Source organism: Cuculus canorus, chromosome 1, assembly GCF_017976375.1.
Source record: "Cuculus canorus isolate bCucCan1 chromosome 1, bCucCan1.pri, whole genome shotgun sequence".
Classification (NCBI taxonomy): domain Eukaryota; kingdom Metazoa; phylum Chordata; class Aves; order Cuculiformes; family Cuculidae; genus Cuculus; species Cuculus canorus.
In genome coordinates this window covers 125,294,025-125,430,509 of record NC_071401.1, presented here as the reverse complement: position 1 = coordinate 125,430,509, position 136,485 = coordinate 125,294,025, and the positions used below count along the sequence as shown (strand labels likewise).

Genomic DNA, 136,485 nt, shown 5'->3' with positions numbered 1-136,485 from the left:
TTCCAGGCTCTGAGTCCAGAGCTCCTTCTCCAAGACTGTGCTGCCTGCCTTAGCTTGATTGCTTGTTTCTAACCGGTGCCAAAAGACCATCCGTGAAAAAAAAACGTGACAGGCAGAAAAAAAACCCGCACAGACACTTTTCAGGCTGCATCCTCCGCCACCTTGTGCTCCCCTGCACTCGCTTTCCCTGCCAACAGATCTGCCACACGGTGACTCCCTGTAAAACATGGAGTTTGCTAAGGGGGTGCTCGTGCATCCGGAAAGCCACCAGACAAAGGGACCGCAGCTAGCCAGCAGTGCCAGTGACGGTGACTGGCACCAGGGCTGCTGGTGGGCACGAAGCTGTAGGTGTGCTCCTGCCAGATCCCTTCTCTGGTTTCACCGGGAGGAGGCCGGGGAGGGGGGGAGAGCCCTCCCCCTGAAGCAGAGCGGGTGGGTTTCTCGCTTGGAAAACAGAATCCATCGCGCCTTTCCTCAGGGCAGTGTCCAAACCCACCGATGCTGCTGCACTAAAACCTCATCCCTGTGCGCGTTCTGCAGGGATCTGGCCAAATGGATGTAGACATCTTCACTGCGTCCCACCCTAATTAGTGCCTAGGAGACACCTCCCTATGGATTACTGTTTCCCAGCCCACTAAGATTCTTTTAGTCCCAGTCTGGCATTTTGGAGCTTCCATTCAGGCAGAGGAAACGATAGATTTTTAGTTCTTTTCTGCATGCAAACCTTTTACGTGTTGTTATTTCAGCTTTCAGGGTTTAACACTTTCCATCCTTCCTTTTGATATCGGGACACTTCTGGCTTCAATAAGAAGACGTTGCAGGTCCTATGCCTCTCCTGTAAGGATGGGCAGGGAACATGGCCAGTAAAACCACTGAGAAGCTCAGAAATGCAACCATGAGCCCGTAACGAACATTAAATACAGCTGGGGAACAAAAGCAGCGATGGAGCTGGCAGGGAAATTCAAAGACAATGGTAAAAAAACATGTTCCGAAGTAAAACAGGTTCATGCAAGCGGAGGGCAAGGTGAGAAGGTGTCTTCCACAGCGACACACAGTCATAGAATCCTAGAATAGTTTGGGTTGGAAGGGACCTTAGAGATCATCCAGTTCCAACCCCCCTGCCATGGGCAGGGACACCTCCCAGTGGATCAGGCTGCTCAAAGCCTCATCCAACCTGGCCTTGAACACCTCCAGGGATGGGGCAGCCATGACTTCTCTGGGCAACCTGTGCCAGTGCCTCACCACCCTCACAAGAAAACATTTCTTCCTAATATCTCATCTAAATCTCCCCTCTTTCAGCTTAAAACCATTCCCCCTCGTCCTATCCCTGCACTCCCTGACACAGAGCCCCTCCCAGCTTTCCCAGAGCTTCTTTCAGTGCTGGAAGGCTGCTGGAAGTCTGCTATGAGTTCTCCCTGGGAGCCTTCACTTATTGAGGCTAAACAACCCCAACTCTGTCAGCCTGTCCTCATACGGGACATACTCCAGCCGCCAATCATCTTCACGTCCCTCCTCTGGACTCCTCTAACAGATCCATGTTCCTCCTGTGCTGAGGACTCCAGAACTGATAACACAGATGTGACTGGATAAGCAAAGCTTTCTGCAAGCCCACTGAAACGCAGCACACGGTGGCCACAGGCAAGAGGCAGGAGACCTTCCAGGCAGCAGCACGACGCTCAGCAAACTAGGTGAAGGCTCAGCCTTTAGCACAGTCCCAGCACCTGAGCAGCAGGGGTTCCGTCTGGACCAGGTGCAGCCTGGCGCCCACCTGACACAGCCGTTGCTCCAGCTTCATGCTTCTCTGCAGAGTCCAGGGTGGCCAAGGGACTCAGTGCTTGGACCCAGCCTTGTCCTAGTCTCAGCCCAGGGTGGTGGGGACACAGCACCTGCGTCCAGCCTTGTCCTAGCCTGAGCCCAGGGTGGTGGGACGCAGTGCCTGCACCCAGCCTTGTCCTTGTCTCAGCCCAGGTGGGGACACAGCGCCAGGACCCAGCTTTGTCTGAGCCCAGGGTGGTGAGAACACAGTGCCTGGACCCAGCCTTGTCCTAGTCTGAGCCCAGGGTAGTGGGAATGCAGTGCCTGGACCCAGCCTTGTCCTAGTCTGAGCTCAGGGTAGTGGGAATGCAGTGCCTGGACCCAGCCTTGTCCTAGTCTTGAGCCCAGGGCAGTGGGAATGCAGTGCCTGCACCCAGCCTTGTCCTAGTCTCAGACCAGGTGGGTACGCAGCACCTGGACCCAGCCACGTCCCTGGCTCAGCCCAGGGCGGTGGGTACGCAGCGCCAGGACTCAGCCATGTCCCTGTCTCAGCCCAGGGTGGGGGGACGCAGTGCCCGGGCCACGGACCGGCTGGGCTGGCAGGGAGGGAGGGAGGGCAGCGGCGCTGCGGGAGGCGCGGGGCCGCAGCGGGCAGAGCGCTGGAGCGCCCGGAGGAGGCGGCGGAGGGCGGGGGGCGCGGGGGCTGCGGGGACCCCCGTCCAGACCGCGGGGTCAGAGCCTCCGCTCGGCTATTATGGGATGGCAAGGGCCCGAGGGGGGCGGGGGAGGGCAAGCGCCGGGGATATTATGGGATGGCAAGAGCCGGGGGGGGAGGGCAACCGTTGGGTATTATGGGATGGCGTGGCCCTCTGCGGCGGGGGAGGGCGAGGCGCCACTATTATGGGATGGCGAGGCCACCCGCGGGGGGGGAGGGTGCAGGTGGGTGGCAGGGGAGTATTATGGGATGGCAGGCAGGCCGGCCCTCGCGCCGCTGGGGGGGGGGCGGGATGGGCTGCCCGGGGGGGGGGGGGGGGGCGCGCGGGAGCCTGTGGTTATTATGGGATGGCAGGGGAGAGAGTAGTATTATGGGATGGCGGGGGGAGAAAGAGGAAAGAGAAAAGGGAAGGAGAGAAAGGGAACGGGAAAGGGAAAAGGGAAGAGGGGAAATGGGAAAAAAAAGGAAAATGGGAAAAAGAGAAAAGGGAAGGGGAAATGGAAAAGGGAAAGAAAAGCAGGAAAGGGAAAAGGGGAAAAGAAGAGGGAAAGAAAAGGGAAGGGGAAATGGAAAAGGGAAAGTAGAGTGGGAAAGGGAAAGGGGGAAAGAAGAGGTAAAGAAAAGGGAAGGGGAAATGGAAAAGGGAAAGTAGAGTGGGAAAGGGAAAGGGGGAAAAGAAGAGGGAAAAAGAGGGAAGGAAAAGGGGAAGGGAAAAAGGGAAAAGGGAAGGAGGGAAGGGAAAAGGGATAAGGGAAAAAGGGAAAGGGAAAAGGGAGATGGGGAAAAGGGAGAGGGGGAGGGAAAAGGAAAAAGAGGGAAAGGGAAAAGGATAAAGGGAAGAGGGGGAAAAGGATAAAGGGGGAAGGGAAGGGAAGGGAAGGGAAGGGAAGGGAAGGGAAAAGGAGAAAAGCAAGAGGAAAGGTATAAAGGGACAAAGAAAAAGGGAAATGGAAAGAAAAAGGGAAGAAGGGGAAGGGAAAAGGAAATAAAAGGGAAAAGAAAATAAAAGGGGAAAGGTAAAGGGACAAAAGAAAAGGGAAATGGAAAGGAAGGGGGAAAAGGAAGGGGAAGGGGAAAAGGGACAAAGAAAAAGGGAAATGGGAAAGGCAAAGGGGAAGAGGGAAGGGGAGGGGAGGAGAAGGGAGGAAAGGGAGAGGAGAGGGAGAGGAAAGGGAAAGGAAAGGAAAGGAAAGGAAAGGAAAGGAAAGGAAAGGAAAGGAAAGGAAAGGAAAGGAAAGGAAAGGAAAGGAAAGGAAAGGAAAGGAAAGGAAAGGAAAGGAAAGGAAAGGAAAGGATAGTAGTAGTATGGGATGGCAGGAGAGACAAGAGTAGTATTATGGGATGGCTGGGGGAGACAAAGAAAGAAAGGAACAGGGAGAGAGTAAAGGAAAAAAGTAGTATTATGGGATGGCAGTAGAGAGACAGCGAGAGGAGTAGTATTATGGGATGGCAGCACCATTCCCAGTGCGTGTGACCGGGTGACTATTATGGGATGCCGCTGTACCTACTGCGGGCAGCCTCCCTGGAGCTATTATGGGATGCAGCGGTCCGAGAGGAGGAGGGAGGGGGTTATTATGGGATGTCGGTGCAGCCCGGGGCGGGGGCCTGCGGCCCCTAGACGGGTCCCTGGCGGTGCACCCCCCCCGCCCCTCCGCCTCTCAGAACCAATAAAGCCGGCGGGGTATTATGGGATGTCTGCTCCACGGCGTGGGGATGGGGGGGTGGTTACCATGGAGCATTTCCCGTGGGTGGCTATTATGGGATGGACTCGCCTTTGTGCACCGCGCTGGGATGCGGTGGGGTGAGGCTGCCCGGGGGGAGCGGGAACACACGGGCATGGACACACAGACATGGGCATAGACATACAGACATGGGCATGGACACGGACACAAGCATGGGCCATAGACACAGGCATGGACACAGACACAGGCATGGACATTGACACTGGCACAGACACACGGACACAGGCATGAACACGCAGACAGGGACATGGACATGGGTGCACGGGCACAGATATGGGCACAGGTGCACAAATATGGACACACAGACTTGGACATGGGCACAGATATGGGCACGGGCATGAACAGAGGCACTGGCACACAGATACAGGCACAGCCATGGACACACACACAGCCATGGACACAGGCACATACATGGACATGGACACAGGCACGGGCATGGGCATGGACGCAGACACGGGCATGGACAGGGACACGGGCACAGGCACAGGCAGAATGGGGCACGATGGCTGCCACCTTCACGGGAGCCTGGCAGAGAAGGATGTGGAGGTGCTGGTCCACAGCCACCTGAACACGAGCCAGCAGTCGCCCAGTCGGCCAATGGCATCTTGGCCTGTATCAGACACAGCATGGCCAGCAGGACCAGGGAAGTGATTGTGTCCCTGTACTCTGCACTTTTGAGGCCGCGCCTCAAACACTGTGTTCAGTTTTGGGCCCCTCACTACAAGAAAGACATTGAGGTTCTGGATTGTGTCCAGAGAAGGATAACAAAGCTGGTGAAGGGGCTGGAGAACAAGTCTGAGCACAATGAGGAGCGGCTGAGGGAACTGGGGCTGTTTAGCTTGGAGAAGACGAAGCTGAGGGGAGACCTTATTGCTGTCTATAACTGCCTGAGTGCTGGAGCACCTCCCATGCAAGGACAGGCTGAGAGATTTGTGCTTGCTCAGCCTGGAGAAGAGAAGGCTGTGGGAGACCTTATAGCAGTCTCACAGTACTTAAAGGGTACTACAGGAAAGCTGGGGGGTGTGTGTGTGCTCTGTATCAAGGAGTGCAGGGATAAGATGCGGGGGGACAGTTTTAAGCTGAAAGAGGGGAGATTTAGGAGGATGAGATTTTAGGAAGAAATGTTTTCCTGTGAGGGTGGTGAAGCATTGGAACCGGTTGCCCAGAGAAGTTGTGACTGCCCCATCCTTGGAGGTGCTCAAGGCCAGGTTGGATGGGGCTTTGAGCAGCCTGATCCAGTGGGGGGTGTCCCTGCCCACGGCAGGAACTGGATGACCTTTAAGGTGCCTTCCAACCTAAACCATTGTATGATTCTATAATAAGAAAGGCACTTAACATTGATCCCAAATGTAACCCGTTTAAGAAAAAAACTTGCTGCAAAGTCTCAGTGTCGTGAAGCTGGGAGCTGACAGCTTCAAGAAACGTGCAGTGCATGGCACAAATCAAGACCTGTCCCTGAGCAGTTCATCTCAGAGGAGGACATGATATGTGATCATTGGTTTCTGCTCTGAGGGCACAGCCCCAAAGTTACCTAGCTGGTTGTTGCCTGTTAGAGGACAAGAGAAAACCTCCTCCAGGTACTCGTGGTTCTGGCAGCTTTACAAACTGTTGGCTGATTTTGAGCTGAAGGTGACTTAGTAGGTATCAACACTGAGATTTGAGTCTCTAAGGTCCTTCTCCTCTCAAGCAAACACAAGCCTGTCAGCTCTGTGGAGGGGCAATAGGATTCATACCCACTTGAATAGGGTACATAGCTTCTAGGCTTATTTGCACTTCTCCCTGTGGCACAGTTCTTGCTGAATGCAACGCTGGAAACGCCTCTCCAGGATCCACCTGGAGGTAGGAGATGAAGGAGGATTCTGTCCCAGCCTGTTTTTTCAGTATTTCTGCTAACTGAGCACAAGAGGAGATGCGTTCAGTGTCAGGGATATTTGCCAGCACACACCAGCTTTAATAGAGGATGCAAAAATGGGTATCACAGAGTCACAATCCAGGGAGCTCAAACCAACAGGCTGTTATTGCAGTCCCTTTGAGACCACACTTGCTTCTCCTCTGACTGTATCCAACTGTTTATTTCATGAAGAGAAGAGCAGGACATCTATCTAAGACATTTTAGGGAAATGGGAACCCAAAAATGATAACTAATAAACATCCTTAACTTTTGAGTCTCACTTCCAGGTTTCATAATTCATTATATATAAAATTCTATGTTAAAAGGCTGATAATGTTGGGGAGTCAACTTTTTACAGTTGCAAAATAACGTGTTTCTTAATCTTACTGAGTGGCTCCATCTTCAGAAAAAAAAAAGGTGGAGATAAACGTGGAAAACTTGAATCTGAATGTCTGATGTCTGGCAAAGTTCTGAGTAACTGAAAACAGACTTGTGATGGAAAATATCGAGTAACCTTAGCTATAGGCGTCACCACCAAGTATGTGTGTGATGTTTTTTAAAGTAAGCAAACTAGCAAAGCTTAGAGAGATAGAGATCGACAGTTCAGACTTACTGGGGGCCGAGCAATCCCCAATCTTCTCTATCTCTCCCTATGCCTCAGTTCTCTGCCGCTAGCCCTGCCTCATGCACGGTGCATGACTGGCTGATGTGGTGTAGCTCTGGCTGCACGGCAGCGCCATTCACCCTGCCCCCTCCTTCTGGCAAAACAGGAGAGGAGGCTCATGACGAGTACAGAGCGAAGTCTGAACTGCTGCTCTTTTAACGGGAAGTAGATGCAGAGTCATGCTGGCATGCGCACAGCCTTCACCTAGATGGTTGTTAGAGAGACTGGATCCTTCATTTACACCAGCGTGGTGTTCTTGAAAAAGAAGCACATATCGTGTGTTTGGCAGTTCCTGATCTTATCCTGGTTGTGTACTCCCAAATTCTCTGTGTGCAAGTGTCTCTCTGCCTCTCGTTCCAGTGGCATTTGTGGCATCTTGGATGTGACAGGAGGGGATCTTGTCTCTTTCTCCACAAGATGATTCTATGATCCTATATTGGAACCCATTCTATGATCCTATATTGGAACCAATGGCCAGAACAGAGTAGAAAATATGTATGATTATGAATGTATTATTAAAAGATGTGTGATTGCTCACAGAAGCTGTGGCTGCCCCATCCCTGAAGGTGTTCAAGGTCAGCTTGGATGGGGCCTTGAGCAACCTGCTCTAGTGGGACATGTCCCTGCCCATTACAGGGAGGTTGGAACTGGATGATCTTAAAGGTCCCTTCCAACCCAAACCATTCTGTGATTCTATGAGCAGACTATTTCTTGTGCCATTCGCTTCCATGTTTGACGCCAAAGCAGATACGTCTACTGTGCTAAACTAACATGCTTCTCTGTTAAAAGAAAAGCAAGCTCACAAACAAACAAAAGTAGACTGGGGGTAATGAGGGTGGAGGTATGATGAGGAAAACAACAATGAAAACGGATCATTTGGATCTCCGGAGCTTGCCATGGAGACTTTGCGAGAATCTGGAAGTGGAGAGGAGTATCTTGGGCAGATGAATGAGCTTTGTATTGTTGGAGAAGACTTGCAGAATTCAGGACAATTGCTTTGGCTAGCATTGGAGACAGGATTCTCACAAGATAGTTTAAAGTGGGAGAGGGAGGGCTGAAGGCACACAAACTTTGAGACAATAATTGAATAGTGAATGAAAGTTTTGACCAGTTTCTTACTGATTTCGAAGTAAAAGTTATTAATCTGGGAGTTTGATAGCCCTCCTCTCTCAAAATGGTCAGGGGCAAAATTCTCTGCCTTATAAAAGGAAAGACTTCTCAGAAATCCTGCGATCTTCAAGGTTACTTGGCAGAAGCTGTAAGACCAACTCAAGAGTCATGGCAAGCATCAACATGATCAGGAGAGCCTGCATGGTTGCTGAATGGAAAACACAAGGGGTAAATCCATTCCCATTAGCTCAAGAGGTCACAACTAGTTCAAAGGAAGAGGTGAAATGTACCTGCAGCCTTTGAGGGACAGCATCACACTTGTGGATCCCATGGATGATACCATGCAGAGTTGCAGTTGTTCAGCCTGGAGAAAAGGCTCCGAGGAGACCATATAGTGACTTTCCAGTACCTGAAGGGGCCTACAAGAAAGCTGGGGAGGGACTTTTCACAAAGGCTTGTAGTGATAGGACGAGGGGCAATGACTCTAAATTGGAGAGGGACAGATTTAGACTAGGCACAAGGAGGAAATTCTTTACCATGAGGGTAGTGAGGCACTGGCACAGGTTGCCCAGGGAAGCTGTGGCTGCCCCATCCCTGGAGGTGTTCAAGGCCAGGGTGGATGGGACCTTGGACAGCCTGATCCAGTGGGAGGTGCCCCTGCCCACGGCAGGAGGATTTGAACTGAATGATCCTTAAGGTCCCTTCAAACCCAAACAATTCCATGATTCTGTGATTCTCTTCTGGGTTCCCACACTGGGACCTGGACCTCAAGAGTCTTGGAGCATGCATGAAACGACAGGAATCACTGGAATAAATGCTATGCCAGCATGGTGCTGTAGGGTTACAGAGCCCTACCTGTCTTTGGAAGCAGAGCGGGACAGGGGCATGTGGAGGGTCCTCGGAGTGGTGTGGGTTTCCCTGACACTGGTGCAGCACAAGAGCAAGGAGATGTGGCAGGCATTTTCCCGGATGGAAGCATGCTGTAGGGCTGTTCAGGGAATGGGCACCCGTCGTCCCCTGGGGTAGATGGTGTAGCACAGCCCTTGCTGTCATTGTTTCCAAGCCAAGCGCTATAAACTGAGAAGATTTGGTGAAACTGAGGAAGTAATCAAAGCACAGGAAGGCAGGGCAGCTTCCAGGTTAAAGCAACCAAACAGGCGGAAATCTATCTCATGGTGTTATCATCAAAGGAAGACGGGTAGAAGTCACTTTTTAATGAATCCATTTAATCTACTTAGTCCTCAAACACTAAAAACACCTCAATTGCTTCTGTTCTGCATGGGTGTTTTTCAGTGCACAATGAAGGCTTCTGCTGACTGAGAGGAAGAAGAAAAAGGACCTGGAGGTGAGGTGGGAAATCTGGGGGGCATTCACAATACAAATGTATTCAGGTGTCGTACCAAGAAAGATTTAAGGGAATCTTTCCTTTCAGGGAATTTCGGGAAGTGGTGGCTTGTTGGGAATCAGAGAATAGTTTGAGTTGGAAGGGATCTTAAAGATCATCTACTCCCAAACCCCCCTGCTGTGGGCAGGGGCACCTCCCACTGCATCAGGCTGTCCAAGGCCCCATCCAACCTGGCCTTGAACACCTCCAGGGATGGGGCAGCCACAGCTTCCCTGGGCAACCTCTGCCAGTGCCTCACTATCCTCATGGTGAAGAATTTCCTCCTTATGTCTAGTCTACATCTGCCCCTCTCCAATTTAAAGCCATCGCCCCTCGTCCTATCACTACAAGTCTTTGTAAACAGTCCCTCCCTTTTTACTACTGTAAAAAGTAGCCCCTTCAGGTACTGGAAGGTCACTATATGGTCTCCTCGGAGCTTACTCTTCTCCAGGCTGAACAACCCGCACTCTCTCAGCCTGGAAGGGAAGCTTTGGTGCTGTAGTGCCCGAGCCTCTGGGGCACACATTGCCTGAACAGTAACAAACAGCCCTCTCCGGACTGTAACCCCGGAGCATCAGGGAGCACTTGTAGAGACAGCCCCAGTGACTGACTCCTTTCACGGGGTCATTGCCCACATCGTGGGCCACCACGTGGCCGAACCACCAGAAGGAAGATGAAGATGCACAGTCCAGCCATCACATTTGGCCTGGGCTGCCAGGCGCAGGATTTTAATGTGGCTCTCCTGGCTCCTAATAGAGAGAATTATGGCTGCCAGTGCACGGGAGGGGGAATGAAGTCCTGTGACGCTCTGCGTGACTTTGGTGGCAGCGTTATCCACCCAAAATTCCTTCAGGGATGGGTATTCTGTTATGCCTTATCCCTGTGGAGGATGGATAGCATCTGTGGAATACTAATGTAGCTCTTTCTTAGCGCTTCTCTTCCATGGAGCTGAGAGAAATGATAGTGTCACTGTCATTCCAGAGAAGGTATATGGGCAGGTATAGTGCACGTGTGTGCCGCGGGCAGATGGCCGCAGGGTTGGTGGGATTTCTGTACATGCAAGATGGTGAAGACCACAACAGCGTTTTGTAACGTGCGGCTGAGGCTTTGCTGGTGAGGCAGGAATGGCGAGCACAGCGGCTATCCACGGAGTCAGCATTGTGGGACCATGCTGGAGCACACGGCACTGATGGGCATGCAGAGGAGATGGTGGGGCTTGATGGTATCTCAGCAGAGAGGTGCTGGCACGGGGAGGTGGGCACCCAGGGGCCACATGCACGGATAGGATCATAGACTCATAGAATAGTTTGGGTTGGAAGAGACCTGAAAGGTCATCCAGTTCCAATCCCCCCTGCCATGGGCAGGGACACCTCCCACTGGATCAGGCTGCCCAAGGCCCCATCCAACCTGGCCTTGAACACCTCTAGGGGTGAGGCAGCCGCAACTTCCCTGGGCAAACTCCCCTGGTCTCACAGTTTGAGATGCTCTGGCACGTGGCAGAAGCAATGGGATGGCGGTAGGGAATAGCCATGTGCCTGGCATGTGGGTGGATGTATTTGGTTTGGTGGACAAAGCACAGATTGCGTTACAGGATCTGTAAGGACCTCTTTCAATCTGTAACGGTGAGTCCCTCACTCATGGGGTGCGGTGGAACAGAACGTGCATGTGTACTGCCAGGAATGGGGCAGCAGAGGCTTTTGAGGAGGAACAAGAAGCACCCGAGCAGGAACGAGTACAGGCGTATGTGTGTTTACCAGGAGAGATGGACAGGACTGTGCATCTTTGTTGGGATTAATAGTGTTCTGAAGATGCAAAACGGGGGAACGGCAGCATTAAGGGATGCGATTTTGTTTAATGAGAAGTTAATGATACGGTCGCATGTGCATAATCGGGGTGTATTCATTTCCATGGGCTGCTCGTGTCCATGGAAAGCAATGAGGAGTTTGCTGGCGGAGCACGGCAGCAGCATGGGGTGTGAGGGCCAGTGGGAGAGGGAGGATCAGAGTACACGGAGATGCCGAGTACCTCTGGGGTACCCATAGCTTTGTAGGCTGGGAGAAGAGGAGGCCTTGCGCTGGGTGGCAGGGAGGTAACTGAAGTCATCGCAGGCTCCACACACTCGCACTAGTGGGGGCAGTGACTGCGCTTCAGGGTGTGCTGGGCTGGGCTGGATGGGGCCTGGATGGATGCGGCAGTGGTGGATGGAGCAGCGGTGGATAGGGGCGGGATGGATGGAGCAGGGAAGGATGGAGCAGGGATGGATACAGCTGAGATGAATGGGGCTAGGATGAATATGGCTGGGATGGAGGTGGGATGGACAGAGCAGGGATGGATGGGGCTGTGATGGATACGGCTGGGATGAATAGGGCCAGGATGGATGCAGCTGGGATAGGTAGGGCTGAGATGGATGGATATGGCTGGAATGGATGGAGCAAGGATGGATGGGGTTGGGATGGATGGAGCCAGGACAGATGTGGCTGGGATGGATGGAGCAGGGATGGATGGAGCCGGGATGGATAGCTTGGAAGGGAGCCAGGGCCTGCAGGACGGGGTGCCCAGGCCCGGGCGGGTCGCGTGGTGCCCGCCGCGTGCCCGTATGAGCGGGCACTGCCAGGGCGCTGCGAGCTGCCCCGGGCCCCTGGCGGCAGGCACCCATGGGGGACTCGAGGAGCTCGGGGGGTGGGCGGGGGCGGTGCGACGAAGCCCCCGCGGGCTGCGGGGCGGGCGGCCGCGCGAATATTATGGGATGCCTGACTGGACGGTGGCTCCTGGTGACTATTATGGGATGCCTGGCTGGGCGGGGGGGGGTGGAGTAGGAGTGACTATTATGGGATGTGTGCGCGGGGTGTGACTATTATGGGATGTTGGGGGGGTTTACTACTGTACGTTCTCGCCCCCCTGACCCCCCCGCCTCGGTTATTATGGGATGTCGGGCTGCCCCGGCGCGGGGTCCCGGGTAGGGGCGAGTATTATGGGATGCCGGGCTGAGGGGGCGCGAGGTGAGACTTATTATGGGATGTTTCACCGCGGGAGGGGGGGAGCATATTATGGGATGTTCCCGGCGCGGGGGGGCGAAGGGGGAAGGTATTATTATGGGATGCCGGGCCGGGCGGCGAGTGGGAAGTTCTGAGGGCAGAGTATTATGGGATGTGTCGAGCGGGGGGGGCCATTACCAGGGAGACGGGGGCGGGGCGCGTTGCCGGGGTCCCCGGGGCATATTATGGGGTGGCGGCGGGAGCGGGGGGCGGGGCTCGGCCGGGTTTTTTTCCCCTTTAAGAGGCGGCGCCGCGGCCGGAGCCATTTTCCCTTCAGCGGCGGCGAGAGAGGAGCCGGGACTGGGAGCCGGGTGAGGCGCCGCGAAGAGAGGGTGGTGGGGATGCTAGAGCCGTTCCGTCGCCTTCTCCTCCTCACGGGGCGCCCCGTTTCTTCACGGGGCTGCAGTGACCCCCACCCCTCAACTCCCCCCCTTTGCCTCACCAGCCCAGCCCGCGTCCCCGCGAGCGCGCGCCAGCCCCGCCCCCCCCCCCCCCCCCGCCGCCGGCTCCGGGCACGGGGTGCGGGAGCGGCAGGAGGCGCTGTCACCCCCGGGGACCGCCCTACCCGGGCTCCTGGGGGCCCCATTGCCTCTGCGTGGCGCCCCCCCCCCCGAGCTGCGGAGCACGGGAGGTGCTCCTGAAACGCGGCCGGTTTGCCTTCCTCGCTCGCTCAGTTCGATACCTGCTGCCTCCGGAGCCTGCTCCGTCCCAGCTCTAAGGCTGACCCTCGCTGCCAATGTTTTCCGTCTGAGCTTTGTCACAGATCCTCCTGCTAGCAGTAATGCACGGGAAGGCAGAGTTTGGGTCCGCTATAACTTTCTTTCTCTCTCTCTTTTTTTAATGAAGCACTGGCTTGGCTGTCAAGAAAACTGCGCCCTGTGTGAGCCTAGGCCTCCCTGAGGTGGAGGACCATGGCGTCGGGCATCGGATCTCCATCACCGTGCTCAGGGGGCAGCGATGATGATGACATGGAGATCCTTTTGAACAACGCAATCCCCCAGCACCCAGGTCTGCAGAGCCTGCAGGGCACACGTGAGAAACTGGGGGAATGCTGGGCTCGGGCTGAATGTGTGAAATCCACGATGTGCCAGGGAATGTCATTGTTTTCACTATAAGTCATGCGTATGTTTTTGATCTTGATATCTGAGTCCTATGGTTACTTCAAAGCGCGAAGCTTGTGGCTTTGTGTCAGGTGGAGCTGACTTTGTTCCAAGTCATTGCAGGCTGTCAGTGCCCATACTCTGAGGAGGGGTGGAGGCATAGTGTCTGGTTGTGGCAGGGCACAGAATGCCTGCAAGTTTTGTATTTCATGGATGAAGGGGGAAAAGGGACAGTATGTGAAAGGGCAGGGGTCCTGGCTTTCTTTCACCTGGGGACTCCGATTAGCTGATGTCCAGAGCAAACTGCCCCAGGCTGTTGTGTGACCCACTTTTCTTCATCACCACACCCAATTATTGAGGTTTCTTGCGGTTCTCGCTCTGTGTGCTGCTTGCTCACCTTTGCTTTTCTTGTAGTCTTTGTACTTTGCCTTTTCCCTTGTGTTTGCATCCTCATCATCAACGTGAGACTTGAGTTAGAGTCTTGGGTCCTCTCCTGGTTTGGGGTTTTTGTTGCTGTTGTTGATGGCTTTCTCTGTGGGCCTACACCTGGATTCTCTGCTTCCTTGTGAGGAGGGATAATATACATCCTGGTATTGTAAGACGAGTTTGGTCTTTACAGTCTTTGGTGCTGGATTGTAAGATGAGTTTGAATTTTGCTACTAACCCATGCTGTAGTTTTGTCATATGAGATGATATTGCAAAGGGAAAATGGTGTTGCAGGCGGCTTGTTTGGCATTTTTTTCTAAACTTTGGTTCCAGGGTTTTCTGGCGCTTCTGAAATCTTAGGTTGAAAGGGACTGTCCATATGCTTTGTAGGGAAATCTTGGTGAAGAAAAGCTGTTAAAATCCTTGCAAACTGGAGAGCTTTTGGTAATGCATTGGAAGGGATGGGACGCTAGAGGTTCTAAATCAACTTGGGGGAGAGGAAGAGGTGAAATTGCTAAAGGACCATATGTTGCAGGAGCGTGGGAGTGAAGAGACATCCATCGGTTGGGAATATGGCAGGGGCCAAGTGCAGGACCCCAGGTTCAGAGAGCTCTACCACTGCCATTTCAGCCGTGGCTGCGGTATCTCCTCTGACCTGTGGCTTCCTCCATGCTGCCCAGCTCCTGTGGTCAGGAGGCCATTTTCCCGTGGAGGGAGAAGGAGTGACTCTTGACTGGGGGCGGTGGGCGGGGCGGTGGGGAGGGCGGGTGGCCAGGCTGCTCCAGCAGCCTGCCACAAAGGGAAGGGCTGTCTGGCTGCCGCTGCCCCACAGGCAGGGAGCAGGCAGGGAAACAGGGACACGGATGGGAGCATGTGGTGGAGGAGAGCTAGCCTGCGCTCCTCTGGTTGGGCAGCGAGCTTGCTGGCTGTTGGTGCAGGGGGAAAGGGGTTGGGAGAAGGTTGTGTCAAATCTGAATGGGAATAGAGTTGCTGAATAACTTCCAGTGGAAGAGGACAAGCAGTGACTTACTGGCCTGTGTTTTGCACACAGTTGTAGGATGCTCTGTAGTGCTAAAGAGGCTGGATAATTGTGGGTTTCTTTCCTGGAGACCCATGGAATGAAACAGTGTCCTAGTCAGGTTCTCTGGTCACCGTTTTGTCTCCTTTAGGTGTGGCCATCTATTCTATGCTCCTTACTCTTCTCATTGGATCATGGCAGATTTGTGGTCTGCAAGGTCTGAGTGCAACTCTGCTAGGAGAAGGAATACTGTGGAAATGGGTCCTTTCCGCTGGTGAGGGGACCATGTGTGGTGATAACTTGGGATATGATTACTTTGTATCTGTTGTGAAGGGTAACAGAGTAAGCAGTTATAAACACTGTCACATTTGTTTGAAGTAGAGGAGTGATCTCTGTGAGAAGTGGGCTGTGGTATAGTGCCTGGATGGGGTTTGAATGAGACATGTCACCTCTTCCCCTCTAGAGCCTGAAGAAGAGCCAGAAGAAGAGCTTCTGTCAGAGGCTGAGACACCCAAAATCAAGAAGAAGAAGAAGCCCAAGAAACTAAAGGAACCCAAAGTGCCCAAGCTCAGCAAGCGTCAGAAGAAGGAGGTAGTGAAAAAGGATGCCTAAACTTACATTCTAAAATATGAATATATGGGGTTAGGATGCTTACTGTTATTGGTGGCTTATGGCAGCAGTCCTTTGTATGAACCCTCTAGAGCTTGGGGAAGAGAGTGGCATTTAGTGCTTTTTTGGGATATTTTCTCACAGCTGCCTGACCTTCTCTCTCCCTCCTTCCCCAGCTGGGGGACAGCTCTGGTGAGGGGAATGAATTTGTGGAGGAAGAGGAGGAGGTTCTGCGCTCTGACAGTGAGGGCAGTGACTACACTCCTGGGAAGAAGAAAAAGAAGAAATTAGGGCCCAAGAAGGAAAAGAAAAGCAAAGCCAAGCGCAAGGAGGAGGAGGAGGAAGAGGAAGAAGATGATGACTCAAAGGTAAGAAGCTACCCTGCTGACTGACTGCTTGCTCCTCATTCCTGTATATCTCATTTTGGGGATCACTGTGGTCTCCATCTGTGGTGGCACATGGAGTTGGGGGTTTTCAGTCTCCTGTTCCGCCTTAAATACACCTAGAATGTATATTGAATCCAGAGACTTCCCAGATTTCTTTCTGTCCCACTGATGTTGTGTTGAGGCTGTGTCCTGTGGCAGCAATGAATGGATGAGGGGAGAAGAAAAATCCCCCAATCTCAAGCCATTAGGTCATCTGTAGATGTGTGGAAGTTCTGCTCTTTCCTTCAGCAGAACTAAAGCTTTTACTCAGAGTTGGTGCAATTCTCTTTGCGCAGGAGCCGAAGTCATCTGCTCAGCTCCTGGAAGACTGGGGCATGGAGGATATTGATCATATCTTCACAGAGGAGGATTACCGCACTCTCACCAATTACAAAGCCTTCAGCCAGTTTGTCAGGTGAACGGCAAGCCTGCACTCAGAAGGGACTATAGGACAAAAAAGAGATGGGGCAAGGACTTGGTTCCTTTTTTTTTTTGGAGCGTCAAGGCACATTGGGGATGATGTCCTACCTAGAGCAAAAATTGAAGTAACAGTAAAATAATTGATCCACATCTTCTTTGGTTTTAGTCACTGAGATGGTGCAGGTCCTCACTCCCAGTCCTCTTTGTTCCCTAGTGTGTTAAATTCCATTTCACTTTCCAAGCCTCCAAGTATTTAAATCCACAATGTGAAGGATGGGAATGGAGAGGTTCATTGGCTGTTGAAATCAGAGATTAGAAAGGAATGTGATTTGAGGTAAAGGTGCTGATGGGGGTGGCAATGGGGAGAAATAGTGATCTGGGGTAGTTTGGTAACTCTTCCTTCTTTAACTGCACGCAGGCCACTTATTGCAGCCAAGAACCCTAAAATAGCAGTGTCGAAGATGATGATGGTACTGGGAGCCAAATGGAGGGAGTTTAGCACAAACAACCCCTTCAAGGGAAGTTCAGGTGCATCAGTGGCAGCTGCTGCAGCTGCAGCTGTTGCAGTAGTGGAGAGTATGGTGACAAATGTGGATGCTGTCCTGCCTCAGCCTCCTGTAGATGTGCCACTCAGGAAAGCCAAGACAAAAGAGGGCAAAGGTGAGATGAAGAATCTGGCAGAATGGTAGAGAGTGAGTGATGTCAAGGCAGTAGTCCTTCTGACTTGCAGGCTTCTCTGTCCCCAGGACCCAATGCCCGGCGGAAGCCAAAGGCTGGTCCTCGTATTCCTGATATCAAGAAACCTAAAACAAAGAAGGTGGCACCTTTGAAAATCAAATTGGGAGGATTTGGTTCCAAGCGCAAAAGATCATCAGTAAGTGATGCTTCTTCCTTGATCTTCTGAAAAGGAGGTGATGATATGTCAGAGGTGCTGGGATGTGTGTCCATTGCTACCTCCAGCATGCATGCCTGAGTAGCATAGATTTTTTTCCTTGTTTACCTCAGAGTGAAGATGATGATCTGGATGTGGAGTCAGACTTCGATGATGCCAGCATCAACAGCTACTCTGTGTCAGATGGATCGACAAGCCGTAGTAGCCGCTGTCGCAAAAAACTCAAAGCTGGGAAAAAGAAAAAGAAGGGTATCAATGCTTGTTGTCATTTAGAGACAGAGGGAAGCTGAGTGTGTAGGAAGATTAGAGTAATGTCTGGTCAGAACTTAGGTATTTAACATTATACTTGAGGAAGGAGAATTGTTGGTAAAGGAAAAACCTGATATGATTTTTAATAAGGAAAAGATTTTCAGGAGTTCTTTCTCACCTTGGTTTAGGAAAACAAGATACAGTATTGGGTTTTCCTGGCCTCAAATATACCTTTAATTTCATGGGTGGAAGGAGGTACAAAGGGGGTTGTTTTACTCCAGTTCCACCCCTTCCTCCCTACCCTTTCTGCTTAGATAGAGCAAGAGTTTTAGATAGTGCAAGAGTTTTGGATTCTGGATCTCTGTATTATTATGCAGACAGTTGGGAGAGTATAATCCCATGCTTTAGGAAACCTATACCTGTGGCTTGTACTGCTGTAACTCCTCACCACCCTCTGCAGGTGAGGACGACTCCACAGTGGCTGTGGATGGCTATGAGACAGATCACCAGGACTACTGTGAGGTGTGCCAGCAGGGAGGAGAAATTATACTGTGCGATACCTGCCCTCGTGCCTACCACATGGTTTGCCTGGACCCAGACATGGAGAAAGCCCCAGAGGGCAAATGGAGTTGCCCGCACTGTGTGAGTACTGGCTTCCCCCAAACTGTGCAAGACTTCGTGAAGGGGGGCACATCAAGTGACTTGGAGCTGCTCTTCTATGGTAATAAAATAAACACTAATGTGTGACTTTGCTTTTCTGATTTCCCTCTCCTATAGGAAAAAGAGGGCATTCAATGGGAAGCAAAGGAGGATAACTCTGAAGGTGAGGAGATCCTAGAGGATGTTGTGGGGGATGCTGAGGAGGAGGATGACCACCATATGGAGTTCTGTAGAGTCTGCAAGGATGGCGGAGAGCTGCTGTGCTGTGATGCCTGTCCTTCGTCCTATCACATCCACTGCCTGAATCCCCCGTTGCCAGAGATTCCCAACGGAGAGTGGCTGTGTCCTCGCTGCACTGTGAGTTTCTGCTAGTACCATTCTCTTGCTATAAGAGATGATCAATCTGATTTTGGATCATCATATTATCCTGGAAGTACTTAGTCCTCTGAAGATTCTTATTTATTCTCACGCTTTTGTCCTGTCTTTTTGTGGCTGGGTTGCACCTTGTCAATTGGCTGCTTTCTCCAAACCACAGGAAAGACAGTTACAGCCATTGAATCTTACAAGGTTTGCCCATGTGCAGAGTAGTTGGGCAGTTTGGGGTCCAGAATTTGAAGGCTCAGTTTTCTTGGATCCTGTACATATGTAGAAACGGGAGGATGAGCACGAGTAAGTTCAGTGCTTAAAAAAAATATTTTAAACTGATGCTGAGCCAAACACTTTTTTTTGCACTGCAAACTCTGTGGTGCCAAACCTTCTCTTGGTAAATGATGGGAGGGGAAATGGCACAGTTTTTTCTAGAAGCGTTCTTGAAATAAAGTATTATAAATGGTGTTAGGTGCTTTCTTGGATAATAATAACTTCTAAGATCATGAACAAAAATGCTGCGTCAGGAACATATCCCTATCCTGGGCTGATAGTTCTACAGCAAAATACTTTCTGTACAAATTTCCTTTGGAGTTGTGGTTGGACAGGCTACTGGGCTTGTCGAGCCTAGCAGTCTCTGTTTCATTTATAATTTCTGAATTGGTGTGCCCCAGCAAAACAACCAAATTGAGATAATGAAATCAGTTTGGGGTTTGTCAGTCCTAGAAAAAAAGACAAACTGGAGAAAGCTTAGAAATGCTGGAGATCAGAGGGTGAAAGCTTCCTAGCCCAAAAAGCAAATTTCATTTGTGTAGTAAAGCTGTAACTAAGGAAGAGAGCTACTCCTTAGCACTTGTGTATTAGAGAATATGCACTCTGGATGTAACAAGCTTTATTTTGACTCTCCAGTGCCCAGCTTTGAAAGGAAAGGTGCAGAAGATCTTGATCTGGAAATGGGGTCAGCCCCCTGTTGGCCCACCACCACCACGTCCACCTGATGCAGACCCTAATGCTCCTCCCCCTAAGCCTCTGGAGGGTCGGCCTGAAAGGCAGTTCTTTGTCAAGTGGCAGGGCATGTCCTACTGGCACTGCTCTTGGGTGTCAGAGTTGCAGGTGAGCAGAGCGCTCTTATCCATGTCACGAGGGTGAATAGTTGGAGGGGAGAGAGTTTGGTCAGTTAGAGGGAAGCTTTTACGAACTGTTTCTGTCCTGACTCCAGCTGGAGCTGCACTGCCAGGTCATGTTTCGAAACTACCAACGCAAAAATGATATGGATGAGCCACCCTCAGGGGACTTTGGAGGGGAAGAGGAGAAGAGCCGAAAGAGAAAGAACAAGGACCCCAAATATGCTGAGATGGAGGAGCGCTTCTATCGATATGGGATCAAGCCTGAGTGGATGATGATCCACAGGATCCTTAATCATAGGTACGGGAGGTAGCAAAGAGGATTTTCAGCAAAGACCTTAAGCACGGCTAAGGAAGAGTGGATGAACTAAACAGTGATATGACTGGGGAGACTGAAAATTCTTTTGTTGGGATGACAAACATTGGTCTGTTTCTGTTACTTAATTAAGTTATCCTTCCCTTCTCTCCTGTTTGAGTGGATTGGGTGAATACTGTCGTTTCATTGTGTTTAAGACTTACTGGTTTCTTCTTCAGTGTGGATAAGAAGGGCAATGTCCACTATCTGATTAAATGGAGAGACCTACCATATGACCAGGCGTCCTGGGAAAGCGAAGACGTGGATATCCAAGATTATGATCTCTACAAGCAAGCCTACTGGAATCACAGGTTAGAAGTACCTAGAGGTTGCGTTGCTCTCTCTTACCCTGAGAAAATTCTAGAATAGGTCAGTTCATAGCGCTACCTTGATTCCTGCATGGAGATAGCCAAGAGGCATCATCTGGTTGCTTACTCCTTGTTCCTTCGAGCAGGGAGGGATCTTGCTTATGCAAATCCACCAGTTCATGAAGATGCAAGCCCTGTTCTTTTGAGCCTGTTTGAGTTGGGTGCTCCAACCTCCTGTGCTTCACAATAGTTTTCCCTTGATCTGTTATAAAAGCTATTAAACTTGCATGTTCTTGGGACTGTCTGTGCATAGGGAGCTGATGAGAGGTGAAGAGGGCAGACCTGGTAAGAAGTTAAAGAAAGTGAAGATGCGGAAACTGGAAAGGCCTCCTGAGACTCCCACAGTAGATGTAAGTTATTGTTTATTGCTTAGGAGCCATCTAATAAAGCTGCTTATTTGGGGACGGGAGGCAGGTAAATAAACTGAGGCATATAGTTCAGAGTTCTTTCCTGTCCCAAAGAATGAAGAGATGGTAGAGCCTTCAGACAAAGGCTCATGTTCTCCATGGAGTGAGAGACTGACTGGCTCTTGGTAAAAGGGTGGTCTTGCTTTTTTTCTTTTGGAAAAAAACCAGAAGGCTTTTAGGTGGATACCTTTTGGCCATTTGGGAATTTTTGTCTAGTGCTAGTCCAGTCATCATCTGTCAAGTTTCATCTGCACTAGGGAATATGTGAGTGACTAGAAAGAATCTTGGTAGCTGCCTTGCTGAGGTAAAGCATCTCAACTATTCCATCTTTTATCTGTAGCCAACAGTGAAATATGACCGGCAACCAGAGTACCTTGATGTAACAGGGGGCACTTTGCATCCTTACCAACTGGAAGGACTGAACTGGCTGCGCTTCTCTTGGGCTCAGGGCACAGATACAATCTTGGCTGATGAAATGGGTCTGGGAAAGACCGTGCAGACAGCAGTGTTCTTGTATTCTTTATACAAAGAGGTGAGAACTGGGAGATCACTACCCAGGGAGATTCTGCCTGTGTTAGTGGTTGCATTCATCTAACGCTCCTGCTGACTCTGTTCATAGGGCCACTCAAAGGGTCCCTTCTTGGTGAGTGCCCCGCTGTCCACAATCATCAACTGGGAACGAGAATTTGAGATGTGGGCCCCGGATATGTATGTGGTGACCTATGTCGGGGACAAAGACAGCCGGGCCATCATCCGTGAGAATGAGTTCACTTTTGAGGATAACGCTATACGTGGAGGCAAAAAAGCATCCAGAATGAAGGTACAGAACTGCTGTAACTTAAGCCTGGACTGAAAGAAGCTTTCAGCAGCTGAGCTACAGATACTCTGATGTCCCTGGGAACTGATTAACCTGTAGTTTGCACGGGGAAATAACTGCAAATTGACTAGTGGGTGTTTAGACTCCTGCTCTAGGCTGTTTAAACACTCCTACCAGTCTGAACTAATTTAGTGCTGGAAAAAGAGTTGACTGAGGTAATACTTACTGTAGGCAATTCCATCTATCTCTTAATCTGTGAAGCTGTGCATCATTTCTACAGATTTAAGTCAATGTCAAAATTGTTGGATGAAAGATAAAAAAGTGTGAAGTTTTTAACCTCTCTGGGGAGCTGACTGAGGCCATACCTGGACATCGTAAAACATTGCATTCTGTGCCCAGGCAGGCAGGGGGAGAGCCTGATCTAGAGCCTGTAGAACTTTAGTCTTGCTAGTAAAAGCAAGATAGGATCTAAAGCTTTTCCAGTGGCAGAGATGGGTAGGACTCATTTACTTACCCTGAAATTGAACTGCATTAAGCACTAACAGTAATTTAAAGTTCCACTCTACACTACTGCTCTTTTTAAGTCAGCTATCTGATGAGCCATTCTTCTCCAACTGTCATTTCCTTCATACCCTTCTGCTGCTTATTGTAACAGAAGTTTACTAAATACCTGGCAACTGTCCAGAAGTAGCCGGTTGACACTTCCATGTGTTAAGCAAGTAATGGGAGATGAAAAGGCTGGAATGGTTTGGGTAGGATTTTGAATGTTATGACAGGAAACTGTGGGTGTGAAAAGGCTTTGATTATGCTGTTTGACCAGGGCTCATCTGAATACATTGATGGAGAAACACTGCATCCACTTTGTCCTGGGACATTCTCCTATCCCATTGCTATGTCGATCCTTTCTCTTTGCAGAAGGAGGCTGCTGTGAAGTTCCACGTGCTCCTTACCTCCTATGAACTGATCACAATCGATATGGCCATACTAGGCTCTATTGACTGGGCCTGCCTCATTGTAGATGAAGCTCACAGGCTGAAGAACAACCAGTCTAAGGTACAAAGAAGCATAAATGGTTTATAGGCATGGCATATGTTGCAGGGGGGCAATAGGCAGAGGGTGTTCAGAAGATTAGATTGCTAGATGGCTGCTTCTAAGCATCTAGGTTTGTCTGCCAACTCTTAGCCATTTGTTTAGGAGTGAATTTGATGCATTATTAAAAAAAAAAAACAAACAAAACGACAGCCTTCATTCTGAAATTGATTATCATTCATAACTACTTTTCTACATATCACTGGTTAAAACAGCTTTCTCCTTGGGTGAATAGGCAGTTGGTGTGCACTGGAAAACAGAAAAACCTGGATGATGTCATTGCTCTCAAATACAAACTGGCTTCTCTGAAAGCAGATCATATATCTGCACTACCTCTGTTCTTGAAAGGTTTACCATACTGAGCATAAAATAAGCTGCATGAGCACAATTATCCTGCTTCCAGAGTATGCTTACTCTGCATTCATCTAGCTTTGTGGCACAACTAATTGGATGTTATAGAAATGGGAGAGGTGGGCAAAGGTGTTAAAAAATGCCTGAGTAGATGCTGAAACAAATGTACCTGTGTTTCTATCAGGCTGTACCTTCACTAAGCTTGTTTGAATTCAGTAGACTTGACTGTACTTTCTTAATACTGCCCATCCCTAAGCCCTCGTGCCTTAATTCTGGTATTGATTTGTCTGACTTCAGCTGTGTTCTAGTGCTCAGTACGCTAAAAACAATTGTTATTGGAAGTCTGGTTTTATAGGTTCTTGGAGACTGTGTAAAACAAAATTGCCTCTTGATTTCTCTTTTCTGTTTAGATGGATTTAGCTTTTTGGATCTTGATGTGAGGCATCTTTCTGAGACATAGCAGCTGTGCTTGCAGTCCAGCTTCCAGATCTTTTTTATTGTAGGCACTAAGACTGGATGCCATTCCATGTTTAGCATTCAAATTATTGGAAGTAGTAATGAACACTTAATATTCATTAATTGAAAGAGGATATAAAGGCTCAAGGTTACATTGTCGCTAATAGTTCCAATTGGTTATCCACTAAGACTGTCAAATCTGCCTTTTTTCTGGAGCAGTTTCCTGTCCCGTAAGGACAGCTTCAGGTGTATGAACAAGACAGGTCAGACTGTTCCTGACAGATTGCGATTATCTATCAAAGTTTTGCAGATGCAACCAGTAACTTCCCTATTTGATTCCAAAATGAGAATGTTTTTGACTTTAACTATGTAGGAAGATAAATCCCTGTGGAGGCCGCTGGAAGGGTCCTTCTGGTGTGATAAACAAAACATAATCAGTGCTGGGTTTCCTCTGTTTGGGTTTTTTTTGTTTGCCATGTGGTACAAGCTAGTTTCATTAAGTTTGACCTTGTATTATGTTGAGTGTAAAATAAGCAAAGAATTAAAGAAAATTACTGGGGAAGGGTCGACAGTTTGTGCTGGTGAACATTGTATGCTTGGGTCTTTTAGTTCAGTACTTCAGCTACTCACTAGCTCTGTCTGGAATGACTTCATTGTTGTGAAAACCATTGCAAATTACCTTAAAGACACATTGGCAAACCTTTAGTACTTTCTTCTCTGGTTGTTCAGAGCTCTGGAACGTTGCCAGGATTGATACGAATAGGAAGAGTGACTTAGCTATTTCTAGAATTCTCAAAGCAGAGCCATTGTATGAATGTGGAATGCTAATTTAGCAAAAAAAAGGTCATAGTGTAGCCGTCTGCAAATGCTCAGGAAGAGCTTGTAACTTAAAGAGAAGGAAACCTACTAGCACCTGATAGCTTGTAGGGTTTGTTGCAGTTATGTTTTAGCTATGCAGAACAATGATCCAAATGAGATTAGTCTAGCAACCCTGACTAAAATGTGAACTACTTGGAGCTCCCGTCCAAATAGGTGATGTGATCTAAATTGAACTCTAGCTTGGTGCCAGCTTCTTTTTCTAGGAGAAATTATTTCTGTAGGCCTCTGACTTAAGCCTTTGACGTGCTTGTGTGTTATGGGGTTTTTTCTTTCTCACCATTTTTTCTCTGCTCTCTACTCCCCAGTTCTTCCGTGTGCTGAATGGTTACTCCCTCCAGCACAAGCTGCTGCTTACAGGAACTCCCCTGCAGAACAACCTGGAAGAACTGTTCCACTTGCTGAACTTCCTGACACCGGAGAGATTCCAGTATGTCTTGCAGTGCAAGTCAGCCTGCCTGTCTTGTCACTTCTATCCCCTTCCTCATTTATTTTGCTCTTTTTTTCCTATGTGGCTTTTGCTGAGCATCTTTTTTTTCTGCAGTAACTTGGAGGGCTTCCTAGAAGAGTTTGCAGATATTGCCAAGGAAGATCAGATCAAGAAGCTGCACGACATGCTGGGCCCACACATGCTGAGGCGTCTCAAAGCTGATGTCTTCAAGAACATGCCATCTAAGACTGAACTCATTGTCAGAGTGGAGTTGAGCCCTATGCAGAAGTGAGTGTGCAAATGAAGAGAATACCTGCTGTTCAACTACTGTTGCTCTGTTCTGCACTTTCAAAGAGGGTGCCGAGACAGCCTCGGCCTCACCATAGGGCTTTCCACACAGTGGACAGGAGGAAGCTTTCCTGTTGCCACTATAGCAGAGGAAGCACTAAGCCTGTGCTCCAGTGTAAGGGATAAAGAGATAGTGAACGCTGCTGGCAGAGCCTAGATAGCTGGCTGGTAATACCAGGAGCTGGTAAGAGTTTAGCAAGAGTATGTTAATCGTCTGGGTTGAGGCAATGCCAAGCACAAATACAGGCTGGGCAGAGAACAGATTTGGAGCATCCCTCAGGAGAAGGACTTGGGGGTGCTGGTGGATGGGAAGCTGAACAGGAGCTGGCAACACGTCCTTGCAGCCCAAAAAAGCCAACAGCGTCCTGGGCTGCATCAAAAGCAGTGTGACCAGCAGGGTGAGGAAAGGGATTCTGCCCCTCTGCTCTCCTTAGACCTCACCTGGAGTCCTGTATTCACTTCTGGAGTCCTCAGCACAGGAGGGATATGGATCTGTTAGATTGGGTCCAGAGGATGCTCATCGAGATGATCAGAGGGCTGGAGCATGTCCTGTGTGGACAGGCTGAGAGAACTGGAGTTGTTCAGCCTAGAGGAGAGAAGGCTTGGGGAAGACTTTGTAGCAGCTTTCCAGTACTTAAAAAGGGCTACAGGAAAGCTGGGAATGGGCTCTGTATCAGGGAGTGCAGGGATAGGATGAGGGGGAACAGTTTTAAGATGAGAGAGGAAAGATTGTGACTAGATATTAGAAAGAAATGTTTTCTTGTGAGGGTGGTGAGGCACTGGCACAGATTGCCTAGAGAAGTTGTGACTGCCCCATGAGATGTTCAAGGCCAGGTTGGATGAGGCTTTGAGCAACCTGATCCAGTGTCAGGTGTCCCTGCCCATGGCATGGCATGTTGGAACCGGATGATCTTTAAGGTCCCTTCCAACCCAAGCCATTCTAGGATTCTCATGAGTGGTCAAAGTTGTTGTATTTTTTTTTCTTTTCAGGAAATATTATAAATACATTTTGACAAGGAACTTTGAGGCACTGAATGCACGGGGTGGTGGTAACCAAGTCTCCTTGCTCAATGTTGTTATGGATCTCAAGAAGTGCTGTAACCACCCCTACCTCTTCCCGGTGGCTGCTATGGTATGTCCAGTCGCTTATTCTGTATAAGCAATTTCCCTGACTGTTACCAGGGAGCCACTTAGTTTCCTAACGAAGCATAGGGGAGTTCCTCTCTCTCATTCAATGGTTTTTTCATCATGTCTTATGTAGACTAAACGTGGTGGAAGGTCTTCCCTTTTCCAGTAGCTTTGTATGACAAGTAGGAGCTATCTTGTGATTCATGCAGTATGGTGAAGACAGTAAAAGTAGGGACTAAGTAAGATGGAGGAAGGCATCTATGGTTCAAATTGCAAGAGAAGAGGCATAGGGTAGCACTGATATTTTGTGTAAATAGTGCTACATGTTGTGGTTGTGCCAAGCTAAATGATCATATGTGAGTCTGCATCAGATGAACACAGCTAGGGGCTAAGACCAAGCCACATCCCTTCAAGCTGTTATCTTCTTCCACCCCAGCCCTGATTCCCTTTCTTTTCTCCTTTTCTTCTCAGGAAGCTCCAAAAATGCCAAATGGCATGTATGATGGTAGTGCACTTATTCGAGCCTCTGGAAAGCTGTTATTGCTGCAGAAGATGTTAAAGAACCTTAAGGAAGGAGGACACAGGGTGCTCATATTCTCTCAGGTGCATGGGGAAAAGCCTTAAGGCTGGGAATTCTTTGCCTGAGAAAGGACCCTGTTGATCTGGTATCCCCTTGTTCCTTACTCTTTTGTGGTGTTTTTTCTCTCATGCAGATGACTAAAATGTTGGACCTTTTAGAAGACTTCTTGGAACATGAAGGCTACAAATATGAGAGGATTGATGGAGGAATCACAGGGAACATGCGTCAGGAGGCTATTGATCGTTTCAATGGTATGAAGTCTCCTACTTTCTTTGCAAAATGAAAACGGTTGCCTTTTACGTCCGTAGCAGTCAGCACGGGATTGTTGTGGCCCAAGTCTTCCATTGCTCTCCTGTAGACTTAAATTAGTAGTGATTCCCTCTCAGGGGATGCGGGTCACATACAAATCCTTGTTTGAGTAATGCACTCTCCCTTGATTACTTTTGTTCTCTCGTTTTATCTAAGCTCCTGGTGCTCAGCAGTTTTGCTTTCTGCTTTCAACTCGAGCTGGGGGTCTTGGTATTAACTTGGCCACAGCAGATACTGTGATTATCTACGATTCAGACTGGAACCCCCACAATGATATCCAGGTGAGTCTGAACGAAGACTTCTCACTATCGAGTAATCCTGAGGAAGAGGGGAAGTGAAACCATCGGGAAGAGTGAAGAAATGTGAGACTTCCCCTCTAGAAATATGCAAAATTAGAGCAGTGAGGATGGGTAGAGATGGGAAGTGAAATAGCAGAGGCTTCTTCCGGGGCCCAGCCTTAACTAATGTTAAGAGCCAACATGAAGGCAACTGGGAAACTTGTGGAGGTAGGCGGGGTGTATCAGACTACTACTTGTGTAGCTCTAGACTGTTCTGAGAACATCTCTTTTCTAGGCCTTCAGTCGTGCACACAGAATTGGACAGAACAAGAAAGTGATGATATACCGCTTTGTGACAAGGGCCTCAGTGGAGGAGCGTATCACTCAGGTGGCCAAGAAGAAAATGATGCTAACTCATCTGGTAGTGAGACCAGGGTTGGGCTCCAAGACAGGCTCCATGTCCAAACAGGAACTTGATGACATTCTCAAATTTGGCACTGAAGAGCTCTTCAAGGATGAGGCTACTGAGGGGGGTGAGTGCCTGGTAGTAGAACTAAAGGAGGTGGAGAAGTCTGGCTCCTTACTTAGCTAGCGGCTATAGGTACAGTGCTGATTATAGCTCTACAGAGGTCTAGGGTGGCATTCCCTTTTAGTCCCTTGAGATCCACACAGCAACTGTGCCTGTGCTCTTCCCTCAGGGGATAACAAAGAAGGTGAGGACAGCAGTGTCATCCACTATGATGACAAAGCAATTGAACGTCTACTGGATCGGAACCAGGATGAAACAGAAGATACTGAACTTCAGGGCATGAATGAGTATCTCAGCTCCTTCAAGGTGGCCCAGTATGTGGTTCGTGAGGAAGAGATGGGGGTGAGTATGACGTAGATGTTAGCTAGTGTCTTCTACTGAATGATGTAGGGTCAGTTAAGCAAATTTAAGCTCTGCTTTTAAGGGTGAGCAGACACGTATCTGCTCAGAGAGGTTGGGATTTGGAGCATAGGGTTTTAAATTTGTTGCCCCTGGCAGGAGGAAGAGGAGGTTGAGCGGGAGATCATTAAGCAGGAAGAATCAGTGGATCCCGATTACTGGGAAAAGCTGCTGCGTCATCATTATGAACAGCAACAGGAGGATCTTGCCAGGAATCTGGGCAAGGGCAAACGTATTCGCAAGCAAGTTAACTACAATGATGGCTCGCAAGAGGATAGAGGTACAAATCCACAGGAACCTGAGTGAGAAATGGGTGTGAGTATATCTTGCTGGGAAGTAATGGAGTAGCGTCTCAGGCTCACGTACTGTTTTTCTTTCAGACTGGCAGGATGACCAGTCAGATAATCAGTCAGACTATTCAGTTGCTTCTGAAGAAGGAGACGAGGACTTTGATGAGAGATCTGAAGGTAAGTTCTAGGGAAGCCAGAGCTTCTGAGTCACTTTCTCTGAGTGAGGGAACAGCTGTAACTTGATTTGGGTGATTTGTACACTCTTTGGTGCTGTTCTGTAAGGGAAATGTTCGTACAACAATATGCTGTGCATTGTCTCTCACCCTTGGCTGCATTTCTCTCTCCAGCAGCTCGTCGGCCTAGCCGCAAAGGCCTGAGAAATGATAAGGATAAGCCTCTGCCTCCCTTACTTGCCCGTGTGGGAGGGAACATTGAGGTAAGTAGTACCAGAGTAGGAGTTTGTATCCTAGCTGTTTCTGCATGGCTCTTGCTGTATCGCTCTTCTACATTCTAGGTCTTGGGATTCAACGCCCGCCAGCGGAAAGCCTTTCTCAACGCTATCATGCGCTATGGAATGCCACCTCAGGATGCCTTCACCACTCAGTGGCTTGTTCGGGACCTCCGTGGCAAGTCAGAGAAAGAGTTCAAGTGAGTCTGCATTAGACGGGGGTATGAAGACTAGCAAAATACAGCCCTTTTGGGGAAGAATGAGAATTGAGCCTTTTCTGTCCTTTCCTTAGAGACTACGTTTCCTTAATGTGTTAGTTGATTCCCTGCAGGGGAATGAAACTGGGAGAGAGTAGTTCCTGTTTTTTTTTCCTTGAACTCAGCTCATGAGTCACCAAAGGCAAATGCTTTTAGAGGAGTAGCATGGCCAGGCAAGCACGTAATGAATATTCTCCACAAATCCTTTTTGGGCTGATGGTTGTTTCTGGCTCAAGGCAGAGTCAGCTGTGTCTCCTTCATGTATGTAGCAATTCTGTCTGGAAATTCTCCCTTGAAGGAGCCTGGAACCCCAGAACTTGTGTCACTATGGGTTAGGAGTCTTGGTGATTTCCCTGATGCATTGGAAGGGGTCTGATAATGCATGTCTCCAGCTTAACCCAGTTTATAGGCTGACTGCTTGTCTCTTAACTGCTCCAGGGCCTATGTCTCACTGTTCATGCGCCATTTATGTGAGCCTGGAGCTGATGGTGCAGAAACCTTTGCAGATGGGGTCCCACGGGAAGGCCTTTCTCGACAACATGTCCTTACTCGCATTGGGGTCATGTCACTTATACGCAAAAAGGTAGGTGCCTAGCAAAGGCTTCTCTTTCCATGTAGTCACTGAGATACTGTGCTAGTGAGTTACCTCTCCTTTTACACCTATTTGTGTTGTGCCAAGTAGTCTCTCGTCTAGTTTGAGGTTGAGCTTTGTATTACTCCTGCAATGATACATCTCTCCCTTTCATGCAGGTGCAGGAATTTGAGCATGTGAATGGCCGTTGGAGTATGCCAGAGCTGGCAGAGATAGAGGAGAACAAGAAACTTTCACAGCCAAGCTCACCCTCTCCCAAAACTCCAACCCCTTCGACACCAGGAGATACACAGCCAAATACACCTGCCCCTATCCCTCTACCTGGTGAGAGGTCCTTTCTTGCGCTGTCCTGCGTCCTTACCTCATCCTGGCTGTTCCCCTCACCAGACCTGTGGTGCTGGGGTCCGGGGGTGGACGCAGATCAACTTACCTCTCGTGTTAGGAGGGCCGTCAAAGACATGCGCAAGCCCTTAAAGGCAAGAGAGCACATTAGCTTTCCTTGAGTGAGCTGACATCAGTGAGAAGCCTTGCGTTTGTAGTTGTTAGGAAAGCGGGGGTCATCTTGAGTCCTGTTTCAATGGGCCTAATTTATGGGAGCAAAGGAAATGTCTGCTCTTTTAATGTAATGGTGACAGGAGGACTTCACTGATGGCTTCTCTTCTTCTGTCTGCTGTGCTGCTCTGGGGTGGGGAATACACAGAGGAAGGAGTAAAAGTAGAAGAAGGAGCCACTGCTAAGGAACAAGGAGAGTCATCTGAACCAGAGAAGGAGCTCAGTGCATCTGCTACTGAAACAGATGTCCCTATGGAGGTGAGTGTTGGGTTGCTTGTTTGCCTTGTGCAGTTGCAAATGTGTAATTGCTCACCACTCCTCTGTGTTGTTCGGTGCTGAACTCGGAGGTGAGTTCTTGGAATGGTATTTAAAGATTGTTCTCAGGTCCTCAGAATTGTCCTGAGAGTTTTATGCATCTTTAATTCCCAAACTACTGTCACTGCCTCCTGTTTCCGTGCATTGCTTTGCCTCACTTCTTTTTGATTTCTGTCCTCAGCAGTGTGCCCAGCCTGTGGAGACACCACCACAGGAAGCAAAATCCCCAGTGAACACCACAGAAGGAGATGAAAAAAAAGTAGAGGATTCAGAGGTGAAGGAAAGACCAGATGAGCCAATGGAAGTAGAAGGCAAAGGTATGTCTAGGCAGGTTATTTAACACTTCGAACAATGATAAACACCCCCTTCCATCCCCTCAAACAGTATTGTCCTAAAGCTGTGTCTTCCTCACTCCAGCACTTCACCCTAAGGAAATCTGTATAAATGTAGAGAGTCAGCAGGGCTATTCCAGGACTCCAAAGGAGTTAGGGAATAGTATTAGTATTCACAGGCTGAAGAACAAAACTTTGAACTTGCCAGCTACATCTCATGTTGCACTTCTCTTCTGCAGGTGATGTGGAGAAAGTGGAAGATAGAGCACCTGTTGAGAATCCCTCTGAACCTCCTGTGATCACCCTGGATGAGAAAGGTGAGTCATGATAATTCCGTTCTCTTCCGTAACCCTTATCCTGCAAGGATTTCCTTGTGGGTCCACCTTGCTGTGGTATCTGCTGTGTTCTTTTTAATTATTTCCTGTGTGTGCAGATGAGAAAAAGGATGATGATAAGAGAGATGTGGTGATGCTGCAGAATGGAGAGATGCTGAAAGAGTCAGTAGATGAAAGGCACAAGAAGGCAGTAAAGCAGCGTTTCATGTTCAACATAGCAGATGGTGGCTTCACTGGTATGAGAAGCCTTCATATGCTTGAACTTGTTTGTGTCCCTGCCTGTATTTGTGAAATGTCTTCCAACTGCCCTGCTGTCGCTTGCCTTTCCAGAACTACACTCCCTGTGGCAGAACGAAGAGCGGGCTGCAACTGTCACAAAGAAGACCTATGAGATCTGGCATCGACGTCATGACTACTGGCTCCTTGCTGGGATTATCAAGTATCCTTACCCTGACAGACCAGTTCCCTCCCATTATACGTAAACTGTCACACTGAAGGTGACCGTCATGGGTCTGACTGGAGTACTTTAAGCAAGAGTGCTTTGTCTTCTTTCACAGGAGTGAAAGTGATGGGTGGGAGGAGGAGCTTCCTGCCAGCTTAGTTAAGACTTAGCGAGACATAGTTCTCATTCCTTTTCCTTTGCTCCCGTTCCTCCCCTCTCTGCACCCCTTTCCCCCCCCACCCCCTCTTGAGAACTGTATCTGCCTGGGTTATGTATTCCCTTGTTCTCACTGCCTTTGTTTGCCTGAGCTCATCCCATCTCAGTCATGGCTATGCCCGTTGGCAGGATATTCAGAATGATCCACGTTACGCCATCCTCAATGAACCCTTCAAGGGTGAGATGAACAGGGGTAATTTCCTGGAAATAAAGAATAAGTTCTTGGCAAGGAGATTTAAGGTAAGGATTTCTCTTCAATATGGCAAGTCCTTTCAGGCTGCTGGAACTTGAAGATAAAGAGCTTGCTGTTCTGATTTTCTGCTGAAAGTGAAGGCTTCTACAGTGCCTTTCACTTGGGAGGGGAGCAGTAGCTCTGTGCTAGGAGCCCTTTACTCTAGAAATGGTGTTGAGGGGCTTGGTTCAGTGTTCTCTTTCCAAATGGTCTTTGAACAACTGGTATGCAGGAGGCTTAAGATGCAAGTGTCTGTTTCCATCACAGCTTCTGGTGTGCTACAGCCTACTCAATGTTCCCAAGCAGAGCAGAAAAATGCTGTGTAATCTTGGATTGATGAAACGGTTGCCTTCAGTCTCTGCCTCATTGGTAGTGAATGTAATTCGGTTCTGGGAGTGATTTAAGACTAATTCAGCATAGTCTGGCTGATCAGTTCTGCAGTAACAGGATTCAAACTGCTTTCTCCAAATGTCCCTGATGTGCTTAACTGTTTTTAGACTTCCTGTCAGTACAGTGGGATACTTCTAACTCGGCTTCAAAGAAGCTCCATCACCTTTTCTCCATAAGGTCTTTAAAAAGCATCTGAAGTGGAATGAGAATCCTAGAGTATTGTTGTAGTAGTCTAGTTCTAGACTAGTTTTGTGGTGTACCTGGTTTAGTTTAATGGAGCACTTAGTTGTTTGGGGCTCTTCAGTCTTTACTGAATGTAAACAGAAGCTGGTGAAAGGAGGTTGAGCTGTTGCAGAATCTGACCTAAAGAGACAGTCTCTCCTGATCCAGTTCTTCACTGGGAGTGCAGACAAGCTCCTTTTCAGACAGCTGCTAAAAGACTTTCATTACTGCCCCATCTTGCAGCTCCTGGAACAAGCGCTGGTGATTGAGGAGCAGTTGCGGCGAGCTGCCTATCTGAACATGTCAGAAGACCCATCTCATCCATCTATGGCTCTGAACACACGTTTTGCAGAGGTGGAATGCCTGGCTGAGAGCCACCAGCACCTATCGAAGGAGTCAATGGCCGGGAATAAACCAGCCAACGCTGTGCTGCACAAAGGTAACGTGGTGTGTTAAACAGGGGTGGATATGTTTTGAGCACTACTGTCCCCTCTGGTCTCTTCTCTGTCAGGTGTCCCTTTCCCCTCTGAACAGAGTCCATTTCCCTTCCAGTCCTGAAGCAGCTGGAGGAGCTTTTGAGTGACATGAAGGCAGATGTGACTCGTTTGCCTGCTACCATTGCCCGTATCCCACCTGTGGCAGTGCGCCTCCAGATGTCAGAGCGCAACATCCTCAGCCGGCTGGCTAACCGCAGCAGTGAGCCCCCTCCACCGCCACCTCCCCAACAAGTACGTACCCTCTCTGGTCAGTAAGCCCTTGCCTGCCTAGGGGGGAGCAGGAGTGCTCTGTGGAGACAACACCCTGGGAACCCAGGGTCTGCTGCCCCGTGTTGAGTCTCAGATCATCTTCTTTCGCCCTGCAGGTGGCCCAGCAGCAGTGAGTCCCTGGCCCAGTGCTGTTGACCTGTCGGCCAAGCTGAAGTGACACCCCCCACCCCACCCTTTCACACTCTGCCCCTCTGCCTGACATTCCTGACTGGGTGCTGTTTCCCTCCAGGGAAGCTGCTGCGCAGGTCTCTGGGAGGAGAAGAAACTCCTTCCTCTGCAGCCAGCCCGTTGGAGCAAGGAGTGTGCTTAGGAGAGAGGGGGATGTATGATGGACTCTGTATATAGTGACTGGAGGCCGCAGCGCCATGTCTGTTACACGGAGAACCTGGCTGCAGTGCTCGCTGCCTCCGCCTGGAATTCCAGTTTTTGTTTCTAATTTTATTTTGAGTTTGTTTACCGAGACGAGTGTGCAGGTGAGACCAAGCAAAAGCCAGGACAGAGACAAAGCTACCTCCATCAAGATTCTTTTTAATACAAAAACTGACCGGACTTGTCCACTAATAAGCAGCTTGAAGACAACAAACAAAAAAAAAAAGAAAAAAACAGAGCAAAACCTTGGTAAAACTGATAAATAAAGTTTCCTTGTATTTTATTTTGTTGCTTTTATTTAATAAGAAGAGGGGTGGAGTGGAGTGAGGATTTCTGGTGTGAGTGGTGGAAACCTCTCCTTTTACTATTCTTTAGGAGCCAGTGCTATCCTTTCTCTCTATAAAAGCAAGTTTCAGGATGTCCTATACATCTCAATCAACTCTTGCTTCTTCCTTGCATACACAGAATTGTTAAGGTTGGAAAAGACCTCTTAAGATCACCCTGTCCAACCGTCAGCCCAACATCACCATGCACCTTGAAAACCTCGAACACCTCCAGGGAGGGAGACTCCACCATGTCCCTGGGCAGCCTATGCCAATGCTTCACCACTCTGTCAATAAAGAAATTTTTCTTAATATCCAATCTAAACCCCCCCTGGTGCAGCTCGAGGCCACTTCCTTTCATCCTATCACTTGGGAGAAGAGACCAGCACCCACCTCACCGCAACGTCTTTTGAGGCAGTTGTAGATGGTGATAAGGCCTCATGAGGGGAGACCTTCTCCAGGCTAAAGAACAGTAGTCCCTCAGCCACTCTTCATAGGACTTGTACTCCAGCCTCATGCCCTTCACTGGATGTGCTACAGGATCTCCGTGTCCTTCTAGTGAGGAGCCCAAAACTGGAAGTATTTGAGGTGTGGCCTTACCAGTGCCGAGTACAGGGGCACAATCGCTTCCCTGGTCCTGCCGGCCACGCTGTGTCTGATAGAAGTTAAGATGCTGTCCTTCGCCACTGTTGGCTCATGTTCAGCCGGCTGTGGACCAGCATCCCCACGTCCTTCTCTACCAGGCAGCTTTCCAGCCGCTCTTCCCGAAGATTGCAACGCCGCACGGGGTGCGTACGCACCGAGCCCTTTCTCTGCTACCGGTAGAGCTCTTGCACTGCGCCTGGCAGACGGACACACAGGCACGCCCGAGCAGCTGCTCTACGGCCAACCACCCGCCCCCCAAGTAGAGACACCAAGGGGAGGCGGTGCAGGGGCGAAGCCTCGTCGAGCCAATCAGCGCTGCGGAGTGGCGGTTCTGGCCAATGGGAGGCGGCGACGGGCGGGGCCAGTCCGAGCCGCTCAGCGCTGTCCAATGGGAGGTGGCAGTGGGCGGGGCTAGGATGAGCCAATCAGCTCTGCGCTGGCCAACGGAAGGCGGCGGTGGGCGGGACCAGGCGAACCGCTTAGCCCTGCGGAGCGGCGGCACTGTCCAATGGGAAGCGGCGGTGAGCGTGGCCTAGTTGAGCCAATCAGCGCTGCGGAGCGGCAGCACTGGCCAATGGGAGGTGTCGGTGGGCGTGGCCAGGCACTGCGCATGCGCGGCCTTCAGTGGGGGGTCACACGTGTCTCAGCGGCTCCGGTAGTGGTGTGTAGTCTTTACTATGGGGCGTAAGTTGGATCCCACCAGGAAGGAAAAGCGCGGCCCCGGTCGCAAGGCCCGCAAGCAGCGAGGGGCCGAGGTGGAGTTGGCCCGCTTCCTGCCGCCAGGTGAGCTCGGCGCGGCGCGGCCTCGCGGTGCCGCTGGTGCGACCCTCTGCTGACCGCTGCCTCTCTCCCCGCAGAGCCCGAGGCCGGCAGGAAGAAGCTCTCCAGTCACGGGAGGAGGAGGTGAGGGGGTACCCCAGGGGTGCGGGGCCGGGGAGGAGCCCGGCCGGGACTGACTGCCGCTCCCCTTTCCCATTCAGGGCTGCGAAGAGGCGTCTGGCGGCGGGGAGGAGCCCGGCCACGGGAGGCGGCGGGCGGGGACCAGAGAGTGAGTTGGGGGGGTGGTGGGGGGGGGGTGTTGGTGACAGGGGGGGTGCAGGGCTGTGGAGGAGGGAGGGGACCGGGTGGAGGTAGGGGTGGGTTTCAGGGGAGGGAGCTGGGCTGGGGGCAGCCCTGCCGCTGATACTGAAAATGCTGATACATAAACTCTTTAACAGTTGTTCTGGAGTTTTAGAACACAAATATCCTTTATCAGGGCTGGGCAACACGAGGAGCCATCTCCATCCATCGTGTGCAGCCAGACAGGAGCTGGGACAGATTTCCCACTGACAGGCATGTGGATAGATTCCCCCAGAAATCTTACGCATGTTCTCTTCCTTTCCAAGGGCTCATTTTAATGTTATTATGAACTTCACAACAGCCAAATGTCTTGCTGATTTGGAGCTCTGGAGCCAGCTCTGCCTGACCTTGCGTTTGAGCCAGGGAAAGGCTGCAGACAGAGGGGATTGCAGAGGAAGAGACACCTGTTCAGCACAGACCACACTGAGCACAAGGCATTATCAGCTCCAGAGGATGAGTGGTGTCTGGAGAAACACTGCTTGAAAGAAAACACGCTCTCAGAGGGACATTCTATCTGATTTTAAAAGAACACAGTTACTTAGATGAAACTTATCTCTGCTTTAGCTTAAATCAAAAATATTCCATATTTTGTAGTAGTAACTGCTTCTTGTATCCCCTCTTGGGACACACCTCTGCCACCATCCAGCACCAGCCTCTTTTATGGCATTTCATTAATTTAACTGTGGTTTTTTGCCTATTTCTGGTCCCCATCGTACCAGGCAGCAGCGCTGTCTGAAGAACAAACTGGTAAAAGGTCTCTCCTCCACACGTTTGAGCTGCTTCTGAGTCAAGGTTCTTGCAGCAGGCTGGATGGCTGAGTCTTCCCAGCTTGCTGTGTTGTGTCCTGCATAGCCTCAGAAGCTGTCACCGTAGGAAGAAAGAAAGATAGGCAATGATTTGGGAAGGAAGGTACTGTAATGCCACTACAAGGATATTGAGGCACTGGAGAGGTGGGCAGTGAAGCTGGTGAAGGGTCTGGAGCATGGGGATTATAAGGAGAGGCTGAGGGAACTGTCTGCAGGCTTAGGGAAGAGTAGCTGGAAAGCTGTCTGGCAGAAAAGGATCTGGGGGTTGCTGGTTGACAGCTGACTGAACATGAGCCAGCAGTGGCCTGGGTGATCAAGAAGACCCAACAGCATCCTGGCCTGCATCAGAAACAGTGCAGCCAGCAGGAGCGCAGTAGTCATCCTGCCCCTGACATGGGACAGTTGATGGATGCACTGGTGAGGCTGCATCTTGAATACTGTGTTTGGTTTTGGGCCCCTCACTACAAAGACATTGAGGTCCTGGAGCGTGTCCAGAGGAGGGCAGTGATGCTGGTGATGGGACTGGAGCACAGGGGTTGTGAGGAGCAACTGAGGGAACTGGGGTTCTTTAGCTTGGAGAAGAGGAGGCTGAGGGGAGACCTTTTCAGTGTCTACAACTACCTTAAAGAAGATTGCAGAGAAGTGGGTGCTGATCTCTTCTTCCAAGTAACAAATGATAGGATCTGAAGAAATGGCCTCAAGTTGCACCAGGGGAGGTTTATATTGGATATTAGGAAGAAGTTCTTCACTGAAAAGGGTTCTTGGACACTGGTGCAGGCTTCCCAGGAAGGTGGTGGAGTCTCCATCCCCGGAGGTGTTTAAGAAATGGGTAGGTGAGGTGCTCAGGCGTCTGGTTTAGTAGTAGACAGGTACAGTTGGACTCCGTTGTCTCAAAAGGTCTTTTCCAACCAAACGATTCTATGATTCTATGTCAGAGCAAATACCTTAAGGATTTTATAGCTGTGGTTTTTTTCTTAGGTAGTTTTGGTTAGATCTCTTTAAATTTTCATTGGGGTGAGGTAAGAATAGGCCCTTGCTTATGAATGAGAAAACCAACATAGAGAGAAAGCAGTCCTTTGGTCAAGGCAGCTCAGGACTAGGATGAAGGCCTGTTTTGGATAACGACTGTAAAAACAGGGCAGCTGAGAAAAATGCCTAATTTTTAACTGCTTCTTCTGCCTGTAGTTAAAGAGCAGGTGTCCCCGCAGAAGCAAAAACCTGCCGTAAAGACAGCAGGACAAACCCCTCACCGCCAGTCTGGCTTCAGTGATGACAATTCAAAATGGCTGGCTCCAGCCAAAGCCAAGAAAACCCCATCTAAAGGAAACAACATGGAGTTATCCAGCGATGGTGAGGTGGAAGAGAGCATCTGGGAGATGGAGGAGGAGGAAGATGGGAGCAGCGAGGAGATGGTAGATGATTATGGTGCCTCATCATCAGAGGAAGAAGAGGTAGGAGCTTTTTGCCCTTAATTACGCAAGAAGCACTTGACTTTGCTGGCTGAAAGGAGCCATCATGCCTGGGGAAAAGTTTAATTTCACTGGGGGGTGGATGGTAAGGTAGCAGAGAGCTTTCCCGTTCCCTGTACAAAAATAATTTCAAGTTTAGCAACTGATTCCAGCATAGCATTCAGTGCTTTTTTTCATTTCCTGTTTTAAACAGAGCAGATAAATTTCACATGTGTCAGGGAGTAAGAGGGCACCTGGGGATATTGTTTGATTAATCTCTTGTCTCTGTTTAGTTGCTGCCTATTGAAAAAGCTGCCCTGAAGCAGAAGGCTGACAGGTGAGTATTTAAGAACATTGCCAGTCCTCAGAGTCTTTCGTGGTTAGATGAGGAGCCTGTGTTGTTCATTCTTCTGTCCTCGCTGCCATCTGAGGAATGGTAGTTGTGAAGTGCCTGTGTGATGCTGTTCTTGGCTAAAAAAATACGTCCTGCTCTTCGTCCTTAGGGGAGGCCTCAGTGAAGATGACAGTGAGGAGGAGGAGGAGGAGAAAGAAGCAGCAGAGGAAGCAAGAACGCAGAAAATGGGACAGAAGGAAGAAGAGAGCCCAGATCTGCAGCTCAACCTGGATATAGACGAACAATTTAAACTGCCAACTAATGAACAGATTGAGAGAGAGGATATCCTTTTTATCTGTAACAACCATAAGCTGTCTGCATGCAGCAGCACAGGGCCTGGATTACCATCAAAAAGCTTCATTTGGACTTTACCATGAGTGTTGCTTAGCGAGAGTATTTTGTGCATGACAAGGTGTAGATGAGTTGCCCCCAATTAATAGTGTACAATGCTGTGCTTGTGTTACACCCTGTACAGCACTTGGAGCCTGCTTCGGTTTCCTTTCTCATCCTAAGTGCACGTGGATATGTTATCACAGTTTATTCCTCTGTAACCTGTGTTTGTCTAACCCTTTCCTGGAGCGTCTGATGACAGTTGATTCCAGCATCTGAAATGCTTGTTCTTGGGCTTTGGTGATTTTATTTTTCTGCTCCCCAGTACAATTTAATCCTTTCTTCTCTCACATTATCCTTTGTACCCTTTAGTTAGTCTGGGGAAACTTTTAGTCTCCTTTCATGATACAGGTAATGTTTTCAATATTGAAAGATTTTTTTTGTTGTCTTCTTTTTCCCATTTTTTTCCGTTTACCTAAAGTAACGAACCAAATGTTTTTAAATACCTCATAGCTCCTGCCTTAAGAACTTTTTTGTCTGGTTCCATCCTTTGATTCGCCTCTCTGCTGAGCTCTGATGAAAGCGTACTCCAGCAAGGCCCTTCTGGTTTGGGTGCTGTTGTGATGCATAAGTCTTGCATGACCAGTTGTGCATATAAAGAGCCTGTGTGTGAGTTTTGTGGCTGTTCGTGATTCCTTAATGGTCTTTCTACCTGTGGAGCCACCTGACCTGCACATCATTCACCAGCGCATCAAGGGCAACATGGAGGTGCTGCAGGACTTTGCGGTGAAGCGGGAGGAAGGACGCACACGACAGGAGTACCTCGCGTTGTTGCGCCGGGACATGGCTGCCTACTATTCCTACAGTGACTTCTTGCTCTTGAAGCTCATGGACATCTTCCCGCTCCCCGAGGTAGATCGTGCTCTCTACATTTCTTTGTTGACTGATGAGGATTTTGCTGCCTCCTTGGATCTTTGTTTTTATCTCTGTTCTCTGTCCCTTTATTCATCCAGCTGATAAACTTCCTGGAAGCCAATGAGGTTCCCCGCCCTGTGACCATTCGCACCAACACACTGAAGACACGTCGACGGGACCTGGCGCAGGTGAGCAGAAACCCGTGGTTGTCTCCTGCTCTGCCTGTCACACAGGGTGGTGTCTCAGTCCTGTCTCCTTTTCTTGCAGGCTCTAATCAACCGTGGTGTGAATCTCGACCCCTTGGGGAAGTGGTCGAAAACAGGACTTGTTATTTATGACTCCTCCGTGCCAATCGGTGAGATTACCCTTCTGTCGTAGGGCTGAGCTGACCCACTTTTGAGTCCCTTTCTTTCATGTGTTGTCTTTTGTTCTGCCTTCCCTGCCCAGGTGCCACCCCCGAGTACCTGGCTGGGCACTACATGTTGCAAGGAGCCTCTAGTCTCCTCCCTGTTATGGCTCTGGCTCCACAGGAGAATGAACGTATCCTGGATATGTGCTGTGCCCCAGGAGGCAAGACCAGCTACATAGGTACCACCCTGGAGCCTCAGGTGGGAGGCTTGGGAGGGATGCTCTGCGCAATGATAAGTTTCTGCTGGTCTATACGGAAAGTGGGAATGGAGTGGGACTGCACTGGAGGAGAGGAGGGGGGGGCTGTCCCTATGGGCGAAGGCATGAGAGGTTTTCAGCCCCTTGCTGTTGTGTTTTGCTCTCTGGCAGCTCAGCTTATGAAGAACACAGGTGTGATCTTGGCCAATGACAGCAATGCCGAGCGACTGCGTAGTGTGGTAGGGAACTTGCATCGACTGGGAGTCACCAATGCTGTAGTGAGTAACTGCGATGGACGCCAGTTCCCCAAGGTATGTTGGTGCCTGCTCTGAGGTGTCCTTATCATGCTTACCTAGTGCTGCTCTACTGTCCCTTTAGTAAAACGGTGTTCTCTGAAGCCGCTTGTTAGAGGAGGGTGAGCAGAACTTTTGGGAAGTGTTGGTTTGGAGACAGGGAGGTGAACAGGGAGGAGTGAGGGCTACCTTCCCAGTCTTCTGGTTCCACTTCTAGTCTTGGTCTTGTTCTGAGGCCCACCTGTGAGAGTGACTCCAGGTGTACCTCTGCCCATAGGTGCTTGGTGGGTTCGACCGTGTTTTGCTTGATGCTCCTTGTAGTGGAACAGGCGTCATTTCCAAGGATCCTGCTGTCAAAACCAACAAGGTGAGTGACCAGTGAAGAAACAAGGTGAGGACTATGGTATGAGTCAGGGGAGGAGGGACTTTGGGGCAGCTTCGTCCTTGAGAGACGTCTGCAATAGGGAGGCTGATTTTCCTTCTCTTTTCTATTCCGTGCATTGCATTAGAGCTAGGGGGTTTTGACATTGGTTCTGCAAAAGGCTCTAGAATCTTGTACATCTCATGTTCCTTTGCTGTTGTGTTATCCCTTCAGCCACAATAGACGCCTGCCATGCTTCCCTGTGCCTCTAGCATCCTAACCTATTTTGCAGGATGAGAAAGACATTCTACGCTGTGCTCACCTGCAGAAGGAGCTGATTCTCAATGCTATAGATTCAGTCAATGCTGCCTCGGAGACGGGAGGCTACATTGTCTACTGCACTTGCTCTGTCATGGTGAGTCCCCTCCATGCTCTGCTATGGTCATCTGCTCAGGGGACTGGTGAGCCTTGGATCCTAATGCTTAGTCTCTGGCAGGTGGAGGAGAATGAGTGGGTTGTAGATTATGCCCTGAAGAAACGCAACGTTCGTTTGGTGGACACAGGCCTGGACTTTGGCAAGGAAGGCTTCACCAGGTGTGTGCCGGCTCATAAGCTGTGCAGGGGGCTGTTCCTTGGTTGCCAGGTTTGAGCAGAGGCATCCTATCACATCTCACCCCACTTCCTCCTCCAGGTTCAAGGATCGTCGCTTCCACCCCTCCCTCAAGTCTACACGGCGTTTCTATCCTCACACACACAATATGGATGGGTTCTTCATTGCCAAGTTGAAGAAATTCTCTAATGCCATCCCCCAGGCACAGAAAGGTAACCTAGTACTGGAGCTCTGCTAGCTGCATGGACCTGCTTTCAAAGGCTCCTTGCCCTGTAGAAACCACACAGATTATTCCTACAGCACCTTTCTCTCTTATTTCAGATGAAGAACCTGCTGTGGTTGCAGCAACTCCGTCCACTGTCCCCAATACTGTCATGGAGCCACAGCCAAAAAAGAAGAAACTTGAGGGATCAAAAGTTGACAAAGAGCAGAAACCACCACAGCCTGCTTTGAAGAAGAGACATACATTGCAAGCACAGAGGAGACCCTTGAAGACTGGCCGGCCTTCTGCCAAAACAATGCGTCCTCAGGTCCCTGGCAGGAAAAAGCATAGAGTGAAACAGAAGGGACAGTGAGAGGAACTGTTTTTTGAGATGTTGGTCCCCTCCTTGGAGAACAAAGGCCAGGGGCTCCATGTGCACTACCTGGTCTTTTCCTGCTCTGTGCAGATAACCTCTGCATCAAGGACTGATGCACTGACCCATTAAAAGTTTTATACTCTTGCTCAGGTCGTGTCCTTTTTCCTCAAACACAGAATACAGAATTCTGCCGTGTCCCCTCACTCCTCTGTAACAGAAGCTGTCCATCCATCTTGTAGTCCCATATGGTGCTCTGTCTCTTCTTATGCTCAGCAGCCCAGATGGTTGTGAAGAAGCAGTGGGAGCTGAAATCCTGGCTGCCTGGATGAAGGCTGTATGGTGTGGTGCCTGTCAGCAGTTTCACCAGGGCAGGGCTGGAGCTCCTAGGCCAGTGGTCTTGTGCTGATCCCTAGTTCCTTGTCACCTTGTGCTGGTCCACTTTGCTGTTGTTGATTGTCCCTGTTTCACCTTTGTGCTGGTCCGCAGCAGCCTCTTGGCTCTTGCCCTCCCAGACTCGAGCAGGGATTGCTGCTGGTCCTGTACAATCACCTCTCTTTTTGTTTGCCTAGATGTGGTAGCTTTTCTTTGACGTACAACAAGCGGTGGTCCGGATTGTTACTATTTAATTGTCAGCCTGTGTCCCTTTCTCTTGTTTGTTGTTCAGGACAGCTGAATGCAACGGGAATCCTTCCTGTCCTGGTCTGCTGCATCTGACCCCAGGCTTAGTGGCAAGGCCAAGTGTGAGCTCCACAAACTCCCTTGGACACGTGCACACACACTATAGATGCAACCAGACGCAGCTGGATTGGCAGAAACTCGAGAAAAGTGCTGTGTCGGGTGCTCAGGAAAACACAAATGGCACTTGTGAAACCTGAGCTGCAAAAAGACCTAATCTTGCTCTTCCTGGCCCATCAAACCAATGGACTGTGTGCATGCACTAGCATGGATTGCTTGTAGCTGATCCTCAGAGTTGGGGTCTGTCTGGTATCTGGCTCTTGGACCTCTTATCTGCCTTAAAGGCTGCTCCAGCTTGCAGTTTGCTAGCGGGTCACAGCTGCACGCACATGCAGAGGAAACGGATAGGATTAGTTTAATATGAGGTCAGGACAGATGGTGGTAATTGGGCGCAGGGCTCAGCCTGAGAGGCATGCTGACTAGCAGCCACTCTTGATGGGTCCCTTATTTTCCTCCTCTCCATTTCGTATGCTCACGTCCTGATCTAGATTGGTGCTTTCCTCCCCCTAAACATCCCATAGTGAGTTTTGCTTCCATAATCTTCCTTAAAACATCGCATGGTAAACTTTACACAGTCCTATAATTCCCCTCAAACATCCCATAATAAAGTTGCTCTTTCCCATAAAGCCCACAATGCTGCTTTCTTATCAGTTGTAAGAATTTTGGCTGAAGCTCTTCAAGATTGCGCTTGAGTTGTTTCTGTAATGATTCAATCTGTCAGCGTCTCGGGAGTCCTGGTCTTCGTTACAGCCTCTGATATCTTCTGATTTTTAGGGCTTAGGTATTTGTGTGTTTAATCTATTACAGCTCTCTTCCGGGGAGTTGACTTTGTCTCTCTCTGTTGAATAGCCATTAATCAAATACCCCTATTCTTGAAAATGCCTTTTTCTCTGTGCTTCTTGGTGAATTAGGGCAGGAGGAGCCTCTGAGTGCATCCATCTCACTCCAAGCTTGTGTGGTGAGGTCTCTGGATCACCTGACATACAGGATCAGAGAGAAGTTTTCCAGGATCTTTCAGAAAAACTAAATAAATGCTAGCTGCTATTAGGAAGGAATTATTAGACAGCAGAATGGATAATATTATTGCCTCCCTGTATCAAATTACAGTCCGTGTACTTCTTCAATACTGTGTTTCTAGTGTCCTCCATCTGAACAAGGATTGAAAAACAAACCTTCGGAGGAGGACAAGTACATCCAAATTTGTGGAATGGTTTCAGTGGGAGGGACAGCTAGAGCCTCTTAAAGCTTGGGAAAAAGAGACCGGGGGAAAGGAGTGATATAATGTTGTGTAAAATTGTGAGTGACATGGAGAAGATGGATAGGGAACAACTACTTGCTGTTTTCCAATAAACAAAACAAACCCCCTTGGACCCATCAAATGCACCAAAGTTTTAGGTGGCTGTAAAACTACTGTTGGGTACAGTGGATGCTGAAGCTTGTGCAGGCTGAAAACCCAGCTGCGTGCACAAGGGACAGTTTTTTATGTAAGGGCTGGTAAACACAACTGGCTGAGAAGGTCCATGAGCTATGAACTGCCAGAGGCTGGAGAGTGTTGTGTGGAAGGATAACTGCTTGCTCGCCCTGGTCACAAGCCCCTCTGTCCTCGTTCTGTGCCAGAAACTGATTCCTGGGCTTGGGTCAGACCATTGGTCTGACCTAGCTTAGTGGCTCTTGTGTCGTTGGGAGGTGGTCACACTGCCCCTTAGTGTTCCCTAGGTGAGTCCTGAGCTCTGCCTGGCGCCTCGTTTCCCTCAGCTGGGTCCTAGCTGCACAAGGCTTGTGTTGCTTGTGGCAACAGCAGCTTCCAGGTAGGCTGATCCCTGACTCTGCTCCTCCAGCTCTTGTTTCTTTTCTAGCAGATTTCCCCAGGAGTGATGAAATACAGGATTTTTAGCATAGAATTCAAAACTGGAGCCATGCAGCAATCTTCTAGCTGTAGGTTGGCTTGTACCTAGAAGGTCTTTTAACCTCTAGCAAGCCATGAGACTGTTCTTCTGGGGGCAACGCTAACCTGTCCTGCTTTGCTGCTGCTGCAGGTTGAGGTTTCTATGTTAGTGCACAGTCTTGGCTTGATAATCAGTTTATCTTGATTACCCCAGCGGCAGGGATAGAAAATTACTGGTTGGGATCCCAGTGCAACTGCCTTGTTTCTAGTGGATCTCCAAATTATGTCAGTCCCCTCTGAAAAGTAGGAGTCGGTGCTGCTTTAACCACGTCAATAAAACTCTCTCTCACCAAGCATCATTCCACTCGCTTTGCTTGCCTGCAAACCTTTTGTTATAGTTGGGGAGAGGCAGTGGAAACCTTTGGCTCTCTTTGGTGGTTTGCTCCCCTTTTGCTCTTCATTTCAGCCATTGCAGTTACCAATGCTCAGAGAGAGAATGTTGAGCCTGACATGGAAATGCTGCCATTGAGCTTCAGATGCAGCACTGAGGGTACAGCAGCTGGGGATGAAGGTTGGTGGTTTCCCTCTCTGTTCTGGTACGAGGCTGCTGATCACACTAGACTTGTGTTTGCAGCTGCCTTCTTACGCTGGGTATCTTTTATTACCTGAAAGCTGAGACTTTTGGAAAATATGGCTACTGAATCATCTTTCAGTACCTTCCTTTAATGTATTTGAATATCTGAGAGCTGCTGGTAAAGTGGCTTGTAAGGGCTGAGGTAGAGCAAAGCAAGAACTGAGGCAAAGTTGAAAGCAGATCTGAGGAGTAAAAAAATGCTGTCATAAATTAAATGCCAGCTGAGATAAGTCGGTGTAATGTGTTGTGATATCTGTTCCACTATGCTGTGTAACATGTTACTGGGGTGGCATTTAATCACTCAGAGAGAAAAAATGGGTGAGCCATTCTGTAATAAGAGTTGCCATGTTCTGTAAATTTACTGAGGCTAAACAAGGCCAGAAGCGTGCTAAACAAAGCTTGTGCGTAGAAGAGGTGAGGTTTTGTGTTACTGACTGCCAGCACGGGGGGAGAAATATTACGCATGTTGTAAGATCTTGAATTCGGTGGGGATTCTTCAATCCCTTCTCCCCAGATGGAGAGAAATGAGTCTATCAGAGAAGCCTTATCAGGGTACAATGAAGGTGGTCAGCTGACAGCTCCTCCCTGCCAGGCTCTGGCGTGCTGTCAGCTCATCTCTGCAAAGCAAGAGGGAGAGCTAGGGCACTGCGCTGCTGCATCCTTGGCGTGGCAGAGGAAGGAAACCAAAGACTTCTGGGGACGATAGTGCATAATGGAAGGAGAAGAGATTCCAGGAGCAATGCGTGTTGGTCACTAATTCCAGTGATGTCATGTACTATAATGTCTGTTCTGTGCTGGGTAGGCAGCCTGTGGTTGCATTGTCTCATGTCAGACTGTATCCAGAGGAAGGGACTGAATCCCTGCACTGCACTTTTCAGGGATCTGGGCATAAAACATAGAGCACGTGCTCTGTTGCACATAAACCTGCAGATACGTACACTTTGTAGGGCTTGAATCCACAAATGACCAATATTGCATCAGTAGGTTTTGCTCCCCTAAGCTGTCCATCCCTACTAGGGAGGATGTGGACAGCCCCCAAAGAAGGTGTTTGCAAGTCCTACCTGCCTGATGTGGTCATTGGGGGATCACTGAGACTGATATAAGTCCCTGGCTTTTGGTTGTAGTACTTGGAACTGCCTTCACATGCAGGATCTGGCCACAGAACTCCCTCCTGGACTGGTATTTGGGTTTTTTTTAAAAGAAAATACCCCTTTGCTGTTAGAGATTTCTGTGTGTTGGTTAGTGTGAGAGTTCTCACCTAGCTTCTGTTGGCAGCTGCTCCTCTGTGCCAATTTCTCCCTATTCGCACCCAAGTCTAGGCAGCTGACTCTGGGCCACCAGCTTTGCTAGGCAGCAGGTTGCCCCAAAGTTGTGTGTTCATCGCAGCGCCTGCCTCTGGTTGTGGATAGAAGCACTTTTAGGGATCGGTTTTAATGAAGAAAATCATGGAAGAAGGAAGGCTTGGCAAGTTTATACTGAAATGTTGTAGCAGTGTGGTACAAGGGAGGGGATATCACTAGAGTGCTCTGAGGGAAGGGTAACAGGAAGATGGGGTTTACACATAGCAATGTGACCTGTGCTGTGGAGCTGATTTGAACAGATTCCACCTATGAAGCACCTTTGCAAGGAGGATGTGTTTGCTGGTAAAAGGTTCTGTGATGTGGGAGAAGTGGAATATCTCAAACTGGCAATGGATGTTAAAAGTAGGCAAATTCAAATGAGGGGCATGACCAGGCATGTGATTTAATAGGTGGTTAGCCACCAGGGAAACCTTCCCTGATTTGCCTGTGAAGAATCATAGAATGCCCTGACCCACAAGGATCACTGAATCCAACTTGTGTCACTGCACAGGACAACCCCAACATTCACACCGTGTGTCTGAGGTCTTTGTCCAAATGCTTCTGGAATATCGTCAAGCTGGGCACCATTACTGCTTCCCTGGGGAGCTGTTCCAGTGCTCCACCACCCTCTGGGGGAAGAACCTTTCCCTAATATCCAACCTAAGCCTCCCCTGGCAGATCTTCCTGCCATTCCCTTGAGTCCTGTCATTGGTCACCAGAGAGAAGAGATCAGCACCTGCTCCTCCTTCTCCCCTTGTGAGGAGGCTGTGAACTGCTATGAGGTCCCCTTTCAGCCTCCTCTTCTTGAGGGTGATCAGGCCAAGCGACTTCAGCCACTCCTCATGCAGCTTTCCTCCAAACTCTTCACCAAGTTTGCAGCCTCCTCTGGACACTCTCCAGTAACTTTCAACCCTTTTTATACTGTGGCACCTAAAAAACTGCACCCGGTACTCAAGAAGGGGCCGCACCAGTGCAGAGTAGAGCAGGCCAATCCCCTCCCTCCACCGACTGGCAACACCGTGCTTGAGGCACTCCAGGACACAGTTGGCTCTCGTGGCTGCCAGGGCACTGCTGGCTCGTCTTCGACTTGTTCTACCAGAAGCCCCAGATCCCTTTCCATAGGGCTGCTCTCCAGCCTCACGCTCCCACGTCTCTGTCAATCTCTCTTTACCCCTCCTCAGTCTCTTTGTACCATACGGCCAGCGCCTAGAGTCACAGTCCCACACAAATACCTGGCTGGAGCTACAGGAATTTGGACCATGTGTTTTGCACGGGGTCAGAAAATGCAGTGCTTCTTTCTCAGCCTTAAATTTTGTGGATATAAGATAAATATCAGCGTGTTTGTGTTTCTTTTTACATTGGCTACTGGTACAGTTTTAAGAGCTGCAGTGACATGTAGTGTGCAGCTCTGTGTGTCAGCAGGGGGGGTTCAGCAGTGCCACTGCTGCACCTGAGCTGATTAACTCAAGGCAGGAGCTATTGGAGGGTCTGGAGAAGCACCAGGGGTTTGGTGAACCAAGAAGGGAAGATGGAGAAGCTGCTGTGCTGGGGTGAGGTTGAGGCTTGGTGGAGGGCTGTTGTAGTCCCCTGGGTAGCAGAATTGTCTCTAGGCTTTGGGCTTCCCAAGGAGGAATTAGAAGAGATTCGTCCTTCACCCCAGCCATCTTCTGTGTCAGGAAGGTGTCCTTTATCCCAGCAAGTATCCTGAGCAAAGGAAGCTAGGAAAAAAAGTTGCTCTGTCCTCTCCATGAGACAGTAGGAGTGTTACTTGGGAGAGATGCTGGAGGGCTGTAGCCCAGCATCTGCTGTAAACAGGACTGTCCTGGCACTAGGTCACACCGCTGTGACTTCCTGTAGCTGAGCCCTGAGAGCCACCAAGGATGGAGATCCAACCATGTGCCCCAGTGTTGTGGTGACCTCCTGGTGAAAAAGTTTTTCCTGATGGATGACGATGCCTTCCTCCACTGGCATTTCATTAATCAGCTCCACTTGCCAGGTTTCCCCAGGAGGACAAGAAGCAGGACAGGCAGAGCTTAGGAAAAGTGCTTGCTCCATGGTTTGTGGCGTTGCTCTTGCCTGTGCTTCTCGCTGGCATCCTGTTGCCTTACCCTGCTCACCTGGGTGCGACAGGAAAGTACTGTGAACAGGCTGGCAGCTGGTTTTAGCTGTAGGGGGTAAAATCTGGAGCACACAAGGAGTTGGGATAGAATCATAGAATGTTTTGGGTTGGAAGGGACGTTTATAGGTCATCCAGTCCAACCGCCCTGCAGGAGGCGGGACATCTTTAACCAGGTCAGGTTGTTCAGAGCCCCATCCAACCTGACCTTGAAGGACCTGACCTTGAAGTGGGGACTCCACTGCCTCACTGGGCAACCTGCCTCAGTGTTTCTCCACCCTCACTTCTTCACATCCAGTCTAAATCCACCCTCCCTTAGTTTAAAGGTGGTTGAGTCACCTTCCCTGGAGGTGTTTGAGGGACCAGTGGACGAGGTGCTGAGGGGCATGGTTTAGGGAATTTTAGTAATGGTTGGACTCGATGACCCAGAGGGTCCCTTCCAACCTAGTGATTCTATGATTCTAAAAGAGCTCCCCCTTGTCCTATCACTGCACTCCCTGATACAGAGCCCCTCCCCAGCTTTCCTGTAGCCCCTTTCGGTACTGGAAGCTGCTATAAGGTCTCCCTGGAGCCTTCTCTTCTCCAGGCTGGACAAGCTCAGCTCTCCCACGGTCCTTGTAGGAGAGGTGAGGATGCTGGCAGGAAACACGGGTGGCTGTGCATGGAGGCAGGCTGCAGCAGGGTGGGGAGGGTGATGGGTAAAGGAACATGGAAGCAGGCAGCAGGGAGTCAGTGATAGATTCCAGGGCATGTGCTGGGAGGTGTCCAAGCTGTGGCTTCAAAACAAGCTCTTTGATTGGGATCTTTTGTCCATCTGTCCTTCCCTTTACCTGGTTGTTTATTTGGTTTATTTACTGCTGCTGGGTGCAAGGCTCCCTACATGCTGCTGTTGCAGTGAGGGTTTTTGGAAGACAGAGATCCCCTGTGCCCATCCATGAGGAAGGGCTTCCTGCTTTCCTCTCCCTTGACAAAAGCGCTGCTTGTCGTGGCTCTCCAGTCAGAGGCAGAACAAGGGAATGGCCGTTTGGGAAGAGACCAAACAGTAAAAAGGAGGCGACAGAAGGGGAATGACAGCTCACTTCATTTCCCACCCTAAGCACATATGGGAGGGACTGAAATCCTGTTATGACTTCTAGCAGTCATGGGCGTGCCAGGGAGGATGCAGCCAGATTACTGATGGGAGACGAAGCGTTATGAACGCAAATGGAGGCTGCTGTGGGAAACCCAGCATCACTGGCAGGACAGGGGAGACAGGCGGGTCATGGGATAAAACTGATGCTGGGCTCAGCAAGGCAGCAGAGGGGGGAAACTTTGATTCAATCTGCTCCCAGGCAAGGAAAGCAGAAGAAGGGCTGGGGGAGAAGCAGCAAGGAAAACAGGCAGACTCCCAGTCAAGACTAGCAAAGCTGGCCATCTCCCATGGGTCCAGGAAGCTTCTGGAAGCGTGCACTGGACCATACCCCAGATCCCAACAGAAGGGCTGCAGCACACCACCCAGCTGCCACAGAGTTCAATGTAGTGCAGTGCTGAGCATCTCTTTTAATTCAAACCTGCTGCTCGCTCATCCCCTGCTGATGGCTCAGCTGAGATCTCGGAGGCCACTGTGCACAAGTGCTACGCTCAGCTGCACAGTGGAAGTCCTGGGGGAATGGGCCATGAACACACAGCAAGGTAAACACAGGTGTGTTACCACCATAAATGTTTATGGATTGATCAATTTGTGCAGGCTCATCCCAACAGATAATAGGGTGAGGGACCATGCTGGTGCTTTTTGCAACATTGACCAGGGGATAGGATTTGGAGGTGGGGGAAGAGACTGTAGGAAAGATCTAAAGAATGCTAAAATAGGGGGCAAGAAACAGGACTCAAGGCTGCTTTGTGGACACTGAAGGAGGGAGGCAGTCACAGAGCAAGCGTCGAATAGTGGAATGGTTTAGGTTGGAATGGACCTGAAAGTTCATCCAGGACACCTCCCACTGGATCAGGTTACTCAAAGCCCCGTCCAACCTGGCCTTGAACACCTTCAGGGATGGGGCAGCCACAACTTCTCTGGGCAACCAGTTCCAGTGCCTCACCACCCCAAGAGGAACATATTTCTTACTAATATCTCATCTAAATTTCCCCTCTTTCCTCTTGAAACCGTCCCCTCTTGTCCTATCCCTGCACTCCCTGATAAAGAGCCCCTCTCCAGCTTTCCTGTAGCCCCTTCAGGTACTGGAAGGTCACTATAAGATCTCCCTGGAGCCTTCTCTTCTGGTTGAACAAACCCAACTCTCTCAGCCTGTCTTCGCACAGGAGGTGTTCCAGCCCTCTGAACATCTTCATGGCCTCTTCTGGACTTGCTCTAACAGATCCATGTCCTTCCTGAAGCACAACATTTGAGAGGCTGGCTGCCTTCACACAGCCTCTTCTGTCACTCGCTCACCATTGTCTGGTGGCAGCCCTCCAAAGGCGGGCTGCTGATGGAGCAGGAGCAGGGCTGCCTTTGGAAAGGAGTTCGAGTGAGGATAACCAGAGAGGCTTCAGGATGCAGAGGAAAAGTTATGCCAGTTTTAGGTGGGAGGCAGCACTGGGGAAAGCACTAAAGGTTATGCAATAATAATAATAATTTAAAAAATGAAGCAACAGGCACACTGGGTTGGCACTGGGTTGCTGAGATGATGACACCAAATTGGGCAGAAGTGTCTATCTGTTTGAGGGCAAGAAGGCTCTGCAGAGGGACCTGGACAGGCTGGCTGGATGGGCTGAGGTCAATTGTATGAGTTTCAACAAGGTCAGGTGCAGGGTTTTGCACTTTGGTCACAACCACCCCACAAAATGCTCCATGTTTGGGGAAGAGTGTCAGGAAAGCTGCCAGGGGGTGGGGACCTGGGGGTACTGGTCAACAGCAGGCTGAACATGAGCCATCAGTGTGCCCAGGTGGCAAAGAAGGCCAACAGCATCCTGGCTTGTATGAGAAATGGTGTGGCCAGCAGGACCAGGGAAGTGATTGTGCCTTTGTACTCAACACCGGTGAGGCTGCACCTTGAATCCTGGGTTCAGGTTTTGGCCCCTCACTACAAGAAAGACATTGAGGGGCTGGAGTGTGTCCAGAGAAGGTGAAGGGTCTGGAGCAGAAGTCTTACAAGCAGCAGCTGAGGGAACTGGGGTTGTTTAGCCTGGAGAAGAGGAGGCTGAGGGGAGACCTTATTGCTCTCTACAACTACCTGAAATGAGGTTGTGGTGAGGTGGATGCTGGGCTCTTCTCCCAAGTGATAGGCGATGGGACAAGAGGGAATGGCCTCAAGCTGCACCAGGAGAGGTTCAGATTGGCTATTAGGAAAAAATTCTTTATTGACAAAGTGGCGAAGCACTGTCAGAGGCTGCCCAGGGCAGTGGTGGAGTCTCCATCCCTAGAGGGGTTCAAAACCCGTCTGGATGTGGCACGTGAGGACACGGTTTAGCAGGCACGGTGGTGCTGGGCTCATGGTTGGACTGGCTGATCTCAGAGGTCTTTTCCAACCCCAGCGACTCTGAGTCCATGAAGGAATGGGTCATGGCCCGGCGGGATCGGGCCCGGCGGGACCCTGCGGCACTGGCAAGGGGCTTCTCCCGTCCGCATCCCGGAGCCCCGGGGAGCCCCAGAATACCCGGGGGGGGCGGGGGGGGCGAGGAGAGGGAGGTTTCCGCCGAGCCCCCCCCCTCCTCTGCTCGTTCCGCCCGGGGAGCATCGCTGCATCCCCGCCGCAGCGGAAGCCGCTCCTCCGCCGGCGGCATCGGCCTCCCCGGATCCGCATCCCGCATCTCGCTCCGCCGGGGACCCGATTGGAGCCGGCTCTCCCCCATCCCACATCCCGCCCCTGGCTCCTCCCAGCTCGGCATCCCGCATCCCACCTCCGCCGGGGACTCAATTGGAGCCCCCGGTCCCCGCTCCCCCCGGCTCCCCATCCCTCCTCCGGCTCCCCCGAGCTTCGCATCCCGTCCCCACCGAGGATCTGATTGGTGCTGGTTCCCCTCAGCATCCCCCCACCCTTCATCCCTCCCCCAGCTCCCACAAGCTCCGCATCCCGCATCCCATCCCCGCCGGGGACCCGATTGGAATCGACCCCCGCCAGCTCCGCATCCCGCATCCCGTCCCCGCCGAGGAGCGGATTGGCCCCGGCTCCCCACAGCTCTCTCCCCTCCTTCTTCCCCATCTGCATCCCACCCCCGCCAGGGACCTGGTTGGTGCCGGCTCCCCCCAGCTTTCTCCCATCCCGCATCCCTTCTCCGGCTCCTCCCAGCTCCGCATCCCGCATCCCGCATCCCACCCCCGCCGAGGACCCTATTGGAGCCGGCTCTCCCCGCTCTCCCCCGGCTCCCCATCCCCCCTCCGGCTTCCCCGACCTCCGCATCCCGCACCCCGTCCCCGCCGGGGACCCGATTGGCCCCGGCTCCACTCAGCATCCCCCCATCTCGCCTCCTTCCCCCCAGCTCCTCCCATTTCTCCATCCGCATCCTGTTCCCGCCGGGGCCCTGATTGGTGCCGGCTCCTCTCAGCCTAGCCCCGCATCCTGCATCCCAGTTCCCACCCAGCCGGGGACCCGATTGGAGCCGCCTGTCCCCGCTCCCCCCCAGCTCCCCGTGTCTCCCTCGCCTCCCCCAAGCTCCGCATCCCACCCCGCCGGGGACCCGATTGGCCCCGGCTCCCCCCATCTCCTCTCCGCTCCCCATCGCGTCCCACCCCCGCCGAGGACCCGATTGGTGCCGGCTGCCCCCAGCTCCTCCCATCCCGCATCCTTCCTCGGCTCCCCCCAGCTCCGCGTCCCGCCCCCTCGGGGAGCGGATTGGCCCCGGCTGCCCCCCAGCTCCTCCCCGCTCCCCATCCCGCATCCCGCTGGGGCTCCTCCCACCTCCGCATCCCGCATCCCCCCCCCACACCCGGATTGGCGCGGGTCCCTGATCCCGGTCCCGCCGCCATGAACCCGCTGTTCGGTCCCAACCTGTTCCTGCTGCCTCCGGAGCAGCAGGGGCCGCCGGTGCCCGCGGAGCCTCCGGGACCTGAGCCACCGGCGCCCGCGGGTCCCTTCCCGGCGCCGCCCGCCGCCATGGCCCTGCGCAACGACCTGGGCTCCAACATCAGCGTCCTCAAGACGCTCAACCTGCGGTTCCGCTGCTTCCTGGCCAAGGTGCACGAGCTGGAGCGGCGCAACCGGCAGCTGGAGAAGCAGCTGCAGCAGGCGCTGGAGGACGGGGCGGGCGGGCGGGGACGGGGACCCCCGCGCCGCGACCAGGCGGTGCAGACCGGCTTCGTCGCCCCCATCCGCACCCTGGGGCTCGGCTTGGGGCTGGGGCTGAGCCCGAGCCGGGCGCTGGGCTCCCCGTCCCAGCCGTCTCCTTCCTTCCCCGCCGCTTCCCGCTTCGCTCCCGGCACCATCTGGTCCTTCTCGCAAGCCCGGCGGCTCGGGCCGGGGCCGGAGACCACCCTGGTGCAGGGGCCGGGGGTCTCCTGGGTGCACCCCGACGGCGTGGGGGTGCAGATCGACACCATCACCCCCGAGATCCGCGCCCTCTACAACGTCCTGGCCAAGGTGAAGAGGGAGCGCGACGAGTACAAGCGCAGGTGAGGAGGGGTCCCCGGGAACCGAGCATCCGTCGCCGGGGAGGGATGCAGGGTCCCTCGGGCAGGGGTAGAGAGCAGGGGGACAGAGCAGCCCTGGGAATGTGGGCTCCGGAAGACAGAGCAGCCCTGGGAATGTGGGCACCAGAGGGACAGAGCAGCCCTGGGAATGTGGGCACCAGAGGGACAGAGCACCCGTGGGAATGTGGGCACCGGGGGGACAGAGCAGCCCTGGGAATGTGGGCACCAGGGGGAAAGAGCACCCCTGGGAACGTGGGCACCAGGGGGAAAGAGCACCCCTGGGAACGTGGGCACCAGGGGGAAAGAGCACCCCTGGGAACGTGGGCACCAGAGGGACAGAGTAGCCCTGGGAATGTGGGCACCAGGGGGACAGAGCAGCCCTGGGAATGTGGGCATCAGGAGGACAGAGCACCCGTGGGAATGTGGGCACTGGGGGGACAGAGCAGCCCTGGGAATGTGGGCACAATGAGGAGCGGACAGGGGGACAGAGCATCCCTGGGAGTGGGGCACCAGAGGGACAGAGCATCCCTGAGAGCGCAGCGCCAGGGGGAGTGGGCAGGGGGGCACAGTCAGCCCTGGGAACGTGGTGCCAGGCAGCGTGAGATGGGATTTTAAGGCAGAAATGTGGACCCTGGAGAGCACTCCCCTATGCCTGGGTATCCTTCGTTTGCTTCCTGGTGTTTGAACCCTCTCGGGATGCTTGCCGCAATGTTTTCCATCTTAGCAACATGGTGTTAGAAATGTTTTTCCAAGTGAGGAGGAAATAACATGACTCCAGAAACTGGTGTTTTAAAGGGGAGGGGATCTGGGAATACAGGGGAAGGAGGAGCAGCCGGAAAGTGGGGAACTTGTATCACTTGAGCGGATTTACGTTGGAAAAGGCTGTTGGGAGCAGGAGGGCACTCTGGATATTATCATAGAATCATAGAATGATTTGGATTGGAAGAGATCTCTAAGATAATCCAGTTCCAACCCCCTTGCCCTGGGCAAGGATGACTTCCACTGGATCAGGTTGCTCAAAGCCTTATCCAACCTGGCCTTGAACTCCTCCAGGGATGGGGCAACCATAACTTCTCTGGGCAGAGGTGCCAAGGGGAGGTTCCAAGAAGCCCTTCAGCAGGGTGGTGGGCTTCCCAGAGTCCTTTCACTCCCCAGCCCTCTCCCAGCCAGTGCCTCAGCAGCAGCGGGCTGTGCGAGAGCACCCTGCTCCTCGGGGGCTTTCCTCCCCACCCAAAATAGCTGCGGCTTGGCATGTGCCTTGTAGAAGGGCGAAGCAGAATGCAAAGCTAATCTCTTGGCCGGTTCTTCTTTCCCATGTAGTGGCCACTGCTCTCACATCACGCTGGCGGCGCTTTTGTTTCAGGCCAGTTTCTGAGGCTGCTTCCAGATCTGCACGTAGGATGAGGTCAGGCACGGGGCTGGCATCGCTGGGGCAGGGCAGAGCGCAGGGTTGGATGAGGCCATCACTGGTGGCTGATGCCACTGAGCAACTGGGTTTTTTTTCAGAAGAAAAGTCACTTAATGATGCTTTAGAGGCAGTTAGAAAGTAAGTGATTATTTACCCAAAGGAGCGGAACTGGTATGCAGTACCCAAGGGAATGGTGCTGCTGACCTGTGCTTCACAGCCGTGGGCTCTGGTCAAGGCTGGGGATCCAAGATGACGCCTTATGGGTTTGGCTTTATAAGGCTTTGGCTGAACGGAATCCGATGCTCTGAAGGCACTGATCAAGGCACACGGAAAGGAAGAGTTGGCATCTCTTCTGTCCCACTGATTGCTGCATGTACCTAAGGCCTTTTATTATTAATTATTATTATTAAGGGGTTGGGCTCCTTCTCCAGGGGCTGGCAGCTCTTCTTGCCTTGCGTTTTCAGATGAGATAGTGCGGAGATGGAGCCACAGTTTTGTCCTGGGTATCTTGAGCCTCACCTGCTCAAAGTGGGTCAGCGAAAGTTGGATTTGTCAATGCTGTTGAAATGATGGGAGAAAGGAGGATGTTTTGGGGTTGTCCCACTCTGGTAAGCGGGCTTTGGAAAAGGCTGCAGGGGGGCTCACGGGAGGAGCGGGGCCACCAGGGACAGACAGGGAAGCACCAGGAGCTGCTGTGGGCTGGTGTTGGTGGGATCTATTTTTGGACTGTGTTACCAGGAGCTGGGGGAAAGCAGACCCCGCCCCCAGACCCTTTCCAACACCAGGAACTTCCTGAACGGGTGCAGCCCAGTCCCAAACAGGGAGGTGGGACAGGAGGATCCCGTTTCCAAACCCTTCCTGCTGAGGGCTGACAGTAATATCCCTTAGGAGCAGATAACTCCCTGCCATGGTGGGCTCTGATCTGCTGTGGGGATGTTGCAGCCAGTGTTGTCCTTTTGCCACTTGCCTGAGGGCAGAGACTGTTAACGCAAGACTTCACAGTTCTCTGATCCATGGCTTGGGTGCTTGGAATTGCCCTTCCTTCAGGGCAGCTTTGCCTCCGTGCACCCCATGGCACTCCAGAGCAGTGAAGCAGGAGGAGCTTCTCTCTGGATATGCAGGGCCTGAAATTCAAGTCTGGGATCTGGGAGAGGTGCAGGGGCAATAGGGAGAGGCGAGAAGAGATGCAGCATCAGGGGAGAGGCTGTCAGGAGCCACACTTGAGAGAAGCAGAGTGAGGCTAGGTAGCCTGGAGAGGCACGAAGTGTGCCTGCAGGTATCACACAGACCAGCTAGGTGCTGAGGATCTGAGTCTCATCAGGTTTGTGCTGTCTGCTACATCTGTGTTCCCAAGTAGTTTTAATCTTGGATGCTGCAAGGCCACGGTGGAGATGTGGAGTGAGTAGCATTGTGGCAGAACGTGCTAGAGTCACAGAATGGTTTGAGTTGGAAGGGACTTTTTAGGATCATCTAGCCCAACCCCCTGCCATGGGGTTTCACTAAATCAGGTTGCTCAAAGCCCTGACCTTGAATGTTTCCAATGATGGGGCATGCACAAGTTCCCTGGGCAACCTGTTGGGTCTCACCAACCTCATCATAACGAATTTCTCCACCATGTCCAATCTACATCCACCCTCTTTCAATTTAAAACCATTGCCCCTTAAGTCCCTCTCCATCTTTCTTGTAAGCCCCCATTCAGTACTGAAAGGCTGCCATAAAGTCTGTTGTGATTGCCCTCCACGGAGGTGCAGGGCGTTCACCATTACAATGAAACTCAAACATAGATCAAACATGGCCAGAGAGAGAAACGGGCAGCTTCAGGCCCGCCACGGAAGAGTGCCCTGCAGCACCAGCGTGCACTGACCTTAGGGTAAGGCACCTTTTGCAATGAACAGGACTTTTAAAGATGTCAGGGGTTGCTTATTTTGCTAAGTGGACTTCTTGAGGGGACACGCCTGGCCGGGAGTGGGGCTGTAGAGACAGCACTGCATATTGTCACATCCACAGCTTTGGGAGGGCTGTCCTGTAGCTGGCAAGGAGATAGCTGAGTCTATCTGCTGCTGGGACCCTCCTGCCCTTACTGCCTGCCTTCTCCTTTGGGCAAACTGCTGCCTGGCAGTGGTGCAGGAAGGATGCACATCTCCCCTTGGCATGCAACAGTGGCTGTGGGGTCGTATGGGGCAGCTTGGCTTCCAGGCAGCAGCGGCCGCCCGCCGTGCTGGGCTGCGGGTGCAGTGCTGCAGGGAAGTTATAATTAGGAGTGGTGCATTGCAGAAGGGAGCAGAGAAGAAGGAGCCAGGCAGGAGGCGAGCAGGAGAGAGGCTTGTAATGGATAGGCGTGCAGATTTGCCACTTGCTGGGCAAATAGCTGTTGCCTCCTGCCTTTAAACTGGCGTTTATCTGATCTGTGCTCATCTCCCACGGCACTGGTGTGAAATGAATTCTTCCAAGGATTTGCAGCTATGCTTTACTTCCCCAGTAAGTCTGTGCTATATAGAGACCCAGAGGGAGGCGGGGACTGTATAAGAGAGGAAGTGCCACACCGAGAAAGATGCTGAAAATATTTTCTTATGGTAGAAGGCGGTTTTTTCTCCCCGAGGAGGGAGGCCTTGTTTGAATGGTTCCCATATAAGGGCAATTCTATCTTTTAACTTTCTCCTTTCCTCTTTCTTTGAATCCCTCTTCCCCCAGAGGGATTGGAAACCCCTTTTGACTCCCCTTTTGTAGCTGCAGGATGGAGCCAACACAAATGTGAGGGACTGCACGCTTTCTCCTTGTTTAAGGAGCTGCGTTGCCAGCCTTAGGAGCTTAGAAATTCATAAGCTAGGACTTAGCTACATCATCAAGTTGTCCTGGTACTCTGAGATAACAAGCGTGAGGGCTTTTCATGTGCTTTCTGGTCTCCTAGGCTTTAGGATTTATTTTTCAGAGTTGGTGTGAGTAAGCAAGAGGAGAGATTCTTTTGTCATGTCCTCATTGCCTGTGTCAGTGCTTGCAAGCATTAAATGGAAACCAGAGATCACAGCACAAGGCAGAACCCAGCTGTGGTTGCTTTCCCAGAGAAATCCCGCTTTCTTAAGGAAATTTCCAGCCAGTAGCTGGGTAAGAATGCAGCAGCCCAGCTCCGTGCTGCACCGCAGGCTGTGCCAACCCATTTTGCTTTATGTGATAGTCATTTAGCAAAGAGCACTATAGCCTGGTGTCCTCCTGGCAGACCATGGACTGGGCCAACACTGCAGCATGGCTCAAGATGATGATCTCATAGCAGTGAAACATAATACAATAATTGCTAGGTATTTGTCTGTGTATAGCAAGGCTGGACACCTTTCAGCTTGGCTTTTTCGCAAAGCTGCAGAGCTGAATACAGTACCCATAAACTGTGATGTAAACTAAATACAGCATCACCATCCATAAACTGTGACAATCTATCCTACTTCCATGCAGGACAAGGCAATGTTTCTTAATCCAACCTGTTCCTCAGCAGTACAGCCAAGGAAACTTATACCCCTGCTTGGGTAGCATGGCCTGTCGTGAGACAGCCCTCTGCGTTGGTATAGGTGAAAGAGCAGTCCTTCATGGCTGCACATCATGGCCATTCATGGTGTAAGGTGGTCAGCATGGAGCATGGTTGTGGTGCAGGTGAGGGCAGCTCTGCAGTGTCTGCAAGCCCATTATTGAGTGTTGGAGCTGAACCTAATTTGCCCCAAGGTCAAGGGGCTTGGGGTCGGACAGAGAGGCTTGTAGGCTGCATGCAGCGCAGCTGCTCTATGAAGCTTGTGGTTGGTGTCCCCAGTTCCCCCTGTCACAGAGCAGGCAGCCATTGGCTAGACTGTGGTGAGGGCAGGGGAGAGCATGGTGGGGCGTAGTTTGTGGCTGCAGGGGCTGATGGGCGTTTGACAGCTGCTGTCGTGTGGAAACAAGTGGCGATGCATTCCTGGGCATGTTCTTCTTCCCACTCCAGTGCCATCGTCACCTCCTCTCAGATAGCTTTAGAGTGAGCAGCTGCTGCTCCTTCCTCTCTGGCAGCCGGTGAGGCGAGGCTGGTGGGATCTGACCAACACGTTTGTCTCCCTAGATGGGAAGAGGAGTACACGGTGCGTGTCCAGCTTCAGGACCAGGTGACTGAACTGCAGGAGGTGAGCATCACTGTCTTCTTCCTTCTCCTGCACCCCAGCTGCCCTGCGCTGATGCTGATTTGCACGTCTCCCTCTGCCTTGAGCAGGAAGCCCAGGAAGCTGAAGCCTGCCAGGAGGAGCTGGCCATGAAGGTGGAGCAGCTCAAGGCTGAGCTTGTTGTCTTCAAGGGACTGATGAGCAATGTGAGTCCCTAACCCCCCTCTGACCCCGCAGCAGTGTCCTACCCAAGTGGTGGGGCTGTGTAGAAAAGCAGTTCCTTGGTGGGGCAAATCCAGCACAGAGGTGGACTGGCAGGGTTGGTCCAGGATGTAGTGAGCAAAGTGGGGGTGTGGATGCAGTCCTGCAGCACAGCGGGAAACATTGTGGCTCCAATTCGTTTTTTTATTGACTAATATTCCTCCTTTGTCCCTTTCCTGTGGCACTGTGGGTCCAGAACATCACGGAGCTGGACACCAAGATCCAGGAGAAGGCCATGAAGGTGGACATGGACATCTGCCGACGCATTGACATCACTGCCAAGCTGTGTGATGTGGCGCAGCAGCGAAACTGCGAGGACATGATCAAGATGTTTCAGGTGAGAATTGTCTGCTGCTGCCCCAGGCTCAGCTGACAGCTCTGGGGAGGAGAGTATCTGAAGGAGGTAGAAGAGATCACACCAGCCCCCTGCCAAGGGAGATGCTTGGTCACCCTCTCCCTTGCTCTTTGTGGTCCCCTGCTTTCTGTCTTTCTTGGGTGGGCCTGGCAAAAGGGCACGGAGAGGAGGTGGAAGGCTCCAGATGTTGCTTTGTGCATCAAGAGTCCCCTCAGTCTCTTGCTGATCTGTTGTGTTTGGTCTGGGGACCCCACAGTGGTAGGGAAGCAGCTGCAGGAGGGAGATGAGTTGCTTGAGTGTCTGTCTCTAATTCCATCTCTCTCCTTCCCCTTCCCCTCTCCGTCATCTTCTCTCTGTCTCTCTTCTGTGTCTCTGTCTCTCTCTCTCTTCTCTTTCTGGATGTTGCTGCCTTTCTGTCTTGCTCTCTTTGTCCCCACAGAAGCAACTGGTTAGTTCCATTCAGTTGAGAAAGTGTACAAATTTTATATTTTCTGTATATAAGGACTGTAAATATTGACATATTTCACCTTTTTCAGACTGTCTCTTTTTTCCTGTTTCTGTCGCTGTGTTTCCTTGTCTCTGGACTGGGGTGGCGGGCGATTTGAGTTTTTCTGTAGTAAAACCGCATTGTTTTTTCTCATCGGATTCATAGATTCCATCTTTAGTTGCTTAGTTTTAATTTTAGAAAATGCTAAAACCATGTTTTATCCATTGCACCATCTTTAACCTGATCATAATGAGCCCATCTCTCTCTCTCTCTCTCTCTCTCTCTCACTCTCACTTTTCTTTCTTCCTTTCTTCCTTTCTTTCTCTCTCTCTTTCTCTCTTTCTCTCTTTCCCTTCCTTTCTGTCCCTCCACCATTCCTTTCCCCTCCATCTCCTCCCAACTACCTACTCCCAACCTCGGACCCGGCCTCGTTTCTGTAGTCTCTGCACTTGTCTCCCGTTAAGGTCCCAGCCTCGGTGGGGCGGAAGCGGGAGCGGAAGCAGGTCAGCGATGAAGACACCTCACTGTCGGAGAGCGATGCCTCTCGAAAACCTGAAGAGGAAGAGGAGGATGAGACCACGGCCATGAGTATCAATGAGGAAATGCAGAGGATGCTGAACCAGCTGTGAGTGTGGCCCAGCCCAGTGCCGACTCACTTGCCATCACTCCAAACCTCTGCTGCTGGCTTCGAGTGAGGCTCTGGCCCCAGGCTCCCTGCCAGTGCCCAGGTTGGGGATGGCAGCGGCAGGCTACAGCTCCCCTTCCTGCTGTACAGTGAGGCGGGAGGCGCTACAAGAAGGTGCTTTTGCCCTACGCTGTGTCGCAGTGGGGCTGCCCCCCAGGAGACCTGAGCCCACCCATGCTGTGGGTAGGAGCTGATCCTTCTCGTCTCCTCTCACCTGCCATCCCACCTTTCAGGAGTCCCTGCCTGAATTTGCCAGGGCTGCTGATCCTAAAGCCAGCCCCTTTCCTGCCAGCTGTTGGGTTTGGGCACACTTGAGCTCACCCTGGCCAGACTTCCAAGAGTGGCAGCGCTGCCTGCCAGGAGGGGCAAGGCTTTTGCCACCGATGTGGCCCCCTACCTGCTGTGGTTTTCCTCCTGTGTGCTGATGTGCTGTTCTCTTGCCCCAGGAGGGAGTATGACTTTGAGGATGACTGTGACAGCCTCACGTGGGAGGAGACGGAAGAAACACTGCTCCTCTGGGAAGACTTCTCTGGATACGCCATTGCAGCCGCAGAGGTGCAGGGGGAGGTAACGGTGGTGTTAGGTCTCCTTGGGGATCCAGCTCTGGGTTGGAACACTTGGTCCTGCCGGAGCCTGAGAAGGTGCTCCCTCCAAGACCAGACTTCAGCCGCTCCATCCCTTGCAGGCCTGTACAGATGCTTTCTCACCACACCCCATCTCCTCTACATGAATACATTATGGCATTCTTATGAAGGTCTCCTTGTTAGACAGAGCAGGGACCTGTAGTCTGAAAGATGTGCTGGGGACAACGCCCACACATGCAGGGATAGCTGCAACCCTCCCAGAACAGAGGACCTCTTCTGGCTGGGTCAGGCTCTGCTGGTCCCTTGCCTGAGCTCTCCAGCCCACCTGCCCACTGTGCAGCAGCGCTGCCCAAACAGAGGCTTCAGTATCTGGCCACAGCCCTCACCATCCCACATCTTTAGCCTCTGGCAGTGCCGTGGGAATATGTCACACTTGCAGATGGTCCGTGCTCTCTGTGCGTTGCGAGGCTTGGTCCAGGCTGACGTGCTCACTGCCTGATTTGGGGAGTCCTAGGTCTCTTTACCCCATGTTGGCAAGACTGACTCGTGCGTTATTTATACTACATTGCTCATGTTTCTTCCTCTTTTCCCTGTGTTGCCAGTGATTTCTCTCTCTCTTGCCTTTGGTTCCTCATGTTGGATGTCTCCCTGCCTCTAAACATACCGTCTGCTCTCCCCAACAGCAGGATGACAGCCTGGAGAAGGTGATCAAGGACACAGAGTCACTGTTCAAGAGCCGTGAGAAGGAATACCAGGAAACCATCGACCAAATAGAGGTGGGAGGAGAAGGAGGAGGAAGAGGGGAGGACATGGCACAGAAGGGCGTGAAATAATGGAGTGGGTCCCCAAGGGAGGGAGACACCATGCTGGAGCAGGTAGCTGCTAATAGAGGCAGCAGCCTCAGGTCATAGGATGTTTTGGGTCAGAAGGGACCTAAAAGATCATCTCCAGTTCCAACCCCCCTGCCATGGGCAGGGACACCTCCCACTGGATCAAGTTGCTTAAAGCCTCATCCAACCTGGCCTTGAACACCTCCAGGGATGGGGCAGCCACAGCTTCTCTCGGCAACCTGTTCCAGTGCCTCACCACCCTCACAGGAAAACATTTCTTCCTAATATCTAATCTGAATTTCCCCTCTTTCATCTTAAAACTATTCCCCATCATCCTATCCCTGCACTTGCTGATACAGAGCCGCTCCCCAGCTTTCCCGTAGTCCCCTTTAAGTACTGGAAGTCTGCTATAAGGTCTCCCTGGACGTCTGGAGATGTCCAGGGCCTGGCCATGCCCCCTGCCCTGCACTGCACCGTGCCCTGGGCTCATCTATGCACTCTTTCTCTTGAGCAGCTGGAGCTGGCCACGGCAAAGAACGACATGAATCGGCACCTGCACGAGTACATGGAAATGTGCAGCATGAAGCGAGGCTTGGACGTGCAGATGGAGACTTGCCGACGGCTCATCACCCAGTCTGGGGACAGGTGAGCGTGACCAGGATACCTATGCTCTGGGCAAGGACTGGACCCAGGGTTGTGGTGAGTGGGATCTGAAACACAGGGTGGGTATTCCTGCCCCACCTTGCTGTGGCGTAGAGAGAAGGCAGTTCCCAGAGACTGTTGGACTCATGGTGACCAGCTAAGGGCATGGTGCCACCTCAGTAGGAGGTGGTCTGCATCCAGGTGTCCATTTTGATAGGTGAAGCCAAACACCCCTGGTGGGGAGAGGACCTATTGTGCAGGGACACTGTACAGGAACCCTGAGGTGTGTGAAGCCAGGGTGGCTCCAGGCTGGGGACCCATGGTGGGCTTTCACTCTTTGACCTCTAGACTCACATGCTGTGGCAGGATCCTGAGCAGGCTTCTCAGGCATCTCCTGCAGCCCTGCTTCATGCTCTGCACCTCTTGGCTGGTGTCCTCTGGGACACCCCCGCCAGCACCCAAGGATTCCTGCAGACCCATGCATGCCCCAGGGGAGTGAGAAGCGCACTTTAGCTTCTCTCCTCCTGCCACCTACCCACACCAGGCTTGGTCCTTTCCCTCCTCCTCGGTGGTGCTGTGACGGCTACTCTTTACTCTTCTCTGCAGAAAGTCTCCTGCCTTCACCCCAGCCTCCAACAGTGAGTCGGCCCCAAACGAGGAGAGCGAGGAGTCTGACCGTGACCCCCCTAGTGACGCTTCCATCAGATAATGAGGGGAGGCTGTGCTCCCTCGGAACCCCTTCCTGGCATAGGGGTGCCTGAGCCACGCCTGGGAAAGACTGTCAGAGACGTGGAGTCGCTGGTAAATGTCTGTCATCCAGGCTCACTCCTGTTTAGGGGTGCTTGGCAGATCCCACCCCCCCCTGCCACCGGACACCTTGCAAATGGGAATAGCTAGATAGACTTGAGGGCCCTCACCTGGGCTGCTCAGCCTCCAGCCCCTTCTCTATTCCCTTCCCTGCTTTGGTTAAACCACGGGTCAGGCAGGGAGGCTCCAAACCTGCCATGGCAGCGTTCTCCAGGACCTGTCCCCAGACCCATCTCCTCTGGCCTCCGGCCTGGTACGCTTGACCTGCCTCCTGCCCTCCCTATGCCACATGGAGCCGAATGAGAGCCGTACCTCCCTGCAAACTGGACCTGACACTGGTGCCAACTGGACCGAGTCCGGAACTGTCTCCGTCCTTGCTGCTGGCTGGGCGCCTGGCAGCCCGAGCACCCCCAACTCCTCTAGGGTGAGGACCGAGTCCTGCTCACTGTGCACTTTGCTTTGCCGCACGTCAGTGGCGCGCTCGCGTCTGTGTTCCGAGGGTGAGGGATCATTAAATGGGACAGTTGCCTTTTCTACAGCTTTGCCAGGTGTGGGCTCTCCCTGCGCTGCCGCGGACACTGCACAGCTCAATGCAGGGGGTTGTCCTCCACTGCACTCCCAACCCCACGTCAGTGGGGGCCTCTCATGTGACACTCTCGCCCCTTGGATGTGCCATATGGGGCTGGCAGATGGGATGTGGCAAGATGCCTGTTCTGGGAGGCACTGGTCTTTGACAGACTGTGTGTAGCTGCGTGGTCTGCCTTATTCTTAACCTTGGAGCATCATTAATGCTGAGGCTGAGAGATTGGAAACGTCTCATCATTGGAAAACAGAGCTGAATGTGACTCGCACCTTGCAGACCTTCCTCTCTGAGAGCCTGGTTTCCTCTGCCACATCAGGTTTTTACGAGGCCATCCCAGAGCACTTTCTTGCCTGCCCCCAGTCCCACATCCGACCTTGCCGTAACTGCCGTGGGCATTGCCTTGACCCACCATCTCTTGTAGCATTTCCCTGGGTGGCCACCACACATGCCTCTGTAGTGACAGGTTGCCGGGGCCCCACAGGGTGGCAGGAGGGGGTGAGCAGCCTGCTGAGAAGCAGTGTTTTGCAGGGCCGTCTGCTGAGCGATGGACCCAGGCTGCACAGCCAAGGCAGGTGAAGCTCCAGAGAAAAACGCTTCTCACAAAAGTTACGGAAAGGAGGAGAAAGTAGATGGCAGTAGAGTTTTTGGATCATCTCTAACGTTAGGTAAGGTAGATGAAATGGGGCCTGGGGGCTTCTCTCTGTAGGTTTGGCTTGGGTAGCTAACGCTGTTGTGCATTTGAGCTATGCGCACTGGTGCATCCACACAATGCAATGCAGAGGGTCGGCGTTTGGGCAAGGCGTCCTGTGCCTGTGGGACGTGTTAAGGCATGTGTTGGCATTTCAGTGTAGGAGGTGAAGCCCTGCAAAGAGCAGCAGAAGTTAGCAACAGAGGAAACCTCCAGGCCAGGGTGCAGCTGGGGCATTGTTGCTGGCGCAGGGAAACTGCAGTTTGTGAGCCAATGGTCTGGTCTAGCTGGGCTCCGTCTTGCGAGTGCCACCTTTGCCTCTCACGAGGAAGCTGGGAGAGTGTTTGACGGGAGGCAGAAAGCGGGGTTGTGCCTCGGTGCCTGCCTGGAGACAGGGCCTTCACCGTGGCCTTACCTCCTTGCCTGACTGTTTCTTTCCCTCTTCCCTTATTTATTATTCTTCCTAAAAGAGCTGAAGCCAAAGGAAATACTTTACTCTGGGCTTTTTCTTTCTAGTCATCGTGCCTCACACACAGTAGCTTAAGGATCGCTTTCTATCCTGCCTGGAGGTTCTTCTGCTTAATGCAAATCCCCTTTCCCATACATTTCTTGGCAGCATTTTCTGCCCTTTCTGTGCTGCGGAGATCTCTGTGAGCACCCAGCTAAGTCTGGCTTCCCCCACGTGTGGTCGATGACACGTGTATCTTGGCCTCTTGGTACTGCTTAGGAAACCCACAGGACTGTAGAGCATATAGGCTGAGAAATTCTAAGCATGAAGCACAGAAGGACCAACGTCTCTGCCTTGATCAGTTGTTGCCCAGAGAAGCAGCTGGTGCTGCCAGACCAGGGCACGTGGGGACCCCAGTCCTACACTGCTTGTCAGAACTTAATTTGCAGTGAAACTGAGATTTCCCTTACCCAGGAGTGCAAGATGCTGTTCTCTCTGAAGAGAACAGTCTCCATTCCTCAGCTGGTGTGATAGCCCATGAGCAGGACACACAACACCAATCTTTTGCCTCAGCAATTTCTCAGCACGAGAGGTGCAGCCCAAGACCTCCAGTGGCAGCCAAACCATCTCCCCTGCATCTGCTGATCCATCAGTGGTGACCCCACATCTTTGATGATGGATATGAGGAGATGTGGACCTTCCATTTATTTAACTTTTCTCTGTGGGCTATCCCCCATTCCTTGGGGATTATCTATCCTGCTTTTCCACAATGAGCCCTGCTGGGAACTGTTGTGTCTAGGAACTGTTCAGTGCTGTGTTGCTTGTTGCTTCCCTAATCTCATCCCTTTCCCAGGACACCAGGCAGCAGCTGCTCCAGAAGCAATACTAAAAGAAATTGTCTAGCAAAGACACAGATCTTGGCTGCTTGATCTTTTGAACACCCGCTGGGCTGTGTTCATCTCTCAGGGAATTATCATGTATCTCACTTGCCCCAGCCCATTCAAAAATCTCTGTTTGGCCTAAACTTTCCCAAAGTCTTGGTTGCAGGGGCAGCTTGGCTCTGAATGGAGGGGGGGCTTTTCCTGTTCTTGAAGAGATGATGAGTTGAGGAAAGGAACTTTGGAAGAACAGGTCAGTTACTCTTTCTAGCTGACCATGCTAACCATGTGAGCATGTTGCAGCTGAGGCTGGTGTGGTCCTCAGTGCACTAGAGCATACCTTGGCATGTTCTGTCTTGCTTGGTGTCCGTGGGAATGTTTTATTTCTTAAGTACAGTCCAAACACAGGTATGTCTTATGGAATGGGGTATCAAGGCAAGATGCATCTGGGCAGTCCCTCTGTCAGCATCCATCTCGGGACTCTTCAGATGTGGCTGCTCTCTGGTCACCTGCACGAACTTCTGTCTAAGACCATCCTCTTAAGATCGTATCTCTCTGGATTGGACCTCAGTGAGGTCCTCCCATTGAATATACAGGCAGGCTGGTTTAGCTTCCCCACCAAGTCCATCTTGGTGGAGATTTACTTGGTCAGTCTGAGAACATGCTACTGATAAGCTCTGGCTTCCCACTCCCCAGCATTTGGACTGTTGTGTCTAGGTGAGGCCAGGCACAACTTTTATATCAGCTGTGGGAGTGGCACAAAGCCCCTCCCTTGCAGTAAGAGACATGAATGGGTCCAGTTGTCAGCATCCTGCCTCCATGAGGTGCTGAAGGACACGAGCAGCCTTTGAGCTGGGGTGAGCGAGGTTCTCCCTGCTCCCTGTGCTGACATAAGCCACCTGGCAAGGGTCTGCAGCAGATGGTGCCAAGCATTTTGCATAAGTGAGCCCTGACTCCCTGCTGGCTGCATTTCTGATCTCGTGGCATGCAGAGTGGCCTCCCCTGCCCCTTCCACGGTGAAGCTCCCTAGGACTCATGTGAAAGATGAGTGCTCATCCTCAGACCCTATCTGCCAAGATAACTCTATCCTAGGCCCACTGAACTTCTTGATGAAGACTACCAGATTTTCCCACAGAGAGGATAGGGAGCATCACCATCCTTGCACCTCACTACATGGATGTGGGATGTTCTTACTGGCTCTAGAAGAGAGTTCGGTACACCTAACTACTGAATAGCCCAGATATTCCTCCTGTGTTAAGCAATCCCACTTTCTTCCTTTACTTCTCCCGGGTTTGCATCTGTTTATTGCTTTCTCAAGTACCTGTGGCACAGAGTGTTCCAGAACTTGTGTGTAGTGATCAAGTATGTTAAATATTCTGGTTATGGGTCAGAAACCTCCTTTCTAGAGGAGAGGTCAGAATTAATGCAGAACACAGTGGAGTGCTGTCTTCTTCGGGATGCACCTGGATGATGCACGGACAGGCTCCTCCAAACATCTTGCAAGCCCCTACGCATGGTAATTCATGCCAAGAGTGATAGTAAGACAGCATAGAGAACTGGATGGGCTCCAGGCAGCTTTCGGGAAGCCCAGTCACCACTGAAAATTTTCCACTGGATGTATGAGACTGTGAGAAGCGTTTTAGATGTGATGTTTCTAAATGTTTGGGCCGGTTTCTCTTGGGACGGGAGTGTAGGATGCCGTACGTCCTCTGGCAGAGGGCGGTATAGATCTCATAGCTCTTACAGCTGCTCCCCAAGCTGAGAAGGTACTAAGGCAGGACTGTAGAAGAGGAGCTCATGGGGTCACTAAAAGACGTCACGATCAACTTGAACCAATACCACAACAGATGGGAAGAGGCAGCATTTTCACCTTCCACGGCAGACCATGTCTGGGCAAGCTGCAAGAGAAAACAGAAGTTCTTAGGGTAGGAAGAAATGTGTAATTGACATTTTTAATGTCCATGGCCACATTGTAGGACTGCTAGCTCACCATGTTGGTAAAGGTGAAATAGGCAAGAGCAATCGTGAATTGAGGTTGCAAGCTGTGCTAAAAAATCACATTCACTTTAAAACTAAGAGCAAAACAACATGATCTAAGACACAGTTTTGTCAAGGGTCTTTTGTATACTCCTGAATCACCAAACAAAAGACAGTGATTTATTTCTTAACTACCTCTGTTTTGTGTGAAAATGAAAATTAATGTTGTCATGGGAGGCTTTGGCTGGGGATACTGAAGAGTGTGCTGTGCCGTGGAGAGTTTCTCATCAACTTACAAGTGATGGCATGCCCAAGTAAGGCAATGATTTCAGATGTCCCTATGACAGATAAAGACTGGGTTAGGATTCATGCTTGCTTCTAAAGACTTGATCAACTGAGAAAAATCAAGGTATCAACCAGGACAAAAGTGTTGTAACGGAGAAGCACATGGTGTTATATAGCCTTTTCTTACAGTGATGTTGTTTAGGGGAAGTGTTAAAAAAGTATGATTAAGTGGGAGATGTGGGAAAACTCTCTTATATCCAAAGTTATTAAAAAAGCTGTGATTTAGTGAGAAGATAGCTTTCAGTTAACTGCTTCCTTGAGTAAGTGGCCATGTGACAACAGTACTTAGAAATAAGAAGAACTAATAAAAATAATAATAAAGCCTAACCTTAATTAATAGCAATAAATCTTGTAAACAACTACAGTGACTGTGGGTGGGAGAAGACAATTAGAGGGACAACAAAATAATTCAGCTGTATAAAAAAGGTCTTCGGTTACTCACGTCACGTCAAGAAAAAGATAACCGTAGATGGATGTCTACGGACACTAACAAGTTGTTGTAGTTATATTTAAAGAAAAAATCAATCCTAGCAGTAATATAAACCTTTTATTGACTGAAACTGGAAAAAAAAACCCATCTAAATGATGCAAAATAGGAGACGTACTCACCAGAGCAGAGTGTGGTCAGAGAGGAATGATGAAGCACTTTCCAGGCCACTAGCAATTAAGGAGTATCCTTGACAGGATCTTCTCAGAATAAACCACTTCTGCATTTCCAGGCACAGATGATCTAGAGCACTCTGGCTTAGAGAGGTGCTGTAGTGGTGAAGAAGCGCTGCACAAAGCCTGAGGCTGCGTGAGAGGAATGGAGTGAGTGATGCTGGGAAAGGCAAGCACAGCGCTGCAGCTGCATTCCTGTAAAGGGTGTTTTGCAAAGCACTTTTTCATCACCATCCAGTGATGAAAAAGCATTGGCTGCTGAAATCCACGGTGTGCTGATGTTGACTTTTAAATGTGTTGGGGAAGGCAACCAAGCCTGGGTGGGTGGGTGAACAAATGACGTCAGCAATTAGTCCGACAGGCCACATACAAAAACCAATAAGAAACCAGAGAAGGGGAGGAGGAATCATGAAGGAGTGGAAAAAAATCCACACACATATACAGAGGGACAAGGAATTGACACATAAAACTGATACCTTTTCTTTTTTGATAGGTAGAAATGATATAGACTCTCAAAAGAGACAAATATCTCAGTCAAAAATGCCAAGGCATTAAAATATATTTTTAGCTAGAGTCAAAACATAGGTTCTGTTGCCATGCATAGCCAATACCTAAACTATACATAGATACATCTAAGAGCAAGAAGTACTAGTGACTGACTATTGCCAGGACAACAGGAGGGCTGGAAAGACTTAGGGAGCAGGGCTCACTAGTTCTCGGCCAGACACTGAAGCCGATAGTATCTTTAAACATCTTTTAATCCCCATGTGACATTGGCGTGCTTTGTCCTGCTTTGCACCACATGTTGGAGCAGATGGAGCAAAGGCTCCTAATCATGATTCCAGCCTGGAGAAAAATATTTTAAGAGTGAAAAATTTAGTTATTTTTCCCCTTAAAAAAAAAAAAAAAAAAGTGTATTTTTTTTGCCTAGTGCCTAAAATCACTTCATAATGATGGTCTAGACAGCAGTCTAGTCAGACGGAGAAAGGCGTACTAGAAATCTGAGGAACTAGAGACAGTGTGCATTCGGTGCCTGCTCGGGGTTCAAGTATCTAAACCAGTCCCCAACTTGGTAACTAAAAAAACTGGTGATTATAGGATTATTAAACACCTGCCTTTTCAGATCTTATGCAGCAAAGTATAACCCAGTACTACTGTTCCTCCTAGGAACATTTAATTGAGAATAACTCCCTCAGGAAGATAACGCTTCTATAGTAAGAAGGGAGTTAGCTGTCCTGTAGTAAGAAATTACGTTCAAAAGTAACAAATTACTTGGATTTGCAGCATGATTGCCCAAAAGTAGACAGCTTCTTTTTGATGAAATGCGTGCTTCCTCTGCGTACTCCCCGTGCCACGGGGGTATTTGCATACCCCGAGTGCAAGTCATGAACCTGCATTTTGTCAATGGCATCCGTTACAAAAGCACCCAGAACATTATCGTTTAATATGTTTGCCCTGTACAACTGTCCAACACGTGCCTTGCCTCATAGTCTTTTCTGTCAGAGACCTGTATCTCCTCTTCCTTGCACAGATGTTATCAATTGCTTTGCTTAAAAGCTCATTTACTTCAGAAGCGGACAGAATATGTTTTAAATGTCCGAGGCTTTTTTTTTTTGTTGTGCTTATGTAGCCACTCTTCTGCTACATTTTTGGTATGACTCTTCAAGGAAGCTTAATTAGTTTCCCCATCGGCTCAAGATGATTTTCCACTACCTGGCATCATCATTAATGCTGATGTTTCATGCTGGCATCTTGAGAAGAAGGTGGCCTGAGGACAACTAGCCATTTCTTGGGGGAATAACTCACTTGTAGCAGGGTGTGCCTTGGGTCTGCAAGAGAGCTTTGTCAGCACAGCCCTGCAAAGGAGTAAATCCATATCTCAGGCGCGTAACCTCTTCCATGATGGCTCTGGCCAGCCAAGGAAGGCAGAATCAAGTCTTTGGCCAGGATCAGTGTCTTTCCATACCTTCCCCTTCCAAAGCACTCATAAAGCAGTGTGAATTCTGGCTTACCACAGGTGCTTTTAGAGCCAGTTTGTTGTAGCAGAGTGGCACAATCACTTTTAGCTCCTTTGCAGAACAGGAGTCTCTTTATGCACGAGTCTCTTTATGCCTTCCCTAACCAAGCATTTATATCAGTTTTCCTTATAAATGCTTTGAGAAAACCTAGCGCTCCCCTGCTACTTAGGAGAAACTCTTGCCCAGAGAAGCAGCTGCTACAGCAGATCTCCCATCTTTATCCCAATGTCATGCACAGTCATATATGGAAATTTTTCAAATTGACAAAGAAAATACATATTTTTAGGGCAGAGCTGCAATTCTTGGACAGGCTGGCTGCCGAGCTAGCTTTTCCATCTGTCCGAAGGGGCCTTGCTGTGGTGCCATCTGCAGGCACGGTGTCTGGATGCAAAATGAGGATTTAGGAGGAGCTGTACTTTTTCAGGAGCTCAGATGAGAGCGGAAACCAAGCCCTCGAGCTGGTTCAAAGGCTGCACAACTTATTTGCCTCACTGGCTCTCCCTGTTTCCACACAAGAGCAACCCTGTTTTAGATTGGGCGATTCCTGGCTTGCCTCACCGAGACCATTTTCCCAAGAATTTCAAGCAAGCTCATAAACCAGTTGAAGTAGTATTTTAAAAACACAGTGAACCTTTATCTGAGACATTCCTAGCAACTGCTGGTGTGAGAGTGCATACTCTTCCTCCATGCCACTCCCCAGCTTGTGTGAATTCACTCATTCCCACAGCCATTTGATCTCAGGTTGGATGGGGCTCACTCTTGTTAACTGAGAGTCCTTTGCTCTAAGTGAATTTTCAGGCAGCCTTATCTTGCTCAGGAAACATAAGGCTTTTGAGAGGAAAAAAAAAAAAAAAGTGACTCAGTGTAGTGATTCGACTTTAAACCCAGTTCCAAATATCTTTTGTTTCACATGGGAAAATCAGACATCCCCCCAACAAGATATTTCAGCAGCCTCTCTGCCCTTCCAGACTATCAAGCGAGGCACTCGCTGGCATGCACACAAGTATGCAGGCAGCAGAGCACAGGACAGCCATTCAAAGCACCCAAGCGCAGTAATCGAGGACAAGATGGGACCAACCCAAGGCTCATTTGTAAGCCTGACAGGTCTGCAGGCTATGCCTCTCCCAGCAGAAACACAACTGGAGCAGAGGGCTGCCTCCAGTCAGCTCCCATTTAACTTCAGAGTTACCTAAAGCTCCCACGGGGCTGTTTGTGGGGCAGGCCTGATGTTGCTGCTGTCCCAGGGCTAACAAGCTGCCCAGAGTCCTGGCTTCTGTCCAGAGGGAGGTTATTCAACCTTTTTCTCTTTGCAAAGCAACTTTCAATAATTGCCCTCTAGTCCAGTAAACATTTGATTGTTTTTACATATCCCACCTGTTGGAGATAAAAGGCACCAAGAAACTATATCCAACATACCTTGATCCTTCAAGTCCTCACTCCAGGTCATTGTCTAAAGCAGCTGGGCTCCAAACAACAGCTCCAACCCTGCCTGCCAGAGAGAGCACAATTACTCCAAGACAGTAAATTAAGCTGCTAAAAATGGAGGTATGCACAATTTTGTGCAGTGCCATTGCTTATCTGCCTCAGCACTCCTAGGTCACAAAAGGCTCAGCCCTATCTCAGCAGCATTTGTGCTTCCAGGAGGAAGTAACAGTGCGTGGCAAGAAGGCTGACACTCACCTTGCAGAGATTTGCTGCTCAGGAGCTTAACTGCATCCGCCCCTCCTTCCGCATAGAATTAAGCCAGAATTAAGGCTAGCTACCACCATGGTAACATCAGCCTCCAACACGTCCCTAGGCAGCCATTTCCTCTAGGGCAAGTTGGTACATTTTAAGTTAAAAGCAAGTGAAAAATCCTCCTTGTAACACTTCTACTAAGGCAGGAAGGAGAAAGGAGTCCTGTTTCTTGTGCCACTTTGCCAAACCAAATGCACAAAAAAAAAATAAATCTGCTCAGCACTTTATACTGCATACACCCACCAGATAGGCAAATCCAGAGAGCCAGAAGGTGGATGAAGCCGCAGAGCTGCCTTCCAATTCTACCACAGAGCACTCTTTTAAGCACAGCCCTGCACCACACCTTATTTGGCTCACAGGCAGGAGTCTTGCCTCTGGCACAGCAGCTTACCAGTCCACATGCTGCAGCACAGCACAAAAAGATGGGCTCATTGCAAGTCAGATATTCCAGGACCGGCATTTCCCATGTCTTCGCTGCCTGGCTTCACAGCGCCTTAAGATGGTGGCCGCATAGCATCGCTTAGAAGAGCCATGCCAGCGACTGCAGCCAGGCTGGCAGAGCCCATCTTAAAGCAGGCACCCACATTTCTTCACTATCCCCCCAACTTTTTCCCACAGACAGACAGACAGACAGACAAGGCATTTCAGATGGTGATCACTTTATTGATGTAAGGTGGTACACAAACAGATCAGTTTCTATCAGCCTCTCCACCTCCCCCAGGCTCGGGGAGAAGTTGGAGGAGTGGGGGAGACAAGGGAACAGAACTGGCCTCTCACTGCAGGATGCAGAGCTAAGCGGTGGTGAAGAAGGGCAGGGGCTCCAACGAAGGAGAGTCCTGCTTCCCTAGGCAGCAGGGGGGCTGTGTGCTCAGCTCACTCCTTGGATGCCATATGGACCATTAAGTCCACAACACGGTTGCTGTATCCATACTCGTTATCATACCTGAGGACAAATAGAAGCACTGTCAGGACTGACTGACCCATTTCTTGCACCTCCTTCCTCCATTGCTTTCTCCTCTGCCTCATCCCACGCAACTGAACCAGGTGGCTTCCCATTTGCTTTCTTTTCAAGAAGAAAGCAAGGAGGTAAGCCATACACTCTCCAAATAAGGGAAGGAGTCAGCTGTATTAATTTCATCCAAGAAGCATTCTCAGTCCGCAAAGACTTTTAACTTGTAGTCCCCCTACTCAGCAGGGGTCTATGTATCACTCTGCATCACAGGCAGTGACAGTGTGTGACAGCCCCTTCCCCCTAGAGTGTCCTCCACCACCCTCCAGGCTGTGCTTACCAGGAAACCAGCTTGACGAAATGGTCGTTCAGTGCAATGCCAGCACCCGCATCAAAGGTGGAGGAATGGCTGTCACCGTTGAAGTCACAAGACACAACCTGGAACAGAGAGGAAATGAACACATACAGTTATCCACAGTCTGAGCCAAGTGCTCAAAGCAGGATCCCAGCAAAGCTGCTCCCTTCAGAAACATGAGATGTGCCAATATAACCCTTACCTGGTCCTCTGTATATGCCAGAATGCCCTTCATGGGTCCATCAGCAGCAGCCTTCACTACCCTCTTAATGTCATCATACTTGGCCTAAGAAGGGAGACATTTGAGATGGTCAGATGCCAACTCACACAAAATGTCCGTCAGAAGGGTTGGGGAGGCAGTGAGACAGATGAGGCATTTCATCAGAATCAAATCCTCTTAGGGAAGAGGGCAATTCCAGGTAAGAGGAGGAGTTTAGAGGAACCAAAAGAAGGTGTGGAGTTGTTAGGACATTGTCCACAACACGTACTGGTTTTTCCAGACGGCAGGTCAGGTCCACAACAGAGACATTGGGGGTTGGCACACGGAAAGCCATTCCAGTAAGTTTCCTGTCAGAGACATAAGTGAGCAACAAAGAGCATTCTACACCCCTCTGCCAGCCCTCCATTCTCTTAGGTGCAGGTTAGAGCCAGCCAGGCACCAGCTGCCCTGTCCTGACACCCAAGGAGGGACAACACTCACCCATTGAGCTCAGGGATGACTTTTCCCACAGCCTTAGCAGCACCAGTAGATGCTGGGATAATGTTCTGGGCAGCACCTCTGCCATCTCTCCACAGCTTCCCAGAGGGCCCATCCACTGTCTTCTGTGTGGCTGTGATAGCGTGGACAGTGGTCTGGAAAAAGAGCACAGCAGTAAGAACGCAGCCAATACCTCCAGAAAAAGCATCCCAGGCACCTTATCCCCATCCCAGGGGACACAGGGAATACAGATGCTTTGTCTCACGTGAGGGGACCTGGGATAGGACACCCTTCCGAGCAGGAAGCTCCAGACCTACCATAAGACCCTCCACAATGACAAAGTTGTCATGGATGACCTTGGCCAAGGGCGCCAGGCAGTTAGTAGTGCAAGAGGCATTGCTGGGGAAGAAAGGAAGGCACATCAGCCAAAGGCAACGCATCTACAGAGATGAGACCCCACACACCTATTGAGAGCTCCAGGCCAGAGAGCATCTTCCTTTCTCCTTACCTAACAATTTTCAGAGACTTGTCATACTTGTCATGGTTGACACCCATCACAAACATGGGAGCATCAGCTGAGGGGGCAGAGATGATAACACGCTTCGCACCACCCTTCAGGTGAGCCTGGAACAGCAGAAGATTGAATTAACTCAAAATCTCTCCAACAGCTCACTTCAGGCAGCCTCTTCTCCCTCTCAGCCCTATCTCTTCCCTATCTTGAGCAATTCTGTAGGTAGTGATGTGTCCCACAGGCAGGAGCAGCAGTCCCTTGGGTGTTACTGCGGCATACTCACCCCAGCCTTCTCCATGGTGGTGAAGACACCAGTGGACTCCACAACATATTCAGCACCAGCATCTCCCCACTTGATGTTGCTGGGGTCACGCCTGAGGAAGGATAGAACTGTAAGAGCTGCTCTGGTAGAAACCCACTTTCATCCTCCAAAGTGGTCCAAAGGGAGAGAGGTACTTACTCCTGGAAGATGGTGATAGCATTCCCATTAATCACGAGTTTCCCATTCTCAGCCTTGACAGTGCCCCGGAAGTGACCATGAGTAGAGTCATATTTGAACATGTAAACCTAGCAAGGAGAAAGGGAGGAAGGTCATGCACCACATCTGCCATCTCCACAGCCCTTGCTCTGCCTACGCCACAGCCTCAGCTCCCCACCCTCCTCAGTGACCTTGTCCAACCACTCTGCTATACTTGGCTCTGCCGAATGTCCCAGCCCTGCATTTCTACCCCACGCATGGTTTTCCTGAGAAGCTACTAGAACAGAGCCAGAAGAGCCCTACTCGGAGGGGCCTAGAGGGGGCACTGTGATGCAACTCACCATGTAGTTCAGATCAATGAAAGGATCGTTGATGGCCACCACTTGGACTTTGCCAGAGAGGACAGCAGCCCTGGTGACCAGGCGGCCGATGCGGCCAAAACTGGGGAGAGACAGACATGGATGAGGATAAGCAGCAACATGAGACGTGCCAGGCTGGGTATAGCCTGCTGCCTTCCCTCCAGACCCTCCAAGAGGGAGCCCAGCGGCTGCGTCCAAAGGCCAAGGTACCTCAGTTAAAGATTAAGAGCGACCCCCGCACCAGAAAGGTCAAGCGCTAAATTTACTGATGGCACCAGGGATCCGGTTACTCCTCATCCCAGTGGGATAAGGTCACGTCCCAGGGGCTGCCGCCGACACATGATCTATGGGGCGACCTTTTGGGGTGCAGAGGGGGGCTACAGCCCACTGGTGGGGTGCAGGGACCCCTGGGAAGGGCAGTGGGGGAACAGGGCGCTTCCTGCGTGACTCACCCCGAATCCGCAGGGAAGTGACTCAGCAGCGCTCCCTGCCCCGCAGGGGGGACCAAGGGGGAGCGGGACAGCGGGGTTTGTGGCTTCCCTCCCTCCCAACCTTCCCTGTGTCCTTGGGGCGACCTTGCACCCCCCCCTCAGCCCCCTTTAACCCCCCAGCCCGGCTCACCCGTTAATTCCGACTTTCACCATCTTTGCCTCTCTCGGGATGTTCCTGCGGGGATAAAGCGCACAGTAATGATGGGGAGGAAACCGCTTATCCTTTACCGATTCCTTGGCTACCGGGGGAGAGGGGGAAATGGGTTCGCATCCCCTCGTTCGATACCCCCCCACCCCTCACCGTTAGCTTCTCACCCGCCGCTGGGGGTTGGGGGGGCAACACGAGGTCCGAGACCACCACCCCATCCCCACCCCCAGGATAGGATGCTGCCTTCTACCCCCCACCCCGTTACTGGGGGCGAGGGGGGTTAACGAGGATGGGCTCCGAGTCTGCCCCCCCCCTTCAAGTGGTACCCCCCCCACCTTGGATGTGCTGCCTCCTCCCCAGCATCGTTACCGGGGGTGCACATGCGCTCCGAACCCGCTTCCCCTCCCCCCCATCCCCCCCCCGTTAACGCCTCGCCCACTGCTGAAGGTGGAAGTGGGGGGGAGGACACACGCTCTCCGAGCCCGCCCCCCCCAGGAGAGGCTGCCTGCCTTCCTCCCCCTGGGGATATCACACCCCCACAACACCTGCCCCCCCGCCCCCCCAAGCGATGGGCTACCGCCCCCACCCCCCCCTTACATCACCTCGTTCCACGCCGCCCTTTGTGCCCGCCACGCGGCCGCGCTCTGTCCGGGGGTTGCTGCGCCCCCACCCCACCCCGCAGCCCCCATCCCTCTCCAAGGTGGGATTTCTGCGTGTGTCGTCGTCCACCCCACCTCCTCCCAGCATCCCCGGGTGGGTGAGGGTTGTGCATCTCCCCCGCATCCCCATCCCCGGGTGGGCGGCGGTGGTCCCCCACCCCCTCCACACCCTCACACAGGTAGATGAGGGTCGTCCATCCCCCCACCCCCACCCCGCATATCGTTTCCCCCCGCTCCCCGTTACCTGCTGCCCGTGAACCGCCCAGCGCGCAGTGAGAAGGTGGCGCAGTGCCGCTCCGCTTCCCTTTATAGCCGCGGGAGGAGCGGGGCTGCGCCCGCCCCGCCGCGCCGGCACCGAATGGGAGCGCGGGGGCCGGGCTGGGCTACGTGCGGCGCGGAGCGGGTGCGGCGGAGCCGGTTCCCCCCCCCGTACTGCTTTCCCCTCCCCCCTGTTACAAAGGCACCGCGTTGGGGGGGAGGGAGTGTCTGCGATGGTCCCCGCGGTGTGGATGGGGATGCGCAGGGTCCCTGTAGCAGGGAGGTGTCCCCGGGGTGGGGAAGGGAGGCTGGGGCTCTGCCTGGACAGGCGGGAAGGACACACGCACACACACATACACACACACTTGTGATGGAGGGTGAGGGGCTGCAGCCGCCAGTGGCCCCGGGAGTGGCGTGTGCTGCTTTCACCCGGCAACAAAGGAGAGAGAACCCTCCGGCTGCAGCATGCGCCCGGCTCCCAACCTGCCCCCATCTCCCAACCTCCCCCCATCTCCTAACCTGCCTCCCATCTCCAGCCTGGCCTGTTCTCCCAGCATCCCGACCTGCCCCTGTCCCCCAGCCTGCCCTATGCTCCCCTTCTCCCAATCTGCTCCCTGCTCCCAATCTGCTCCGTTCCCCCTGCTACCAACTTGCCCCCATCTCCCAACCTGCCCTGTGCCCCCATCTCTAGCCTGCCCTGTTTACTAGCCTGCCCCCTGCTCCCAGCCTGCCCCTGTCTCCCAACCTGCCCTGTGCCCCCTGCTCCCAACATGCTCTTGTCTCCCAACCTGCCCCCCATCTCCCAACCTGCCCTGATTCCCCTGATTCCCTGGCATCCCAACCTGCCCCTGTCTCCCAGCCTGTCCCCCATCTCCCAGCCTGCCCTGTCCCCATAGCATGGTGGCAAGGGCAAAGGGGCTGCAGAGATCCTGCGAACACCTGGAGGAAGCAGTGGGTCCTCAAATATCTCCCATTCCCCCCAGCACTAGGATGCAGCAGGTGCCAGCAGGGAGCTCTTTTATCCCCAGACTGGGACCCCCTAATTGTCTGTGGCCACCCTGGGTGGATTTGTAGCCAGACGTGCTCTGGATGGGGCCACCGACCTGGGCCACTTCCCCAGCAGACCACACGCTGCAGCATGAGCACCATCTTAATGAAGCACTGCGGCACTGTTACTACACACGGGACGTGACGGCGGAAATCCTGCCTGTCGGCTGCCTTGGCCCGCCTTACGCCAGCCGCCTGCGAGGAAGGAGTTCTCACCGCATGGCTGCTGCCATGCCCGGCTGCCTGCTCCTCACACCAAGCTCCGTGCTGGGTTGGGCTGCATCCTCCTGGCTCAGTGCAGGGCTTTGTGCAGCCCAGGTGTCGTGGGACAAGCCCGTGTTACACACAAAGCCCGGATCGTGCCGGAAAGCCTCTGTCCCTTGGGGAGGGGGAATGGTGGGGATGCACATCCAGGATGGTGGGGAGGGTGGGGAGCAAGCCTGTCGCTCTGGCTGCTGGGGATCCCAGAGGGGTCTGAGGATGAGGAGGGAGGAGGAGGCTGGGGGGGTCACACATCTCAAACGTAACCCAACTCTCCTTATACCGCTGCTATTCCCGGTGCTGCCAAGGGGCCCCTGGCTAAGTTTAGCCCTGTCTGAGGTTACGACCTTTTCTTAAAGGCCAGTGGCTGATGGCTCTCGGGGAACAGTGGCAGGGCTGGAGGGACACATCCCCGTGTTGGGGTTCATGGTGCCCCACACAGCCCGCCAAGGGGCTCAGTGGGGGCTCTCAGGGGCAGCTTCTGCACAAACAGGAGGCCCCTGTGTTTGCTCAGCAAACACGGCTGCTCCGAGTATCCTGTGCCGGAGGGGAAAGTGCGGCTGGGATGAGCCAACGCGGCCCTTCTGCCCCTGCTCCCAGCTCTTGGTCGATATTTCCCCCCCTGCCAACCCCCCCGCCACCGTCATGGCCCCGGCAGTGTTGCAGCCGTGCGTGCTGCCCAGCCCACGCGGAATGGCGGCGTGCAGCCAGCATGGCCCCACGCGGGGCTCTGCTGCCACAGCTGGACCCTCGCCCCCTGCATAGTCCCCCACTGTGAGGGCAGCCACGGCCTCTCACAGAGGTGCCGCTGCTGAGCTCAGGATGCGGTGATTAATATATCTCTGTTTAATTCGCAAGCGAGTCCTCAAGCACGGAGAGGAGGGAGTGGGGTCCTGCGGGCGGGGGACAGCCGCTGAGCCAGGCAGCTCCTCCTTGGACCGCCACAAGATTCTTCCCTGCCACTGCCACTCTCCTTCGGGGCAAGGGCTCCAGGGCTTCGGATGCTGCGCTGATTCCCAAACTGGGCATGTGGGCCCCTGGATCTGCTCCAGCTGTGGAGAAGCGGGGCTGGTGAGCTGCCCAGTGGTGCAGCTTGCCTGCTCCCGCACCCCAGATGGGCCCCCAGCAGAACCCCAGTAGCATGGGTGGTCCCCGAGCTGCAGGCAGGTGGTGGCCTCAGAGCCTGCCCTGCTGCCCCCAGCCCCTCGCTCTTGCTCCTTCCCTCCATGCGTGCTCTCAGGTCTCTTCTTACTTCTTCCCTGCCTGCTTGTTCCAACCCTCAGAGCTGGCCCTCTCACCTTGGAGCCCCTCCGAGGCTAACACCCCAAACCACTGAAGGTCCCAATCCGGTCCAGTTTCAGGCCAAAGCAGCCCCTGGGCATGGCCTTCCAGGCCCAATCTCCAGGCAGTGCCCACTTCCGACCAGCGAGGTTCTTGCGCCAGAGAGAAGGGCGTGCAGCTCTGGCCGCAGAAGGGAGGAAAGGGAGGGTGGAGGAGAGCAGCTGAGGACCAAAGCTGGACCCCTCCTTCGTGTCCTCTTCGGCCAGCGTGGACTCACGTTCGGGGGGCAGCAACTGGGAAAGGAGCATCTGGGATAACCAGAGAGGAAAGAGGAGTGAAAGTGCAGCTTCCTGCGCTCCTAGCAATAAACCTTGTACCTCTGTGTACCCCACATCTTCTCTAAGGCTCGGGGAGGGTTTGAAACAGTGCCGGCACACACACACAGGTACCTGTGCCTGCCATGTCGTATCCAGAGGCAGGGAAGGGCTAGAGCAGCAGCTCCTACAGTCTGGAATGATTTTGCTGTCCAAAAGAGCAGGCAAGTGGCTGCTGTGAGCCTGTGCGTACATTGCCTTGCTGTTGTCAAACCCTGTCCCCCCTGATTTTGGGAGGTAATTGAGGCTCCATCCCTTGCTCCTTTTGCTGATGCTGAGCACCTCCCTGTGCTCAGGTTGCTGTGTGGCATTTCTTCATTTTTTTCTTTTTCAGAGGGCTGGTGCGGGGACAGACCTGCCCCAAATCCCTGCTGCGAAAGATGAGGGGGAGGCAGGAGCAGCAGCACCATAGGACCAGGTGTGAGGAAAGGGGGGCTCCCCATCTACTGGGAATCCTCTAGGTTATCTGTGCTGGTGGGCACATACTGCTCACAGCCCTCAGCACTGCTGGCAGCCTCCAGCTGTCGGGAGGCAAGGGTCCGGAGGTGCATTGCGTGCAGTGGGGGCACAGCGTGGCTGCCCAGGGAAGCAGCATGCAGTAGCCGTTCCACATCTGTCCCTCACGTGGGTGCTGTGCTAAGCCTGGAGATGCCCTTGTGCAGCTCTTTCTGGTAATGAGTTAGTTGAAGCGGACATGGGCACCTTCAGCGAGGAGTGAAAGCGGTGAGTCATAGCAGGATGGGCCTTGTGATTCTAGTTCACGGCCTAACTGCTCCCCTGTAGCTTTCCCAGGATGATGGAGAAGCAAGGTGCTAGGGCTCAGGTTATTGTTTGGGTGAGAGAGATTTGAAAGCCAAAATATTCTCGCTGTAATGGCTGAGGGTAAAATATTTACCCAAATGAAGAAGCCCGTAGCTGGCATCCTAACAGGGGCTCTAGGCCTTAAAGAAGGGCTCCTGGGGGAGTATTACTGAGCTTAGGAGTGAAAATCCTGACCTGACAGGATGAGCCTTCCCTCTGAAACGTCAGAACGAGGACGCTGAACATGACGAGGGACGCGGCTGTAATTTCTGGTAGCTGCTGAGGCAGAGCGGACTTAGAAAGGACTAGGCTTTTTACTGTTAAAAGCCTCTGCAGGCAATGTGGGGAGTCCCACAGGCAGCCTGCCCCAGCCCAAAGGGCAGTAAAAAGCTTTTGTCTGTCTGCTCCCTTGTAATGCTGATGCTCCTTAGGAGCTGGGTTATAAAAGCACAGTCACTCAAAAGCTGAATCAGTTGGAATGAAGGGGAGGGAGCACTGAGAATAGACAGCAGCCTCCGGTAACTGGAATTTGTAACCCTCACTTATTCCGCTATTCCGCGTTCAAACACCACCTCCCCAGATTGCCCCTCCACTCCTGAAACCTCCCTCTCTCTGTCCCTCCTACCTGCAGCCTCTGTCCTGGTAAGGACACAGTCTGAACGCTGGCAGAGAGCAGAACTAAGAGGAGGAAAAGCAAGCAAGGCCATGACCGGAGCCCCAGCATCTTCTTATCCCAGGGCTTGTGGGACGTGAGGCAGTACCTGCAGCATCCGTGTCAGACAGTCACAGATCCTGTCTTTGCCTTTATAGCTTTGGTTCTGGCAGGCGCCTGGCCCCCAGCTCTCTGTTGACCTACCCCCCAGAGCTCCTTAACCTTTCAGCCCTTTTGTCCAGGGTGATATATTTCAGGGTGAGCTCAGCAAGACCCCTTCCTCTAAAGAAAAAGGACACAAAGGTGTTTACTGAGTGTCTGGGAAGATAAATGCGAGTTGAGCTGCTGCTGGCCAGGACCTAGAGGTATCTGTCAGGGTCAGGAATGGGGTGACACTTTGAAACATGTCCCAAAGGAGGATGTTGAAGGCTGCATTGTATAGCGATATTGAACATACTCCTTGCAGGCAGAGTGCTGGTAATGCTATTTCTCTAATCAGCGTGAGCATGACCTAGCAGTAGTCCCACTGCTAGCTGTGCTGAGCTGACACAAATTCAGCTCTGTGACAATACAGACTTTTATTTTTCATAGTTATATCTCGGTGAGCTGGTTGGCCTGGGAATGAAGAGCTCTCACTGTAGAAGGCGTGTGAATTCCAGCGCAAACTCTACGGGGTTTGTAGCAGTGATGGGAGTGTGAGTCTAGCACTAGCAGGCATTTAACTTGCAGGCTGGTTGTCCGGAGTCACCATCTGGAGGGCTGGGCTGAGTTTCTAGAGGAACCAGCACAGAAAATAGCTCGTCGAGGCTCAAGCTTGCACTTTCTCAAGCTCAGGCACACAATGGAAGTGGGAAGGCAAGAAGCAGATTCCTACCTCCTAAATCTTCTGGCCGTTAGTTCCTCCCCCCATTTGTTTACCTCTCCCATTTTACTGTAGTTTCTCACCAGCTGAACAAGGCAATGAGGTCACTGTTTGGAGATCAGGGTGCAGAAGTCAGCCTGGGTGTGAAGACAGAAACTAATCAAGGAAGTTTGTCAGGGAAGAGGGATGGGGGGACTTCAGTATAGCATTAGCAGCGGGTGTGCTGGGTGAGTTTAATAACACCTCAAGCTTCCCTTTCTTCAGTACTGTTGCACAAAGCAAGTGGGTCAAAATTTGACAGGCAGCATTCTGCTGCCTGCTTGCATTTATTTTTTTTAAGGAATGAAGATAATTAGGAAAAAAAAATAGAAAGAATAAATAATAGAGATAATAATAATATATAAAAGATAACAAAAGTTACAGTTCAGATATTTGCCCTGTTTTTCTTTCATTCCTTTCCTCCCTTGCTTCCCAGCATTTCGCACTTGCAGATGCAGATTTGTGGATCCTTTCTTCACTGAAAACCGTTTTGCGTCCAGTCCATTAAAAGTGAGAGTGGGGCTTCAGCCTGGAGGGCTAATGCTGGCAGCAGGAAAGACTTTGCGTAGGTGGAAGCATCCAAATATGTCAGCTCCATCTGACATCTGTGACCCGTGGGCGGTGCTGGTTGCAGTGCAATGCTTTGGTGATCCTATCTAGCAGTCCCTTGTCACCACCTCGCATGGGCCAGCTATCCAGGGCACGCCTGCAAATAGAGGGGCTCCCTGGGCACCTGGCCAGCAGCCTAGACAGACACATTGAATGAGGAACAGGATTACTTTTTACCAGCCTTTTAAACCACACAGTACAGGTGACTGCAGGAGTCCTAGGATCTGCCATTCAGATGGGCGTTCAGTCAGGGTGCCTATGCTCAAACGGAGTGTGGGATGTGCGCGCACAGCGAGCCCTTCTGTGGGCTGGATGCAGTAGGGTATGGAGCTTTGCAGTCTGAAAGTTTCAGAGGGCTGGGAAAGAGGGGTAGGAGGATGGGAAGCGAGCACGTGTTCGTCGCACATGCGAGATGTCTCAGAGGATACTGTTCTGTACTTCCTAGTCACATCTGACCATCCAGAAGCTGCTGAGTCAGTCTGCTAGAGCATTCATGCTCTCAGCAAGACAGCTGCAGGCAGGTGCATCTCAGGCTGAATGCCCTGGTGTCAAGACTCAGCTCTTTCCTGACCAAAGAGTAAGTACAAAAGCAACAATGCTTTGTTTTTTGATATGAAATGTGGTAATGGTTTGATCTGGCATCCCTTGAATGTGGAGGCCCTCATACTGCAAGAGATGCCATAAATGTGTTTGCAGCTTCTCCGAATTCCAGCCCACTTGCACGCAGACTGAGTCCTGCAGGGATGGACAGGCTTTGAGCTCTCAGGTGATGGGTCCCCTCCCTGGGTCTGGTGGAGGGGGTCACCACTGTCAAATACTGAGCAATAAACTTTGGACACTGTAGAAAATTTGCACATTTTCTTGCAGACTTGCAAATCCAGCAAAGCCTGCATAAACTGCCAGTGCGCAGTGACTCAGGTGCCACGAAGTTGCAGCTGTTCCATGTCCCAGATCCTTGCTGGGACTGCAGTAGAACTGAATAGATGCTCTGGCATGTCCCAGCAATGCCTGTGAAGTGAAAAGGCTTTGGCAGACAACAAGTCCCCGATTGCCCCAGTTTTCTCTGACTCAAACAGATTATTGTCCTTCTTTCCTCTCTGGTACTAACAAGTTTCCTCTACAGAAACCCTTCCCCCTCTGATGCTGGAGTACTGATTTGAGAGCTTGCAAGACCACCAGAGAAGTGGTCTCCTGCTGAATAGCAATCGGTCTTTTACAAACAGTTGCTTATAAAGAAAAGGAGCAGGGCAACTGGAAGTGGGAGGACTAGCAAGTGAGTGAAGTGCTGTGGGGGAAAACCCTTTGGCCCATGGAGCTGGAAAAAGTTGATGGTTGCTGCAGGCCCCAGAAGCAAGGACAATATTCTCATCGTTCCACCGGTACCGTGAGAGAGGAGGTTAAAGGTTGTTTATGTGACTAACACAAATTCAGATTCAGGGCATTTCATGTTCACAGGCAGTCCAAGGAGTGCCAAGACTAACATAGAACACCAATGTGGCATTCTTGGAAGGGAAGAGCTTATGTGCCAGTCCTATTTGAAACATAATTGGGTTGGTGGCAAATACATTCCGAAAAGCACAGCTAGACAACCACTGCTACCAGTGTCCTTGGTAACTTGAGCAAATGGAGTTAGGCAAAGATGATACTAAAGTTTTTAGTTTGTCTGTTTGCTCCTTTTTTTTAAATTGTATTTTTTTCCTACTCACTTTGCATATTCTGTGTTACTCACTCCAGCTATAGTCTTAAGTTTGCCTTTCTCCCCATGATGCCCCCAATCCATCAACTCTTTGAAGACATCTTTACAGGAAAATGATGCAGATAACTTTCCTCCAAAGCTGTACAGGGCTTCGCAGGGCAAGAGCTTCAAAAAGGATCAAACATAAATGGGCCTAAACCCAGAAAAATCATACAGGTCCTGTGTTAAACGGACACTGAATGGTGGACTTGTAGCCACGTACAAATTGGGAAGGGAATGAGCATTTTGTACTCATTGGTTATAGAATCACAAAATAGTTTGGGTTGGAAGGGACCTTAAAGATCGAGTTCCAAAGCCCCTGCCATGGGCAGGGACACCACCTCCTGGATCAGGTTGCTCAAAGCCTCATCCAACCCGGCCTTGAACACCTCCAGGGATGGGGCAGCAACAGCTTCCCTGGGCAACCTGTGCCAGGGCCTCACCACCCTCATCGTGAATAATTTCTTCCCAAAGTCTAATCTAAGTCTTCTCCCCTCCAACTTAAAGCCAGTTAGTTTGGCTCTTCTTAAAAAGAGTTTCTTCCATCCAAAAATTTTTCTTTTAATCAGAGCAGCTTACTTTCAGCTGCAAAGCCAGGGCAAAACCAGTCAAAGGGGCAGCTATGCTCATCATTGCCTTTCTTTGTGGAAATATCAAAAGACAGGCTTAGAATTGCTTCAGCCTGGCGTGTAACTTCTATTTTGTCCCCAGTTAAAGCACTGTCATATTATGGGGTAGTTCAGACATGAGAAGATAACTACTGCATAAAATGAGTTTTATTTTTAGTTAAAGACAGCGGCAGATGGTTCCCCTCAGTGCAGCCGGCGGGCTGAAGATCTGGTGATGGGAGTTGTTTTGGTGGGGGTTTCTTCCTCTCGTAATTCTGCCAATAGATCTAAAAGAGAGTAAAACATGTCAATAACCAGAGCTCCACTGCCTCGAACAGAGAAATCTACTCGCAACACAGGCAGTGCTCTGAAGCCCCTACGCTCTTTCTGCCATTACCAAAGGAACATCCCTTTTGGGCCAGATCTACTGGCTTTCTCCATTTCTCCGCTTTCTCCCTTTGCACATACTTGTACAGTGCCTTACCATCCTCTGAACTGTTCTCCTCGTCACTGGAGAAGGTGATAATAGCTTTTTTGGCTGGAGGGTGCTTTTGTGCACGCTTATGGTTTCGAAGGGTGCGAGGTGGTGGTGTGACAAAATCTTCATCCCTGTTGGCTGTTCTCAGGGGCTGGCGGTGTGAATCTGCCAGGGAGAAAAGAGAAAGGTAGCAGCCACTTTGCAAGGGTCAGGAAAAGTCCCTGGCCATCTCTGCTGGACTAAAGATCAGGGGGAAAAAGCTGCAGTCTCACAAAGGGAATATACTACCTGTTGGTTTCCGCTTGGCTGGCTCTGGCATTTGAGTTCCACTATCTTCCTGGCACGTCTCTGCTGAATCCAGCCCTCGTTTATGGCAGGCAGATAGCTTCTGCTCCAGCTCTTCAGCCAGAGCCTGATGGAGATAGAACACAGTGCGGGTGAAAAAAAGAGGGGAAAGAAAAAAAACAAAACAAAACACAAAACAAGGAGAGAAGGTGGAGGAGGGAAGTATTACGTCCATAGCAGAATTGCCATCAGGTTCTCCAATAACTTGTTGGGAGCAAGGAGTAGCCCTTAACATGGAGAACTGCAGGGCCTTCCAACCACTGTGTGTAAAAGCAATCTTTTTCCTGCCCTGCACACCTGCCCCTCATCCTTACTTTAGTTTCAGGTTTGCCGCCTGCTCTGCGGAATCGAGTCAGCACTGTTTGGAAACAACTGTAGACAGATGGGTCTTGGAGCTTGTCTGCAAAGCAGTCAAAGTTGTCCTGCAGCTTGCGAAGGCCCCGTTCCGAGGGGGGAAGCAAAGTAAGGCAGTAGGACAGATCCCGATATTGACGCTCAGTTCTGGGAAAGACAGAGATTGCTGTTAGCTCTTATGAAAAGGGATGTGTAAGGATGAGCACATTCTACCTAGAACTACAGCACATGAGGATAAAACATTTCCTGCAGGCACGTCTGCCTTGCAGAACACGAGACCAGGTTGTTCTGATACAGGCCAGTTACAGAATGCCACGCCAAACCAACCACTTCACAACCACCACTGTATTCCACCAGACACTGACTTGGTGACTGTCAGTAAAACACGAAGGCTTCACTATTAGAGAACATGAACACTTGTTCAAAAGCAATCAGAAGTTATTGCTGACTAAGATGAAAAAACACACTCAGGGAGGTGAGGGCTCTTCTTGAAGGGATTTATTTTAGCTGAATAAAAAAAATCCTAGCTGCTCATTTTTGCATGTTTGAGATAGTCTCAAGCAGAAGCTTTATTTCACGTTCTCACTTTCTTTCCTGGCCAGTTACATTATGATATAAAGTGAACGAATAATAACTGTTGTTTCAAAGAAGGACAACGTTCAAAGGCCAGCAAAAGTTACTAGGGAAAAAAAAAGTGCAAACTAACAACCTTACTGTAGCTCACACTGTGATGGAATGGAAGGAAAAAAGCTAGGCTAAGGCCCCTGTTATTAATATACATAAAGCCGAGGGCCAGATATCTGTCTTGCATTCCAGAGCACACTGTCCAAATGCGAACAAATAGAGAACAAAGCTGCATCATCCAGGTGTTTCTATGTTTTATGTCTGAATGATACATGGCATGAGTTTAGAACTCGAGACATGCTGAGGAGGATGATGACTTCAAAATCCTTTCTGATATGCTCCTCTTTTAGCCTGGAGTGAGAGCCTTGCTCCAGTATTGCTGTTAGTGTGCATTAAACTGATCATTTTTGCAGTACAGAAATGTTAGGATGTCTTAGTAAAGGCTAGACATAACTTATACACAGATGGTTCTTCACAGATGTGGTGTGAAAGAGCTCATCAGCGTTCCTGGGAGGCAATTTTGGAGAGAGGTGCCAATCTCTACTCCGTCTCAGGAAAAAATCCAAATTTTTCTGAGAAATATGCAACTCCCTAAGGCAGCTGAGGTCACATGCCCAGGCACTCTGTACAAATGGCCAAGATAAGCAGACACAGCTGAAACCTCAAGGGCAAAGCCACAACAATGGAGAAGGAAAACCACAGGAATGGTGGGAGATGGGGTACACCCAATCCAGTGGAGGGTAAAATGAAGATATCACTGAAAGTACATGACATAGGCAGATAAATTTCTACTATCTTATTGGGAGCGGGGAAAGTAGTATGTCTACGTCAATGAAGTTACTGCTTGCAGAAGGGAGCAACAAAAAAGCTCTACTCCCAAACCCAGGAAACAAAATGATATCCCAGATGCATGAGATGGGCCCTGCACCTCTGTAATCAGCACCATGAGCAGAGCGAGGTATATGCATCGTGCAGACAGAGCAGAGCAAAGGCATAAATGTAGAGCAGCACAAGCACTCAAACACAAAAATGGAGTCCCAGACAGAGAGTTAGTACTGAGCAGCCCATGCACAGAGAAGGAGAACAGGCCTGTATCAACTTGAGAGTTGAGATCACCTCAGACAGGGCTGCAGGGGAGATCCCAACTTCTCAGTTGAACACACACATTTCTTAGCTGAGATACACAGAAATAGCCTGTGGAGAAGGACCACAAAGGTGTACAAAACCCACACATGGGATACCTCCTTACTAAGTGTAATGCAGATCTAAATTGTCATAAAGTCTTTTCCCTAAGAAAGGGGGGAAGGAAGAAGGGACAATCACGGTGTAACAGGACCAGAAGACTTAATTTATACATATTTATTACTGTATTTTTAGAAGGAAGGTAGAAAAAAAAAAAAAAAAGAAAAACAGACCTAATCCAGGTTATATCAGCATTTGTCATTTTGCCACATCAAGAATAAATATGATGGGAACCTGTTACAGCCACCATACATGAGCTAGTTTCTTGTAACATTTCCTAGGAAGCAGACTTGTATGTCAAGCAAATTAGGATCACAACCTACCTGACAGTCCGAAATCGCTGACAAAGTTTCTCCACCAAGCTCTCTGTCTGTTTGTCTTTTGTAATATATGAGAAGAGATGTCTGCAAAGGAAAAAAAAAAAAAATAGCAAAGTTGAGAGCCCAGAAAGGAAATCCCTTTTCAGGATACACCATGAGATGCCTCCAGCTCTCCCATCCAGTGATCAGCTGGGTGGTCTTTCAAAAGAAGACAAGATTGCTCTGCATGCCCCAGACTTGATTCAGGAGAAGTGATAAGCATAGATATATTTCAAATAGCAATCACAATCCGTGTTGGGAGACAGCTGCTATGACATAAAATAGAATTAAAACTGCACGTTTGCCTAATAGCACCTGCTTAGGATGAAACTAAGAAATCCAGCTAAAGTAAGACCCTTGCAGGTCTGGAACAAGAACTGCTAATGTCCGTGCAGGGGTTGAGGTAGGAGGGACACTGAAAAGGCTGCAGTATTGACTCCTGATCAGCTCTTTCCATCATGCACTACCTCCAGACAATCTCCTCACTTGTCAAGCTGCACAGGCAGACCAGTATGTCTGACAAGCAGAGCTTGAGCTGAGTGATGTGGCATGCAGTATTTTGTCTGCTCAAGATTGTTTCTGCAACTTTTTTTCATTATGAGTTTGCTGAAGGTGAGTTGCTGTAATTTGAATCAATGTGAAAGTGAGCATCACTTTGCACTAAAGTGGGAAGAGAACTTAAATGCTAACTTCAGAATCATAGAATAGAATCATAGACTCATTAAGGTCGGAAAAGAACTCTAAGATCACCCAGCCCTAAAGTGCCACGTCTACACATTTTTTGAACACCTCCAGGGAAGAAGACTCCACCACTCCCCTAGGCAGCCTGTACCAATGCTCCACCACTCTTTCAGTAAAGAAATTTTTCCCTAATAGCCAATCTGAACCTTCTCTGGTGCAACTGGCCATTTCTTCTCTTCCTATTGCTTGTTACTTGGGAGAAGAGAACAGCACTCACCTCACCACAACCTCCTTTCAGGCAGTTGTAGAGACTGATAAGGTCTCCCCTCACCCTCGTCTTCTCCAGGCTAAACAACCCCAATTCCCCCAGCTGCTCCTCACAATCCCTGTGCTCCAGCCCCGTCACCAGCGTCATTGCCCTCCTCTGGACATGCAAATACCTCGATCCCACATTTTTCTTAGCTTCTTGAGGAAAAGATGTGGACCTTCACAAAGTTAAATACTTCTGCATTTTGCATGATGTCTTCATCGAAATCACTGAATAGTTTCTATTTCTTAAGAAGGTCCTGCTGGGTTCCCTTTTTCATGTCCAAACATATCTGTTAACTTAAGCTCAGTCATGTTGCCACTGGCCTCCATATAACTGTGCTTCCGTATAACTGTGCTCCATATAACAAGCACAGCCTTGTTCAGTTTTTGTTACGCCTACAAACACCACATCAAGCTTCTTTTCTCAGATACGAGAAAAAGACCCTATCCTCAATAGTCCTCCCTTTGCATTTGTTGTAGCACCAATTTATGTTTAACTTAAGTGACAAGAATGGGGGCAATGTCTCACCAGCACTACCAATGCTTCTCTATACATAAACCAGAAATAACCTGGCTGCTAAACTAGCAAGTGGGATACTTCTCTAACTTTAGCCAAAGCTTTACACCAGAGGTCAAACAAGTTTTAAACATTCAGCCTTACACTTTGTTCTGCTAGTTTTCATCTCAATTACTTCTGTACTCTCATTCTCCACGAGTTAGTCCTTTAACAGTGATGCTCCCCCGACTACCCCTATCTTTTTCGCACCTCCCTATTCTCTGGCTTGGCAAGCATCCCCAGAGCATAAGCCACTGCTTCCTTCCCAGCCTGTGCTTTGTCCACTGCAGTTTGAGTTAAACCTGATCCTCTCCACAATATAAGCATTTTGTATAGTGCTACGTGAGGAAATAGTTTCATTTCAACTACTCTTCCCTTTTTTTCCTGTTTAAAGGATGTGAAGTGCTAACTGAGGATCAGGTCTTCTTTAAAATTAGCTAGCGTTAAACTAATTTGATAACTGTGTACTTTGTTGAATCAATACTGCCTTTTCTCTTATTTGCCAGGCACCTCCAGTTCTCTCCCTGTATGTTGTTGCAAGTCAGAAAAGTCCATCGATAGCTGCCTTAACCACACTATTCGTACTTCAATGCCAGTGCATTAATCTTCAGGTATGTGGTAACACCTCCAATTTGACATTTATTAAAAATTGTACTGAAAATTCCAAAATTATGTCCCATTATTTTTACACCTGCCTCTTACTTGTTTTTTCTGTGATGGCTTGCTTCCACCTCAGACACTAACTTCACTTTCTATGTGTGCTGTCAGCCACATACTGTGATTCCCATTATTTCACATTACGCTCCTTACTGAAAGCTGAAGCAAAACATCCATATACTTTTGAAACCATAAATTATTTTCAGTTTCAAATTCAACCTCACTAATAAACCTTTTGTGTGTTGCAATTCCCACCTGTCCAAAATTCCATCCCTCTTCCTAAAAGCACTGGAGTCTCACGGACAGAAAGACTGAAAAATCACTGGAGAATTTATCAGCAACAACAATACTTTTGTACTTTTGTCCAGCATTCCCCTCTATAATCCAAAAGGATTCAGGCAACTCAGAAAAACCCTCATCTGGTTAAGTTTCAGATATGTGAGGAAAATTTCTGTAATTTACCACTAAAGACATTCTTCGTGCTCCTTATAAGCAAGCAATGCCCTCAGACTGATATGTTCCAAAAGGTCTCTATAGTATAACGTAAGGCTTTCTTGGAAAAAAACAACAAAAAAAACCCCAAAACCAAACAAAAATCCACAAAATCAACCAAAAAAAACCCCCAAATCGAGATCTGTTACCTTAACCACAGCTTTACTTAAATTGCTTTCAAATATCCAGTAGGCCACCAAAATGACAAAGGCAGAGTCTTTAAAATCTGTTGTGTTGTCCTAGTGTTGCATATCCATGTTCCCATGCATAAATACAACTGTTTTCTTTTTCTAGAGGGAAAGTAATTTTGAATGAGCTAGTGGAAACTTTGTGGAATCTCTCCTTAACCCCCACTGCATGGCTTTAGAATCGATTCCTCTCAGCATGACTCCATTACAAATACAAACTCAAAAAGTCAAATCAAGGAGCACAACTGTTTGGTATGTGTCACTGTAGTTTCTCTTCCCTGCCTTTGGTTCGCCCTTTGCATAAACGTAGTCCTGGTCAAGAGATTTCTTTAACTCTGGAATACCTCATAATAGTGTGGAAGGATTCTTCCTCTATGCCGCAGTTAGGATCTGAGAGACGACTGATAATATCTGGAAGCAGGTTATAGATGGCATTGCCCTGTACGGAACAGAAGGTTCTACATAAGAGACAGAATTCTGAAGGACAGCTCAATTTGAGCCACTTAAGCTGCCCACTTAAAATTACCTCCTCCCCACCCCAAATCTGCTGACTTGCTGAAACAAGTTGTATACAGACAGCCAAACCTATCTGGGACTACTCAGCTGAAACTAAGAGGGGAAAGAAGAACAACCTAACAACTGCAACCCTTGGTTTGCAACAGCTCTGCTCTTTGGCAGGCTTGGATACAATTTCTTTGATTTCCAACCTTGTCACAACCCAGCACAAAAGCTTCCTGATAAAGGAAGCTTATAGAGCAGTTCAGCTCAAGGAACTACCTCCAGTCTTGCCTGAAAAGGCCCAGTTCAGATTTCCCTTCCCACTGCTTTTTCATGGCTTTGTCATAAATAGCACAGAGATAGGAAGTAAGTGCTGTCAGGTGGCTGCCTTTGCTTTTAACAGAGCAAGCCAAGACAGTAAAGCCCCAGTATCTCTGAAGCTTCTCAGGCAGTAAATCTCAAACTCTGAAGGGTCTCCAGCAGTCTTTGTGTTGAATGAACTGTGTACAGGAGGCAACACTCCTACTGCTTTTACCTGCTTAGGCTGTAACTTTTTCAATTTAAGTATCAAAATGTCACAAAGCCAAGAACAACTTTGGAAAGTTTCAAAGATGCATTGGTTGGGCCATAAGGTCAGGAAACTCTGTTGTAAGGCCTAAAGGTGAACTGCAGAAAACTATTCCCAACCCTGTGCCAGGTGTACACAAGATAGCAAACGGACAAGGCCCCGATTTGGAGCCTGCCTTCCAATGCAAATGGGTGAGGCCAAAAATTTAGCAACCTCAGGGCTGAAACAAAGCTCATGTTGCAAAACTTCTTTCCTTCCTTCCTTCCCCACTCTTGTGAGCCAAGGTCCCTGAGCATCCACTTACCTTGTTGGAGAGTTCGCTGAAAAAGTTCTGAGCCACTCCCATAATTGCCTCCTCTGGGTCTATAAGCAGCGTTGCCATTTCACTCACTTGGCCCTTCACCTTTACCATGTCTTTGAGGATGAGGTGAGTCAACACCAGTCCAGTTGTTTGCCTCACGCTTGGGCAGGGGTCTCGCAACCTGAGAGAAACACAGAGTCACCACAGGAAGCAGCTGAGTGAGTATCTCTAAATTAGTGATACCTATGACAGCCTGCTCCACAACCCAGGTTATCTCCCTGCACTGACATAGTCAAATTTGGTTTCCTGGATCGTTCTCACCTTCCAGAGGCCCAGTGTCACCCTTCCAAAGGGTTCTTTCATCACCTGTCCTCTCCTAGCAATGAGTGTAGCATTACCTGGCATAGAGATGCGATGTCCAAGGCTCCACGAGGTTGGGGAAACGGATGGCGAGATCTCCTGCTGCAATAATGAGGTTGGATCTCACAGCAGGCAGTGCTGACTTCTCCATCATGGTGAACAGCAGGCGCAACTGGGAGTCGCAGAACTCAGAGCTGATGGGATAGGGTACAGAAAAGAAGGCATAGCTACCAAAATACTCTCTTAGAAAGCAGCAACACAAAAAAAAACCCAACAAGACCCAAATCTATGGATCTCTGTTCTCTTCACAAGAAAGGCGTTGCAGTGTTTGCTTGTGCTTTAGTACCAGGAAGGCAAGGAAGAGAACGCAGCACAGCTGGGCATTACCTGATCATGCAGACTTTGCCAAGAGTCAGGGCTGCAGCAGCTGAGAGCGCTGGATCGCTGTAGAGCCCAGGGTTATTGCAGATCTTGAGCACCAGTGGAATAAAGGCAGAGAACAGATGCTTCCCTAGAGAGCAGGGATGAAGATGGCAATTATGTGAGCACTGTTTGCACATCCCTCTTTAAGAGCAATTACTCAATTTATCTCAGAACTCCTGCAGGCTACACAAACTGGTTGACTCGCTTTCCTCATTGAAATGCTGCCCCTGGAGATGCACAGCAAAGAGACAGCCTACATAGAAACTGCCACTGGACAAAGCCAACAGTACTTCCTTCTGAAGCAAACAGCCTTCCTGCTTCTGGTTCTGTACCTGTTCTTTCACAGGCACACAGAGCCAGTGCTCCTCAGTGGCTGCCATGCTTACCATCTAGAAGTTCAGTCTCACAAATGCTGCGGATGAGCTCAGCTTCTGTGTCATCAGCTGAAGCTCCCACGAGGCCCAGCTCCTCCTCCATAGTGGTCTCATTTCCTGTGCTCTGTGCAGAAATGAAGACTGTAAAAAAGATGACACCCAACTATAACCCCTTCCTTTACAAAGTACTCTTCTCTCGGGCAAGAGGCGCATGCATGTTACGAACAGAATGACTTGAATTGAGAACAGACTGAAGGAGAGTTTTATAACCTACTGCTCCCTGGGAAATGAATGAAGCTGTGAAGGGCGGTTCGGTATTTGCCAGCTCATGTGCTGCAGAACACCAATCAAAAGAAAGCCTAAGCTTCTGAAGCTTCTAAGATGAGAGAGGCATAGGACACATCTGGCATCAATGTCCGAGTCTGGCACAAGTTAAGGAACATGCAAATCCTAAAGGCAAGACGTCCACAGTGGCCTTTGAAGTGTTGGTCCTGTGAGCAAGATCATGGGAAGCCTTATAGCAACGCAAAGGCAACACAAAAGAAGAGAGACGTGGGTGTAGCACAGGGACCAAATCTGCATCCAACTCCAGTTTCTTGGAAAAATCTCATAGTAACTTTCTCCTTTGTGGGAAATGGTAGTGACACCGACAAGCGCAGTGGGTGAGGAAATGAACTACAAATTTCTCTGGACATAGCAGTCTAGGCATCTAATAGAAACTGGAGACCTAGGGACATGCAACATTTTTCTCTGTTCTTACCCAAGAAACTCAGCCTCAACACACCCTAGAAAATGTTCCAAAGTAGACCTAACCAAACAGGTTGTTTTATCACACAGATCCTGTTAAGAAGGCTACTATTAAATTTTCATTATTACTCTCTGAGAGAGGATAGGACCCTCAAGCCCCACGGACCAAGGTTACAAAAGCCCTTTTCTAAAACTCAGCACAAATAAGGCGTTCTTCACTACCAGCAGCAATTGCAAAAGATTGCACTGGTAAGGAGGTGATGAGTGGAAAGCAAATGTTTGCCCAAAGCAGGAAGATAAGCACAACAAGGACACTACCTTTATTCCCTCCCCTCTGCCTCTTCAAAACCCCAAACCAGTGTGAGATTTTTACTGAACAGGGTCATTCAAGGACCTCGGCTCTCCCTGTCAATCCTGACCAACACGTGTCCATATTCCCAAAGCATGCATTACCCTGGACCTCATGGATCCTCAGGACTGCATTCTCCAAAAGTTTGCTGTGGCAGTAGCTGAGACAGTAGAAAAAAAGTTCATAGGAAAACAAACGCCTCAGTTCTCACCCGGGATCTCTGCTTCTTTGTGCTGCTGTTAGACTGCTTCTTGGTCTTTTCCTCCTCTCTGAGGACGCGGCGTCTGCGTAGCTCTGCACTCACTGACACTTCCAAATATGCTACCTGCTGCAGTGCCACCTGTCCCACAAGGGACATAAGGTGCATCAGCAGGAATGTGGGGAGACTGCTAGCACCATGAGAGACTCTGCTGGGAGAACCCTCTGGATCTATAGGAGAAAAATTACTATAGTTCAGTGTGTATCTAGATCTCTTCTCTTCTTGGCATCACTTACTGCCAAGTCTCACTGTATAACCCATCCCCATGCTCCACAGTCTCCTTCACAGCACTCACACCCTTCCACTTTCTCCTCACGCAGTTACTCTAGGCCACCCACTTGTAGCACAGCTACAGATTTTCTTCACCAGCTTTTTTCCTCACCATCTTCCTGCAGCTTCTCCAGAGCTTGCTGACTGCACACCTGCAAGATGTGAGCGCATATCTCCTCTGCCCCTTCTGCCAGCTGGTAGATGAGCATTACTGCTGCCTCCATGAAGGGGATCCAGTGACTACTTGGCTGGGCAAAGCCTGTTGAGAAGAGGGAGCCATGTACCACACGTACCAGCAACAACACAGGCTGTCTCACAGTCCAACTCCATCTCCTCCAAACCTGCTGCTCACTTGAGCTCACCTTTACTCACAGTCTCACTCAGGCGTCCAAAGAGCACGTGGTCCTGCGGCAGCCGAAAAGGTGCATTGGTCTTCCCCTGTACTGGCTGCAGAGAGAACAGATGAGTTACTCTTACTGCATAACAGATCCCCCCATGCCCTTCCTAGTACTTAACCTTGCTATGTGCACGATGCTAATCAAACTCATAGCAGGCCCATGGCAGGAACACTTCATGCTGCTCTGCAACTAAACACATAGCAAGGACAACTACCTAAAAGGAGGTTGTGGAGAGGAGGGAGCTGGCCTCTTCTCCCAAGTAACAGGGGACAGGACAAGAGGGAATGGCCTGAAGCTCCATCAGGGGAGGTTCAGGTTGGATATCAGAAAAAAAATCTTCACAGAAAGAGTCATTGGGCACTGGCAGAGGCTGCCCAGGGAGGTGGTCGAGTCGCCTTCCCTGGAGGTGTTTAAGGAACGGGTGGATGAAGTGCTGAGGGACATGGTTTAGGGAGTGTTAGGAATGTTTGGACTCGATGATCCAGTGGGTCCTTTCCAACCTGGTGATTCTGTGATTCTGTGTGACATTACTGCCACTTTTGAAAGCATGCTGACAGCACTGGGTGGAATTAAAGCTTGGCCAAGCAATGATCCCAGGCCAACTTAGACAGATCCACTACTTCATCTTAAATCAATATAACTCCTTTGGCATCTGAAAATGGCTCCTTTTAAATCTGCTATTATTTACTCATTCTTTACAATGCATGAGGACGGAACCCTTTAGAGCGTCTTCAGAGGTATCAACAGTAAGTCAGGTAGACTCCCTTGCCAAGGGGTACTCCAGAACAAGGAGGTTTTGTACAAAAGCAAAATATCATCAGTAGAAATCAAACACCACCTCACACTTAGGCTGTTGCACATGCTCTGTATCAGTCCCACCACATTTTAGGCTGTGAATAAGATAACTGTGAGAACTACTAAACCACACATGACAACAACAGATATTCCAGCACGTTTGTGGCTGCCTCATCAAGATGCAATTGACCAAAACAAGGTGCTGCTTGAGGATTTGCCAGCTTTCAATAGCTGGAAACAAAATTTCTCAGTTTACTCAATCACAGAGTCATAGAGGTCAGAAAAGATCTCCAAGATCATCAAGTCTAACCATCAGCCCAACACCACTGTGCCTACTAAACCACGTCCCAAAGTGCCGCATCTACACTCTTTTTGAACGCCTCCAGGGATGGAGACTTCACCTCTCCCCTGGGCAGCCTCTTCCAATGCTTCACCACTTCTTTCAGTAAAGAAGTTTCTTCTAACATCCAGTCTTGATACTAGTGCAGCTTGAGGCCACAATCTCTACACTGAATTTCTGGTTGTGCCGGGTTGGGGCAGAGGGAAGAGCTACCACAGTCATGCAAGTATTTACAGTTCAGTCCCTGTTCACCAACTTAACTGCAGAGTTAAGTCAACCTAAAATTGAATTATAACACAACCATCTTCAGGACATTTAAGAATGCTGTGTTACACATTGATTTAAGAAGATCCTACAGTAATGTCTCCAGTGGAAAAGGCAAACACAGAATGATGGTGCTGAGTTAAGTGGGCTGCTTTTATGCTGCAACTCCTGAACCAAAATGCCCTACGTGCTTGATTCAAAAAACAAAGGTGTTTTTTTTTCACCCCAAGTGCATTAAAAAAAAAAAAAAAAAAACAAAGTTTTCCCAGACAAAGAGGCCACCTGATAGAACATCACAATGGTTGACTAAGCACAACATGGACAGGTTTGAAAACCTTTAATGTTTTATATTTGGCTCTACAGCTGACAACTCCCAAATATCAATTAATAGGAAGGGTTAAAAGAATCACAACACCAGAAAACATCAGTAGAGGAAAGATCTTCATGGTTGACGAAACACAAATCAGTTTAGAACCGGGAGTCTGAGGAAAAGAATTGAAGACAGATTTTCTTGTGCACTGAACTCTTTACTAATTGAATTCAGCCCGTGCCTAATGAAAATATTTTTGTTACATGTTCACTGATGTGTGCTAAGCTTTCCAGACAGTGCTGCTGAATGGTTTCAACCTACTTAATTTCAAAACCAGTAAAAATTTAATCACTTCTCTCTCTTCTCAATACAAACCATTTCATCAGCCTTCTTTGTTTCTGGATAAGTCTGTTTCTGCATGACCTCAAGAATAAACCAGGACTCTTACCTTAGGGTTACGGGCAAGTTTGGAGATGGCATTGCAGACTTCCTGAGCCAGGCGGTAGTCTTCAGATACCTTCTCAGACAGCCCTACTGTCACCAAGACATCCAGGTTGCTACCTATGATCTCTGGCTTCCCTCTATGGAACAGAAGGGATGGGGGGGGGCTATTACCTTAGTTGCTGTTGAAGGTTTACAGAAGCATACTTAGTCAGTAGAAATACTCCTTGTGCCTTGCAGAAGGCAGTGGCTTGAGTAAGATGAGGAAAAAAAAAAAAATCCACCCAATGACTCAAGATACAGCAATAGGAGCAGCAAGCAATATTCCACAGAAGCCAGTATAATCCATACTCCAATAAGAGATGAGGTTCTCTAAAGTGAATAACACTAGGCATACCGCCTCTTTGTAAAGAAAGAAGATTCCTGACTCTTTTCTTACCAGAAAGGACCAAAACTTAAAAGGGAAGACAAAGTAAAATGTTGCAAAACAGAAGAGTTCAGCAGCTCAGGACTGGTGATGTGTGACATTTCCTTCTGTGGCAAAAACTACCCCCAAAGAAACATGTCCATATACACTTCCCTTCCTACCCTTGAAGGGTAGAATTATACAGGTGCGGTCTGAGGGAAATACAATTAACTGAGTGAAGAAGGCAAGAATGGAATCTAATACATTTAGATGAGAATTTTAAAAGTTCATAACAGACATCTATAGGACAAAAGCAAAATCACCTCCATTAGCAGATCTGTGAAGAAGGCAGTACTGTTCTTATTTCACACACACATGCCCATAGGCTTGGCACAGGATCTCATTGGATACCCAAAGAGCCTAGTTTTCTTTAAATGCTGTGATTTTAGGAAAGGTTACTAATTTTGAGACGATTCTGCTGTGAGGATGTGGTATGAGGTGGTTGAAATACCTTGGAGGGAATATCCAATACTCAAATTGCAGAACTGGCTATAAGCTCCACAAATGACCCCAGCTTTAGAGCCCAGAACTTTAAGCTCATCATTATCCAGGCCTGTTTGACAGATGAAGGTCTGAAGTAGGAAGAGCAGGAAGAAACAAGCTAAAGGTTTACTGGTCTGGGAAACTGAGGAAGTGAAAACCTTATAGTGCAATTACATTCTTTTTGCCCCCAGAAAGGGAAGCATATTTATTTCCCACCATGCTAAAGGCTCCACACATCTCTACTCAGCAGCCTGTCACTGTTCTCACCCAAACACAGACAAAGCTGCAGTACTTTGACGCGGTAAAGTTGGAGAAAGCATGGATATTCAGAACACAAAGTAACATCATCCTACTCATTCAGAGACCATGCCAGTGGGTCGCAGCACAACTATGTTTAATTCCAGGGTTCATTACCCCATGATGTGGATACTGGTTTTGGAGCTGCAGAACAGAGGGCCAGCTGATGCAGCACGCACAGTTCTCTGATAAAAAACAACTCCCTGTACACCCTTCCCACTCACACAATTAGACCAGGCCCTGGGCTCACCGTGCCATCATCCCCAGCAGCATCACAGCAGCACGTCTTTCTAGTGATGAACACTGAGATTTCTCTGTGAATCGTTCCCACAGCAGCTGGATCACAGCAGGCTTTATTTCATCTTTCTGCACAAACTCGGAAACCTGGAGAAGAAATGCAATAAAATGAGGGAGAGGCAGAGAAGGATGGACTTCAAGCCAACTAAGACAGTAACTCAATGACTAGCATTTTAATTTAACAGACATCTAGGATCACAAATTCAACACAAACTCAGGCAAAACAAGTACTCACTATTTCTTCTAAGCACTGTATCGTTCCTAGTGAAGCATCCACCATGATGAGAGAGAGAGAATGCACCAGGCCCTGGGCCCTGGCCCTTAGAAGGGGGGGAAATAAAATTAAATAATACAAAAAATTAAAAAGTAAATGAAAAGCAATTGTCACAATTACACTCCTATTCAGAGAGCTGAGGACATCTATTAGACAACAGAGTTGATCCCTGGGTACAGGAAAACTTCTCCCTCCATAAGATCGAATTTTTCAAGTCACCCAGCTAACGTGCCCAACAAGAGGCACTCACCAGCCACTCCACAGCTTGCTCTTAACCACACAAAGTACTAATTCCTATAGAACACAAAACCCTAAAAATCTCTCTGTGAACAAATAAAGTCAGAGCTCAAACTGCAGGAGAGTCATTCTCTAGGCAACACTATCAAGAAATAAGAAGCACAGATTGGTTTTTATTGCCCCAATGGTTCAAACGAGAGTGAGGTATGGTGCATCTCACCAGGGATCACGCTTAGTGAGTATGTACCCAACAGGATTTACATGTGAGCAACCGCTAAGAGAAAAACCCAAGTGCTGCAGCAGAGAGTGGAAGAAACAAGCACCCAAGCAGTACCCAGCTCCCACCCCCAAATCCTCAATAGGGATCAGCAACAAAGACTCCATTAACACTCTCATCTGCCACATGTAGAGATTCATTACAATAAGATTTAAGGTCAGTCTCTGAATGAAATACAAGTAGAAATGCACGTGAAAGCCGCCAAACAATAAGAACTAACTGTGAACACTGAGGGATAAAGAAATGGTGTATATTGAAAAATCAAAGAAAAGTAACAGAGATAAAACCAGTAAACACTGAGGAATGCGTTGTTTACATCACATGTAGAATGCCTACACTCAGATAAGGCCACAGCATAGAAAAAACCCTAAGCTCCAGTAACAGAAAGAGAGCTCCAACTTCAGACCACACTGTATACAATTCCTCTTTATTATCCCAACAGAAACACAAAATGGGGGAACAGACACTGGGCAACAACTTTGCTCACAGAGGGTGAAGTGTGCAAAACCTCTTAGGTATGGGATGACTCCACAACAACAGATGACTCCCAAAAGTGTTAAAATAGCCATCCAAAAAAATCACCTCCTTGTTGCCAATCAAGAACTCCACTGACAAGCATTCCTAACTGACTGCCCTTGTTCCCTGTCATGGAGACCCTTACCCAGGTCATATGGGCATACGTATCTCAATGCAGTGCTTTGCGTGAGAGTGAAATTCATGAGGCTGTTAAGCAAGAGTACTGGATAACAGCTGAATTTGAAAAAATTCCCAGCTTCTCTTTCCATAAGGTCTCACGTGGAGTTTTGCTGCATGATTTCCTACACACAAGCACCACGACAAACCAAAAGCACCATGACAAACCAAGAGCAGAAGCTCAGCAACAGGTCCCACAGAAGACTGCCATACTCGGATATCTAACCTTGTGTCTCAGCTCAGCACAAAGCATGGCGACCTTGATTTCTCTTCCTTTCCATACCCCCTCCCCAACAGCTCCCTGAAATTAAAAAGGCGTGTGTGGGGAAACCTTCTGATTAGGAAGAGCCATACCTCTCTGAATCACCGCTGGGGCTCAGATAGAGCTGCCTGTAGGCATTCAAAACAGCCTCCTTAATACCAGCCTCCTTTGACCATATGAGGGGGAGCATCCTGCGGACTCCAAGCAGTGCCTGGGGCACACCAAACTTTGAGACTGTCACAAAGAACTCAATTGCTTCCTGCACCACTGCAGAGAGAAGAAGAGTTGTGTTAGTGCAGTCCTTTTCTAATACCCATTAGAGAGGCCATTAAAACAAATTCATAGGCATACAGCCTTCACAGCAAGTCCTACATGCATCTAAGATTGGTGCTACTGTCTGCAGAGGGCTACTAGAATCAGGTCACCAGTACAAAGATGTAGAAGTCCTGGAGGAAACGGGCACATGTTAACAATATTACAGATAAATCTAATGCAATACATTTAAGAGAAGAGCACAGAGATCATGTCTAATAGAAGACAAAATTCTCTTCTGGGAAACAATAGCTTTGGGAAAAAATAAATCTCATGGTCACAGCAGACACAAGCAGCTGAATGCTACTCCCAGGACGATGCAGTAACCAGAGGAGCAAGCTATTTGATGCATAAATGGAGTAAGGAATAATCTATTTGATTCTAGCTTGACTACTCCCAAAATACACTACCCAGCATTCTGCTCATAAGAAAAACCATTAAGTTGGAGGGCATTCACAAGAGAGCCACAGTAATGATTAGAGGGACTGTACAATGAGCAGTTCAGTCTGACCTCTGGCTAAGTAGGAGCTTACACCAGTACAAGCCCCAACTTATAAATCTGGTGTTTAAAAATCAAGTGAGGGGCACCCTTTCAGCCTTGAACTTCAAATGACCCGTAAAGACACTGAACTCAGGAGTTCACATATGTGTGTGCAAACAGCAATGACATCCAAACCTTGCTGGGGAAGCCTACACATAACGTGGGTAATGTGAGATCTTAATACAGATGCAGCCTCAGAAACGTTTATACGAAGCTAGGGCACTGTAGTGCCCAGATCCATTTGTACCCCCGAACTATGTTAGTGGCTGGCAAGAAAATGTGCCAGGGAGGATAGGAGGAAGCTGTTCCCCTCTATGCCCCAGCACTCTCGGGGTGCTAATTCATGAGAAGCACTTAAAAAACTGCCTAACTGGCGACAGTAATTCTAATATTAAATATGAACAACTGAATTAACTCATAGGCCTACTCATCACCACCTTTCACTACAGCACTGAAGATCAGGCCACAGAACTTGTTGGTCAGGGTCACTTTTAGCTACAGAATAAAGTGCAAGCAAAGGTGAGGTGGGCAACACAAGCTGCTCAGTTCCCCTCCTGTGGCCAGCGTAACACCTGAAGCTGCATCAGGGCACTGAGCAGTTAACAGAATTCAGCTTTACTGGCCATGCTTACTTTGGGAGAGCCTTGGCTTTAATGATGAACACACATCCCCTCCTCAGAAGCCAGGGAGCTTCCAGAAATTAAGTCAGTTTGGTCCCCTGACTTTTAAACATTTTCAACCTTAATATTTAAAAAAAGGATTCCTAAAGAGCCCTTTTGTGCCCTAATGCAACCTCTTTGTGAAACCCATTTAGATGATGCTTGCTGTTCCCATATCCTGGGAGTGCCTGTGATGTCTGCTCAGTGAAGAGCAGCTATTTTCCCCTTACCCTTGAGCTCCACCACTCCCACACCACCTCTCTAGCAAGCGGAAGTCTGGAAACTCTGCATAGGGCAGAAGAGACCCCATGGCTATTTTATATACCTGAGACACAGTTTTCATACATCAACTTGCTGATCAGGCTCAGGGCTTCTGTGATTTTCACTGAGAAGTTGTAAGCATCTTGCAGGTATTGCACCAACATCTCCTGTTTGATCAGTTCTGTTTGAGACTGCTCCTCTAGTACAACTTCCTCAGTCTTAGGACTACTGTTCGCATGTGGAAGATCCTTGCTGGTCTCGTCTGAACATGAACCTGCACAGTATGCACACTTGTGTGAGCAACATTGAAGGTACAAAATAAAAAGGCACAGTTCAGGACATTTTAACCCTTCTCCCTCCACCCTATACTGACACCTTCCAAGAGCCAGGAGACAAAACCCCACATTCTGCCATTAGACTTAGCTACAAAGACAAAACTCAGCATGCCATAGAGCAAGTCTCAGTACTACAATGTGATGCACCAGAGAAATGCCAGCTTAATACAGGAGTGGGAGAAGGCATGGTCCAGTTGGCATAAACTCCATTAAAATGCTGAAGGGTTTAATCTGAACTTGACAGCTTGTCAGAGATGGAAGAGGTCCTAAAAGAGAATCAGGGCAGAGCAGGTAAAAGGCAAACTCTACTACCACCCTAGCAAAGTTTGTGCCAGTGTGGAGAGCTGACAAAGTTAAGAAGATTAAGTGATTTAGACAGTAGCCTTTTGACAGAAAAGACCTCAAAGGGATTGACTAGGAAACCTTATTCTGAAACGAACACCAAAGACAAAGCATGCGAAGTCTTAAAAATACAGCCAGAGACTTCAGTCCCAGATAAACAAGACCTTGCTTCACTCCGATACTGTCAAGGCCCCTAAGAATAATAAGTATTATGTGCCATCACCTGCTCAGGAAGAACTCCTTGTAAATTCAGACAGGACTGAAGGGCGTGAGTAGATAACACTGGCTTCACTCCCCTCAGCAGATATTATGTCAGTTAAAGCATGAGAAATGCCCGTCTACTGGGAACATGAAACTGTTTTGATCAGAAATGAAATAACAGTAACGTAACCCAGCGAAAATGCCAGGGCACTAGGCAGGCAAGTGATCTGGAGATGCTGCAGCTCTGCGAGCTGTCAAGTACACAAAAACTGAGGCCCATGGGTCAGAATGAGGGACAGGGCATTCTCAAGGGGTTTGGTCTAGCTTTGGCATCAGCGTGGACTTTGGAAAAAGACAGAGTGATCAGAAGTATAATAGTTACCTATGTAAAGTCTCTTCAGAATGCCCAGAATTGCTGCCTCCTCATTTTCCTCCGTGGTGCCACAGAAGGGCTCCTTCCCCTGGAAGTGACACAGGGCCTTCTGCGTAAGCCGGGCTGCACTCCTGGACAATGACATTGCCCAAGAGAACATCAGCAACCCATTAGGGCAGAATACAAAGGAAATCATCCAACTTTGCCCTGAGCACCTGGGAAAGCAGCTCCTGAGAGCATCCTGTGCTAGGTGCTCATGTCAGTCTTTTCCTATTGAGTAATGGTACTGACAGTCATCCCTCTCCCCTGGAGATCAAACCTTTCTTGAACAGAGAACGAGACCAACACATTGCTTGGGATAAAGACTCTCTCAAACCAAAGAGCCTTCTTACTTGTAATTCAGCTTCCTCAGCAGCCTAGTGATTTGCTCCGATGTACTCTCCACTGTTTCTTCAATTTCCAGCACCTCCTCTTCCTCTTCCTGCAGTGGCTGAAAGAGCTGCTGTATGGCAGCCCTAACTTCTGGCAGCATTGCTTCCCACTCTTCCTCTGGGGTGACTGCTGAAGCTATTTAAAAAAAGAGAGGGAATGAAGAATACAGAGACTCAAATGACACCAAAAATGGGGAAACACCAACTCATCTGGAATTTAGGAATTCTCCTTCTTCTCCCTCCCCCAACAGGCAGAAACTATTCCCATTGCTGATCCCACACAGACTGCAGTAAGAATAGACCAGAATTCTTTGACAAAAAAAAATAATCCACCAAGAGTAAAAAAAGTTACGGGAAAGAGAGAATCATAATTTGCCATTTATTGTTCTGTAGGCAGCATTAAGTCCAAGGCTAATCAAGTTTAAAATTATATCTGACCAAAATTATGGCTCAAGCAGTCCCTGAATGGTTGAAAATGGAAATCCAGGAGAGTGTTCATAGGTATTTTCAGTTCTTACCTTGAAATAAGATATTTAGCTAAATGGATGGTTGATCTAGATCTGGACACATGTATGGTCCTTTTACAACAACAGTGTACAGAAAAACTGTTGTGAGTTTAACACACCCCACTCCCCCCGATCTGGGCTCACTGTCTGACATGAATGAGATATGGGACAAAAGCCACCACAAATTTAAGATGAAAAAAAAATAAGCCCTGGTACAGCCTGGTAAGGAGAAAGAGGAAGAAAGGAAATTACCCGTTCTGGATCTGCCACGGTCTCTCATTTCTTGCAGCTTCTGCACTTCTTTCTTCAGCGGCTCGGCCAAGTCAGTACAGCTCAACTGAAGATGCCACAAAGAGAAAGAGAAATATGCTATTTATCCTCCTTTTTCTGAAATGCTATGATTCTTTCTCTTCCACTCCCTGCTTTCAGCTGTCAGTCCCTTCAGAGAGCCTTGGTTTTGGAAACTGGAATAGTAGACTCTGATCATCTTCCTAGAAAGGGAAGTGCTGCAAATTGCCAGTCAGTCTGAGGCTCAGAAGCTCAGGAGGTGCAGCTAAACATGAAGAGCTGCAGCTCTGTGCAGAATGTTCGAAAAGACTAATTCTAATCTTAAGGAAAGAAACACCACAGTGGACTCAAATTAAACTGCTGCTGGTTTTTACACAAACGCATTCCTCCATGCCTACCAATTACACCAAGCAAGGGAAGAGGCGGAGAAAGCAAGACTTGAACCTGGGAAAACCAGAAAACTCCCATCTGCAGATACCAAGGCTATGCTGTCTCTCCCACAAGACACAAAGGCTGCTGCCCTGGCTATAGCACACTGCAGATATTCAGCCCGCAAACAGATATCTAAGCATATTCATCATACTAGTCAGAATTACCTTGCAGGAGAAGGGATTGTTGGACAAAAATGCAGCCAGGAGCTGGATCGCATATTTAACCACTACCACAGCTTTGTCTTGGAGACGCCCAACAGCCAGCGACACCACAGACTGAAACTGACTCAAAGGCAGGACCTAGCACACAATGAGAGCACAGACAAAGTTGGCAAGGAGGCCTAGAGACTCCTGAAAAGTTATTTTACAACAGACATATTGATCTAAAACACACAAAATCTAAGTCTGAAGGGACCTCAGGATATCTTTTGGTCCAACTTCTGTTGAAAGTGAGGACTTAGATTACGTTCTCCAGGGTTCTGCTGAGTTGAGTCTTAGCATATCTACCAAGGATGATGTTTTCCTATACCAATGCCCCAAAAGAGCTTGGGTAATACGCTGTTCCTTCTAGTCTGTCCTAGTAATGAAGGGCAGCATTTAACTTCCATTCCCCAGTTCCCTTGCCCCTAGGATCTCTTTGGTTTCTTGGAATAACGGAACTGCAGACACCACAGTACCCAGGGACAATACCTTTCTCTGTTACACTTTAGTCTCTGCAAACAAAGAGAAGGGCGATAGAAATCCCCTTAGAAAACACAACAGGGGAAGGGACAACTAAGGCGATGCTATTTCCCCAGTACAAACTTACCTTACACTGAACGATTCGAGTGAAAAGCTGCAGCACGCGGCTGCGCACAAAGCTATTGACATCACAGATGTGGTCCTGTAGCATATTCAGGAACTGGTCCCGAGTACCACGGGCAGCTTCCTCCAGCTGGTCACCATTCAGCACCTGCACCAGCACCTCTGCCATAGCAGCCAGAACGGCATTCCGCATCATGTGACTCTGCACAAAGAAGAGTTGTTGAGCCAGGAACAGACAAAATGACATGACTTGAAATGCCAAAGGGAAGGATGGCCCAGAGTTTGGGCCTTCAATGTCCTAAGTTCCACCCAAGTGGATTTCTCCCATTATGGACTTTGTATTAACCTGCAAGACAGAGTAATCCAGCCCTGCTATTCAGCTTCATCCACAACAGTCAAGAACTGATATGAAAAACACTTAAAGCTTTTAAGAGAAGTTTAAGAAAAGTAACACAATGATTAACTTGTTAAGTACTGAAGAACAAGGACTGCAGCTGGGATCTCAGACCAGTAAGCAGTCTCCTGTTCTCTGATAGCTGGAAGTGACAACCACACAGCAGATGTCATGGTTTCTGATCCTTTTGCATCTTGTAGGTAAGGCCAGAACCCATTCCAAAGGACAGGTTTTGGCTATTTGATCTCTGCGAAAGAAGTTCTGATTTCAGACAGACAAGCTGGATAGCAGCACCACCATCACTTCCCCAGACAGGTAGTATTACAAGAACGCACCTCCCCATCCAAGTGACGCAGGAGAACACTCATGTTGGATAGCACCAGAGCTGGAATCTGTTCAGCCAGTTCGGTTATAAAGGTAGCATAACCTTTGATTCCAGAAGCATCACGCATCAGATCCTGCGGACATTTCTGTCCAATTTCCCTGTGCAGAAAAATGAAACCATGAAGAAGGTGCCTCAAGTTGCTAGGGATAGAAGAAGAGACCTAAAGTATTTTTCTCACCTTAGTAATTCACCCACCAGGCTTTTAAGACCGTACTCTGTAGCCCAGAGGCTCACAGCCTGTGCAAACGCTGGGGCTACATGTTCAAAGTGCTGCAGCATCTGTGTGATCTTCAGAGTGGCACCTTTGGCACATGAGGAGGAAGAAAGGATTAGGGAAAGTAACAAGCAATGGCTTCAGGAAGAAGGCAAAAGAGCAGGAACTCACTGAACATGTGATCATAGTGAACCAAAGCTGTAGCAAGCAGATGTGTCACAGCCTCCCGTGTGGCCCGGTACTTCTGAAGACCAATACTTGGATTCTCCAGGATACGGTAGCAGCTTCCTGTCATTAAGCTAAAACCCCAGAAGAGAGACAGTGAATCTCACTATCACAACTTGCACCAACTTCTTTCCAGCATGCAGCACTAGGTAAACGTATCTCTCAAATTAGAGAGATTCTCCAGTACCCTTGAAGAACTGAGCAAAAGCCATCTGAACTTGAGAGGCCTACATGAGGAAAGGAAGAGTTCCTTAACACATCACTTTTGCCTCAGGAAGATTTGTTTCCTCACTTTTTCAGCAACCTGCATCCCGCAAAGGGCTGTAATACCACCTCACTGGCAGATTTAAAATTTAACCCTCCCAGAAAACCACTGTCATCCATCCCACCCCTACATCCACTCCATCCCATACCTGATAAACTCTTCTTCTACCACCAAACCACCCCAAAGCTGACGGAGATCCAGCTGCAGCACCTGTGTGAGCAGACATAAGAGCGGCTCCCTCTCCTCATCCCATAAGGATCCAGAGGTCTTGGTACGGTTCTTCTTGTTCTAGAAAGGAGGTTACATGATGTGATACAACAGAAAAAACACCTTTGACACCTTGCTTCCCTCAAAAGCAAAACCAACTGTTACATTCTACAGCAGTAAAAGACATACACTGAGATGTATGAGAAGCTTATATGCCCAAATCAAATGATCATTGCTGTCATCTTTCACCAGGGAAGGGAACTCTTGAGAAACTACTGGCACACAAAGTACCAAACAGACAGTGAAGAATCTGAAAGCATTTGAGTCCCTGCTGATGTTCAGACACATATAGTCCTGTTGCCCGTTTTCCATGTACAGTTTCACAGAAATTCCAGCGTGCCACATTATGAGCTGCTCTTGCTGGTATCATGTTTATGTAAACCCTGCTATAACACCTGATAGATACCACTGAGTTCAGCAAGCTTATGCAGTTTCCACTTTTATCATTTTCTTTTCCCCTCAGTTCCCCCACCTACCTTCCCACCAGGATCCACCTCCAATGAACCACTCTTGCCAGTTTCCATTTCAAAGGCATCCACCAGGCCAGACAGCAAATAGCAGTTCATCTTGAGAGCATTGAGATGAGCAGCACGGTCTGCGTGGCTCAGTCCAGAATCACTCAAGATGGCAGGAAGTTCATTGGAATGATGAGACACCACTGAAGAGAGGTAGAAAGACATGAGCACTCCTTGTCAGGCTTGTTGGCCATCCTCTCTTTTGGAGACTTAGACCAGCCATCAGATTACCAAAGACGTGTGCTCACATCTCACCAGCTGTAACATGGGCTGCACCCTGCAACCCAAACCTTGGAAGGAAGCGCTGTCCTATCCTATCCCACCACCCCTCGTCAGCTCACAGAAATACTCGCTTAGAGCTGATGCATCCTGAAGATATATTTTCCAGGGATGCGGGGAAGGGGGTTTTCTGTCGGTCTGCCCTTACAGTGAACATGCACAGCTCTGCATTGTCCACCAAGATTACAGACCCGTATTACTGGAATGAGCTGAGGGTGCAACCCAGCTAGTCGAGTCACATTAGCCTTTATATCATCACTGAGCTGCTGAAGGAGAGTAACCTCTCTATTACTGCTGCTTCATCTGGAAACAGCACATACCCACCCTGCATCATCAGCTCCAGCGTGTCCTCCTTCAGATCAGTCCCCACAACTCGGAAGTGGCTGCAGGGCAAGCACAGTGTGTGAGGGAAGCAAATAAAGAGCAGCAGAGAAAGGTATGAGTGTCCAGGTGTACCACTCTCTCCACAACCTGCCCCACTCCGCTACCAGCACCCCTAGCGGCCCAGGCCATGCACCCTGTATTCACTCTGTACTCACTGGAGCAAGCTGTAGATGGGGTCAAAGTGCTGCAGCACTGCCAGCGCACCTCGTGTCCGGAAGGCAGTCCGGAAGGCTGTGGGGAGATACAAAGAAGTAAGAGAGAGGGATACAGGTGGTCAGGCTGGGAACTGGCAGGGGAGGAGCCCAGGACAGGGTGGGGAGGTGATACTGAAAAAGCCAGCAAATAAACTCTCCAAGACTCATTTTTGAGCTTTAGAGAGCAAGCATCCTTTATTAGGCCTGGGCAGCATGAGGAGTGGTCTCCGTCAATTGTGTGCAGCCAGACAGGAGCTGGGACAAAACAGATTTCCCACTGACAGGCACATGGGCAAATTCCCCCAGAAATCTTATGCATATTCTATTACTTTCCAAGGGCTCATTTTAATGTTATTATGAACTTCACAACAGCCACATCTCTTGCTCATTTGGAGCTCTGGAGCCAGCTCTGCCTGACCTTGTGTTTGAGCCAGGGAAAGGCTGCAGACAGAGGGGATTGCAGAGGAAGACACTTGCTGCAGACAGAGGGAGTTGCAGAGGAAGACACTTGTTCAGCACAGACCACACTGAGCACAAGGCGTTATCAGCTCCAGGGGATGAGCAGTGTCTGGAGAAACACTGCTTGAAAGAAAACACGCTCTCAGAGAGACATTCTCTCTGACTTTCGAAAAACACAGTTACTTAGATGAAACTTTACTCTACTTTAGCTTAAATCAAAGCTATTCCGCTTTTTCCTGCGTCAGAGGGAGCCTGGCGGGGGTACTCGGCCGGGCCGGGGAGAGAGGCCTGGCCTTACCTGTGAGTGCTTGCGGCAGCTCGCGGACTGGCAGCACCTCCTGCACCACATAGCGCCCAGGGCCGCCATCCCGCAGCAGGTCGGCGGGGGTGAGGGGCAGGGAGAACTCCCAGGCTCCCGCCATGGCCGCGTCCTAGCACAGCAGGCCGAAGCCGAAGCCGAAGCCGAAGCCGAAGCCGAAGCCGAAGCCGAAGCCGAAGCCGAAGCCGAAGCCGAAGCCGAAGCCGAAGCCGAAGCCGAAGCCGAAGCCGAAGCCGAAGCCGAAGCCGAAGCCGAAGCCGAAGCCGCCACTTTAGCCGCTCGGCCAAAGCGCGCGCGGGCGCCTCAAACCAACGCGCGGGCAGCGCTGGCCCCGCCCCCTATCCCGCCTCAGCCAATCAGCTCGCATGAGCGCGCCGCTTTGCCCAATCGCCGGCGCCCTTTTCTGCTTCAGCCGTTAGAGCGACCTCTTCTTCCTTCCGCTTCCGGGCGGAAGGGGCGGGGTTGCGGTGTCCCCGCTATGGCGGCGCTTGTGAGGGCAGCGGGGCGAGCCCTTCTAGGCCGGGCCGAGCCGCTGCTCTGGGCCGAGCGCAGCCTTAGCAGCGGCGGGGTGCACTGCGGGGCCGTGCGGCCCGGGCTCCCCGTGCCGCTGTCCTCACCCCTGGCAGGGCTCACCCGCGCCATCCGCATCAGGGAGCCCCCGAAGCGCAAGCAGGTGGATCGGTGGACGGAAAAACGGGCCTTGTTCGGGGTCTACGACAACGTAGGGATCCTGGGTAAGCGCACCCTGCTGTGGCCCCGGGACTGATGGGGCTCAGTGTTGGGTTTGGTTCTCTTCAATATTTTCACATGTTCAACCGTATGAACTCATGTGATTATTCATATCAGTGGTGCCCATGAAGGGATCAAGTGTACCCTCAAAAAGTTTGCATATGATACTAAGCTGTGTCGATGGAGGGTAGGGAGGCTTTACAGAGGAATCTGAACAGGCGGGATGGATTGGCTGATACCAATGGGATAAGGTTTAACAAGGCCAAGTCCTGCAGTTGGGACACAACAACCCCATGTAGTGCTGCAGGCTTGGGGAAGTGTCTGGAAAGCTGCCTGGCAGAGAAGGACCTGGGGGTGTTGGTTGACAGTGGCTGAGCATGAACCGACAGTATGCTAGGTGGCCAAGAAGGCCAACAGCATCCTGGCTTGTATCAGAAACAGTGCTGCCAGTAGGACCAAGGAATTATTCTGCTCCTGTACTTGGCATTAGTAAGGCTGCACCTTGAATCCTGTGTTCAGTTTTGGGCTCCTCACTACAAGAAGGACATTGAGGTCCTGGAGCGTGTCAAGAGAAGAGCAACAAAGCTGGTGAAGGGTCTGGAGCACAAGCCTTATGAAGACAACTGAGGGAACTGGGGTTGTTTAGCCTTGAAAAGAGGAGGCTGAGGGGAAACCTTGTTGCTCTCTACAGCTCCTTGAAAGGAGGTTGTAGCAAGGTGGGTGTTGGTCTCTTCTCCCAAGTAACAAGCGGTAGGACAAGAGAGAATGACCTCAAGTTGCACCAGGGGAGGTTCAGGTTAGATATCAGGAAAAATTTCTTCATTGAGAGGATTATTTGGCAATGGCGCAGGCTGCCCAAGTGTGTGGTTGAGTCACCATCTCTGGAGGTGTTTAAAAGATGGGCAGATGAGGTGCTCAAGGATCTAGCTTAGTAGTGGACAGGTACAGTTGGACTCAACTTCAAAGGTCTTTTCCAACCAAACAATTCTATGAGTCTGTGACTCACCTGTATATGAGCAGCTCCTCCAGCAGCGAGAAGGCAGGGGAATAGGGGTCGGCTGCCCTGGGAATAGCCTCCTCCAGGTCCTGGCTTCATTCTTTCTACCCTCTTGTTGTCAGGCGGGTTCAAGATCCACCCGAAGAACCTCATTGTGGGCCCCAAGTGGCTGCAAGGCTGGCGGGGGAACGAGCTGCAGAGGTGCATCCGCAAGAAGCAGGTTGTGGGAGATCGGATGTTTGTAGAGGACTATCATAAACTCAACAAGAGGATCCGGTTCTTGTACAGACGCTTCAATCGTACTGGGAAGCACCGCTAGGAGCAACATGATGGGTTCCACAGGCGAAGCATGGTTTTGTGTCACTGCAGTCAGAATAAAGCCAGCTTTCACATAGTTGAATTCCCAGTGCTTTCTGCAACCATTGCTGTGTGTTTCTGGCCCAGTTCCAAGGTCCTGCTGCTGCTCCAGGCCTGAGCTCCTCTGTGCAAGTTCTGTCCTCTCAGTCATTTCTGATATTTCTCACAGACATCTGTTCCGCTCTGCATCCCTGAATTTGACCTGAGAGTCCTCTCTTTTTGGCCAGGCTTTTGCCTGGTCTTTGTCAGCGGCATATCCTCACGTCCTACTTGACAGTTGCAGTATGCTCCAGCTTGGGTTTTTCCTCATAGCCAAATTTTCAAGTTAGCACTGAGTGCCTGCCAATGCATCTTTCTGCTCTCTGTTTCACTCCTTGCCCTCCATTTATCTGTGATGAATATCAAGCATGAATGATCTACATGTTAGTCTAAATGCATCAAAACCAGTCTTAAGAACAGGATTTATCTATTTCACACCTATGACTTCACTCTGTACTAGTGCCACTTACTGACCAAGTGGCATTTTGTTTTTAGTTTGTTGGGATTTGCAAAAGTAACTCAGGCACTTAAGCGTTTCTTAAAACTCTAGATTCTGGTTTTCCCTAACTGTTATTGGTTCCTCTAGAGGAGAAGTTGTGGAGAGTCAAAGCTGGCATCCTGCTAGTCCAGCATCACAAAGACCATTGCATGCTTAAGAAAACTCTGTACGACGAGCAGGCATTTGCCAGTCCCTTCTCCCTGAGTTGTTAATTGAGCTGCTGGGTAATTGCGGAGTTATCTGCTGGCTTGGTATATCCTGTTTCAGAGCAATGCTTCTCTGTCTTCAAAAGCATTTGGTTGTAAGTGGTAGGGAATGAAAAGGATTTCATTTGGGTCTAAGCCTCAACACGGTGAAGCCAAAGTCCCTGTTGAAGAGGCCAAAGTCCATGTTCTCAGGAGCAGGGACTTCTGGCAGAAGTTCCGTACATCTGCCAGAACGTGTTGTGGATTCAGAAAATGTGTACAGATCGACCTGGAGACTTAGCAAACACCTGGAAAGAGCAGCTAGGGGTTATTACACAAACAAACCACAGGTGTACCAAATCCTTGGCTAAAAAACTATCAGAAACTGGCAAACGGTCACCAAAAATATCTTGTAATCTTCGTCAGCTCTTAGGCCCTAAGCACCAACTTGGCAAGGGCTCTGTGGACCAGCAGTTCCACAAGTTCCATCTTCTGTTGTTTGCAATGGTTATTGGAATGATCCTCAAACTGCGGCAGGAAGGTCGCCAAGCTATAGAAGCTTTTTCTGTGACTTGTCCCTTGTCTGAAGGCACAGCTTAAAGGCTTCAGTTCCACTGAGGCAAGTGCTCGGTTGCTCCTTAACCCTCAACAGCCCTATCTGCAAATCATCTGCTCTAGTCACAACCTGGTATTATCATAGAATGTCCAGAGTTGGAAGGGACCAATGAGGATCATCAAGTCCAACTCCTGTCCCTGCACAAGATGACCCCAACATTCACACCACGTGTCTGAGGGCATTGGCCAAATGTTTCTGGAATATTGTTAGGCTGGGTGCTATGACTGCTTCCCTGGGAAGCTGTTCCAGTGCTCCACCACCCTCTGGGGGTAGAACCTTTTCCTGATGTCCAACATAAACCTCTCCTCACAGATCTTACTGCCATTCCCTCGGGTCCTGTCATTGGTCACCAAAGAGATCAATGCCTGCTCTTCCTCCCTCCCTTGTGAGGAGGCTGTAGACACTGATGAGGTCTCCCCTTAGCCTTCTCTTCTCCAGGATGAACAGACCAAGTGACTTCAGCCACTCCTCACATAGCTTCCCCTCCAAACCCTGCACCAACTTGGTGTCTCTCCTCTGGACACTTTCCAGTAGCTTAGATATGTTTTATACTGTGGCACCCAAAACTGCACATGTGTTTTTTGGCTCCCAGGCTATAATTTGGAACATCCCTATCTTTTGTACCTACTGACCTATCAGATCTGACACTAGAAACTTGTATTAATGACTTGTGCCACCTTATGAAAGTAAACAGGTTCCGTGTAGGTGTGAACTAACTACTTGCTCACCCCACCAAGTGCTGTAGGGAGAAGCTTCTTGTTCCAACAGAGTTCCTCCCTCCCTTTTGTCCCGAACTGGCGTCCTCTCTGATCCAGCAGGCTTCTCAACATCCTTAGAGGGGAGAAAGTACAAACCTGAGCCTGATTTTCCGCAGCGGAGGCTCCAGCCAAGTCACTTCATCGGTCGATTCTGATCCCCTTCTACGCCGTGCTGCGTGATGGAAGCGGGCCAGCACCACCACCTCTTCGATTGCAGGGACAGCGGCTTCACCGGAGCCACCTCACATGCCACGGCGGTGGGAACGCTCCGCAGTCTCCGCCTCTGACGGCACCGGCGCGAGTGACCCTGTTCAGAACCGAACAGAGCGCGGCGGCCTCCCAGGCCCTTTGGGAGCTGCGGCGGGGCGGCCCTGGGCAGCTCCGACCCCGCCATTTCCCGGCCCCTCCGCAGGGGCGGGGCGCTCGGGGCGCGCGGGGGCGCGCTCTGCTCCCATTGGGCGAGCGGCGGAGGGGGCGGGGTCTGTTCGTAGGAAGTCCGGGAGGTGAAGAACGACGGTGTGGGGCCCCGCCTCCAGGAGCGCTGATTCGCTGCGGGGGATCCCGAGGGTAGCGCTGATTCACTGTTCGCGAAGAGTCCCCGCCCACATCCTTTCTGATTGGCTGTGGGCTGTAGGGGCGGGGCTCGACGGCTATAAATAGTGTGCCCCGGGCGGAGGGCGGGTGACCGGTGTAGAGTTGCCTGACCGCAGCGTGCCCGAGGGTACTGGTTTGTCTCGGCGATGTGAGTGCCTGCCCCACCGTGGGCGCTGCGGCGCGGGGCTAGCTGGGGGGAGGCGAGAGGCAACGGGACCGCGCGGATCCCTCGCCCTGTCCGGCGGCGGGGCCGAGTGGCGCATTGCAGCACCCGCAGGCAGCGCTGCCCGCACCGCCCCCTTCCCCCGCCGCACCCCAGGCAGCCCTGCTGTCCCTCCCCCCGCTCGGGAACGGGCCATGCGTAGGTTCCCCCCCCCCACTGGGGGGTGCGCGGGGCTCCCCGCCGGCGCCCAACGCTGCCGTGTCCCCCCCGCCCGGTGCTTGCGGCGCGCTGCAGCCTCCTCCCGGTCACCCCCGCGCCGCTGCCGCCCCCTCTCCGGTCTCCGCAAGCCCTGGGGCCGCCCCGCCGTCTTCCCGGGGAACTCAGGGAGGGTGCGGGTTCTGCGGCGCTGCCAACACCCCCCCCCCCGCCCCAGACTGGGGACGTGGGGGTTTGGGTGGATTTGGGGGGGGCTTCTCTCTCTCTTGTCTGTTTACCCATGTGTATGTTTACCTAGGTCTGAACCAGCTCAGCAACCTGCTCCCGGGGCCCCCGAAGGGGCGGCCCCCGGTGGCGGCCCCCCCGGGCCACCTCCCAACCTGACCAGTAACCGGCGGATGCAGCAGACGCAGGCCCAGGTGGAGGAGGTGAGTAGCTCTGCCAGCTGCCCGGGCCCTTCTCCCACCGCTCTGCAGCAGTGGCCTTCTTCACAGGCCTCTGTTGCTGAGGGGGTGGATGCTGTTTTCTTGCCAATGTCAGAAAATACTCAATAATCAAAGTGTGCTGGCAAAGCCTATGCAAGAGGCTGGAGCAGGGATGAAATTGCTTTCTGTTTAGATGCTGCTTAATCCCAGATATGACCCAAGGAGCACACCTGTTAGATTTTTGTTACCTTACATCGTGTATCGTGTGCCTATGGAAATAAAGCTATACAGCATCCAGGTTAACTCCCAACAACTGCTGCTTCAAGGCAACAATCTGTATGCAGACTCAGTGTGTCAGGTGCGAGGAACCTTGCCTGACTTTCCAGGGTCGGCATCTGTAGCATGGCTGCTGTCATGCAGTAACAACTTTACACCTCACTGGGGCAGCAACATGTAGCTCGAAGTTATATCTTTGCAGTTATGGGGGCCTGAGTGTAGGATTGAGCTTGTGAGTGGGGTGGTTTAGGCTTGCTGGATTTGAGAGCTTTTAAAAACAGGTGATGAAACAGGTCCTCAGACCCATATTAAGTGTACTTATACTGATATGGCAGCAGGGTGTCTAGGACTTGTTTCCGCCACTTCAAAATAGGCAACAACTTGAAAGCTGTTTCGTATCCTGACCTTTTTTCCTTGTTTGGGGCTTACGCTCATTACTGTGTCTGATTTACTTATTGGCAGAGTTACTGCTCTTGCTTTTCCAGCTCAACTCTGCTACTGTTCTTCCTTCTGCAGGTGGTTGATATAATGCGTGTAAACTTAGACAAGGTGCTGGAAAGAGATCAGAAACTGTCAGAGCTAGATGACCGGGCAGATGCACTTCAAGCTGGTGCCTCACAATTTGAAAGTAGTGCAGCAAAACTCAAAAGGAAGTACTGGTGGAAGAACTGCAAGGTGAGTTTCTTAGTGCCATGACCTTCATCAGAAGGAATTTGGGCTAGTCCTCTCCTGCAGGACTTTGAGAGGATAGTTGAGGCTTAATAATTATTTTTAATGCTTGAGTTCTTTCACTGTGGAAGGACTTTGAGGTCTTGGCTGTCAGGGAAGATGTGAACTTGTCAATGTGTTCTGAGTATTACTATTTGACAATCTCTCTCTCCAGATGATGATCATGATGGGAGTGATTTGTGCCATTGTGGTGGTGGTGATTGTAAGTAAGTACCAAAAGCCCAGGATCAAAGGTGAAGAAACATAGAGCACTCTAAACTCTACTTTTTTGGTTTGAGATCTGGAGGGTCTTGTTTGCATAAGTGTTAACTTGAGTTCTTTGGGAAGGGAGGTGGTGGTGCTGGAACTCCCACACTTACTATGGAAATGGCATGCTTTATATAGTAACAGAAGGAATTGGGGGTGGCCATCACTGTAGAAATGGGAAATTCTGCCAGGTAAATCTGTAAGTATAAGGGGCATTTACCTTGGAGTGGGTGGGTTGGCAAGTCCCTTCCCTGGTGGGAGATTTAGCAATTTCTGGGGGAACCTTTGGTGTAACTTGCCCTTTTGTTCTTTCCTTTTTTTTTTCCTATTGCTTTGTCTTCAGTTTACTTTTTTACTTGAATGTGGCTCCTTCAGTCTGCAGCCTACTATCCCCTGTCGCCTTGCCTGTCTCTTCTTGCCCCCGAATCTTTCCTTCCCTTCCCTTACACCTAGCTTCTTCATTGATTTCTTTATTGGTTTTAATTTGTCTTCTGTATAGGACTCTGAAGCGCTCTACTACATGGTTAGACTCTTCAACAGCTGCTGTAGCTTTAGGGAAGGTCCTCTTGAGTTTAGAGGAGAGGGAAGTAGAGGAGGAGTGGGTTTGCTAATGCTCCTGCTCTTCTGCAGGGAATTTTTGTGCTTTATTTTTGGATATGAGCTTGTCAAATAGTGCCTGTGTGGACTCTAGCAAAATAAGAATGCCTTAATGCAGTGCCTTTGGAGATGAAGGACTTCAGCGTGGGAGATTCTTTAGTATTCTTCCTGAAGAGTGGCAGCATGACCTAAGTTTTTCATTGAGCTTCTGAAATAAAGGCTCGTTTGTGTTGGTCAGTGACTGAGCTAGATATAGTCATCTAGATTTCTCTAGCCATGGAGAGATGAGCACTTAAGCAATTTAGTCTGCCTGTCCTTACTTTCAGATGGCTTGCTGTCTGAATGTGGCCATTTCAGTTATTATAAAGGAGAGCCTACATGATTACCTCAGTCAAGTGCAACCGACTAAACACAGTTAAGTGAAAGGAGTTTGTTACTATCTAGAAGGCGTGAGTGGGAGTACAGTCTCCTGCCAGAAGGAACAAGAGAACCACAAGAAGGACTCTGGTGCAGGATATCAAATATTCCTTTCATCTATGCAGACACAATCCAGGACCCTGTGGCTTTCTGGTATCTTGTAGCTTTCTGGAAGACTTAGGGATAGTGGCAGAGTGGGAGAAGAAATGGGTGTTTGGCTTTTGTGTTACTGGGTTGAATGACAAAGGAAATCCACTGCATAGTAGATGGAGGTGAAGGAGACTAGAGGTGTTCCAGATGAGACTGTACGAGCCACAGAGCTTTCTGGTTATGAATACCTGTTCTGTTCCTGCTGCGACAAAGTCGTAACTTTCAGCAGGAGTTGGAAAATACTTGGAATGGTTAGGTAGGAATTCAAAGGGAAATGCTGCTCTAGCCATGAGTATTTTTAAAGTAACATCAGATGTCCCAATTTGGCAGCTTAATTCCTAGAGATCTTGCCTGTTAAACTGAAGTCCTCCTACTTGGTACGGGTTTTCTTGAATTTAGATCCAAGATGGTCTCTGCTGGAAGTGAACTTGCAGCATGGAATGCTGTCGCTTTCTGTAAGCGATCCCCTTGCTCTCCTCTTTCAAAAACAACAAGAGCTGCAGGTTGCTTGAATGTGTCAAACCCGGGGTTAAATGAGCTGCCCTGTTCCTCAGTTTCTGCAGAATCTTCTGTGGAACATGCATCTATGCATCTTGTTTTTTTGTTGTGGGTTGGTTTTTTTGTTTTTTTTTTTTTTATTTACAAGATGAGCTGTAGCCTATAATGTAGACTGGAAAGAGCATACTCCTTTAATTTAGGAAGCTTTACCTCAGTTCTAGAACACCCTGGGATCTGCCTAGGCTTAAGATGCCAGGAGGCAGGGGAGAATGTCACTAGAGTTCCCAGATGGGAGTGAAGTACAAAAGGTGGGAGGAGCAGATGCTTTTTTCTTTCATTTGGTGTGCTGGGGAAGCACCTTTCCCCCTCACAGGGCATCTGGGAAGGGACTAGGTTTTGCATGCTCACTTCCATGCCCCAGCATTTCATTTGCGCTGAGTTCATCTCCCCGCAATTCCATCCATCTCCACCTTGGGTGAGGGTAGAGATGAAGATCTGGAGTGAAGCAGCCCTCGTCCCCTGAGCACTTCCCTAATTCCCTGTGGAACTGAGATGTGATGGACGGTCAGATGTGCATCTACTGAAGAGGAGCCAGGGCGTGCTTGTACTACTTACTGCTATGATTTTAGGGGATGGGCATACAAGCTTGAGGCCCCCAGACCAGCAATTCTCTTGAACTCTTCTAAAGAAGCCTTTGGTGCCCCAATCTTCCTGTTCCTCTAGGGGCTGAGGTCCCCCTAGGCTGTCTTTCATTTCTTTCTCTTAGATGTTGTATGTTGCCTCTTCTGCTCCCTTTCCCCTCCTTTGTGTCTCTATGCATGGGCAAAAAAAAAAAAAATCACCAAGGCCCTCTGAGTAAAAGTAAGGGACTCTGCTGTCCACAGCATTACAGCCACTCATGCACGTGCAGTTTATTTCCTTCCTCTGTAAACACAACTGTAATCTCTGGCATGTTATAGTAATCAGCTCATGTACTTTAAGCGGTCTTTAAGAAACACAATTCACCACCTTACTGAGTCTGTCTGGTCTGTCAGCCGATGGGAAGGGGTTGGGATACCAAACTGGTTTTGGAACCTAATTTTTTTTGTCACTTCCATGCTATACACACACCTGAAGTTCTGGCCCTCAAAGCAGCGGGTGTTCTTCTGTTGCGATGGTGGTAGTTCCAGTTGTACTGGAACCGGGTGCTGGTCTGACTATTGGTAATCTGTAACAAGATGTATGAACCAGCAGCTCTTGAGGAAGAGGCTGCCCAAGCCAACTCTATTTCCAGCTGCCAAATGTCCAGCCACTGTGTGGGGTTGTGGTCCCCTGAATGGAGGGTGTTGCTCTGGTTCTGGGGCTGTGCTGCCTGAAGGTTTTAGTAACCTATTATCAGGCCCATAAGCCCAGAAAATGAATTTCCTTTGGGGTGGTGTTGGGACATGTGTTCATGATCCAAATGGAGAGGTCCAAGAGTACAGTGCTGTTCCCAGCATATCTTGGAGCATGGCTGGAATAAGGTAAGTGACCCCTTGTTTTGTTTCACTGTGTGCTTGAAACTCATCAAAAAGAAATGACAGAGCTTTGTCCAGTGCAGACTTATTTTAAAATGAGATACTTGTGCCCTTACCCCACCAGCTGTTACAAAATTTAGGCTGTAAAGCAACCTGTGGTTTGTAGTTCCCTTATCAATCTTTTTCCAGTCTTAAATATCACCAAAATCATACCCAACAATGTATGGTCAACGGTGAACTTGGAGCAGTACAGCTCTGCTAATTCTTTCAAAGTTGAAAGCCTTCCTGACAAAGGAGGGTGTCTGCACTGGCTGGTGGACTAAAGCAGTGCATACAGTCTAAACTTCAGCACAGTTCAGACCTGCACAATCTGAATGAGTTAGACATGCTACAGTTCCTGCTAAGCTGTATGTTGCCTTTGCTACTGTTCACCCTTGTTCATGGAAGGAGGGGGTACAAAACATTTTTTCTTAAAATGTATGTGTTTCCAGACCATCGATTACATGGTCTTCAAGTCCTCAGCCAAACCTAGAGGCTTCTGTGCTTATTTTCCAAAGCTGGCCAGCTGCTCTGGAGCACAGCCTTGTGCCCAACTTGTGAGTCATGTTGTGCAAGTTCAGATAAAGAGTTGGATGTCTAAGCATAATCCTGCTGTAAGTGTTCAAAGTACCAGGTTGTGCGGGGAACTCACTTTCTGAGGTGCCATCATTTACAGCATCTGCATCTCTGCGGCTCCTGCAGAGTCTGTTGCCCTGGACAAAACACATTTTTTAAATGTGTACTAAAAGCAAGGCCAAGTCTTTGGCAGTGTAGCTCTTCATGAGTCTACTTGGAAACTCAAGCTCTGCCTTTAAACATGCAGTACCCATATCAGCTGCTTCATCCTGACACCTTCACGTTTGGTGGTGGGAAAGCCTTGACTATGTTCCTCTTAAATGTGCATGTCTTAAACCTTCATGTTTCAAGATGCTCTGGGCCTTGCTCTGGCCTTTCCTGATGCTTCTGTGCACTGATGGAATTGGGCTGTGGTCTCATCATTTGGGGAGTGGTTTGCTTTTTTGTCTCAGCTGGACAGTAACCAAATGGTAAGGAAGACAAAAGATTTTTCTCTGGACTAGGAATGCAGCATCAGCACTTGTTTACTGGATCTAGCTTTCCTCTGTGAAGACAGAGGTCCCTGCTGTGATGTATCCTCAGTTAAGGTTGGAAACCTTAACTTGATGTAGAGGCAATAGTGGGGGAAGTACAGAGGTTTTATCTTTGTTCTGACCTCTAAGTAAATAATTACTTTCCAAGAGATATAGCAGATTGGGATATAGGTTTTACAAAGTAGGCAACTTGGATGTGTCAGATATTTGAATTCAGCCCAGTGTTTCTTCCTGGTTTCCTGCCTTCCAGTGGTTCCTCTTGGAAGCCAAGTAACTGGATCCCTTCATAAAACTTCCTGTTTGCAGGCCAAAGTAAAGTTGCACTTCAGCCTCCATGCTTCTGATAATCTTTGACCTATCTTTTCTCTGAAAGAGTTATTCAGAACACCCTTATTTGCTCCCTGGGTTTCCAATGTAAAGCAAACCCATAACATCTTTGAATGCATAAATGCACTGATTCTTGCAGAGGCCAAAATGACTTCCTTTTCATGTTCTCTCTTGTGATGCTGTTTGTCTAAAAACTCTTGTTCCATTCTCTTATATGTTTGCCATAATCTCCAGATACTAAGTTTTTTTTAGTTCATAGCCTTTAAGTGTGTACTTAGAAGCTGAAGGCCCTCTTCTCTCTTGTGCCCACAAGACACCTTTAAATATTGCACATTGGTAAGCATAAAGAACTGTAAGGCAACATGGCCATCCCTCTGGTGTGTTCCTGGTCTCTGTGGTTCCCTCTGTCCTATCATCAACAGCACTGCTGGCCTTTTCATTTCTTGATGTAAGTATGTAGAGGTTTTTTTTTAGATTTTAAACTTGTAGCAAGAGCCTGGTAACCCTTTCCTCAAATATCTTTTTTGTTTGACCTTGGTCTGTGCAAACAAGCCTTGTGACTTATCTGGCCAGCTTCTCTAAGCACTTAGCCGCTTGCTTTCTAGAGTTTAGTTCTTCTAAATGTATTGCTTTCCTTACTTTCTGAAGCGGTGTTTTTCCCATTTACTAGCTTCTCTAGACACTCACAAGTTGTACTTGCATGCATTTCCTTGATTACCTTAATATAAAAATACAATTCTGGTATCTAGTCAAATTGTGACTGTCACACTCTTAAGGCAAGTTTTCATCTCATCACAGGGTATGCCTGCCTCTGTGTCCCTGTGCTCCCTGCTTTCTCAACATGTGCCTGGCTTTCCTTCTCCCGGTAGGGGGGTTGGCCCATCCCTCTATTTCTTCCAGTACTTTTTTTCCATTTCCCCAGTCCCGCTACATTCTAATCTTTCTCAGGGGTTCTCAGACCCTCCAAATTATTCTGATGTTACAGTTGGAGCCCTCAAACTTCCATGTCCATACATTTCCCAGACTGTCCCTTTTCCTGGCTAGCAAGACCTCCAATGACCTCTTAACCCTCAATCAGCTTACAAATGCCTGCCACAGCTATGGTCCCACAGATGCTGGGGCCCTTTATACTATGTCTTTTTGGGTTGTTCCATGTCCCAGAAGAGCTCACTTCTCTTCCCTTGTGTTCCAGCAGTACCACACAATTCCACAAATCCTTTGCTATTGTTTTTAAGCTCCTAAATACTTCTTCCTCTGAAATCTCCCAATGGTGTAAATCTTCCTTTTTCTGATTCTCATTCTTCTCCTTAAGCACCCAGAACTGCCCACTTCTGTGCTGCTTACTCCTGCAAAACAAACCACTCTAATACTCCCAACTTGTCAGTAAAATTATTTTTATCATCCTGTGCTTCCCTTCCTCCTTCAAGCACTTATATTCTTACTTCTTTGCCTTCCCCCGTATGATAGATGCTCTCGATCCAAAAAGACACTTTTCTTCAGCCTCCTATAGCCTACAACTGCTCCTTGCATGTTTCTATGTCCTCCAAATAACTGTGCTATGCCTCTAACATATCTGACTACTGATGAATTTACATCCTCTCATTTTCTCCTCTTGTACAAATTCTCCCTAACTCAGACCTTGAATTCACCTTTGCTGACCTACAAATCCTTCTAAATGCACCCTTTCTTCCCTTTTCATTTCACGTTCTCAGTGCAACACTCCATTTCTGCATTCTCAGACAAGCACTGTTGGACTTGCCTCTTGTTTTCTGCCAGATCAATCTCACTATGCATCTGTTTAGCTGATAATTTGTGGTTTTGTCAAACTACAAGAACTGTAGGGATGTTCCTATGAGGATTGCCCAATTTCTGCCAAAATAACAATTCTTGCACTGATCCTCAGGACAGGGAGATCTAATCTATTTACTAACTTGTACAATAGCTTCATGTTTGCACAGGATTTTAACTCTGGTTTGGATAATTAATGGGGTCATTACTTTGAGTTCATCAGTCAAAGCCCATTTTTTGCATCAACATTTTTACAGAAGAGGAAAACAGTTTGGTGCAAGCTTCCCAGGAATTTCTAGAGAATACATCACCATCTTCTACGGATGTATTTCTTTATAACATTGAAGAGAATTTAATGTTTCTAGTAGTTATGTCTCTCATTAATCCTCCTTTAATGACCCACTTAACTATGTGTAATGCAGTGGGTCACATCACTTTTATGGTTATAACGCTACTGTGTGATGTGAATAATTGTGTCTTAATCTTCAGATACTCCAAAAAGATCATGCACAATGTATGAATCATCATACATTTATGATATTCAGAGACAGTTTTAGATGTTGCACCTGCTATTTCTCCTTTCTTCCTTTGGAGGTGGTCTTGTGAAGCAAACAGCTTGATGTATCCAGTGTCAGGTTTTTGCTCATTCATGGGCTAGAAACTTAATGAAGGTGGCAGTCTGTAGTACTGAGTTCATGACCAAGAACTGGGCTGTGGGTGCAGCATCCAAACTGTATTTGCCTTTCTTGTTTTAATTGTGACCAAAGTTACTTTTTGTTTTATCCTCTACATTTTTAACTTTGCCTCTTGGGCAGAACATTCATTATTCATTTTTCAGTCCATTATGTCAGCTTTGAGATTTCATTCTTTCCTTACTCACTCGCTTTTACTTTGGTGGTTATAAACATAAACAAAGAAACTGCATATTTCTTTGTAATGTTTGTAGAAGTCCTGATTTTTTCCATTGCCTCCCAGAGGGATTCCGTGTTTCCACCCCTGTAAGTGCCTGTGGTTGCAGGGCTCTCTCTCCGGCCAGGCTGTCCCCCTTGCTGAAGAAGGACACCCCCACCCGGTTTGCTTGCTGCTGTTCCCAGCAGAGAGACATTATCTTTTCATTCAAACAAGGGGCATCAGCCCAACACTGGGGTGAAGTTTGAAAAAACATGGATATTTGTGTAATAAAAGAATATAGTGCTCATGTCTGCGAAGAGGAAGAAAATCAGTCTCTGCTGGGAAGTGAAAAGTGCATTTAGATAAGCAAGGCAAGAGCAGTACAAGCATGTGTTTAATATCTTCAAGGGCAGAATTAGGCAACAGTTTATATACTGCAGTAAAATCCTTCAGCTTCTGAAAGGCAGTGCATCTACTTTAATTTTTTAAGATATCTGAAGTTTTTCTTCTGTTATGATTAACTAGATTTAAATTCAAACAAGGCTATTTGCAATGTGATTGGGTACATGGTACCGCAAGTCTTTGCCTAAAGTATATACCTAAATTCTGGCATCTGTGTTTGTCTGGTGACATGGATAATCCTGTTAAGGACATCACCCTTTTTCTCTTGATACCATATAAACTGCTTTTTTAAATACCATTGCAGCAGAAGTCTGAATATTTGTAAAACACAGTATGGCAAGCTGACGGCAAGTATTAAGATGTGTGCTCTTAGGTGGAGATCTCCAAATTAGTTCCTTAGGAGAGGACCATCTTTGTCCTGGCCTTGATTGCCTATGCGGTCCATTCTAATCCACTAAAGCTTTCTCTCTCAAAGGATGTTTGAGATTAAAGCCTGCAGCACTTCTGTGCTTCAGGATCCTCAGCAGAGCCTCTGTGGGTGAAATAGAGAAGGGACGAGTGGAGCAGAGAGGCACTGTGTGACCTGTGCTATTCTGACCCTCTTTTGTGGGATCTCACAGCAGCAGAGATACTGTTTGGGACACTTCTGAGGTTGTGCATAGCCACTTTATTACTGTAGCTCCTACATAGAGATCAGTTTATCCCGAATGCTCTGGCAAATGCTCAAATAGCTGAACATACACATGCATGGTATACAACAATGGAGACCACTGTACAGCCAAGATCTACTGCCATGTGGGCAGCTTAGAAAGGGACTTTATTCTGCCAGGGGTGTTTTGTCCCGACCTGAGCGCAGCAGTGTCAGCTACCTCCCCAGCATGTTGTATACAATATAAATTGAGATTATGGCAGTGGCTGTTATCTCCCAGGGGGAGGGGACACAATGGGTGGCTTAAGTCTTTGAGTCACAGCTGGACATTAGAAACTAGGAAAAAGCAACAAGTTTCCAACCTTAGGGAAAGCTTAAGAAATCTTAGGGTCTTGTACCCCAGCTGAGATGCCATTCCTGCCCCTTGTCATACCAGAGAGGCGGCCAGTCACCCCTGCCAAACATCTTTAATTAATGACAGACTAGAACTGCGGCAGTATCTTTGTTGCAGAGAAAAGAATGCATCCATGTGTAGGTGAGCACATGCAAAGAGTATAAGGAAACTAAGTGGACATCTCCCTCATACATGTGCAAGACAAATTCTCATCCCTGGTAGTCCCCAGAGCAGCAGTACGTTGACAACAATGAATTCATGAACAGCAGTAAAAGCAATGAACCCAGGCCAACAGCAGTGCAGTCTTCTGCTATGGTCCAGGTAGAGCACCCCAGAAAGAAGGAAATTCAGGTCCCATGGACCAAGTGTGCAGTTTCTGCTCCAGTTGCTGCCCATCCAAACTGTGGAGTAAGCCACTGCCTCACTCACGTCCCACCTCACCATCTTTGCTTGGCCCACATGGTTCCAGACTGTTGTAGGATGGCAGCATGGTCACTACAGCCTCAACAGTGAAGCGGTGTGGAGCACCAAGGGCTGGCACCTCATCTTGGAAAGCAGTGTTATCGTGACTGTTTGGAGGGGGTCCTGGAGTGGAGAGCTGCTTCCGGGAACGGAACCAGCGTAAGGCCAAGATACAGGTAATGGCGATGAAATCCAGGACCAGCTCTGCAAGCTCCATCACAGACAGGACAGAGGATCCAAACCAGAGACTCCACTGGTTCCCAAGCTGGGACAGCAGAGTCACTACCTGCAAGAGATGCAGAAAGAGCAGTGAGGACAGCCCGTGTTCCATCTTTTTGCCTTCCTGACTGTTCCCACTAGTAGTGCCGCTGTGGGGTTCCTCCCACCTTGCCCCAGGAAAAGAGACTCAATACCAGTAATGCTGCTACAATGAACACCTGCCAACATAGAGGGATAGCGGGGGGACAAAAGACATGGCAGTAGTGTGTATACCGTAAAGGCTGGAGACTCCCCATTGGTCTTGTAGTTCCACTGCTCAAAAAAGATATTCACTTTGGCAACTCCGTTCCTGTAAATGAAAGATGGGACTCAGTAACTCCAAATCCACAATCCCTGCATTTCTTCACCAAGGTTAATTGTCTTCTCTGTCCCCTTCTGCCCCCCATCCTCTTCCCATATACACCACCTAGAGGCTTTTCCCAATCTCTCCAGTTCCCTCATTCTGCACAGAATGTGATCTTTGATACTTAACAGCACACTTAGAATCATAGAATGGTTTGGGTTGGAAGGGACCTTTAAAGGCTATCTAGTCCAGCCCTCCAGGAATGAGCAGGGATGTCTTTCAATCTGATCATGAATGGAATATTTCCAGTGATGGGGCATCTACAACATCTCTGGGCAACAAAACCCAATGTTTGTGGCATCCTGCATCAGCTATGTACAAGCTGCTGCATAGCTCTCCTTCCCACGCCTCCAAGTACACACCCACACCCACTCTCTTCTGCTTTGGATGCAGCCTCTGTTTGGGGACTCTCACCTTTTTGATGTGATATTGTATTTGTTCTGTTGTGAAAGCATGTAAAAAACCCAGTCCTGAAATGAAAGTGCAATAAATAGCATTACGTGATTACAGTCACTCCTGTAGGCTGAGTACCAATTGAGGAAGGACTCGAGCGGAATTCAGAGCAGGGCTGGGGAGCCAGGACACCCTCTCCTTACCTCTGAGACAGCAGAAGGCCAGTGGGAGTATCCAGCTGACAGACGGTATTCTGTCATTCTAGAAGACAAGAGGCTGTGTTAGCTGTAGGAACCACAAGGCCACATCTCTCAACCCCCAGAAAACTTCCTCCCATGTTGAAGTTCTGCCTACTTCCCCCCGAGCTTCTGCACAGTTCTCAGCAGCTCACCCCAAGCCAACAGTGATGCTCCCCAGACATTTTGGGTTTTCGATGGGAGAAATACATTCGAAGTTGCAGCTCAGCTACTGGCAAGAGTTTTTATACTGGTGAATGAATGCGTTCAAACACCTCTAGGAATAAAGATTTCCCAATCTGTCTGACCAGTGATCAAACTTACTTGCAAGGTTTCCGACATTTGTGGAAACAGCCCAGCACGTCAGCTTTGAATTCAGCCAGGAGTTTGTAATAGCAGTAGCCTGAGCAGCACAGAAAGTAAATCCAGGTAAGCTCACAGTGTCTGTGTACAAAATGCGATCTGCAACAGTGAGGGGAATCTAGAGGTGGTTTCCTCCCACAATCTCAAGAGGGACTGACCATCCAAGACAAGAGCATCTTTTGGACGTCCTACATCAAAAAGCTCATTGAAGACAATAAGGAGATGTACCAGGATACGAGAGGGACTGAATAGGTTCAGGTAGGCATGAGCTTTACTATTCCCCCTGTCCCCTTACCCCAGGCCATGTGCTTTGTGTAGTCACAGTACTCTGCTCCAGCAGGTAAGGGATAGAAGTAATATGCACAGCCACAGCGATCTACCATGTTGAGCTGAAAGCAGGAGCGAATGCAGACCTGGAGGCATATGAGGTGGAAAAGGTTGAACAAGGGAACCAAACCAACTGTAGCCTCTTATCACATGGTAACATTAACACTGCCCACAGACAACAGAAAAGGAAGGGAAACAAGCTGGCACAGGACCAGTGATGATGAGTTACCTGTTCGGTATAGCGAGAAGAGTACAGATTTTGCACTGGCACATCACTGCCATCCTCTGTGCAATCACTGTAACTGCCCCCAAGGCGCACAGTCATCTCCTAGAATATCAAACAGTCACTACACAGAACGACTGGTACTTTGCTATCCTCTTTCTACACTTCCATGTCGTCAACTGCTTGTTCTTTAGTATCTGCTCTTTATGCTTACCTCTGGATGCCAGCTTTCTCTGCTTTCATACATTTCATTGTTCACTGATAAGCTCCTCTTCTCCCCCTCCCTTCATTCCACGAGATGAATCTCCTCCCTTATGGGGATCATGGCAATCCACCAAGTTAAACCACACCCATACCTTCACATCCATAGCTCTCAGCCCTGCTGCTTCCTCACCTTTCTCATGCTGATGGAGGTCTCAATACCGGGACGCACATTGAAACCCCCATCATCCATGAAGGCTGGCTCATTCTGATCATGGACCATGACCCTGGCTCCTGTCACCGTGGACAACAGAGGAATGAAATCATTCTGTTCAGTGCGCACCACCAGAGAGAGACCTGAGGAAACATCAGACAGCAAGAGAAGGTCATGACTGGTCATTCAAGGCAGGGGGGTTAGAACAGGATGATCTTTAAGGCGCCTTCCAACCCAAACTATTCTAGGATTCTATGATCATGCAGGAGAGTAGAGAGAACAGAATGGTTAGAAGCGGATCACTAAGAGATAAAGGAAGAGAAACATCAACTAGGGCTACATGAAAGCTGGGTAATAATGGAGGGTTGCTGGAGGGAGGCCAGAGACAAACCTGGAGGCTCCAGGAGAAGGCAGAGAAAACTGGATTTCTTCATCCTGGCTTAGGAAAAGCAGAGCTGGGAATGGAGAGAGATTTCATGGGCAGACTTGGAGCTGGATGGAAGAAAAGCCTGAAGACTGGGCCTAGGGAGGTTTCAGGAGGTTTAGAAACACAAACAGGTCAGTTACTGGAAACAGAAAAGTGGGGAATGAGGAGGCCAAGACCACATTCTAGGGACCACAGTACTGGAGCTCAGCTGCGGACTTCAGGAAGAGCCGGCACAGGTCCAGAGGGAGCAAGAAACGTAATGTTCAGGCACTGAGGGAAGAAAAAGGCAGTGGGGCAGCAGTGAGGGACAGCCATGCCCATGAGACAGCCACCTCCACATGGGTGAAAACAGAGCTTGGGCAAGACAGAGCAGGGCTGCAATCTGCTAACACCAGTGTCAAAGGACAACAGGATGCTCGTAACTCCTGAGCTGTTTTCCTTACTCACCAAAGAGTGCCTCTCACCCACCATTATTGATCCCAGGCAGCGAGGATGTCCACAGGCTGCTGCTGTTGTCATTAAAGGTATAGCAGTTCCCATACAAGGGATGGTGGAAGTGTGTGTAATTCCTGAAATTAAACCAGAAAATTTCACACAGCGTGAGAAGGGCTGAGAGACCAATGGGAAGGGCTATGTTTTCCACCTGCAGGGAGAGGGGCTTACAGCAGATGGGCAGTATTTGTTATGTAAACTCAGCCCAACTGGGAAGAGCAATTAAAACCCGCTGTAAAAAATACCCTGGAGCTGGACAGGTTTTCACACCGGGTATTTCATGCTGCTAACTCTTGAGAGCCCAAAAAGATTTTAGCAGTACTAGCAATTATTGTATTATATCCCTAATATTGACAAAGCACTTGGCTCTTCTTACTGCTTTTCCTCCCTTGACAGGTTTGATTTCACTATTTCTTGGTTTTTGACCACAATGGCAGGAGAAGAGTGGGATACTGTTTTTCTTGTCTTTTTCAAGCAACTCTCTCTTTTCCTCCTGTGTATGATCTGATCATAGAATCATAGAATAGTTCGGGTTGGAAGGGACCTTAAAGATCATCTAGTTCCAACCCCTTTGCAGGGACATCCCACTAGATCATGCACCACTTCACCACTGTATAGAGCAGAATAAAGACACTTCTCCACTGCACATGTGTACTCATTCTGGGGTTTGTACCAGAGTAACTATTCCAGCTGTGTGAAACCTAGGAAAAGGAGAAACCATCCTCTGAGGTTCATAGTTTGAGGTGACAGAAACTGTGACCCTGGTGAACACAACCCACAGGGAAGACTCATGAGACATCATCTGAGACAATCTGGACAAGGAACCATCCCACCTTGGGAAAGAGGCTCTCTAATGCAGGTTTCTATCCCCCTTGGACACAGACAAAAATAAGGGTGTTGTCAGGAAGACTTGGTGGGATGTTCCCACCACTTACGCCTTGTCACATGTTGCTTCATTGAAGCGGCAAGCATAGATGAAATTCTCAAAGTCAGACTCATCCAGGGCTTTTGCATCAGGCACCTGTGCCAGGATATTGATATAGTGAAAGCTGTACCATTCCCGCACGGCATCCACCCCTGAGGAGTACGCCTGATGGAAACAATCCTTGTTGTTTTCACTGCACTGTTAAGAAGAGAAGGATAAAACCATCCATGTCAAGGAAGTCTTGTCCAGGAGGCAAGGCTGTGGCTGGGGATTAGCTGTGTTCCCTCAGCACGAGGAAACAATGAAGCCGAGGGAACGGAGGAGCTTTTGAGGACTCCTGCACTTGTTCAAAAGGGTCAGCAGGATGGGGAAAAGCAGGGCAGCTCCTCGGTGGGAAGGAAACACCAGGTGAACGAGCACAACTGAGTAAAACCCAGGAGACAGCAAGTCAGTGAGGAGTGCAGGGTGATCTACACCATGGAAATTCTAGTGCTATAAACCCAGAAGCTTTAAATTCTTGGGTGGGTAAGTCCGTCTTCAGGGTGTGTCCGAAAAACGTTTGTTATCCTGGGGGAACTCCAGTTAATTGGCAAGTGATTAGCTTCGGTCTTTCAGTGCCTTTTTGAATGCAAACGCAGATACCCTCTGGCAAAGAAGCTGCTACCTAAGAGCAAATACGACCATGACCACATTTCACATGGCCCAGAGCCATCCAGTACTTTCCCCTTTGCTGTTATTGAGCAACACTGCGGCAGATGTTAATAAATGGCTTTCCAAGGCAACTGCAAAGCTGATGTAGCCTTTAGGAAGGACAAGGTTTCCCTGCCCTACCTGGAAAAAGAAAGGAACTGACATGGACAAGTCTCATGGACGGGGACAGGACTTGGGGAGCAAGACTGTATTGAGCAAAGGACTCAGCTCTATCATTATCTATCATTAACAAAAGCCACTGCAGCTTAATCAGACTTTTATATACGGAAGGGCATGGCCGTTAACAAGAGATAGGTAGGCAGAGACAGGATATCTAAGGATCTCACCAGAACAAAGCCAATTTTCCAGTCGTTCTTATCCACTGAGGGGCTGTTCTCTGGCAAGTTGACCAAGTTATCCCGCTTCTGCCTTCGCAACGGGTGGCGCTGAACTTGATGGAGCAGGCTCCTTGAGCTACGCTTTCCCGTGGACTGTGTGGACCAGTCGCTTCGTGCCAGAGACATGTTGTAGTCATAAAGGTCTAGCAGTGTCTGATGGGTGATTTGGTCCAGCTCATCCAGCTTCTTCCGGATGGCGCTGTACCTGTTCGGGACAGGAGGGGAGAGAGAAGCTTGCGGGTTTAGGGCTGGATGCACATGAACAGCTCTGAATAAGCCATGTGGCAAAGTCTGCTGGGGCGATTCCGGACATTCCTGCCACCAGCTGCAAATACAACCCCTTGCTGGAGGCTACCATCTTTGTAGGAAAGAAGTAAAGGCATCTGCTTTTGCCCTGTGGCAGTTTAAAGTGCAGCTTGCTCACACACACCAAGCGCAGCTGCCCAAACAGACCTTCCTGCAAATGCCCTGCAGCAGCAGAGGGCTGTGAAAAGCGTCCTCTGCGAGGCACCGGTGCACACACGGACAGTGAAGGACCGTGAGGACAACAAGAGGACATGCTTTTACCCGACAACCGCAAAAGTCGAGGCACTCGACCGCTCCGCGAGTCTTACCTGTATGGATTGAGGGTGCATAGCGTCACGGCTGGGAAAGTCAGCCTGTCCGAGCTGAGGTTGAGGTTCAGGTTGACAGGGTAGCTGAAGTACTCCCTGTAGAGGATCCCAAACTGCCAGTACATTAAGCCGAAGGTGAGAAAGAAGAGAACGGACCAGAAGGCCGTCTTCATCTTATTCTTTTTGGAGCACACCAGGCGGATAGCCCCATGGATGGTCGTGTTGCTGCAGAAGAACTGGAATAGCTCCTGGTAGGAACCGTAGAACTCGATGAGACCCTCTTGCTCCTCTTCTTTCTGCTGCTGCTCCTCTTCTTGCTTCCATTGCCTCGTTTTCTCCCCTTCTGGCATCTTCCCCGTCTCCACGGAGCCACCCTACAACACAAACTCAGGAATTAGGGGGCAGCCCTGCAAGCCCACCGCTCTGCATCGCCGCCTGTTCCCAAACCTCGGTGCTTTCAGACCCTCCTCCCTGACCCCGGTGCCGGGCTTGCAGCCTCTCAGCCCCTTCAGGTTTCGGGGTGGGGGGGGTGGGGGCAGATCCCTCCCCTTCAGGTTTCGGGGGGGCAGATCCCGCCCCACCAAACAGCTGCAGCCCCACCGTGCTCAGGCGCCGGTCCCGCTGCACTCTCCTCGCTCGCTGCCGGCTCTCATACAGCCTCCCCGGCTGCGCTGGGACCGGTTCCTTTCCAGTTCGAGCCAGCACCTTGCCAGCCCCTCCCCACCCGCCACTCCTTCCTTCCCCGGCCCCGGCTGGTGCTCCCGAGGAGGAAAAGCTGCTGTAAACTCTCAGATGTCCGCGGCCGAGACGGCACAAGAAGCGGTGACTGTTACAGAAGTGGAGTATTTTGATTTAAGCTAAAGTAAAGTTGCATCTAAGTAACTGTGTTTTTCGAAAGTCAGACAGAATGTCCCTCTGAGATCGTGTTTTCTTTCAAGCAGTGTTTCTCCAGACACCGCTCATCCTCTGGAGCTGATAACGCCTTGTGCTCAGTGTGGTCTGTGCTGAACAGGTGTCTCTTCCTCTGCAATCCCCTCTGTCTGCAGCCTTTCCCTGGCTCAAACACAAGGTCAGGCAGAGCTGGCTCCAGAGCTCCAAACCAGCAAGAGATGTGGCTGCTGTGAAGTTCATAATAACATTAAAATGAGTCCTTGGAAAGGAAGAGAATATGCATAAGATT

At 49.7% G+C, this 136,485-nt stretch overlaps 9 protein-coding genes and 2 non-coding genes across 27 annotated transcripts; 6 read left to right on the top strand and 5 right to left on the bottom strand.

The window, feature by feature from the left end:
• The first annotated feature begins 12,483 nt into the window (after positions 1-12,483).
• Positions 12,484-34,326, top strand: CHD4 (chromodomain helicase DNA binding protein 4). Of its 8 annotated transcripts, none has more exons than XM_054082436.1 (40): positions 12,484-12,607; positions 13,143-13,304; positions 15,304-15,431; positions 15,626-15,817; positions 16,171-16,289; positions 16,713-16,954; positions 17,041-17,168; positions 17,300-17,435; positions 17,896-18,077; positions 18,213-18,452; positions 19,371-19,574; positions 19,681-19,886; positions 20,120-20,251; positions 20,562-20,658; positions 21,056-21,247; positions 21,335-21,535; positions 22,448-22,585; positions 24,613-24,734; positions 24,849-25,022; positions 26,073-26,214; positions 26,682-26,813; positions 26,924-27,041; positions 27,256-27,380; positions 27,673-27,910; positions 28,076-28,248; positions 28,405-28,585; positions 28,686-28,772; positions 28,943-29,031; positions 29,110-29,243; positions 29,739-29,883; positions 30,051-30,216; positions 30,593-30,702; positions 30,944-31,076; positions 31,331-31,408; positions 31,525-31,662; positions 31,757-31,865; positions 32,192-32,324; positions 33,172-33,367; positions 33,481-33,656; positions 33,791-34,326. In XM_054082436.1, the coding sequence occupies exons 2-40, from the start codon at positions 13,208-13,210 to the stop codon at positions 33,806-33,808; spliced, it is 5,751 nt and encodes a 1,916-aa protein (XP_053938411.1). In that variant the 5' UTR covers positions 12,484-12,607; positions 13,143-13,207; the 3' UTR covers positions 33,809-34,326. The 8 variants fall into 8 exon arrangements, with proteins under 8 accessions (XP_053938411.1, XP_053938378.1, XP_053938401.1 ...); XM_054082403.1 differs by having other exon boundaries at positions 28,662-28,772; positions 30,941-31,076; XM_054082426.1 differs by having other exon boundaries at positions 13,143-13,328; positions 28,946-29,031; positions 30,941-31,076.
• LOC128851051 (small Cajal body-specific RNA 11) lies at positions 30,244-30,383 on the top strand. The gene has a single exon (XR_008448340.1). It is a non-coding gene; the product is annotated as a small Cajal body-specific RNA 11 (non-coding RNA).
• A 1,318-nt stretch (positions 34,327-35,644) lies between the features above and the next one.
• NOP2 (NOP2 nucleolar protein) lies at positions 35,645-43,760 on the top strand. Its single transcript, XM_054056426.1, has 16 exons — positions 35,645-35,815; positions 35,890-35,935; positions 36,013-36,080; positions 38,143-38,408; positions 38,699-38,742; positions 38,909-39,081; positions 39,842-40,041; positions 40,143-40,232; positions 40,312-40,399; positions 40,492-40,632; positions 40,822-40,961; positions 41,221-41,310; positions 41,597-41,719; positions 41,801-41,898; positions 41,996-42,126; positions 42,236-43,760. Exons 1-16 carry the CDS (start codon positions 35,710-35,712, stop codon positions 42,487-42,489), a joined length of 2,058 nt encoding a protein of 685 aa, XP_053912401.1. The 5' UTR covers positions 35,645-35,709; the 3' UTR covers positions 42,490-43,760.
• A 10,289-nt stretch (positions 43,761-54,049) lies between these two features.
• IFFO1 (intermediate filament family orphan 1) lies at positions 54,050-70,484 on the top strand. Of its 6 annotated transcripts, none has more exons than XR_008451556.1 (10): positions 54,053-54,783; positions 60,285-60,345; positions 60,432-60,527; positions 60,779-60,919; positions 61,865-62,049; positions 62,556-62,676; positions 63,377-63,469; positions 64,038-64,168; positions 64,772-64,966; positions 66,084-70,483. XR_008451556.1 is itself a non-coding variant. In XM_054076078.1 (9 exons), exons 1-9 carry the CDS (start codon positions 54,140-54,142, stop codon positions 64,872-64,874), a joined length of 1,560 nt encoding a protein of 519 aa, XP_053932053.1. In that variant the 5' UTR covers positions 54,050-54,139; the 3' UTR covers positions 64,875-70,484. The 6 variants fall into 6 exon arrangements, 4 of the variants coding, with proteins under 4 accessions (XP_053932053.1, XP_053932044.1, XP_009565031.2 ...); XR_008451555.1 differs by having other exon boundaries at positions 64,772-65,396; positions 66,084-70,482; XM_054076078.1 differs by having other exon boundaries at positions 54,050-54,783; positions 62,556-62,664; positions 63,380-63,469; positions 64,772-70,484.
• A 4,464-nt stretch (positions 70,485-74,948) lies between these two features.
• On the bottom strand, positions 74,949-78,700 carry GAPDH (glyceraldehyde-3-phosphate dehydrogenase). The gene is made up of 12 exons (XM_054076090.1): positions 78,630-78,700; positions 78,277-78,321; positions 77,638-77,737; positions 77,279-77,385; positions 77,102-77,192; positions 76,816-76,931; positions 76,625-76,706; positions 76,311-76,462; positions 76,099-76,177; positions 75,813-75,896; positions 75,596-75,693; positions 74,949-75,249 (listed from the first exon to the last, which is right to left on the bottom strand). Exons 1-12 carry the CDS (start codon positions 78,674-78,676, stop codon positions 75,180-75,182), a joined length of 1,071 nt encoding a protein of 356 aa, XP_053932065.1. The 5' UTR covers positions 78,677-78,700; the 3' UTR covers positions 74,949-75,179.
• A 3,135-nt stretch (positions 78,701-81,835) lies between these two features.
• LOC128850925 (C-type natriuretic peptide 2-like) lies at positions 81,836-83,703 on the bottom strand. The gene is made up of 2 exons (XM_054056213.1): positions 83,601-83,703; positions 81,836-82,108 (listed from the first exon to the last, which is right to left on the bottom strand). Exons 1-2 carry the CDS (start codon positions 83,697-83,699, stop codon positions 81,836-81,838), a joined length of 372 nt encoding a protein of 123 aa, XP_053912188.1. The 5' UTR covers positions 83,700-83,703.
• Positions 83,704-87,630: 3,927 nt separating this feature from the next.
• On the bottom strand, positions 87,631-115,009 carry NCAPD2 (non-SMC condensin I complex subunit D2). Of its 3 annotated transcripts, none has more exons than XM_054079711.1 (31): positions 114,868-115,009; positions 112,316-112,391; positions 112,101-112,159; positions 111,459-111,640; positions 110,864-111,003; positions 110,397-110,524; positions 110,190-110,313; positions 109,962-110,109; positions 109,237-109,434; positions 108,594-108,728; positions 107,962-108,046; positions 107,165-107,339; positions 106,782-106,903; positions 105,586-105,795; positions 103,841-104,015; positions 102,241-102,325; positions 101,959-102,092; positions 100,470-100,602; positions 98,277-98,361; positions 98,027-98,173; positions 97,597-97,814; positions 96,302-96,413; positions 95,880-96,003; positions 95,531-95,686; positions 95,136-95,313; positions 94,110-94,204; positions 90,847-90,927; positions 88,618-88,804; positions 88,247-88,370; positions 87,965-88,123; positions 87,631-87,767 (listed from the first exon to the last, which is right to left on the bottom strand). In XM_054079711.1, the coding sequence occupies exons 3-31, from the start codon at positions 112,108-112,110 to the stop codon at positions 87,685-87,687; spliced, it is 3,933 nt and encodes a 1,310-aa protein (XP_053935686.1). In that variant the 5' UTR covers positions 112,111-112,159; positions 112,316-112,391; positions 114,868-115,009; the 3' UTR covers positions 87,631-87,684. The 3 variants fall into 3 exon arrangements, with proteins under 3 accessions (XP_053935686.1, XP_053935694.1, XP_053935682.1); XM_054079719.1 differs by having other exon boundaries at positions 110,926-111,003; XM_054079707.1 differs by lacking the exon at positions 114,868-115,009 and adding an exon at positions 113,112-113,421.
• LOC128851056 (small nucleolar RNA U85) lies at positions 111,715-112,040 on the bottom strand. Its single transcript, XR_008448345.1, has one exon. It is a non-coding gene; the product is annotated as a small nucleolar RNA U85 (small nucleolar RNA).
• MRPL51 (mitochondrial ribosomal protein L51) lies at positions 113,583-116,153 on the top strand. The gene is made up of 2 exons (XM_009566739.2): positions 113,583-113,866; positions 114,981-116,153. Exons 1-2 carry the CDS (start codon positions 113,611-113,613, stop codon positions 115,175-115,177), a joined length of 453 nt encoding a protein of 150 aa, XP_009565034.2. The 5' UTR covers positions 113,583-113,610; the 3' UTR covers positions 115,178-116,153.
• Positions 116,154-117,949: 1,796 nt separating this feature from the next.
• Positions 117,950-131,853, top strand: VAMP1 (vesicle associated membrane protein 1). 3 transcript variants are annotated; one of them, XM_054085469.1, is made up of 5 exons: positions 117,950-118,054; positions 118,584-118,713; positions 119,503-119,661; positions 119,870-119,921; positions 131,715-131,853. In XM_054085469.1, coding segments are annotated over exons 1-5 (381 nt in total). In that variant the 5' UTR covers positions 117,950-118,052; the 3' UTR covers positions 131,753-131,853. The 3 variants fall into 3 exon arrangements, with proteins under 3 accessions (XP_053941444.1, XP_053941454.1, XP_053941433.1); XM_054085479.1 differs by lacking the exon at positions 131,715-131,853 and adding an exon at positions 120,305-121,743; XM_054085458.1 differs by lacking the exon at positions 131,715-131,853 and having other exon boundaries at positions 119,870-121,747.
• Positions 121,741-136,029, bottom strand: SCNN1A (sodium channel epithelial 1 subunit alpha). The gene is made up of 13 exons (XM_009566740.2): positions 135,906-136,029; positions 135,306-135,679; positions 134,641-134,896; positions 133,614-133,801; positions 132,655-132,755; positions 131,739-131,902; positions 131,351-131,449; positions 131,090-131,207; positions 130,756-130,834; positions 130,399-130,456; positions 130,217-130,272; positions 129,673-129,748; positions 121,741-129,466 (listed from the first exon to the last, which is right to left on the bottom strand). Exons 2-13 carry the CDS (start codon positions 135,653-135,655, stop codon positions 129,140-129,142), a joined length of 1,872 nt encoding a protein of 623 aa, XP_009565035.2. The 5' UTR covers positions 135,656-135,679; positions 135,906-136,029; the 3' UTR covers positions 121,741-129,139.
• Between the last annotated feature and the right edge of the window lie 456 nt (positions 136,030-136,485).

Coding starts and splice junctions, on each gene's coding strand:
- CHD4 (XM_054082376.1), top strand. CDS start 13,208: ATGGCGTCGGGCATCGGATCTCCATCACCGTGCTCAGGGGGCAGCGAT. Junction 13,329..15,303: donor GCAGAGCCTGCAGGGCACAC/GTGAGAAACTGG, acceptor CTTCCCCTCTAG/AGCCTGAAGAAGAGCCAGAA. Junction 27,381..27,672: donor ACCCCCACAATGATATCCAG/GTGAGTCTGAAC, acceptor TCTCTTTTCTAG/GCCTTCAGTCGTGCACACAG.
- NOP2 (XM_054056426.1), top strand. CDS start 35,710: ATGGGGCGTAAGTTGGATCCCACCAGGAAGGAAAAGCGCGGCCCCGGT. Junction 35,936..36,012: donor TCCAGTCACGGGAGGAGGAG/GTGAGGGGGTAC, acceptor TTTCCCATTCAG/GGCTGCGAAGAGGCGTCTGG. Junction 40,233..40,311: donor GTCGACGGGACCTGGCGCAG/GTGAGCAGAAAC, acceptor CTTTTCTTGCAG/GCTCTAATCAACCGTGGTGT.
- IFFO1 (XM_054076056.1), top strand. CDS start 54,140: ATGAACCCGCTGTTCGGTCCCAACCTGTTCCTGCTGCCTCCGGAGCAG. Junction 60,920..61,864: donor ACATGATCAAGATGTTTCAG/GTGAGAATTGTC, acceptor TCGTTTCTGTAG/TCTCTGCACTTGTCTCCCGT. Junction 62,677..63,376: donor CCGCAGAGGTGCAGGGGGAG/GTAACGGTGGTG, acceptor TCTCCCCAACAG/CAGGATGACAGCCTGGAGAA.
- GAPDH (XM_054076090.1), bottom strand. CDS start 78,676: ATGTGCACCCCCGGTAACGATGCTGGGGAGGAGGCAGCACATCCAAG. Junction 76,463..76,624: donor TCATTGTGGAGGGTCTTATG/GTAGGTCTGGAG, acceptor CTCTTTTTCCAG/ACCACTGTCCACGCTATCAC. Junction 75,694..75,812: donor TGGCATATACAGAGGACCAG/GTAAGGGTTATA, acceptor TCTCTGTTCCAG/GTTGTGTCTTGTGACTTCAA.
- LOC128850925 (XM_054056213.1), bottom strand. CDS start 83,699: ATGCTGGGGCTCCGGTCATGGCCTTGCTTGCTTTTCCTCCTCTTAGTT. Junction 82,109..83,600: donor TACCAGGACAGAGGCTGCAG/GTAGGAGGGACA, acceptor TGGTTATCCCAG/ATGCTCCTTTCCCAGTTGCT.
- NCAPD2 (XM_054079707.1), bottom strand. CDS start 113,235: ATGGCGGGAGCCTGGGAGTTCTCCCTGCCCCTCACCCCCGCCGACCTG. Junction 110,314..110,396: donor TCACTATGATCACATGTTCA/GTGAGTTCCTGC, acceptor CATGTGCCAAAG/GTGCCACTCTGAAGATCACA. Junction 104,016..105,585: donor GTATGAAAACTGTGTCTCAG/GTATATAAAATA, acceptor TTCTCTCTGCAG/TGGTGCAGGAAGCAATTGAG.
- MRPL51 (XM_009566739.2), top strand. CDS start 113,611: ATGGCGGCGCTTGTGAGGGCAGCGGGGCGAGCCCTTCTAGGCCGGGCC. Junction 113,867..114,980: donor CGACAACGTAGGGATCCTGG/GTAAGCGCACCC, acceptor TCTTGTTGTCAG/GCGGGTTCAAGATCCACCCG.
- VAMP1 (XM_054085458.1), top strand. Junction 118,714..119,502: donor CGCAGGCCCAGGTGGAGGAG/GTGAGTAGCTCT, acceptor TTCCTTCTGCAG/GTGGTTGATATAATGCGTGT. Junction 119,662..119,869: donor ACTGGTGGAAGAACTGCAAG/GTGAGTTTCTTA, acceptor CTCTCTCTCCAG/ATGATGATCATGATGGGAGT.
- SCNN1A (XM_009566740.2), bottom strand. CDS start 135,655: ATGCCAGAAGGGGAGAAAACGAGGCAATGGAAGCAAGAAGAGGAGCAG. Junction 132,756..133,613: donor GAAGCAACATGTGACAAGGC/GTAAGTGGTGGG, acceptor GTTTAATTTCAG/GAATTACACACACTTCCACC. Junction 130,273..130,398: donor GGCCTTCTGCTGTCTCAGAG/GTAAGGAGAGGG, acceptor CTTTCATTTCAG/GACTGGGTTTTTTACATGCT.